Source organism: Meriones unguiculatus, chromosome 3 (assembly GCF_030254825.1).
Source record: "Meriones unguiculatus strain TT.TT164.6M chromosome 3, Bangor_MerUng_6.1, whole genome shotgun sequence".
Taxonomy (NCBI): Eukaryota; Metazoa; Chordata; class Mammalia; order Rodentia; family Muridae; genus Meriones; species Meriones unguiculatus.
The window spans coordinates 42,594,458-42,738,636 of NC_083351.1; the positions used below are offsets into that span (position 1 = coordinate 42,594,458).

Consider the following 144,179-nt stretch of genomic DNA (forward strand, 5'->3'; position numbering starts at 1 on the left):
GTCATAAAATGAAAGTCTTAGAAAAACACCATAGAAATTCAGAACATGTTTACAAGCAGTTAGGTTCCTCTCTTGGATCCCATCAAGGGGTCAGTTGATCAATTAGAGACTTGTCACACCAATAATTATCTTAAAACTAGATTGTTCTTATCAGGCATTTTATTTGCATAAAAAACATAAGACCAAGACTGTATTTTACTTCAATTATTTTTTTCTTCTGTCAGTTTTAGAAGAGAGGAAATTAACTGGAGGAGGGGTGTGTGAAAAAATAAATTACTAGCCAATCATTTTACTCAAAATGCCATTCATTCCCATTGTTTGTCAGCTGTGTCAATTTGGACATTCATTAACACCTCACCTCAAAAATCTGAACATAAGTGCATATCCTGATTGTGATGGATACTGCCTAGTATTTTTGTTTGGATTCTCCATATGTATCACTGTTTGCTATTTTTAAAAGTCCATTTTTAGTTGTTATGTTACATTCCTGCTGATAAAAGAGCTGTGTTTGCCAAATCTAAGTTGGGTTCTTTAGACAATGTCATGAAGCTCACTAAAGAACTCTCTACAGCTCCTGTATTAGGCAAGTCTTGGGTGCACCAAGGAAGCAATAAAGCTGAACATTTCTTTGCTTCACAAAGCTATCATATAAATGCATGCTGTGCACCATTATATTTAAATATTAATGGAAACCAGTTATCTAGGAAAGTTGGAAGAGGTCTGAAATGGAAGGAGAAATAGTCTGGGACATTTAGAGTCCCAATTTATCCCTGTTTCTCTTTACCTTTTCCACTTCTGTTGGCTCAGTTACACTTTAAAATTATTTCTAATGCACAAGGTTTGGCTAAATGTGTCTTTGACAAAACACTGTTATAAATACTGAGTTATTAATTTATCTATGAATTCTATTGGCTCTTAAGTTCCTATTTCCTCCATGCACATAACAAAATCATAAACTGAGACTTCAGTCTTATCTAACCCAGTATTTCTGAGTGAGAATACTTGCAACTCCTAAGTGTTATGTAGAAGATAGGCAGGAAACACGAATTCATTCATGGGATCACCCAGAAGACCTTGAACAGCCCTAAAAAATAGCCAATAACCTCTGATTCAAACTTTTTTTAGATAAGCTTTGATGTCCACCAACTGGCACAGAGAGCAGATCATAGAGGAAAATAGGCAGAACAGATACAAAGGAGAACAGCAGAACCTGTGGGTGAATCTTCCTATAAAATGGCTCCCACATCTATGTGAGTCTATCCATCTTCACTGTAACATATCTTGCTAATTTTCGCTCCTTTGAATCTTGTTAATTCTTCTTGACGAAGGCATAAGAATTGAGAGGTCTCTCCTCATAACACAGGGGTCATTTTAGAAATTTTGGGGTGTGTTTTGTTTTGAAAATATTTTTGTTTGTTTTTGACAAGAGATATTTTTTTCATAAGATTTCCTGCACTCTGCCTAAAGTTTGGCTATGAGTCTCAGCTTCTGCTTCAATATCCTGCAGGGTAGAGTCTTTCAGAGGCCCTCCGTGGTAGGCTCCTGTCCTGTTCCCTCTTTTCTCCTTCTTCAGATGTCCATCCCTTTTGCCATTCTGAATGAGGATTGAGCATCTTACCCAGGTCCTCCTTCTAGCTTAGCTTCTTTAGGTGTACAGATTTTAGTATGTTTAGGCTATATTATATGTCTAATATCCACTTATAAATTAGTATGTACCATGTGTGTCTTTCTGCTTCTGAGATACCTCACTCAGGATGATCTTTTCTAGTTCCCACCATTTGCCTTCAAATTTCATGATTTCCTTGTTTTTAATTGCTGAGTAGTATTCCATTGTGTAAATGCATCACAATTTCTGAATCCATTCCTCAACTGAGGAACATCTGGATTGTTTCCAGATTCTGGCTATTATGAATAAAGCTGCTATGAACATAGTTGAGCAAATGTCCTTGTTGTATACCTGAGCCTCTTTTGGATATATGACTAGGAGTGGTATAGCTGGATCTTAAGAAAACACTATTCCTAATTGTCTGAGAACGCACCAGATTGATTTCCAAAGCAGTTGTACAAGTTTACATTGCAACCAGCAATGGAGGAGGGTTCCCCTTTCTCCACAACCTCTCAAGCATGTGCTGTCATTTGAGTTTTTGATCTTGCCATTCTGATGAGTGTAAGGTGAAATCTCAGGGTCGTTTTAGGTTGCATTTCCCTCATAGCTAAGGATGTTGAGCATCTCTTTAAGTGTTTCTCTGCCATTCAATAATCCTCTATAGAGAATTCTGTTTGGCTCTGTACCCCATTTTTTAATTGGATTACTTGATCTGTTGCTGTTTAACTTCTTGATCACCTCCACCTGAGGCAGGTTCAGGCTTATCAAGCCACAGAGGAAGACAATGCAGCCAGTCCTGATGAAACCTGATAGGCTAGGGTCAGATGGAAGGGGAGGAAGACCTAGCCTATCAGTGGACTAGGGAAGGTGCATGAGTGGATAAGAGGGAGAGTGGGTGGGATTGGGAGGAGATGAGGGAGATGACTACAGTTGGGATACAAAGTTAATAAACTTTAATTAGTAAAAAAATAAATAACTTTTTAAAAGATATTTTTTCAACCACTATGCACTGATTATGGTTTCCCCTCCGCAAGCTCCTTTCAGATCCTTCCACTCAAGTCCATACCCTTTCTTGCTCTCTCTTATTAGAAAGTGGAAATCTAAAAAAGAAATAAAGAAGTAAAATATAATAAGATAAGCTAAAAACAAACAAATCTGAAGAGGACAAAACGAAGAGAAAAACAGCAAAATGAAAAGCACAAGAAACACAGAGAGCTACACACATACACAACAGAATAAACCGCCAAACAACACAAACCTGGAAACCATAATATGTAAGCAAAAGACCTATAAGAGAAAAAAATTCCAGACAAAGCTTTACAAACCAAGGAAACCTTCCAAAATTCCATTGAGTTTGTTTTTGTTGGTCATCTACTGTTGGGCATGGGGCCCGCCTTTAAGTGTGATTTCTATACCTAGGGAGACTCCATTGAAGAAAAGTATTCTTTCTCTCCTGAGCAGTTATCAACTGAAGATCACTTCTGTGTTAGGGATGGGAGTTGTGTCCCTTTCCCCTCTCATGTCCACTTCCCCTCTCAGCACTGAGACCCCATCTGGCTTAGACCCACGTGGGCCTTGCACATGCTGCCACAGTCTAGGTGAATGCATATTGTGTCAGTCTTGTTTCGTCGAGTGTGTTTGGTTGTTTTCACTATCAAGGATACAATGGGTATTTAGTGAATAGGAAAAAGACATGCAATCTGTCTTTAATTAATTCATGGAACAGCTGCCCAGAATGAACTTTGTCTCAAATTCTGTGTGACTGGCAAGTATACCTTATAGACAGTAGGTCCTAATCTTTACCTTTGTTCAGAAATACACACTGCTGGTGCTCGTGCCCAGCCTCTCATTCACTGCTCATGGCATAAGGGCAGATGGCGTATATCTAAGAAGTTTTCAGTGATGCTGGCACTTCTGGCCCAAGGACAATGCCCTGCAAACTTAAACTCCAAAGAAGCACAGACCTGTGAAATCTATTTCTTATTTTTTGAGCCCTACATGAGTTCCATTCTGTGTATTTCTAGTATAACTGAGTAATGTTTTAGTATTGTAGTATAGTAACTGACTACAATATAATTTAAGAGATTTCCACTTTCTTGCATTTAAATTCTAATGAGGGTTGTTTAATATTTCACTAAATTACATTACCAGTAAAAAGTCATCCCCAGTGACAGTATAAGCAGCAGTAACACACACTGCTCTCTGCCTATGTTTATGCGAGTATGGAGCAGACAAGGTCGAAACTGCTTTTATGAACTTAAATATTAAATTAATGACAAAATATGAAAATCAAAAATGGTGCCTATATTTCACTAATATTAGTTATTTCAAAAATATGAATAGTATTATTGTCCCTTTATAGCACAGGCATAAAGTACTCACTGAAATTTTTGACTTGTTTTGAGTACAGCTGTTGGTGTTCGGTCTCAATTTGATTTTCTCTGAGATCTAACACACAGCTTCTTTACATCCTGCTCATTAGTGTTTACTGTTATATGTTGCTCCCCACTGCCTAGAGACAGTGCAGACTTATTTATGTCAACTTGACACAGGCTGGAGTCCTCTGAGAAGAGCGAACCCCAGCTGAGAAAATACCTCCCTAAGATTGGGCTGTAGACAAGCCCAAGGGAGTTTTCTCAATTAGTGACTGATGTTGGAGGGCCCAGCCTGTTGCAGATGGGGCCATCCCTGGGTTGGTGGTCCTGGGTTCTATAAGAAAGCAGGCTGAGCAAGCCATGAGAAGCAAGCCAGTAAACACCATTCTTCCACGACCTCTGCATCAACTCCTGCCTCCATGTTCCTGCTCTGTTTGGGTTCCTGTGCTACCTACCTTCAGTGATGGACTATGAATAGGGAAGCATATTTATTAACCTTTTCCTCCTCAACTTGCTTTTGGTCATGGTGTTTCATCATAGCAATAGTAACCCTAACTAAGACAGAGATCCACAAGATTCAGGTAAAGCATCATTTCCTACTATTACCCTTTTCTATATCATGCTACATTTTAAAATGTTACTCTCTGCCTTAAACTGAGAGTCACCCCTCTCCAGTGAAGAGCAATGAATGAAGAGATACAGAGTGCACAGGTGTGGAGAATAACTGATGAGGAGTGCTCATCTCTGAATAAGATATTTGTATTATCTCTTCTATGGCTCAGGAAAAGTGCAGAAGGTGGGGAAAGGGGAGCTGTAAAAGCCAGGCAATACACAAGAGGACTGCAAAATACCACTTTTATGCAAGTCACAGCCATTGGAAACTCAAGCCCACAGTAGCTATGGATGCCTGAACTGGGTTTGCACATAAATGGGTCTTTAACACTCATGCATGGATGAAAGAGAAGATGAAGAGGTCCAGTACCTCACTGCTGAACTGTTTGCCACTGATACACTCAGGGAGAGGAATGATTGCCGTCATTTGTATATCCATCAGTGACTGTACCAGCCTCCAGTGGTAGTCCCAACCCAATGGTCACAGGGATCCTATTAGAACCAAATGGGTCACAAAATAAAAATCCAAAAAGTGGTGAGTCCAGAAGAGAAAATGGGAGGGAGAAGTGACAGGAGGTGTGAGGGAGGGGCACATAGGGATAGAAAGTAAAAAAATATATAGATATAGGGGGTATTTGAAATGCATTGTATACATGGATGAAATTTTAAAACTAAAAAGTAATTTAAACAGACCTATTTCGTTTTCAATCACTCTACCTCTCCATCCTTTTGTCTTGGCACATTAATATACTTTTAATTAAACCTATTTCTCTCCTTTTCCCAACACTCAGTAATTTATCTATTTCTATTGACTCTAGCACATTTTTCTTATTTTGGTTTGTACTCATATGTCTATTTTATTTTTATAACTTTTTATAAGCGGATTTCTGAACACCTGGTATAAATTAACCCCAAATATTCATTGTAAGATAATATATTTTATCTGACCATTATATTATTTTATCTAATAATATCTTCTGATATGAGCAGTATATACTATCTGACCATTTCAGTACTTAAAGATGTCCTTTCATGGAGTAATAACTAAACATTTGTCTTCCTAAACAAGCATATTTTTTGATAAATGGTTTCATCTTAGTTGATACCAGTGTATGCCCCAGTCTCCATCACTGCTCAGCAGGTAAGTATGCTTGCTGTGTAGTCGTGAGAACAGGAGTTTAGATCCCAATACCCATACAAGTTCCAAGTGGTATGAATATAGGAGGCTTGTTGGGCTATGCTGGCTTCCAGCTTGGCTAAGAAAATCTGCATCCCAGGTTGAGGGAGAGACCCTGTGTTAAAGGAATAGATTGAGGTAATACAGGGAGGACACCTGACACTCTCTTCTGGCATCCATATGCACAGGTACAGACATCTGCACATATATGTGCACAAATAGTCATACACAGACATATAAAGACAAATAAATAAATCTTTAAAACAGAAAGAAAGGGGAAATGTTTGTTATGAAGGAGATACCCTCCCTGATAATGTTGAGATCCATTGATCTAGTCAAATCCCTTCAGCCAATTTCAAGTATAGGTTTGTAGAAATAAAGGGGAATGGGGAAACTATTGGCTTGAGATAAAAATATATAAACATTGAGTCTCCTAAAATCAGAGTTCGGCATTTTCCATATCAGTGATCCTTCATATACAATAAAACTATCATAATTATTTTTTTATTTTGGCATAGATGGCAAGCAGTCATGTAGAGAGTATGTCATTTCTGACTGGATTATAATACCAAGTGAATTTTCTTCATGGCTTCAGCTATCATTTTTCTGTAGAAAATTTCATATATTGTTTTTTTCCATTTAAAATATATAAATCTAGAAGTTCTTGTTTGGCCAAAAGAAATTGTGCTATAGATGATCTCTTTTCATTACGGCATACCTTTACCCTGCCTCCACGTGCTAAGAAATTGGTTCAGGCAGCATTTGAAAGAGATACATTTCCCAAGGAAAGGCACTGAAATGGAGGCAATCATCTCCAACTGACAAGAAAGAGTGGTGAGCGCAGGAAAGTTGAGAATGTAATCAATACTGAATCAGACTAGTACAATGAAGTACCAGATTATTAGACCACAGCCTCTAAAAGTATGATACTTGCAACCCTGGAAGGGCATGGTCACACAGAAAGATTGCCGCAGCATTTGTTAAGCACTCCCATTGCACACATCACAAACTGATGAAAACTTATCAAAAGTTTTCTGCCACAAGACACAGTAATTGAGTATGTCTTACTGTGTGACCTGGAAAAAGGAATCACTCCCACCAGCATCTATATTTTAAAGTTACTACCATAGCTGTCCACAGAATCAATGCCACTACAATGGTTTTATTGCTCTTATTATTGTTGTTATTGTTTTATGATTATAGATTTTGTTTCTGGTTCTTTTATGTCACTCAGCAATAATGCCATCATAAGAAAGAGCAATAAGAAAACAATGCATTAAAAAGGCTTTAATTATTCCCTGGAATCTCAAGAGTTTTTGCTCTATTTTGTTGTTTTGTTTTGTTTTGTTTTGTTTTTCTCTAATCACAGAAAGTACGTAACATATCTGGTCTCTGTTTCCATCTCTTTTTCTCCAGAAATCTCTAAGTCACTTTGTAATGTAACTATAGAAAATATGTGGGAACTGTTTTTGTTTGTTTGTTTGTTTGTTTTGAGACAGAGCCTTACTATGTAATCCTGGATGTCCTGGATCTCACAATGTGAACCAGAGTGCCCTCCAACTCACAGAGATCCTCAGGCTTCTACCTCCCAAGTGTTGAGATTAAAGGTGTGTATAACCATGCCAGGATACATGCTTTTTATATAAGCATATTTCCCTTTTCTTTCCCATGTATGATGGTTAGTCTCTATCAACATTTTGAGGAATCAGAACCATGTAGGAAATTGAGGTTCCATTTTATTGTCCATAAAAGTTTTCAGACAGGACTGATTAAGAGGAAATGACCCACCCTGAATTTGGGGAGGACCAAACAAGGACATGAGGGCTTTAATGAAATAAGTGAAGAAGAGGAGAACACAAGTTGAGCCCTGGCTTTACCTTTCTCTATGTCCTGGTCTGTCCAGATGTGAACAAGTTCTACGGCCATGTCACATCTTGCTTGCCATGATGGAGTTTATTCTTGCTAACTGGGGGTCAAACTAAATTCTAATATAAGTTGCTTCTTGTCAAATATTTGATCCAAATGATGAGAAATGTTAGAAATACACCATTCTATGCTTTCTATTTCTTTTTACACTTTGTTAAAATTTTATGGAGTAAAACTCCTTTTTATCAGTCTTACAATGTGAAAGATGGAAAACTACATTCATGTAAATTGGATTATGATGATAGGGCCACACACAGCCACTCACAATTATAAGAGGCTGTAGTTGATTTTAAAATTTTTCTGGGAGAGACCAAGATAGTGGGGACCAGTACACACCGTATCTGAGGGGCACAGGATCCAAAACTCCAAAATTGGTGGGTGGAGGAGCAGCTAAAGCAAAAAAATTGACATTGAGGCTTTCTGGGCAAAAGGGGACAACGCATGAGCTGGGACAGTTTGGATCCAGGTCACCTGTGGATATCTCTATGGACTAAGAGTGGCAAATATTCAACCCCCCTTGCACTTCCCCTTGCCCTAAACATGGGCCTCTGTGGTTGCCCTAAGCACAAGCCTCCATGCTCCAAAAAATGAGATAGCAGAGGCGGATGTTCCAAGTACGGGTTTCCCTGCCAAGTGGCAAAAGAGTGGACACCACTGAGCTGATGGATCTCCTACCCTCTCATTTGCTCCTGCAGTCCCAAAGCTGAGAGTAGAGAATTGGGGGAATCCCTGTGATTACCGAGTAGGCCTCCAAGCGAGTGAGTGTGCCTTCAAGTGGGTGCATGCAGAGCCCCAGATCCAGGGTCCCTCTATGCTAGCAGCCAGACATCAGCTCCCTCCCACCCACACCCCCACTGTGGGGAACAAAAGGATCCTTGGGACAGTGTTCTCAACATGGAAGCCCGTGTTCTGTGGGTCTACCAGTAGAGTCCAGGCAAACAATTCCTAGAGCCCAGATATATCTGAATACCAGAAGGACAATACAACAGGCCTGTAGGCCACTGAGGTACTCAGGGCACCTGCACATGCGCATTGCACTCACGAACAGTAGCAGCACGCCCTCCTGCGCTTAGACTCCACCCTTCCAGGCATCTCCACATTCTAGCACCCTGTCATTCAAGGCCCACTTCCATACACATGCCAGTGCTTGTGCAAATGTGCCTGCAAACTTCCTCCCTCAACTACAGCTGAAACACCAACACCCACTCTTAAACCAGTGGACCTCTCTCATCTTCCTGGAAAGTACTCCAGACACCAGAGACAGATGAACCCAGTCTGAAGTACAGACTCCAGGAGCAAACAGTTAAGGTTACAGATAAGCAGATAGGCAGAGGTTGGCATAAGAACACATCCAACAAAAATCAGGACATCATGGCTTCACAAACAACCCCCAAAATCAATGAATATTCTAATTCATTGGAAACACGGAAAATGATCTCAAATCTATGTTTATCCAGTTACTAGAGGCACATAAAGAGGATACAAACAAAGCTCTCAAAGAAATACAGGAGAATATAGCCAGACAAATAGAGGCACAAGTATAGGCATATAAAGAGGAAACAAACAAAAAAATAGAGGCCATAATAGAAAGACATGAATCCATATTCAAACAGATGAAGGAAATGGTGCAAGACATGAAAACAGAATTAGAATCAATAAATAAAACACAAACAGAGAAAACCCTGGAGCTGGAGAACTTAGAGGAAAGATCAGGAGCCACAAAGATAAGCATCACCAACAGAATACAAGAGATGGAAGAGAGACTCTCAGGCACCGAGATACAAGTGAAGAAATTGATACATCTCTCAAAGAAAAAATAAAATAAGAAAAGTTCCAAACACAAAACATCAAAGAAATCAAGGACGCCATGAAAATATAAACTCTAAGAATAATAAGAATAGGCAAGAAAGAAGATTCCAGGCTCTGAGGTCCAGAAAATGTTTTCAAGAAAATCATAGAAGAAATTTTTCCCAACTTAAAGAAATAGATGTCCTTAAACATACAAGAGGACTTCAGAACACCAAATAGACTAGACCAGGAAAAAAAAAAACCTCCTCATGTCACATAATAGTCCAAACATTAAAACTACAGAAATATATATATATATATATATATATATATATATATATATATATATATGTAACCACAAAGGAAAAAGGCCAAGTAACATGCAAAGGTAGACCTATTAGAATCACACCAGACATCTCAACAGAAACTATGAAAGCCAGAAGGGCCTGAGCAGATGTCATGCAGACTCAAAGAACCACAGATTTGTCAACCCAGACTACTATACCCAGCAAAGCTGTCAATCAGCAAAGATGGAGAAAACAAAATATTCTATGACAAAACTGAAATTAAACAATATTCACAAAGCAACCCAGCCCTACAGAAGATGGAAAACTCCAATGCAAAGAAATCAACTACACCCAAGAAAACACAGGCTATAGATAACTTCACGACAAAAAATTAAAAGAAGACAGCATAGAAACACATTAACATGAACAATTCCACAATAAAAGGAACTAACTAACATTCATTGGTCACTATTATCTATCAACATCAATGGACTCAACTCTCCAATAAAGTTTTCCAGGTACCTTAATATAAGAAACATAAGTCTTGAGAAGAGCAAAGACTTAAGCTACAGATGTAGATAAAGGATGCATAAAGAAAACCCATTAGAAAATGCAAAGGATTTTTACATGTAATTAAAAACAGTACAGAATAAAATTACAATAAATTCACCAAACTAATTCAGCATCTAGGTTACCACAGGAAAAGAAAATTGGAGATTAGTTGAGGATTCTACCTATACCCAAGAAGGAAAAATAATGAGTAAAAGTATGAAGATACAATAAATAAATAAATAAATAAATAGGAAAAATAGTGAGTGGAGCCAGACATTGTGGCACATGCTTTTAATCCCAGCACTCAGAAGGCAGAGAGAGGCAGCTAGATCTCTGAGTCTGAGGCCTACCTGGCTACAGAATGAGTTCCAGGACAGCTAGAGCCACATGAAGAAACCTTACTTTGAAAAATTAAAAATAAAAAATAAAGAGTAATGCAGCAACATTCAGAGATGGAGTAATGATATATGATAAGAGCCTTGGGTGTTATCAGGGAACTGATACATGTATATGTGTATACATACACATACCGCCAGAGGTAATGAGATAGGTCTATCTTTTATGGTCATAGGAAGAAAGTTAAGGACATACATTCCTGTGTCTTGTCATCTTTCTATATCTTCACATCTTCATTCCTAGGAGTGGACCAAAGATAAACATGTAATGAAATGTGAGCCCTGCCTATTGGTTGTGATGCATGCCTTTAATCTAAGTACATGAGAGGCAGAGACAGGAGAATTTCTGTGTTTGAGTCCATCCTGAGATATGGAGAGAGTTGCAGGACATCCAGGGCTGTGCAAGAGAAACCTTGTCTCAAAAACCAAAAAAGAAAAAAGAAAAAGCAAGAAAGAAATGTGAGTCCCATCGGGATCTGAAATTTTGATTGAGTAGATGTTAATTCCTTACCACACAACTTTCAACTATGTTAATTCTGTTTCTTTAGTGGAGAACTCAATTGACAACTAGAGTCTAACAATGTTATCTCAATGGAAGTTTTGTTTTTTAATGTTGTGTTACTGTTTTGTTTTTGCATTTTATTTTCAATTCATTTGAGCATGAAAAAAAAACAAAAAGAAATCTTTCTGGATATCCCATTGTTGTCACCATTTTAATTTTCACTTGTAATTTTAGTTGTAATTTTTCATTCATATAAGTGAATGAAAACCATGGAGTCAGGAGTTAAATTCAATGAGTCTTAATTATACAAAGAAAGCTGAAAGAAAATAAATGTGTGGAGGATCTAAATATGTACTGAGTGAGTATGTTCACACGTGCTTTTCTCCTCAGCAAATATTTGTGGTGGAGGTACCTAATGTAGTTCTCAATACTAGGAAATGAATAACATCCTTGTTACCATATAGATTGGAAATGAGATGAGTCCTCTACAAGCTTACCCTTATGTGTTCTGTGCTTTGTGAACTTTCAGAATAGCACATAATTGTGATTTGTAGGCTTTTTTTCCTACATCCCCATCTTACAGAGTAAGGTTAATGTGTCCTGAAATATAGAACAAAAGGGGAAAAAAATCAATGTAATAGCTAGGCCTAAAGATTGAATGATTAGTGGTACATCCACAGATGCAGGGCACACGTGGCAGAATCTGAAGCTATTCAAAAGAGTGAAGTCTTATTTTTGTTCAACTAAACAGATTTCTCACTTATAACCGAGTCATTACAAACTAAAATCCATAACCATTTTAAAATGAGCCCAGAAGGTTGAAGCATGAAGTGTTTTTAATCTTTCCTAAAGATATCAAGAGTTTCATTTACATCTTCAAGAGATTTTAAATGAGAAATCATACCAAATTTATTATTGAAAAAAACTCTTCCACTTAGACAAAGCATAAAGCCTGTTTCTATAAAGAGGCTCCTGTATAATTAAGTTCAGTGCATCGCCTGACTGTGTGGTTAAAGGTATCTTTTAATAAAGATGCAAAAATAGAAATATAGGCTTGTTTCAGAAAAATGCCTAAGTGTTCAGTGGGGATAGATCTTAAGTACTTTAGCTTATTACATTTGAATATCTTAAAATGGCAACTTAATATAGTTGAAATTATAAAGAGCATATTTTCTTCCACTACTTTTTAATGAAAGTTGGTGAGATACGACCAGAGATCAGAGGCTAAATCTTTATTACACAGATGCAAACAAGAATGACTTTCTAAAATGAAAGGGCAACTCCCAGCTGTAGAAACTTTGTTTATAACAGATCCCCCATGCCATGACTCACATTTTGAGTTCCCTGCTCCAAAGCAGACCTTTAGGGTAGAAGATGTTAAACAACAAACTGAAGAAACAATTGATTTGTTGAAAACTCTGAAGGCGTAAATATAGCCTTTATGTGACCTTAACGAGCATGCAGACATTGATCAATCACAGAACACAGATGCCCTGGAGGGCAAAAGCTGTCATTAGAATATCAGAGCCAAGAAAAACATTCTCAGGATGAGACATTTTTTTTTGGGTGTGCTATTAAGAAAAATAAATATGGAGCCAGAAAGATGGTTCAGCCATTAAAGGAACTACCTGCTCTCCCAGGGGTCCTGTGTTCAATTCTCAGCAACCACATGGTGGCTCACAACCATCTATACTTGTATCTAATGCCTTCTTCTGGCATGCAGGTGTACATGCAGATAGAGCATTCATATGCAAAAAAAGGAAATGCAAATAATTATTTTCTCTGGCTATAAAAATAAAAGCAAAAACACAAAACCTCTATTTTTAATTCTCATTGTGATAAAATAATTCAACATAAATAGTTGAATATTGTTATTATTTCTTTTTATGGGAAAGACAGAAAGAGGTAAATAGAAAGGGAGAGAGAGAAAAGAGAGCAATTTTTGTTATTTGCCTTTATCCACCTCTCAGTGTGCTCTTTTACCAAGACCATGTTCGATGTAAAGGATGAGGAAAGGCCTGCCTTCATTTATTTGTGAAAATTCCCCCAGACTGACTTAGTATGGCTATTTCTTCCACACTGAGACATTCTCTTCTGGAGAGGGAAAGAGACACAAAGTCTAAGGAAATATAGAGACCCAGGAAGCTTATGAAAGTTTCGGAAATTCACAAGGCCCACCTCAACATTATACAAGCAGTAAACAAGAACTGAAGAAGACGACTCTCCTAGGGAGGATGCCTGCAAGTTGTAAGTCCAGAGAAGTATCTTTCATGATGCTGATATCCATGCTGAAGTTGGCTGTCCAGGGCCGACTGGTTGGTGCAGTTGCCTTTCAGAACCCATCCTGTAAATAACTCCAATAAACTTACTGGTTCACCAAGGCAAACTTGGGTAGAATTGATTCCTTGGTGTATCATCAGTGTTATCACAGGTGAACAAAAGTTCATTCCTGTCTCCCAAGGAGAAGCCACACAACAGGCACATTTTCTGTTTAGATAGTATCACCTACCAAAACATAAATGTAAGGGAGTCCAATGAATGTAAATTTTATTCCAGGCTGAGTTGGAATTTCTGTTAAGATCTTCAAACAATCTGTGCCCATTGTTACATGTGAGCATCAGTCATATTTAAATTGACTATACCTCTCCAGATCCTTAGCACTTTATTCTTTCTGCAATTCCAATCTAGAGTTGAAACCGGTTAATATGATGAGGTACAGCATCCAAATTTTATAGACTATTTTAGTAAGCAAAAATGTTACACGAAATATTTAAAGATACTGTGCATAAAAGTATTTTTAAATATTGTTTTAATCCATATACAACTATTAGAAATTTGGGGAATGAGGTTGTTGTAATTTGATTTCTGTTGCTCTAATCAAACCTTTTAGCCAAAGCAACTCAGAGAATAAAGAGTTTATTCGGTTTGCATTTCTGTGCCATGGTCTTACATTGAGGGAAGTCATGGTGGACACTCAAGGCAGGAACTCTAAGCAGAAGCCATGGAGAAGCACTACTTTCTGGCTCCCTCTCCAGTTTGCTCACAGGCTTATGCTTTCTCAGTTTTCTCTTACAACCCCAGACAGCCTGTCTGGGCACGATGCTGACCGCAGGGGGCTAGGCCCTCCTGTACTAATTAGTGATCAAGAAAAGCTGTCACGGTACTGCCATTTCTGACCTAGGCAATTCCACAATTCAGGTTCTCCTTTTAGATGAGTCCAGGCTGTGTCAGTTTGACAATTTAAACTAACAAGAATAGAAGCTATTATACCTATTGAAAAAAGCTATAAAATTATTTGATTTGCATTTATATAGTATGAAATACCTGGTTAACTTCTGGAAAAAAAAAAAAGAAATGCTTTGTGATACCAAAGCTGGTGTCCTGCCTAGTTTTATGTCACCTTGACACAGCCAGAGTCTTGAGAAAGGAGGAAGCCTCAATTAAGAACATGCCATAAGATGGGCAGGGGACACTAACATTTTCATAGTTAGTAATTAATGGGGGAGGGCTCAGCCCATTGTGGATGGGGTTACTCCTGAGCTACTGGTCCTGGTTTAATAAAGAAGCAGGCTGAGCAAGCCAGTAAGGAACATGCCTCCATGCCCTCCATCAGCTCCTGCCTCAGGTTCCCACAATGTTTGAGTTTCTGACCTGGCTTTCTTTAATGATGAACTTCAATCCAAATTAAGCCTTTCCTCCCCCAGTTGCTTTGGTCATTGTGTTTCATCAAAGCAATAATAACCCTAGCTAAGAGAGCTAGGCTACAAGGGTACCAATCTTTCTATCTGATTTTCACTCTAGACTGTGGAATGGCTCTTTGGAGCCCTGAGTTTCCATCTTAGAAGTGTAGATGCTACACCACCAGTCTCTGGTGGCCAGAAGAGAAGACTAGAGACAATGTTAGCTGTCCAATAATCTGTAGTTGTGGTGTATAGGAAGAATGAGGTTGGTTAACATAACCATTATTTTTTCTATATACGTGTCCTTTAAGAAGGGATAGCACTACAGTTTGATCTTGACTGTCCCCCAGGCCTGTGTGTTACAGGCCTGGTCCAGAAGGGATATAACCTATACACAATCAGTACTAGTAGAATGTCTATAGGGGGCTGTGCCTTTAAAGAGTTTCCTGAGAACCTGGATCCTTCCTCTTTCTCTTATTTCCTAGCCATAGGGTGTTTGAACCACTTTACATTCACAGGGCAATAGGCTGCCTCACCCAAGTCACAAGACCAATCGGTCCTAGCACTTTTAATATTGTGAGCTATCACACACACACAAACACACACACTAAATAAAGCTGTAAGTTGATTTTTTTTCAGGATTTATTTATTTATTTATTTAATTATTTATGCCTGTTTCTTGGACTTGAGTCTCTTTTTATACCATACGTGTCCAGGAAACCCAAATCAGCTCATCAGGCCTGGTGGCAAGCACCCTTAACCACAGAGCCATCTCACAGGACCAGGCTCAATTACTGGAGTTATCCATGACTGTCTTCATGTTTCTGTTCTCAAAATATGTGCTAACCCTGGATGATGTAATCTAAATTTTGGTCACTAAACACTTCCTCTGCACTAACTTTCAAACGTGTATTTTTTCCTCCAGGTTCCACTTGATAACAATCTTTTCCTTGTTCCCCTCTTTGTGTGTTTTTCCGGGTTTTTTTTTTTAATTATAACTATCTCATTCATATCTACCAGTGGCTTTTCCACTGACAGGTTAATTTGGTATGCATAAACAGAATGACTGATCCTCTGCCATAAATTTCCATACTTGATAGATGTTTCTTGGTCTCATAAATGTTACCATCTTTTTTCAAACCTCTGAAACAAAAATCTCAGAAGTTGTGCTACATTTCTATAACACGCTCACTCCATTCTATCTGACTGTATTCATTAAATAACCAAAAATATAGCTTCTCTGTTGTGACATCCCATAGGAATGTTATATGAATACTCATACCTCATCTGTTTGCCTTCTGTAAGGCAAGACTATTCTCTTCTATAGATGGTATTGTCTCCAGGGTGACTTACTGACAGGAAAATTATTCTATGACTTCCAGTATATTCTAAGATTAAGAAGCTGCAAAGGTTTACATGATTTGGACTTGGCTTATCCCCTGGTCATCGTCACCCTATTCTTTTACTACTTGGTTGTCATACACTCATTAGTTAGCAAAGTCATACAACAGGGAATGTAAGATTTATCATTTGGACCCTTTCAACTGCTGGCCTTTTCAATGAATGCTAAATAAGACTAATTCATTGGTCAGCATTGTCACAATGTAATCATCTGTTGTCACCTTCCATTTCTAAATAATATGCGACTCTCTAGCTTCTTCAATCAGATAACAAAGGCTGTGATAACATGGCTTGCCTGTTATTCTTAATTGTCTTTTCTCTATAGCACTTTGTGAAGCTTCAGGAAACACATGAAAATTGTTGAATAAATTATTGAATAAATGAGTAATAATGCTATCTTTAAAACAAACATCCATTTTAATGATTATCAGTTTCTGATAACTTCAGTTCAAACATTAGAATTCTAGCATTAAAAAAAAAAAAAACGTGTGAGGAGCTAGAGAAACAGCTCAGTGGTTAGGCATGCTTACTGCTCTTCCAAAGTACTCCAGATTGGTTCCCAGAACTTATGTCAGGTGGGTCTCAACTCCAGATCAAGGTCATTCTCTTTCCTCTTCTGGTCTCTTTGGGTACTCTCAAACACACAAAACTGCACTCGAATACACATTCCTGCATGCATGCATGCATACACACACACACACACACACACACACACACAAACACATACACTTTAAAAAAAGAAATTTAAGTAAATGAATTAAAAGTCTTGTAAGATTCTTTAATTTTTTAATTATAAATAGCTGTGGCCAAATAAAAACAAAACAAACAAACAAACAAAAAAAAACCCCTCCTTTTTAGACATTTGAAAAACTAAGTATCTGAACTCTATATTCACTTATGTGGTCTGGTACGACTAACATATTATCACACTTCTATTGTTGAGCATAGCAATTAATTTATTCACAAACTATTACTAAATAAATACAATAAAAAAGACATGTGGGCTCCGCTAGGGATTATAAGAGCTAACAAAAGAAGATACAGCCCATGCCATATGCAAATCTCATGGAAGAAACAAACCTGATATTTAACTATAGCATATAACCAAGTGTAAATATTTTAAGCTTTACAATGGGACTGAGATGGGTATATCAGAAACACATAAATATAAGGCAAAATGAGGCAACCTACTGAAGACCGTGTGGCAAGAGAATTTCTTCCTGTTGATATACAGACTGTGTCTAAAGTGTGCTACATTCTACAGGGTACAAAGAAGTAGAAAGTGACAAGATTTCTGAAGAATTGAGTCTAGACAAGGTCTAAATTTCAGGTAGAGAGTCTTATTTCGAGTAAGACTGTAAAACTGAAGAAAGGAAGGTCAATGTGTGCACACTGCTGCATCACGCCCTTGATGTCCTCAATACAGTTGAAGGCACAGAAGAAAGGGATTAGCACTAACGAAAACAACAATGGCGGACGTAGGTTGGTAGTGAAGAAAGACAAAGTCGAATGGAAGGTCTTATGCAGCGGACAGGATATGGATCTTTTACTTGGGGTGTTGGCAGATCTGACCCTGTCAACCAAGGTAGACAGAACACACAAAGAAAAGTGTTAGGTTTGAGCCTTGGAAGCCTTCTTGAGGCTAGACTTTGAAGGCTTGTGCACTGCTTGGGAAATATTAGAGTGTACTACAGGGAGATGTTTGTTTGGTCAGCTAAGCTAGTGAGCACAAAAGAGCCTTAAGGTGATAGTTATTTACCAAATTGCATGGATTTATTTCATTGCTTTACCAATTGGTACTGCTCTGTTTGTACATATGGACTGAATATCAGCCATGAATGTCAGCCAAGTATAACAAAGGGAATCAGGTCTGCAGATAGGAGTTATGATCTGTTTTCTCTGCCTGTGAGCAGAGACACCTGCACAGTGGTGGCATTAGAGTACTTTTTCGATTATATACCATGCCAGTAACTATTTCACCCAGTCCCCACACTTCTCATCCTTTCAAAGTCCCTACCTTCTTACCTGATGCACTTATTTTTTCACTTCATTGATATCTCAGTGAGACACAATGTTTTCTTGCACATTTCTATACTGGGAATGGCTATCTGCTCTTAGTAAGTCTGATATAAGCAGTTTCCCTCCAACATTAAAACTTTTCTCTTTTGTTTAGTAACAACTGTAGTCTTCATTCACAGTCTATATAATACCCAAATATCTGTATTTATCTTTTCCAACTGCTTGACAATCATGCCATGAGAAACATATGTGAACTGTTTGAGTGATCTCACCCTCTCTCAGAAGCATCAGCTAGTTGGATGGAATAGGAAGATAAACACGTGTAGCATATAAATTCACATTTATACCTCTAGCCTCTCTTTTTCGGGTAATGAGAGCTGGTAGACCTGAAGTGCTAATATGCATTATAGTACAGATGCATTATGTGAGCCCACTGGAAAATATGATGCAATTTTCAACTTATTAGGTGTGATAGTCCATTTAACATGCTTAGCGTGGTGCAGGGCATAGAGTAAACAATACGCACTGGCTATTACTAGCAATACTTTTAACATTAGTGCTAATATTTAGGAGTTTACACTACAGCCAAGTGAAAAAGACAAATGTGTACAAAGATCAGTCGTGATGGGGTAGATGCTAAATAACATCGAAAGGTGCCCAGAACAGAAAGGGGCACCGTCAGCTGCAGCCTCGACGGTTGGCCTCGGAGTGTTATGCATAAAAGATGCCCGAGCTGACAGGAAGAAGCAAGCTGCTGTGAAGCAACAGTTCAGACAAAATACGCGACAAAATCAGGGGTAATTTTCAGACCGTCTCCAAAACAATTAAACCACCAAATCAACATTCACATGCGTGTGATTCGTGGCTTCTCAGACACGCTCACCTTCATTACCTCACTGAAGAGCACCAAGTTTAACTGATGGAAGACCAGGTAATCCCAGGCTCAGTCTTCTGGGGAAGAACCTGTCCTGTTGGCAAGTGGTGGGTTGCCCAACCTCCTTCTACACAGACAAGACGTGATAGGGCCTGAAGAAGAGCTCTGAGCCCAGCACCCTGCTGTTGCCTCCTTCCTGCTTCACCTGAAACAATCACTCACAGAAAATAAAATGGGCTACGATAGTAAGTGCCAGAGTTAATATACTGTTTAAAGTATTTTGTTCTGATGACAAAGTCCATTTTAAAAAGAATGAGAAAACCTTTAAAAGTGCTGTAACCATCAATACTGTTTTTCCATTAACCAGACACACTGGTATCATCTTAATTCAAATATTTGTAAGCAGAAAAGAGAGGCTCATTTTTATTCACAATGCCTTTCCCATCCCATCTGGCACAAGCAATTTCCTTTTGTTTGCCTTTAAACTGTGTTATAAAGAAATTAATTTTACCCTACAGGCTTTCACTACAAATTTCACAACTTTCATTCTGCTTATTTCTCATTTTCATCATCAGTAACAAATTGTTCTTGTGGGTGGAATTGTACTTGTCAATTTTTCTATTTTAACCCATCAGATTTTTCATTAGGTCTTACCACTAACAAAATTCTTTGTTTTCTTCTGAAAGTTGTCAACAGCTATTATAATTATTTTATCATAGGAACACATACTACATTAGTGTATACATGCTAATTGGAAAATTACCTTTCTAAATTGGTTTCTAATGAGAATGATTATGAGCCCTGTCACTTAGACAAGTGGTCCAGTGAAAACAGAATCAATTTTGTCAAATATATGCAATTAATAACTGAAAAACATAAACATGTACCTTGTAATTATTTAACCATCCTTCTTGCGGTGTTCATTATGGTTTCAGTAAATGACTAGAAAAACCTCCCTGAGCATAACTTCTGCTCACTGAAGCCAGTGGCTTCTCAGAAACAAAAGGTAGTGAAATAGAAAAATGATTTTACTTTATTTTCTTTATCTGTGCTCTCAGTTGAGCTTGACTTTGTCCAAAGATAAAAAGACTGACAAGAGAAAACTCCCAGCTTCAAAGAGGTCTGAGTGTAAAAACACCCTACTCACCACTGTCAGCTACTCAACATTTTCCGCACAATGTGCAGACTACCTGGAAATTTTATGAGCTATTTTCTCTTATTAGCACCAGGGGGTTCTGCGTGAGTGTGCACAATAACATGCCCCTATAGAGATCAGAGGTCTACAATTGACATCGTGCCCTATTACCTCCCACCTAATTTTTTGAGATAGGGTCTCCCCTTAAACCTGAAGCTCGCTGATTGATTACAATGGCTGGCCAAAATGCCTATAGGCTCCCCCTGTCTCTACCTTCCATCTTCTGAAGTTCAGTCTCAAGTCCTGGTGTTACATGGGTACTGAGGATCCGAACCCAGGTCTTCATGCTTGGGCATTGAGTGCTTTACCCCCTCTACACATCTGTAAGGATCTGAAGGGATCTGAATCTGGTGAGGATAAACAGCTGTGTAGACATTTAATTTCTTTCTTATTATAAAGGTGAAAATATTCAGCATTTTTAGATGGCCAAGAACGTGTGGCTAGGATGCCACTGAATGATGGTAGTGATAGGTTGTTTGTGTAGATGATGCTCTTTGAATGTTTCAAACAATCCCTACAAGTATTTATCAAAAATAGTATTAAAGAGTCATCCCTTAAAAGTGCATACCGAACTTTAATTACATCAGTGCAAAACATGTACAATTGATTTTTTTAGATTAAACTTCCTCATCTGAAAAACAGTAATAATTATACCTACTTTATATGTATTTGATGCTTTAATGAGATAATGTGTATAAGTGCTTTTTCACATTTATTAAATAGAACTTAAATGTGCTGGATAAAGCAATTTACCTTTGTACATTCTGAATGAATGTGAAATACAAGCTATCAGGCTATGGGACATCACTTTGAATAGACAGAGCCAGGAAGGGGGTAGAGTATCAGAAAGTCGACATACAATCCCATGATCCATGGAGTGTCAGAAGATGCTGTTTTGGATAGTGATCCAAGTAAGTATCATAGGTTTGTCTTGAACAGCTGGAGCTCACGAGTCTGTAGTCTCATCCTGGAAGAAGAGTATAAGTTTTAATTTTAAATGAATATCTTAGTTGTGGTTTCTATTGCTGTGATGAAACACCATGACCAAAGCAACTTGGGAAGGAAAGGGTTTATTAAGATTACATTTCCATACTGTAGTCCATCATTGTAGGAAGTCAGGACAGGAACTCAAACAGGGCAGGAACGAGGATGCAGGAGGCCATGGATGGGTGCTGATTACTGACATGTCATGGCTTATTTAATCTGTTTTCAACCGCGGATAGCCCACCCACAATGGGCTGAACCTTCCTCCATCAATTACTTATTAGCAAATGCCCTACAAGCTTACCTACAGCCCAGTCTTGGGGAGGCATTTTCTCAATTGAGGCTCTTTCCATACCAATGACTCTAACTTGTGTCAAGTTGACAGAAAACTAGCCAGAACAATGAATGATGTAGCATGTGGATCAGTAAGTATGGAGGGTGATAATGATGTCAAGACTCAGGATCACTGCTGCCTTTTTTTCTTGAGGGTGAACACACAGACAGATCAGCATTTCCAGGTTGATGATCCAGCGCTAGGCCCCCATGGGAAGCAAACAATATGAAACTCTGTCTGGTAGGTGCCCTGGAATAGATGAGAAGGAAGGGAAAAAGGGAACGGTCTTGAGAAATCATTCGTGGCCACTCAGACTGCATTACTTTTATTTGACTGTCCTTACGAGGCATGTGTTGGTTTCGGTATGGCTGGAGTTTAAGCTGAGTCCTCCCAAGGTTTAAGAAGTAAAGTGTAAGCCCCGCTGTGAAATATGGAGGGGATGAACTTAAACCAGTTGAGCTGTTTCCAGGTGCATGGTTGGGGAAGATTGTTTGGACCGTATGAAGATGCTAAGGTGGGGTCTCCATATCTGAGCACAAATGGGTTCACAAGAGGTTGCACATGCATGCTCCTCATCCCTTGTCCTGGGACTCGGCCTGCATGAAGCTTCTCCCTGGCCCTGACTTCTCAACTTTGCTCGTTCAAAAATCATGAGCCTAAACAAATTTTATTATGTATTTTGAGTTTTCCCAACAGAAAACAAATTGCTAGAAGGCAGGACAGGATACAAGGATGATAAAAACTAACATGTGTATGAGTGGAGTGTAAATTCAATGGACCCAATTCTAGGTCAATGAAAGTTGTGTTTTATGGTTTGTATTGTTACAGAAATGGGGGGAAAAAGTGGACAACTGTTTTGCAGGGATCTCAAGGTCCTATACAATGGTGGCCACCTCTTCTTAAGGTCGTTGACCTTGAACCTTTCCTTGCTTCTCTTTGTCCCAAAAAAGAGGACAGGTCTCCTCCACCCCTCTAATGCAGAGCTGCTTGTGAATGTAAGCCACTCACAGTGCAGCTGGGGATGACTTATCTCGATGGGAGTTTCTGCTGGCGTAGGTTGAGGGAAGCTCCTGACTGTGGAAGGTGGGCTTAGGGGAGATTCAGTCTCATTACCTTTCACTCCTCTGCTTTGGACCAGCAGAGGCCCTGAAGGCTTTGGAGAGTGATTGTTTTTCCCAGCCAGCAGCTTTATGTCATCTAGCCTTCTGGACTCCTGTTTGTTTTACTCACTCATTCATTAATGTATTCATTAATAAATTCCAAATGAATACCTATGCCACGCTGGGTAGGTGCTAGGAACTAGGAGCTAGGATGCAAACACAAACACTGCTTCTGCCTAGCTCTTTCACTATTGGCCGTCTTGAAACATGCAAATATACACATGTATTGAGCATTTACCATGTTCTTTCAAACATTTCCAATGCGATAACTCAATGAATTGTCATGGTAACCCTTTTAACAAATAATATTATCAGCTCTATTTGATAAAAGAGGAGCTGAAGCCCAGAGAGGAAAAGCAGCTTGTCCTATGTCACACAGCTCCTAGAGTAACCAGGAATCAAACCAAACATTTGGCTTTTGACTGTGAAATTTTAACAGTTTTGACTAGGTGTCTCTAGGGGGTGTAGGACAAAGTAGGGATGTAAGTAACAGAGTATAGCAAAATTAGAAAATGTCTTCTTCCTGAAGTCCCCTGAAGCAGCACTGAAGGAAGTGACTCACAGCATGACACTATGGCACACTAGGCAGAGGCAGTTTCCATCTCCTTGGCAACTACAACAGACACTTCAAGGAACACACACACACACACACACACACACACACACACACACACTCGTTCCACCTCATCAGCTTGTGTTTTCTTATTGGCCCAGGATAGTGTTACGTGAAACTACTGCCAGATCACCAGGGGAGCCAGATTTACATAGATGAATAAATGAATGCTGTTCTTCCCTCCCTTTCCATGGTTTTTCCTCTGCCATTAGACATAGTCTTCTTGTGTTCCATTTAGATTTAGGGTTTGGGGTGTGTTTAATCTTTGTACATGTGTATTCATGAATGCTTACTGTGAATGTGACTGTGTGTGTGCGTCTAAACTGGATATAGCGAGTCTAAACTGGATTAAGCTGGTGCAAGCCAGTCCATACTAGTCTAAACCAGATTTAAGTACTTCTATACTAAACGCGTGAATGTGGTGGTGGGATAATATCTGATTAAGAAGAATGAAAAATTCAGTCTAAGAGTTTGTAGAGGAGAGAGAAAAACAATGAGATATTATGCTTTTTTTCTCCATAGCATGCCTGAAAGGCTTAAAGAATGGAAATATGACATACTACAGAAGGGCTTGAAAAATTCAGTCTGTGGGGTAAGTGAAAATAAGGGAATAGTTTGAAAACACATAGGAAGAATTGGTGCTGCTTCCCTTAGGTACTGCATATATCTTGTTCCTAGAGAACCAGAACCAGAGAGTGAACTATTTAAAGATCTTGAGGTGGAGGAAACCATGAAAGGGCAATGTTAAGTCACACATAGGTACCTGTGTGGCATTGCTCAGCTGTTTGAATTTAGATTCTAGCTTGACCAATCTCTACCCTTTCAGTCCCACCTCAGACTCCTAGTCCATTATTGTTTCCCACAATAGCGTTCAATTTCTTTCCTGCCCTGAATTTGAAACCATTTTCTCCCTAGGATAAAAATATTGTGATAATAGAAAATCGGTGCAAATAACTATTCTTAAGTAGTGGGCACATTCACTGAATCCGTATACCAAAGGGTTGTGCTACATAGTTATACCATAGAGTTAACAAAAATTCAAGAGGCCACACTTACTCCTAAGAGAAACAGCAAAGACAGGTTTCTTTCTTCAAACAATGTGTCATGTGAGGCAGATAAATATGGATGATTTCTGCTAGAATTGGGGGCAGAAACATGATAGAAAGCAGAAGCAGCTCTACAATACCAATAAAAGGTGTTGGTCATTGTCTAGCACTTCTTACAAAGAAGACAAAACACTAGCATTTGCAGTGTGAAGAAACAATGTAAATATTAAGGCAGACAGAAAGATGCTTGTGAAAGTCATCCAAAGGCATTTTCTTATTTTTCTACCATCAAAGACATGGGGTCCCCATAAAGCTTTGCTTTTTCTGAAATCAGAAACACAGCCACTGTGATATAGCCCATGAATGAGCTCTGCAATTACCAGTTTATATAGTCTTGTTTCTTTTTAGACATCTCTGTAAACTTGGTATATCTTGAGATTGACAGTAATGATTGGTCTGTAACATTTTAACCTGACCCTGCTGTTTCATGGCTGAAGACATAATTCAAAAGCCTTATTCTTTGGGTAAAATGATAGGTAGAGATGAATCTAAAGTATTGAATACAGTATTTTTTTTCTTATTAGTTACATTTTGTTAACTCTGTATCCCAGCTGTATCCTGCTCCCTCATTCCCTCCCAAACCCACCCTCCCTTCTTCATCTCCTCCCTGCCCCTTTCCAAGTCCACTGATAGGGGAGGACCTCCTCCCCTTTCATCTGACCCTGTTTTATCAGGTATCTTCAGGACTGTCTGCAAAGTTGAATACAGTAGTTTTAAGAACCATACACTTGTTTTACTTTTAAGGAAACTTGAAGATAGAATATGAAATTCTAGTTTAAAAGAATTCTTTGGGGGAAATGGTCTTAATAAATAAATAAAAACAATTGTAATTAGTCTATCATCTGAAGAATTTATATGCAAATGAGGCTTCTATAGTATTTGAGGCTGCCTGCAAGTAATTTCTTCTCTGAATTAGTCATAAATGTTAAGCATTGTGCTCACGGTGGTTTTGCCCTATTAATTCACCTAATAAACTATTTATTCATCATTAGTGCAAAGGTAAACTTTAACACAATTAATTTTTTTTAACAAACCGTTCTAACCTACAGAAAGCTAAATAAGTGCAAATTTAAATGTCAGAAACAGACCTTGGGAGCAATCACATGAACCTTTCTTATCTTGGGTCTGTCTCATCACACAAGGTCTTAGATTAATTGACAGTAGTAAGGAAAACAAAATCTTGCTTTCAAGAATGTATACAATGCAAAACAATCCTAACCCTGCTGATGTCAAAAGCCACACCTGTACAGACTGCATACTTTAGACTTGCTGTGTGTGTTGTCATAAGCGGGTCCTATGATATGCTAAAACACAGGCGGTCCCCAGGAGAGCAGCTTTCAGAATCTCGTTTTGATGCTGTGGGACTGCAAGGGAGGTGGGCTCCTCAAAGCACCATCAGTTCCTGTGACCGATACTCTCAGCTCAACGAGGTAAAGGCAAAAATATAAGAGAAATGGCATCCCAGCACAAAAGCCAGGCAGCCCTTGAGGATAGATGATGCCAGAAAAATGTGAGATTACTGGGGCTGCCAGAGTGTATTAATACTATAAATACAGATGATTTCCTGAGAAAAAAGGGTCCTTGAAAATGTACCAAATGTATGGTGCTGAATATCAAGTTCAAAGATACAGAATGCCAAGAGAATGCAGGTTGCCTGCCCTTCTTTCACGGGGTCCTGAATCATGCCTGCACAGGTCACATGCACGTGGAATGCAGCAGGGTCCTGAAATCCTTAATTCTTTTTGTAGTCTGTCTAGCTTCTCTGGCTTCATTAAACATATACCTGGCTGCCAAGTAGCTCAAGGGCTCAGCGATCCAATTCATTTGAGCCCTCCAAAAGTATTCGGTCTCTTCTGTTAACTCGGGATTTTCTTAAATAACATCCTAAAACTTCTGAATTGCTATGAGTAACTTTTAACCCCTTGATTTAAAATAAGATACATAGGCAATTGGTAAAGGCAGCCTAAGCTTAGCTGTTGTCTTAGGTTAGGTTTCATTGCTGTGGAGAGACACCATGACCACGGCAACTCTTATAGAGAAAAACATTTTTTTTTGGGGGGGGGAGGCTGGTTTACAGTTTCAGAGGCTTAAGCCATTATTATGTGGGAAACATGGCAGCATCCAGGCAAAAAAAAAAAAAATGATGCTGGAGAAGGAGCTAGGAGTTCTTCATCTTGATCTGAAGACAGCGCGAGTCTTTTTTCTATACTGAGGAGAGCTTAAGCATAGATGAGTCCTCAAAGCCCGCCTCCACAGTGGCACACTTCCTCCAAGGCCACACTTACTCCAACAAGGCCGCACCTCCTAACAGTGCCACTCCCTATGAGCCAAGCATTCAAACATATGAATCTACGGGGGCCATACCTATTCAAACCACCACAGCTATCTAGTTTCCTGGGTTGAGATTTTGGCTCAGTCATTGAATGTTGGTACTAATGGGCATGATTTTATTTCTAAGAGAAATATAAACTGGGTAACCGATTAAACTGGAAATGATAATACTCACCATGAGTGACTGTTCTGAGGATGATGATCATAGACATCTGTGCACGGTGCCTGACCCATCTGAGCCACTCAGCCTCCGTACGTGGAGGGATTTTAGCAATGTATATCCAGTAGCAAACATAGTTCCCTTTCCTCCTTAAAGATTTTTAACATTTATTTGTTGCCTCTGTCTCTCACTGTGCATCTCTTTCTCTGTCCCTGTCTCTGTCTTTCAGTCTCTGTGTCTCTGTGTCTCTTTGTCTCTCTGTCTCTCTGTCTCTCTCTCTCTCTCTCTCTCTCTCTCTCTCTCTCTCTCTGTGTGTGTGTGTGTGTGTGTGTGTGTGTGTGTGTCTGTCTCCCCTGTGTGTGTGAGTTGAGGAGGGCAGGTCAGAGGATACTTTGTAGGATTTGCTTCTCTTCTCTCAGCACGTGGGTCCCAGAGATTGAGGTGAGGTCATCAACATAGGTGGCAGGTTCCTTTATGCTCTTTCCTAAAGTACTGAGCAAGAGAATGAGAGATTGCACACTCTCCAAAGAATTAATTTATACTACTAAGTCATACTGAGAAGGAATGTATGGCAGAAAAGGCTTTTCTTTTCTAAATGGGGGCATAATTGTTTAATAGGCAGTTAATAGATTCTATCACAGTTAAAATCCCACAAACTTTGGTTAGTCTAGAAAATTCTAGTTTGTTCATACTTGATGTTGCAAGCAATGGTAGTGTTTCTTCCACTCTTAAAAGCTTCTCCATGGGCTGGAGCGATGGCTCAGTGGTTAGGAGCACTGTCTGCTCTTCCTAAAGGGCCCAGGTTCAATTCCCAGCACCCACATGGCAGCTCACAACTGTCTGTAACCCCAATTCCAAGGTATCTGACATCTTGACACTAGCGCACATAAAATAAAATTAAATTGTTTTAAAAAGCTTCTCCATTGGCAATTAATTACATGACTAGTAAAATTAAAATAGTGATATACATTAATAATTTGAGTATAAAGTACATAATTTAGTAATTAACTAGTTAATAGTGTTTTCAAAAACATCCCAGAGATGGACTCAGGGAGATAACTCTGACATGGCAGCACGAGGATCTAAGTTCAACAACCTAGAGCCTATGTGAAAAAGAAAAAAAAAAAAAAAAAAAAGGAAACAGGGTTGAGGCGTGGTAGCACATGTTTGTAACCCCAGTGTTGAAGATCCAAGTGTTGAGGAAGTGGAGACAGGTGGGTCCCTTGGGCTTGCCATCTATCCCAACAAGCTCAAGGCCAGTGAGAGAATATACACCGTCCCCCACACACACATACACACACACCACGGTGGGCAGTACCTGAAAGGAATGACACACAAGGTTAACCTTTAGTGTCTGTATGCATGCACTCACATGTATGTATAGGCATACACATGTTCACTCAGTCACACACACATGTACACAGAGAGATATGGGTGTAAAGGCTGGTGAGAGAAGTGATCTGATGAATGAATGTCGAAGCACTGTCATGACTACAGGGAGAGAAAGAAAGACAATATTCTTACAAAAGGAGAAATTCAAAATTGAGCACCTGTTGATTTGAGCTATGACAATAATATAGAATAAAAAGCGAAAGGAAACTTAAATATTTCAATTTTTGTGACGGGGGTGTTATTCACTAATGGAAACTGTAAAGTTAGAAAGTTCAGTGACTACAATGATGACTTCAGGCTTGACATATTAAGTTTATTTCTTCTGTGACAGTGGGTAAAAGTTTTCAAGAAGGTGTTAAAAAAAAAGTAAACATTCTTTTTAGATTTACTATCTAATCAGCAAATAATTACCAAAATATTTTAAGAGCTGTAGAATCAGAAGTGAACCAAGTGGATAAAGTTCTCACTCATGGAACGATACAAGAAATCACATAAAAAAATATAGCATCGTTTACTGAAGGCTATGGAAGAAAAATAAAATTACTTATTTGTTCAAGGTAGTCTCTTTTGACAAGAAGACATTTGAGTAAGAAGCTGAGGGAAATAAAGTCCACAGAACAGAACACTTAGTCTAAAGGTTAACCAGGACATAGACTCTTACCAGAAGTCTCTCACCATCTACAGAAACAAGTGAAACCAGTAGGTCTGATGTCTAGGGAAAAAGGAGGCTAAAGGAATGAACAAGATCAGATGGGCAGCCAGGGAAGGGAGGGAGACAGACAATGACAGACAGAGACAGAGAAACTCTGGCTAAAGATGAGAAAGGTACTCCTGTAATAACACTATTGTGGGAGAGGGAATAATGCAAATGCTCAATTTTAGAATAGTATATTCTTGGCATGTGGTTCATGTCTTTAATCCTGGAACTTGAGAATACTCTGGAACTCCAGCACCCCAGATTGGGACTACAGAGACATCCTGCCTCATGGACTGAGCACCTACCAGATTCTCAGCCCTTCTGCTATTGTCTATCTGGAACAGAGCCTAAAAGCCAAGCTAATACATCATCTTTTCCTTTCATTCTATCTGTTCTATCCCTTTGGAGGATCCTGACTAATTCAGTCCCTCCTTGTTTTCTGCTCTCCAGTCACAAATGTATTCAAAGAAGACCTGCCTGTTTGGGAGACTCATTCCTTCACCAATCACTAATATAGAAGAGAGAGTTTAACTCAAACTTGATGTCATTAACCCAACCTACTACACTCTACTTTAATTGAAACCCTTGTTTAAATAAAAGTGTTCCTTAATGGAAGGGGGAAAAAAAGAGTGGATAAGGACCATGGTTGTTAGGCAGCTAACATCTACATCCACAAATCATGATGTGGTGTGGGAAAATGGTAGCTTTTATTCAGGTATTACTTCTTTTTTTTTTTTAAGTAGTAATGAAACTCTTAACTGTAAGAATTAAACTGTTGCTATCCTTGTGGAGCTCCTGTCCTCCAACCAAGGACCATGCATGGAAATAACCTAGAACACCTGCTCAGGTGTAGCCCATGGCAGCTCAGTATCCAAGCGGGTTCCCTAGTAAGGAGAACAGGGCCTGTCTGTGACATGAACTCAGTGGCTGGCTCTTTGACCGCCTCCCCCTAATTGAGGAGCTCTGCTTTTCCAGGCCACAGAAAAGGACAATTCAGCCAGTTCTGATGAGACTTGATAAGCTAGGGTCAGATGGAAGGGGAGAAGAATCTCCCTTATCCGTGGACTTGAAGAGGGGCATAGGTGGAGATGAGAGAGGGAGGGTGGGATTGAGAGAGGAGGAGGGAGGGGGCTACAGCTGGGATATAAAGTGAATAAACTGTAATTAATATAAAAGAATAAAAATTTAATTTAAAAAAGAAAGAAAAAAGAGTTAAACTGTGATATGCATCACTTTATTTTTAGTAATGTTTTCTCAACACTCCTGAAAATATACTAAAATATATGCACTGAAATTCTAATAATCATATTCATACAAAAATATAGCACAATGGATTTAGATAGTAATACATTTTATCTCAATAGCTAAAATCACTCCATCTGTATATGACAAGTTGTGTACTTTGTCTTAAAAGCATGACCAAACTCATTCTAAATTATGTTCTGTTGCCATCTGCCAGTTTAAGGCAAAACAGAAATCATGAAACAGTAGTCAGGGGCATTGTATAAAAGATAGGTGAAGATGAATGAAAAGCAGAACTTACCATATTTTTTTTAAATCCCACAATTTTGGCAGGCAAAATGGGTCAGTGCATAAGGGTGCCCACTGCCAAACCTGAAAACGTAAGTGTGAGGCTGAGAATTCACAGCGTGGAAAGAGAAAACTAACACTTTCACATTGCCCTCTGACCTCCACTCATGTACAGTGACACATGTATGTGTATATGCACATGCACACATGTGCGCACGTGAACGCACACACACAGCAAATAAATAGACAAGATAAATGATGTGATAAAACCCCTTTCATTTCAACATGCATCCCCCTTGCCATACGTTTGAATACCGTCTGTTTCAGTCTAGCAATATCTTTGCTTGGCCCTGTGCTGTAACTCATTCTGTGTTTCTCATCAATGTATTATCCCACTAATTATTTTACTTCCATGTGAAGCTCTGAACATACTCCACACCTTTGCGCATAGTCCGTAAATAACAATTGACAGCCATTGCGCCAAAAGGCTTACGTTTCTCGTTGCAAGTGAGCAGCGCAGTCCACTAAATGCTCATTATTCACAATCGTTTCTCTTTACACACATTCCTTTTGGGTTTCTCCACTCTAGAATTTATGCTGATAGTGGGCTTCTGAATACTGATTTGGACTGACACTGGGTCATATCTGAAAGCTTTTTGTCAAAATAACTGGAGATGTAATTTTAAATTCACCTCACTAATACAGCTGTCTTTAATCTCTGGGGATAAATAGTGACAAATGAGGCTTAGTTTTTGACGAGTTCAGCTTCATCTGAAAGACAGTGGGTGTTTTAATGGAGCTTTTAAGTGGATAATAGGCATCCAGTGAGCATTCTGAGGTGTGGTAATACGCTCCGTGCGTGGACACGGGACTATTTTTCACTATGCTTCTGCACAAGAAAGTGTTGGCAATTTATAAAAGAATCAAAAGCCTATTTACATGGCCACTGGGATACGCGCTAAACTTCCTTATGCATTTAAATATCCCTATTTTCACCCCCACTGCAACCATTATTTAGTTTGCAGATTCATTAAACTGCACAATGTGTACTTATTAGCTGCCAAAGAAATCATGTCAAATTAGGTGTGCATTTTTACTACTTAAAAAAAAAGAAAAGTACACAATAATGCAACATGCTCAAAAAGAGTTTGAATTAACAAATAGTAATGAGGACAAAAAATGTTCAGATAAAATTCTTTCAACCAAGCCTTAAAATTAATGTGTTTCAGTGTGAATGTATTCCAATTACAGAAAACTATAGCTGTGATTTCAGTGTTGGCTTGATGAAAGCAAATGTAATTCTCTACTTGCTAAAATGTGACAGACCTCAAAAATGGTCTGTGTCTATGGACAGAATATAGAAGTCATGAAAGTCCCGGCCTTGGAGATTGAAGTCTGGCTAACACAAATGTAAATAAAGGGTAAAGTAAAAGGCTGTGTGACCTCACAGATGAGAACCCTGATCCCTAATGTAACCAACAAGTGGTTTTCTCAAAACAGGCTAAAATATGAACACTCTACAAGAAAGAAAAATGTCACTGCATCTTATATTTATGCTTATATGTACCCTATAAAAAATAGTAATGAGGTTTTCAGGACACAACCTGGACTTTGGTACGGACAACTCAGGATTCATACCCTATCTCTAGTACTTCTTAGATATATAGTCATACAGCTTTATTCAGCTTATCTCACTATTAAAACAAATCAAGGAGGGGTTGGGATGCCATTCTGTTTATGCCCTGCATGCACAAAGTCCTGGTTCAATACCCAGCACATGTCTGAAATCCCAGTAATTTGGAGGTAGAGGTAAAAAGATCAGACAAACATTGTTCTCAACTTTTCTTTTTTTAACAAGTTCAAGACTGACCCAGAACATATGAGACCTAGACTCAAAATAAAACATCAAAGAATAAAACTTCTAATTAAAATAATGAATTGACTTTATGGCCCCAGAGAGTCAAACTATGCTGGAGCCCTCTAAGTGCTAATCAAATATATCTTACCAGAATTACAGCAATGAAGTTTAAAAACTGCAACATGTAGCTAAAGTGAATTGTTTCCCAACCCAACAATGATAGGAAGGCACGAACAGGTCCTGTATTTAGGATCTTATCTGAAGACTTTACCTTTGATCAACTATACAGTACAAGCATTAAAATTAAGAATTCCATTAGGCTAGGAACTTGAAAAGCAAACAGAAGTGCCTACACATTGAATACTGGCATCGAGTTCCACACAAAGGCACAAATCAAGTGTTTCTGAAGGAAGAGTGATCATACATAAGCTCTTGGAACTTTCATGAGCTAAAGCCAAACAAAAACTCACTCAAAGATAGCAAGACAAAAACCTACATGAATGTGGGTAAGGAAGAACAGAACATTCTCAAACTCATTTTGGGGCCAGCATTATGCTTGTAATAAAATTGTTGAAAAGACATTAAAAGAGAACAAAACTATGAATTGATAGTCCTAATACTTAATTAAAGGTTATTAACAAAACGTATGTGAACAATGTCCTCATATAAACGTATATACATCTGTACACATAGATGGATCCAATGACCAGCTGTATTACACTGAGAAATCTATATGACCCTTATGACCCTTAGATGCAGTTGTAGCCTTTTCCAAAACTCATCATCTCTTCATGGTGCAACCACAATTAAAAAATGAAAGAAAGATGTCTTAACAAGCTAAAACTTGTCTGAAGAGGGAAAAGTCTGCTGAGATAGTTCAGTGGACAAAATCCTCTAAGCCACAGTGGAAGGAGAGGACAGATTCCCAGAAGCTAACTTCTGGCCTCCATAAGCACACTGGTGGAGGGGGGGGGGGGTCACAACAACAAAAATAGGAAAATGTTTAAAAGTAAAACCTGCAAGTGATATGCTTAGTTATAGATGGCAGAGTATTACCCCTCCTAAAAATATACTTCTTGGATGACTTCATTCAATGGGGTACCTGTTAAAAGTGACTAGTTTAGTACCGCAAGAAATATAAATATAAATAAAAGCATTCTGTTTAGAAAGATTACTCTTTCAAATGTTCAGTATATGGTTTTACATTACCCTTTTGTCTCTGAGCAAATCCACTGAGGAAAAGACTTATTTGGGCTCATGGCTGTAGGGGTTCATGCAGGCAGGATAAGACAGAGCAAGGCGGGGCACTCATCTCCCAGTGGCTAGGTAGCAGAGAGAACAAAAAAGAGACAGACAGACAGACAGAGAGAATGCCTGTCATAGCTGGATTCTTCCTCTTTCCCTATTTTTCTATCATGTCCCTCAACAGACTGGGAGGTGCCACCCGCATTCCAGAGGCAGATTTCCCCTCCCAATGGGTAATCCTCCTAAAAACACACCCACATCAAGCCTAGAAGTGTGCTTTAAAAATCTCTTAGGTGCCTCACAACCCAAACAAATTGCCAATCAAGATTAGTCATCAAAACGTCCTTATGGGAAATTAATTGAAAAAAATTGAATGAATGAAGAAAAGCATAGCTTAATGTGTAAATGGAGCTTTATAAATAAATTATATAATTAGATGAAATCCATAAACTAATATTATTTTTAAAGTATTTTTATTTTTCAAAAAATAATTCATGTTGAAGTCATCATTTTAACAGAATCTGTTTCCTTTTCCTGTTCAAACTGAAGTACTGAGGAACTGGTTAGGAATTATTTTATCATTTATTATAATTCTACCTAATGTAGAATATATTCCAGTTCATTATTCTTGCAGAATTAATTTCAGGTTGATTTTAGTGTACTGTTTCTAGAACATTTAGCTGAATTCCAGTAAGGGAGATAAAGCATTTCTGTAGATTTTTAATTACACTGATACTAGGAAACTAAAGAAAATGGGTATTTCCAAGGTCTGACACAGTGGTAAAAATTCTGAATATTAATTTATCATTCTGTTTTCTCTTTCAACACAAGAAGCATTATAGCAACAAGGAATAAAATGAGCTATAAAGAACAGTATGGGACTAAAATTTTGCATAGTGGTTATGTCAGTGCTTAGTATGGTGAAACACTGGGTTTAATTCCTAGTGATTCAAAGAATGAAGAGGGGAAGGACATGGGGGAGAAGATAAAAGAAACTTTTTCACTTGTTTCAAATACCTCTATACAGAGAGACAGAGAGAGGCAGAAAAGGGGAGGGAAAGGGCAGTTCTCTTTGTTTGCACTTTTTCATAAATAGGCCTGTTTTATCCATTTGTTCAACATAGTTTTCCTTGGCCTTAAGTTATGGACTTTTCCCATTTTTCCAAATGTTTTCTTTTCTACAGTAAAAAATGATTTACAGTCTATAAATTAATGCCCTTTGTTTATTGAACTATTTTCCAGTTTCTAAATGTTAATATTTTAACTTCTCAGCACTATATGCAAGTGAATGAGCATTTTCTGATTTTTCCATGTATCTTAAAACTAGTACAGAGGCCACTGGAGAGATGGCTTAGTGGCTAAGAGCACACTGTCTGTTCTTCCAGAGGCCCTAAGTTCAGTTCCCAGCAACCATATGGTGGCTCACACCATCTATACTGGGATCTGATGGCCTCTTCGGGTATACAGGTATACATGCAGATAGAACATTCATGTACATAAAATAAATAAATAAATAAATCTTTTAGGGACTGGAGAGATGGCTCAGTGGTTAAGTCTGCTCTTCCAAAGGACCTGGGTTCAATTCCCAGCACCCATATGGCAGCTCACAACTGTCTATGCCCCCAATTCCAAGGAATCTGACACCTTCACACTGATGCACATAAAATAAAATTAAATAAATTTAAAAAAATTAATAGAGTTTCAGCAAAAGCCATGTCAGAACACTTAAACAATTTCAGTTCTGTTACTATTTTGAAAAGATTAATATAATATACATTTGCAATCATGAAATTATGATATCACTTTCAAGACAAACTCATTTAGGCTAAGTAACAGTTGTAAGGGTAAGTTGTTGGCTTGGCTGGGGGTAGGAGGACATGTTGAGGAGAGGCCCCAGGGTATTGTAGCTACTAGGTAATCTCTCCACCACCAAAGCACACCATGGTCTATATAACCTGGTTCTGCTTCTTTAAATTTGTACTTCATATTTGTACCCTCTGTGGTCAATGAGAAGAACCAAGTCATATAAATGTGATTTGTTACTCAGTTCTAGTTACATCTAGTTTTCTTCCTTTTTTAAAAAAGATTTATTTATTTTACGTATATATGTGCTCTGCATGTACACCTACAGGCCAGAAAATGACATCAGATCCCAGTGTAGATGGTTCTGAGCCCCCATGTGGGCTATGGAAAGCAGAGAGTGCTCTTAACTGCTGAGCCACCTCTCCGACCCTATATCCAGTTTTCTAAACATTGCTATGTTTGTTAACTACTGTTGCACCAAAAATTATTATATATATGCATTTCCATTTGTAACAGCAACTAATGAAGAAAGAGGCCATGGATTTAAAAGAAGGTGAAGAGGAGTGAGTATATATGAGGGTGTGGAGGGAGAAAAGGGAAGAGGAAAATTTCAATCTCAAAAACAAAAGCAATAATTTTTTAAAAGAAAACAGTAAAATAAAGCCAAAAAAATATTTCCAAAACTCAGTGGGTTAAAACATGAGCATTTTTATTTATCTATGGGTCAGCTATATGATTAGGATAAACATACTAAAATCTGTAGTCCTAAAGAAGCTATACAACAAGGAAGACCCTACAGAAGAGGCTGAACCCTCTCTCAGAAGAACAAAGAGGATAGACATTGGAAGTACAAGAAGACAAGGAACAGGACAGGAGCCTTCCACAGGGAGCCTCTGAAAGTCTCTATCCATAGAGTATCGAAGAAGATCCTGAGTCTCATAGCCAAATTTTTGGCAGAGTATAGGAAACCTTATGGAAGAAGAGGGAGATAGAAAGACCTGGAGGGGACAGGAACTCCACAAGAAGAACAACAGAGCCAAAAAGCAACAACAACAACAACTGGCTGGGACCTGGGGGCCCTGCAGAGACCAACCAAGAACCATGCATTGAGAGGACCTAGACCCCCTGCTCAGAGGAAGCCCATAGGCTGCTCAGTTTCCAAGTGGGTTCCCTAGTAAAGGGAACAGGGACTGTCTCTGATATGAATTCAGTGGCTGGCTCTTTGATCACCTCCCCCTGGGGGTGGGGGTGTGCAGCCTTGCCAGGCCACAGAGGACGATGATGCAGCCAGCCTTGATGAGACCTGATAGGCTAGAGTCAGATAGAAGGGGAGGAGGACCTCCCCTATCAGTGGGATAAAGAAGGGGTATAGGGGGAGAAGGGCAGGGCGAGGATAGGTGAAACAGGGAGGAGATGAGGGAGGAGATACAAAGTGAGGGAAAGAAAGAAAGAAAGAAAGAAAGAAAGAAAGAAAGAAAGAAAGAAAGAAAGAAAGAAAGAAAGAAAGAAAGAAAGAGGGAGGGAGGGAGGGAGGGAGGGAGGGAGGGAGGGAGGGAGGGAGGGAGGAAGGAAGGAAGGAAGGAAGGAAGGAAGGAAGGAAGGAAGGAAGGAAGGAAGGAAGGAAGGAAAAAAGGAAGGAAAAAGGAAGGAAAAAAGGAAGGGAAAAAGGAAGGAAGGAAGAAAGGAAGGAAGAAAACCTTGGGAAATTTTGGCAGTCAGGGTGTGCTTGTTATGGTGTTTTGTTATACTTTGTTTTTTGTTGGGGGGGGCTTTTGTTTTGTTTTGGTCAACTTGATACAAAATAGAGTCATTTTCGAAAAAGGAACCCGAATTGAGATTGGCTTTTAGGCAAGCTTTGACACATTTTTGATTGATGATTGATATGGGAAGATCCAGTTCAGTGCGGGTGATTTCATCCCTGGGCTGGTGGTCTTGAGTGCTATAGGAAAGCAAGCTAAGGAAACCATTAAAAGCAAGTCAGTAAGAAGCTCTGAATCAGCCCCCGACTCCATATTCCTGCCCTGCTTGAGTTCTTGTCCTATCCTCCTTCAATGATAGGCTGGGATGTGGAGCTGTAAGCTGAAATAAGCCCTTTTATACCCCAAGTTGCTTTTGGTTGTGGTGTTTTATAGCAGAAATAGAAACCCTAGCTAAAAAGAACAGCTTTTTCATGTGCTTGGTGGTTGCATAGCAGTCAAATTACCTATGATAATCTCAGTTAAAGAACTGGGTTGTCCTGCGGAATGCTATGCCTTAAAGATGGAGCTGGTTTCCGCCTTCCACCTTCCTGATGGTGAGTGCTCTCTGTCACGAACAATTCCACATTTGGCTAAGGCTGAGGATCTGGCTTGCTTCCATGTATGTGGACCTATCTGCATTGCCCATGTGGCACGCCTGGGTTGGCTACCCAGAGGCTATTTAAGCTGTGGGCTGGCTTTCCCCAGGGTCCAAGGATTGTTCAAGATTCCTGAATAAACTGCATTGAAAAAAAAAAAAAAAGAACTGGTTGTCTACCACACAGAATCTTATTCTCCAGCAAGCCAACATAGATTTTTGTTTTATTTTGACAGAACAAGTAATTATGTTCTAAGAGTAAGTAAGTGAAAGGCCTCTCAGGGCTTTATTGGAGTTGGTTTTAATGTCAACTTGCCACAGATTAGAATCTGCCACATAGGAAACCTCATCGGAAGTGTCCTGACTGCCTTGATTAACGCAGAAAGACCCACTCCAGTTGTGGGCAGCACCTAGCAGCAGCCTAGATAAAAAAGGAAACAGTGGCAGAAATTCCACCTACCTTTTGCTCACTTGGCCTTCTCTCTTGGACAGAGTTAATTTGCCTGTTGTTGCTGCAGATGCTGTTGCTGCTTACTATGCTGACATCAGATCTAGCACTTCTAAGCATTCATCATGATAAAGGACCAGTAGTGCTTCAGGCTTCTGGCCCCAGACTGAGACTACTTAGGCATATAGCCTTGATGTGGACTGAGCCCTCCACACCCTGATACCCCAGTGACAAACAACATTTTGAGGCTTCTCTGAATACTAAGACACCCAGCCTCAAGACCAAGTAACTACGAGATGGATTCTCAGCTCTCAGATATGATTCTGCTATTACCATCTTGCCATCGGAAAGCTGGCTTAGTAAATTCATATACATACATATTTGTGTGTGTGTGTATACATCGCATTGAATCTGTTCCCTAGAGTTCCTAATATACAGGCTTAAACTAAAATAATAACAATTATGGTGACAGTCACACCCATACATTCTCTTGGTCAAACACTAATTTCACATGGACAGCTCAGATTCAAGTAGTAAAAAGTAAACTTGCATATCTTATAGCATCTCATAAAGGAGTGTGTGCTATTCAAGCTTGTTACAAAATCAGGCAGAATAGTTTGATTACAAAAACCTTAGCAATGATTTGCATTTAATACATTCTCAGTATGTGCCGAACTTGTATCCTTTCTATGGTTTTGTCACCAAAACCCTGTCTGTACTAGGTGTCTAATTAGGGTTACTCTTGCTGTGATGAAACACCATGACAAAAAGCAAGTTGGGGAGGAAACAGTTTATTGGCTTGTGTTTCTACATCACTGGAGTGAGTCAGGACAGTCAGGACAGGAAGTCAAGCAGAGCAGGATCCTAGGCAGGGGCTGATGAAGAGGCCATGGAGAGGTGCTGTTCACTGGCTTGCTCCCCATTGCTTGTTCAGCACGCTTTCTTAGAGGACCCAGAACTACCAGCCCGGGAATGATACCACCCACAATGGGCTGAGCCCTTCCCACATCAGTCAATAATTAAGAAACTGTCCTACAGGCTTACCTACATCCTTATCTTATGAAAGCATTTTCTCAGTTAAGGTTTCCTCCTCTCTTATGACTCAAGTTGACATAAAACTAGACAACACAGTAGGTCTACAAAGACTACATGAATAGAGTATAATAAATATTTGGAGATGTGCTTTGAAAACAGATTTTAAAGATTCTTTGATATAAACATATAGTTATTTGGATACAATATTGCCACAAAAGTATATTTAATTCATGTCCTATAAAACATCCAGCCAAATAAATACTGATGCTAAAATCTATAGCAAGTTAGCTATTTTTCTTCAACTCCTACATTTCCTAATTTATATTTTCAGACACAGAAGAAGTGGAGATTTTAAGAGGAGATATTTGATCATACTCAATATGTAATTTGTGCTGGACCATTATTTTGGGCAATAGATTTTCTTTATAGGAAGAAAATTGAGTATATAAATTCTGCATTGCATGCTGGAAGAGAATCAGTGTGGCTACACTCTTCTCATGCTTCAAGGATTTTTGCGATAATAGAAATCTATAGGAACATGACACATTTGAACTTCGCTGCCTCAGTGTGTCAGCAACAGACATAGTAAGAATACATTCCCACAAGTTCTACTCGCAGAAATAAAGCACATAAGGTGTGTGTAGCTAAACAAATATTACTACTTTGTTGATAATTTCAGAAGCCATTTCTCCTTGTCAAAGAATTTTGAAGCAATATGTATTTTAGAAGTGGGTATATTAAAGAAAGTTGAAGATATTTGTGTTTCTATATCTAATAATACTAAGAGCTGAAATCTGAGATGAGACAATGAGAGAATATAATCTTCTATAAGTACAAAACATGCTTCCTTCCAAATTAATCTACCACAGGTTGAGACATTCCTATTGAATGCTGAAATGCCACTTCAGGCAAGTGTAATCATGCACACGTATAATCCAAGCACTCTGAGAGGCTGATGCAGGTAGATTGCTGTGAGTACAAGGCCAGCTGAGTCTAAAGAATGAGCACAAGAAAACCTGGAGTAAAGGGTTTTCACTCAAAAGGAAGACAGAGAGGAAGAGTCTTCACTCGTGAAACTACACCCTAGCTTAAATGTGCTATGAGCAAAGCCTGAGCATCTGAGCCTTTCAAGTCACTCCTTCAAGGTCACATAATAGTTCAAGGAGCTGAGACTAGACTTTAGAATCATATAATAAAAAGCATGAGCTCAGCTGTGTTTTTCTTAGTTTTATGTTTTCCATAAGCCATTTAATATATCTAGTTGTTCTTTTTAAAAGCCTCCATGTTGCTACAATCTTTGCTGCTTCTCAAAGATAATCTGCTTTCATTGATGAAATGTTTATCACTTATATTTAGGTTTCTATTATTAAACATGTGTTTATTTGTGGCAGAGAGGGAGAGGGAAGAAAAAAAGGGAGGGAAGAGACAGAAAGAAAGAGAGACAGAGAGACAGAGAGAGGAGGGGGCAGGAGGAGAATGCACTTGAGTGCCATCCATCTTAGTTTTGCTGGGATGGAGTCTGCATTGACTGAGCGCACTCTTTGATGAAGCGAGGCTGGCTGTCTTTATCTCCCTAGGCAACTACAGGCACATGCTAACATGCTTGCTTTTGTTCTGTTTTATTTGGTTTGGGTTTTTTGTTTGTTTTGGCATGTGTATGATGTACATATTCATGCTCACATGATATATGGTATACATGTAGGTGCAAGTGTACCCACGTGGAAGCCAGATACTGATATCAATATTCTCCTAAGTCACGTCTTTCACTTGAACCTGGAACTCACCAGTTTGGCTAGCTTCCATAGGCAGTTTGCTACAGGAATTCCTTGTCTTTGCCTCCTGTATTCTAGGGTAACCAGCAGAACTATAGTCCTCAGGCTTTCACGGCAAGCACTATAAACAGCATTTATGTGCATCCTTGGATCAGAATGATAGTCCTCAGGCTTACGTGGCAAGCACTTTAGCCAATGATCCATCTCCTCCGTCCACACACGGCTTTTTGTGTTGGTTCTGAAACTCAAATTCAAGCCTTCATATTTGTGCAGCAAACCCTACCAACTGAGCCATCTCCCCACCCCTTGTCATACATAGTTAACTGTCTGTACCAAATTCTCCTGGAAAGCCTATTTACTGGAAAGCTTTTCTTGTTTGGCAGCTTAATAAACAGTTCACGGACTAAAATCTATTCTGGTAGCAACTCTCCAGATACCCAACTCACAACAACCCGTTATTTTTCAGTTCCATTATTTACCACATAAATACATTTGTGGTTGGTTGAAAACTGTTAACCAAGTTTTTGATACTTTTACTAAATGACACTCTCCATCTGAACCTGTAAAACTGGTTTATACTGCTTCAGTGAACAAAGGAACATGGCAGGAAAGGCTTCAGTGTGGGATATGACATTGGGACTAGCAACAGGAAAAGGACATGTGGCTTCTCTTATCTGCTCTTGCGACATTCATTCTGTAAGGCTTTTTTACCATGTGAGAAATTTCATTTCTATGTAGCTGCCATGGAGGTAAAACAAGTGAGATCATAGGGAAGTCACATCTGAAGAACTCTGTTCTTAGTTCCCAGGTTTTTGCATTGTCCTTGAGCACTCACTAAATGTATAGTCTTGGAGGTGAACTCATTTCCAGACAATATGAAGTTGCAACTACCTGAGAGTCCCCACCTAAAGAATGACAAGAGATTACCCCAACTGGCCATTGTATGCTACCAAATAAAATCCACAGTGACAGAGGTGAGTTACATCTTTTTTAAGAGTTATTTATTTATTTTACATATATGGGCCCCTTGTCTGCATGCACATCTGCACAACAGAAGGTGACATCAGACAGTTGTAAACAGCCATGTGGGTACTGGGAATTAAAAACATGACCTTTGGGAAAGAAGTGTATACTCTTAGCCACTGAGCCATCTTTCCAGGCCAGAATTTTGTTTTGTCTTGTTTTATTTTTCAAGGCAGGATTTCTCTGTGTAACAGTCCTGGCTGTCCTGGAACTCACTTTATAGACTACGCTGGCCTTGAACTCACAGAGATCCATCTGCCTCTACCTCCTGAGTGCTGGCATTAAAGATGCCCAACTTTACATCTTTTTTAATTGTTTGCCAAAGGGGTCCTGTAGAGGTCCACAACCCTTATAGACTGTTCTCAATGACATTGATTACCTTCTTCAACCTGAAACTTGACTCAACATTGAAGAGAAAAGTAATGGTCAATTTTACTCAGCTATGGACCCTTTGCTATCATAATAGCAACCTGCTTACAAGATATGCCCACTGGTGCAATATTGGCACAAATGTTACAGAAGTGTTGAACCACTTCTTTTTTTAATTGAATTTAAGGACTGTTCTGTGAGATGTAATCCATACTTGATACTGTTAATGAGGCCAAGAACGTAACACTAGATAGGCCATGGGCCCTAGGGGAAAGAAAACTCACTTCTGCTAAATGGACATAACAATAAAGTGACTCCTAATGACCTATTACTGTACCCATAGATGAGTTCATTGCTTGACCATCATCAGAGAAGATTTTTTTTTCAGTAGATTTAATTAACATAGAGATGCACAACTGAATGATGTGCAGAGAGTAAAAGATTTTTGGAGCACTCAGCATTAAATGGGATGTCTTTATCACACTCCTCCCCTCAAGGCTCAGGGAACTAGACAGAAGAAGGGTAGAAAGACTGTAAGAGCCAGAGATGGTTGACAACTCCAGGGAAACAGCAATTTTTAGACAGAACAGAGCTGAGGCACACAAGGGCTGTGACAGCGCACATGAGGCCTTCACAAGTTCAAGCCAGAAAAAATCAGAGTGTGAAGAAAGGGAAGTGGGCACAAAGTCCCAACCATAGCCAAGAAGCTATTTGAAACTGTTAGATCATGAGAGAGAAAACCTGTTTTCTCTAATGGAGTGACACCTCAGGGTAGGCTTCATGCTTAGGAGTAGTTGGCCAACAGAAATTAGATTTCATGTTGGCTTTGTGTGTGTGTGTGTGTGTGTGTGTGTGTGTGTGTGTGTGTTGTAGATTTTTTATTTTTGTTCTTTGTGTTTAAGAGAGGGAAAAGCATCAAGTAGAAGGACCTGGAAGGAGTTGAAAGAAGGAAAATATGATTAAAATATATTTTTAAAAAATGTTGATTGAGACACAGCAAATCTTCAGTGAGCAAAATAAATGAGTAAACTATTGTGTTAAACAATTGTTTTAGGGTACATTGTTTACAAATACAAAATAGCTGCAACAATAATTTAATATTAATTCTCTGACTCAATTTCTTGATCTATTACATGAGAATATTTTCTTTTTTAATTAAATTTTTATTTTTTGTATTAATTACAGTTTATTCACTTTGTATCCCAGTTGTAGCCCCCTTCTTCATTCCCTCCCAATTCCACCCTCCCTACCTCATCTCCTCCTATGCCTCTCCAAGTCCATGAATAGTGGAGGTCCTCCTCCTCTTCCATCTGACCCTAGCCTATCAAGTCATATGAAAATATTTTCTAAGCTTCCTGAACTCATTTTACATCTAACCATATTGAGGAAATAACATTAATAGTATGTATAAACTTGTTTTACAAGCTTTAAGAGGCATTAAAGGAACAATTTATTATAATTATCACCATAAATCCTCATTAGCTAGGAGCCGATTGTACAGAATACCAAAAAGCAAGTTGTTAACCTCAAGGAGAATGATATTAACTCCCAGTTTACTATTATTTATCCTAACCACAATAAAATGTAAATAGAAATTTCTTGAATGGAAAATGGAAAATGAAAAACAAGTGGATTTTAAAAAGCAATAATGCAATATTTGTTTTTCTTAGTCTACTCTTTTTGTTTGACTCAGATTAAAAAGGTATTTCCAAGTATATTTGTGGGAACAACAACTTCATCCTCTCTAGCTTCAAAAATGGAAACTTGGCACTTAATTCCCAAGTTATTCTTATTGAACAAAGCCAGCCACTATCTACTTTATTGCCTGCCCTATATAATCTGAATATCCCGTATCTTCAACTAGATGTGAATGTCTTTAAACAGACAGGGTAGGGATTCTTTCAAAGTCATGCCCTGAAAGCATTATGGTATTTTGGAAATAAACAGTACCTCAAACATATTTATAGAATAAATTTAAAAAATACAAACATAATTTGATTGGTAAGGGAGGACTAGCGGTTTTTATGACCCATCTCCCCATTTATTTAATTGAATTGAGACTTCAACTATTGCCTTACCCTAGTTTATCTTCAAGTTGTCAGTTTTTAAGTTTTTCTGTTTTCCAACAATGTTTCAAATACTTCAGTTTCTGCCCACTCCTCACCATCCAGGAACATTTGGGCTTTGGATTTCTGAGCTCCATGTGGTGAATAGTTGCAATGAATTAAAAGTTGAATGATGTGTATCGCATTGGGTGGAGCATTTGATTTACGGTTCAAAAGCCTCCCAGAATTCTTGTTTCCTGCAGCACAGACTCTCAGGCTCCTCAGTGGCTAATCCATTAGCCCTGAGTCTTTAGTGTTTAACCAGAAATACTTTCTCCCTCTTCCGACTGAAACAGAAAGGTACCGTCAATAGAAAACAAATTATTGTTGCTTTTTAAGCCCTTGCTACTTAGTCATCTACCCTCCACCTGTAGCAGAACTTCCAGAAATAGCCTGACTGATGCACTTAGTGACGACCGATGACTGATGAGTTTGGCAAAGCTTGATAGCAGACAGATCACAGCTCAGGTACAATTTCTCTGCATTACAATTCTTTATCAGTGGTATCTAAATTGCTTTAGCAATTCAGCACAGAAGTTGGGATGCCAAATTGTTACCATAGAGACCATATAACATTTCTAATGGCTAAATCATATGCACTCCTTAGGCTTTCCAAACTCTACATTAAATTATGTTAAAATCATATCCCAGATTACATATGGAGTTGTCTTTGATGATTTCCTCCGGGTAAAGAATCGATGAGGAAATTTTATATGGAAAGTTTGCTTGGGAGAGTCATCCAAAACAGTTGTGCCCAAGTGAAGAAGATATAATTGGTCAGCAGGAGAATTTGAACCTCACTGCTATCAGAACAAAGGCCTCACCTGATGGGGATAGCGGGGCTGCTGGGAGAACACTTCACTGCTGCAGTGGAGAAAGCAGGGCCTACATCAAAAAGTCTCAGATGTGGATCACCACCGAGGGGTGGTGAAGGCAAGGTCTGTGGAAGGACTCAATAGTCAGGTGTCAGTCATCAATCCACGTTCAGCCTAAAGGAACCGGTCCCTGCAGGGTTTCTGTGGCTGCAGCGTAGCATCTATTATATGAGCAATATATATTTCTTTTTCTATTTTATCATTTTTTTTAAATGTATGTGTGCACATACATGCACATGTGGTTGACAGAGATTAACACTGGGTTCTCTTCCCTATCACTCTATACCTTATATTCTGAGAAAAGTTCTCTCACTCAACTTAGGTTTTGCTGTCTCTGCTTTAGTGGCTGACAATAGAGCCCCCGGATTCACCTGACCCCTTCTCCTGGCAACAAAGTTATAAGCTCACACCTCTGCACCTGGCTTTTTACACAGGTGCTGGAGATCCTAATGTGGGTATCCATCCCTATGCAACAGGCACTTCACAACATCTCCCCAACCCCATAGGTTTCTAATAATAGGATGGAAAACGCGACACCAAGTCATTTCCTATTAGAACTATTAGATCAGTTTTTGTCCACCACGGTATATAAGACTGGCTGCTATTTCTGTCTCCGACTAGAAATAGCCTATCTCGCATAAAGATCCAGCTCATCTATCACCCAGGAAAGTCCTTCTAGGAAGTTTCCTTTTGTGGACATTCTTGCATTTTATTAGTTTGATTTGCATGCAAGGGAATGGCTCTATAAATGGATGATGGTAGAGCTGACTGCTCCTCAGTTTGGAGGGGAAAAAAATAAAAATGGAAGCATACTTGAGACAGTAGAAGTAATATTCTAGGTTTTACATGTTTTCTGAGGTTTTAGAGAGATAACCCTAATCCTGTGCATTCCATGTTATTTTGCAAGCAGACGCGGTGTTTTGTAAAATAGGTTATCTCCTCTCTTCTCATCTTTTTTTGTAAACTGTTTCTCCTGTGTTAGTCACAAAGCTTTAAGAAAGGCTAGTTTAGTCTTATTCTCTACTTCAGTTCTTTTTTTTTCCTCTTAAACATAAAATAAATGTAAGAATTTCATCTAGAAAGTAATCTTACATATTCCAAATTGCATACACACATGTTTTGATTACAGCATTCTTAAAAAGTGAAATAAGAAATAATGTCTAGATTTAACAGTTCTTTAAATAGAACAGGTCATTTCAATTTCTTCTCAGTCCTTTGTTCTTCCATCATTGACTTCATCGCTAGCTATGACTACACTGTGTGTGGTGCTCATGCTACTGATTATTGAAGACTTTTACCAAGGAAGAAGGTAACACTGGTCAAGAAGTCTGGGCTGCCATGTTTTCTTGCTGTTGTTGTTTTTCCCTAGTCCAAACCCTTTCTATAGAGTCCAACCTTGGGTTAGTTGTTTTAAGTTTTATTTTCCTGGAAAGCAATTTCTTCATACTTACAATGAAAATTATTTTCACACAAATTTTACTGCCTCATTAGACCTGAAGTTACATGAGATAAAAAGCAAATTTGGGAAAATCACCAGAAGCCTTAATTTCCCCATTTGTGAAAATGAGTGGCTATAATTCTTCAAAGGCCCTTCCATCTGCAGAATTTGCTCATTTCGTGTGAGTCAGCCTGAAATGATAGGATGTCATGGTTCTACAAAGGCTGAGAATACCTTATCTGTGGTTCCCACATTAGTTTGCTGGCAGATAGGCTGCCTACATCATTTTTGCTGCTGTCAGGCGAAATAACTGCTCTTGAAAAAACAAAGTGAAACAAGACAACTTCACAAGAGCCATCATTAGAAACTCGGGGACGATTTGACTTAAAGTGGCTTGAAATTTCAATTTCTGTTTTTTCATTTGCTTCCTGCTTCCTCTTTAACCAAGCAGGCTCTGTCTCCCCAAAGATTTTCCTCTAAACAGCAAACACATTGCACAGCTTGACCTGTAATTTAAATCACAATTAAGCTTCCAGTTAGAATGTATCTTCATCATAAATCTGCTATGGATCCCCCAGTGTTCTGTTTAATTCCCTTATCCTCTTAAACAGCATGACCCTGGTTTTATTTTTCTCTCTACATAAAATGCTGAATTATAGCTTATTTATGAGTTGCATGAATAAGACTAATTTCGTTGCCATTTGCAGAAAAGTTCTCACCAGGTTATTATACTCCTAGATCCCATTAACTCATAAAATATACAAAATAAAAATTACTCCAAATTAGTCTTCCAAGCAGAATTGCAGACATATTTTTGTATAAAAAGATGCCACCAAACAGCACTAATAGGAACTTCTTGTCTTTTCTCCCTTACTCAGCACTGCTACCTATACTACATTCAATTGGGTTTTTAGAAAGATATGTATAGCTGCCTATTAACTTGTTATGGGTTTTATTCTTAATGAACACTGTTTTTACAATAAGAATTCTACAGTGTTCACAACAGTTCCAATTTTATGCTCTTGTCTGAAGCTTGGGCAGCAACTGTAAACACACACTAGATTGAAAATATCTAACCAGCTGGAGAAATGAAACAGTTGGGGTTTCGGTGACTTGAGGGCTTTGGGAGTCACATGGGAAGAGCAGTGGCTAGAAGTATTCAGGCTAATAGCCACTACAAGGGCAGCCTAAGATTACTGTAAACGCCTGTGCTTTAAAACAGTAATAACTGATATCGACTAGAATGTAAGGTATATGTGGCAGAAATTTTTAAGGCTCACTGACATTGTAAGGTTTCAGATATCTTGTGAGTGAATGGATGGATTTTTCATCTTGTCAGGGCTCCATGTTCAATGTCTAGATCAGAGACTTGACTTCCTCATCTATAAAACAGAGGTGATAAACAGTAAAACAGTGTTTCATGAAGTGGTTTAGGGAAAGTGATTGGAACTTAGTGATTTTAAACACAAGATTACTCATAGGTTTTCTCTCTGTTGATGAAATAAGCCAACTCATGCTGAATTAAAAGTATATATAAGCAGGTTTATTGGGGGCAGCTTTCAGGTGTGTTCACTGATGTCTAGGAGGCGGTCAGGGAAGTCACCGTGAAGATGGGGAAACAGAAAAGCAGGGGAGGTGAGGCAGAGAGAGAAAGCACCTGGGCCGAGAGAGAAGAGAAATTCAGAGAGAGGGATAGAACCAAAATGTCTGGATTACATAGTGAAGAACCTCTGGGGGAGAGGAAACCCCTACCCCTGGGCTGGAAAGTTCAGGTAGAGAGTGAGGAATGCTGGAAGAACCTGGAGGCCAGGTCCACTTTGATATGTTAAATAGGTACTTCAGCAGCTTGTCATGGGTCTGAATCCCAACAATTTCTATTAATAATAATCATAAATAAGATAACATAAGTCTAAAAATAACATTAATTTACATTTCCCCAAGATGGATGGTGATATTTACAAGCATAAACATCATTCTTTATCTTAAAGTAGGTTAAAAAAGTAACTTTAGTCTCAAAAAGCTTTTGCTTTTATAAAAATTATATGAACAAATATTTAAGTTTATAACATTTATAATAACATTCTGTTTGCAAAGCAAAATGCTTTAGACACATAGGCAAATAAATGAATTGCCTTCTTAATATCATACTGTATTGACTTTTATGCATGTACCTATGTTATACTAGGTCTGTACATTATTACTTATTTTCATAAAAGCTTGTGTTTTCCCCAAGAAATTACCCAAGGAAGATCAGGAGAAGATTCCTTGAGGTAGCAAAAAGAACATGAAGACATAATTTTCATTAACTACTGAAAAGTCATATAAAAAGAACTAGGTATCAATGCTCTCACCAGAACTGTAAATACAAATGGCAACATTTTTAGGAAAAAAAGAAAATCCCCAGATTATTTTTTCAAAAAAAAAAAAAAAGTATTGATGGCACCCAATCGTGTTCTGAAGTCCAAAGGGCAAAACCACTCTCTCTATGGATAAGGAGAGTAGAGATTTAAAGGCAATAAGCAGAAGTGTATGGATTCTCAATCTGTCATCTGCCCAAAGATAGATAGAGGTAAAACAGAAATCAATGTTCTTAGACAAGGTTGGAATGAGAAAGGGAGGGGAAGTAGTGATCAACACAAGTTTTGACTTCCCATGCACTTTATTTTTTGATGAGTCTGGAGATAATCACTAAGAAATTTAAATGTAGGAAGAAAGGAAACCCACCAACTACCATCTGAAAAATATGGACAGTGAATAGGTGCTGAGAGGCTTGGAAAGACTTTCTGACTATGACCATCTTTATGACTATCTTTATGACTATGTTTATGTAGTTGCTTGCCCACTCAATAAACATTCATCAGCCATCATTCTGGCTGGATTCTAGACTTCCAGATACTAGTAAGGCAAGACCACTGTTGACAATACACTCACAAGAGGACTCCCAGGGATGCCAATGAGGTATTATCTTGAATACTTTTGACTTTAGTTCAATGATCTAGACACTGAGGACAATACTTCCTGGCTGTGACCATTAACTACCCAAGTAAGTGTTCTAGAAAAGGAACTGGGCCCAATATGTACTTACCTCTATTTCCTGATTGTGGATGTCATATGACCACCTTCTTCAAGCTCCTATTGCCTAGGCTTCCCTGCTATGGTTGACTTCACACTTGTACTCTGAGTTAAAATAAGCCCTTTTATTCTTTGAGTTGCTTTTGTCAGTGTAATTTATATAAACAACATGAAAGAAACAGAAAGTAGGGAAATAACCTAAGTGGACCATTTAGCAGGAGTTAGTACATATAATAAAGGAGCACAGGTGGGTTAGAGTGTTACAGTGAGGTAAGCCTTGTATTCCATTCTTACTGATTTTTATTTGAGACAAAGTGATGTTTTCCCAGGCTGGCCTCAAACTCATTCAAATGTCGTAGAGAATAACCTTGAATGTCTGAACCTTCTGCCTCTGCCTAAGTGCTGGGATTGCACGTGTGTGCATCATGCCTGGTTTAGAATTTTATTTTTTCAATCTGAAACTGGAGCTGTCCTTTGGCATAGGAGAAGCTTGTTTTTACTGTTTTGCCCTCCCCCACAAAATGGCACATGGAGAAGAATATGGTGCTGAGCATATTCTCTACAGCATAAAGTTGGAATGTTATTCTATGGCAGATGCAGCTTTATGGATGCCACAGTAGCCATTGATGGCATTTACACAATCAGTTTATTTAGCCAGTGAGGAGTTTTCAAGGTCTTCAATATAAGATCTAAGAAAAATGATCATTATTACTAACTTGGTGCACCTTCAGATATTGAATATTTTGTGAACTATATTATGGATTTCAGTATTCAGTATATTCCAAGTCTTTACTTTTTGTACACTGTCAGGTACAAAGTTGGCCCCCAAAATAGCAGTGCCACTGAAAATGTCCTAAATGACAATCTGGGCTCAGCTCAGGCTGCACTCTGACTGGATAAATATGATTGCTAGCAAGTAAATGAAAACCTAAACTCAGCATTCCTCAGAAATCTTCTGCAGCAGATTTCTGTTTGTCAAGAAAAACCATTACTTCCCTTATCTGCCATGAGGCAGCCGACCACCAGCAATGGACATCTAGTTTCCAGTGAACTCAAACAAGTCTGTAACAGATCAAAATCCCTACTCTAGTCCTCAGGCTGGTCTTGTCTTCACCCCACCTCCCACTGCTCCAACTTCCAAGTTGTTCTGGCTCCCATGCATCCCTACTTCTCTCTCCCTCTTTGTCTCTCTGTCTCTCTGTCTCTGTCTCTGTCTCTCTCTCTCATTGAGACAGGTTTCTTTGTGTAGCCTTGGCTGTCCTGGAAATTGCTCTGTAGACCAGGCTGGCTTTAAACTCACAGAGATCTATCTGCCTCTGCCCCCAAAGTGCTGGGATTAAAAGAATGCCACCACCACCCAGCTAACTCCTTCTTAAGATTGATGAAGCTTTCCCCACTTTTTTGTTATTCTTTCTAGCCACCCTCTGAGATCAGCTGCAGTAGTTTGATTCCACAACTAAACTTTCTCTATACCCACAGAGTGTCCTAGTTCAGCGATTTCACTGAACCCTGTCACACACACACAAATAATATAAACTTGTTCACATTAACCAATGTTTGGTACATTTTCACTAGGTGTTTGACATTGAGGTGTGTCAAAAAGACCTATCACAAAAGGAATATATGTCATAAAAAGATGTGAATAAAGAATTAAATGAATATACAAGTGATTATAAAAAGGGAGATGGAGATGTAAACATCCATACATCAGGGATATCAAAGTTAAACAATACTTCATGAACAAGAAATGAAAATCAGAAGAAAAAAAGACAGCAGAAATATAGTTGGAGAGATAATAAAAGGCATTTCAGCACAAAGAGGTCAAGCCTAATTAAAATGCTCACCAAAGCTGTTTACAGAAGAGAGATGTCATACCTGATATAGTAACTGAAGAACAACCCTGCCTCTACCTTAAGCTTAAGAGCCATTTTATATTAAAGATAAACTAGGTCGGCTTATGATTAAACCTCTATTTTTCAATAACCAGGCTATGCCCCACCTATAATCTTAACTCCAAATATTTCTGTACTGCCTGTTCCAGGAATCATGTCTTTGCTTCAAAAATCTGTTTATAACCATCTTTGGTTCAAAAGACTAGATAACCACCTGTTGTTTTGACTACCTCTGAGAGACCAAAGAATTAAAAATTGGTTGGTTTTAGTTATTTGATTAAAGTTTAAAGCACAAGCCTAAAGAACAAAAGGCAGGCACTTGAGACCTCTGAGCCAGCTGTGAGGAGAGGAACCAGTCTTACTGCATTCCTTTCCACCCACTAGAGATACTGTTGCCAGGAAACTGGCCCAGATCAGTCCTCTCCCCTAGCAACAGCCAAATAAAGGAAGCCAGACTGTTAGTGGTTTTGGTGCCTTCTCACAGCCAATCGTTTTAAAATCCAACATCCCCTTTTGTGTTTCAACCAGGACACTTGCCATGATGGATTGCCCTGATTTGGACACGGTGGGAAGGACTGGGACATATAAATCACTGTCAGTTCTGAGCTCTAGGCTCTCAGTCTGATACCCATGCCTTGGTGTCTGCGAGAGTCCCAGCTTGAGCTGCAATTATAGATCCTCATGTCTTTTGCAATGGACTCAGCTCCTGGTGGTCTCCAGGATCGGGCACAACACCTGGTTATGCACGCCTTTCAACAATGTCTCTGTTTCAGGAGGTCCTGAGAATAGCTTGTAATGATTATGTTTTTCTTCTGTAACCCAACCTATTCTGCCCACCAAATCCCCCATTTAAAAACCTTCTACTTCTAAACTCCAAAAAACTTGTCTACCTCATATCCAATGCTGTTATCTGGAACCCTTGCTTGGGGGAAGGCAGCCCATGTACACAAAATTTTAGAAGTTTCCTTTAACTAATTGCTGGCTTTGATTAATTTGACCATGGTGATTTGGGTTGGTAGTCTTTCTCCTCTCATCTTTGAGATTAACAAAATGAATACTCAAGCTATAAAAACAAAAACAAACAAACAAACTAGAGACTAGCTGCTACCAAGTCTTAGAGCTTTAACAAAATTGAAGCTAGCATTTGAAGAGAAGTTATTCTGACTGTGGAGGCCTACAAATTATTATAACAAGTGAGGAAGAATAATTGAATATCTTGGGAAAAAATATGTGTGCAAAGTCTGTCTGGGGTCTGGTGAGAACTGAGTTAGGCAAGAGAGAAAAAAAAACTAGTGAAAAGACAGGTCTGATAATGATTAAAAACAAAACAAAAAAAAAACAAGACAAAAAAAATCGCAATAAGGGGTCAATATGACAGGAAGAACAAGAAAAAATAAGAAAGAGGCAATAAACATCCTAATAAAAGGAAAGGGCATGACAAAATAAAGAGAAATGATACAGGTAACTCTTCCTATAAGCCAATATTATGCCCAAGTCTCCTGGACCCCAAATGTTAGGAAACGTGAGCCTGTAGAGGTTACACGTGGGTTCACACATCACACCACGAGATCGTTCCACGTGGGAGGTTTATTAGGGAAAAGGGGAAAGGGGTCACAGAGAGAGGAGGCAGAGAAGGGGGGGCTCCTGTTCTCTTTATAGGGTGACTCGGGGCATGCGCGGGTGGTTCCAGGTGGTCAGCAGGTGGTTTGGGTGTCTTTTCAAATGCCTGATAACTGGTCTGTCAGGTCCCGGGGCTGCCTGGAGAAGTGCCTGCTTACTGATCCCAACGCCAAAGATCATCAAGGAGCCAATTCCGTTGCAAACAGTAGGGTCTTTTTATTACAAGCTCAAGCTTGAGCCCACACCCTCACCTACACAGCAGATGAACAATAGAGCCCTGAGCTCAGGGAAAGGAGGGTTTTTATTGGTTTACATCGAGGTTGGGAAATTCCAGCTAGGCAGTTTTATGATTGATTGACATTTTGCAAATGTCAATGGGTGTTTGGAGGAAATTGTTTGCCGAGAGGGCCAAGCCAAACAGTAATTGTTTTACTCATTCTATTGTAAAGAACACCTGGGTAAATTCCAGGTATCCACTGATTAGCCATTGCTAGTGGTGATTGTTAAAAATTACCAGGCTATTCCTTGGGTAGGGGACTTCATTGTCTTCTTTCTGGAATAGGTGACTTATGGCCTAGTTCCTGGGACTGGTTGTTTTCTGGGTGTGGTAGATGGTGGGGGAGGTCAGGCCTGGTTCTTTCATCAATAAAAAGTGAAAATATGGAATAATAAATCACTGGGTTTTAGGAATAGCTATGTGAGAATCCTGTAACTCAGGGTCTGCAAAACCAAGACAAAGACCATGGATGTTCTTCATGAACACAAAAACCTGTTCAGGATATTTGATCACAACTGTGAACCCCAAGATTTTGTTGTTTACTAGTAAATCATGTTTCTAGTTGTGGTGTGGCTAGCCCTAGTAAACACCTTTAATCCAAGAGATTTCTAGTTAAACTAAATAAAATTAACCATAAGTGGGGCAAGTAACCAGCTGACAGGGAGAACATAGGGGGGAAAAACCATAGAGAGTAAGAGGAAATCAGGAGCATGGATAGAGAGATACACAGGAAGTAGAAGGGAGGGAGGTTCACTTTGAGGGTTTTTGACAGCAATGAAGAAGGAGAGTTCCTTCCTTTTGGGATGTTGGCTGAGGAGGAAGGTGAGCTTGATGCTTTCTCTGCCTCTCTGACCAGCAAGTGCTTTGGTATGCTAATAGGCACCGCAGCCATTTGACAGTATTCATGTTGTTGCTTCCCGCATGAAGACTGAAAGTCTACCAGCTCTTTAGTGTTCTACAGTTTGAAGCACATGTAAGTGTTTAGCCCATGGTGATGAAAGAACAATGACGTTTACACTGTATCTACTCAGTAGTCTGTTGTCACTCTTCTCCTCTACAAATTAGGGAGTGTCACCAGATTTGTGCCTTTTCATTCTCTACTTGTGATCTCAGAAGGCAAAGCCATAAACTTTTCACCCCTTAGTGATTTCTCAAGACCCTCTCAACCATATTTAGCAAGAATTCTTGTTGCTGGAATGTACCAAGACCAAAGCTGATAAGACTACAATCTTTGTGAGCAATTTTAATAAATAGTTCTGATGGGAGTAAGCACCTCCATGTCCTTATCCAGAAAAAGTACATTGATAGATTCATGGTACCACAATAAACTGATGTCCACATTTCTATTTTGTATGTTAACTTAGATTTCTTCATCCATACAAAAAATGAATCATGGATGGAATATGAGATCATCTTGTTAGGTGAAATAAAGGACTCAGAATGACAAATATAATGTTTTCTCTTTTCTCAAGGGTTCACAGCTTGTGGAATGTGACCCCATTGGGGGTTGAATGACCCTTTCACCAGGGTCGCATATCAGAAATCCTGTAAACCAGATATTTACATTACAATTCAGACAAATAGGAAAATTACATCTGTGAAGTAATTTTATGTAACAAAACAATTTTATGATTGGAGTGTCACCAAGACATGAGGTATCAACATGAGGTATGAAAGAGTCACAGCATTAAAAAGATTGAGAACTAACGTCTTATATGTTTGTATGTGGAATGTAGATTTTCTTTAAAAACAATAATGTTCTTAGGAAGACTATTTAGCAAGAAGGGGATTAACACCAGGGCAGAGGGGGAGTATGAGCAATGAAATCAATCATTTTAAAGGATAGATACAGCAAAATAAAAAAGTATACTTAGGGGCTGGAGAGATGTCTCAGAAGTTAAGAGCCCTGTCTGCTCTTCTAAAGGACCAGGATTCAATTCCTAGCACTCACATGGCAGTTCACAACTGTCTGTAACTCCAGTTCTAGATGGTGTGACACCCTCACACCAACGCAAATAAGATAGAATTTTAAAAAAGTATACTTAACTGTTCTTATCCATTTAACTTAAGGATATCACCTAGTTATTTATCTATTAAAGTAGCCAAAATACTGATAAATTATTCCCTATTTAGGGGATAAAAATTTATACAATTATTTATACAATTTGGAAAAATCCACATTAGATTTGTTCAAAAATTAAAATTCCATATTCATAAAAAAGTGATCAAGGGAATATAGCAGAACCAAAGGTAAAAATTTCTAATTCAACAGAGGCAATATAAATAAGTGAACCCACTGGAGTTCAAGAGCTCTAAGAATTGCAGCAGACAAATTGTCTTCATTAAAGCCATGTTAGCTAATTTCACAGGACAAATTGGCTGATACCACAAGAAGGGAGCGAGCATACTATTATAGATAGATGTAATCATCCTTAAACAAAACTTTTGGGATTTATTAAAAAAATATGCTGCACATACGACAGATCTGGTATGGAACATACTTATTGGATAGAGATAGAGATAGAGGATGGAGAAGGAGACAGAGAGGCAGACAGACAGACAGATATAGTGGCAGAAGAAAGGGGAGAGAGCAAGAAAGGAGAGCAAGAGAGCAAGAAGGAGAGGTAGGGGCAGACTGGCCCAGATGATGCAGAGGATGTCAGAGGATGCAGGATGCAACATAGGATGTTGTCAGGGCTCTAAAGGTCACCAAGGGCAGGCCAGGTGAATTGCTTGCACAATGTAACAAAAATTGCATAAAACTTAGCTAAAGTTGGAAAACAAGTTCAAAACAGAAGACCTACTCTGGGCCATTTAAAACCAGTTATAAATTGCCGTAAATCCAAGAAGGCAACGTTGAAATACATACCCATAATGCCAAGACTGTTCACATTCTGAAATCCTAAATCCAAAGCAATAGAATTAGCAGATAGAACCTTTGGGACAGTTGATTAGGGATTCATCGGCCTTTATAAAATAGGGCTGGCAAAGCAGGTATCCATACCAGTGGTTCTCAACTTCCCTTCATGATGCTGCAACCCTTTAATACAGTTCCTCGTGTTGTGGTGACTCCCAACCATACAATTATATTTGATGCTGTGAAATGGCTGTTCAACCTGCAATGGGGTTGTGACTCACAGGTTGAGAACTACTGCTCTGGACGATAAGGATACAGCTAAGCATGAACTAGAAAGTAGATTTCACCACTCACTGATTCTGTTAGTACTTTGTTCTTGGACTTCCTAGATTTCACAAACCATTGACAACAAATTCCTGTTATTCATAAGAGGTCTGTAGTATTTTGTTATAAAAAAAAAACTCAATGTACTATATTAAAACAATACGTAGGCCTTGAGTTTTTGTGCCTCACTGTGCTGGCTAGTTTTTCTGCCACCTTAACAGAAGTTAGTCAGTTACCCAAGAAAAGGAAACCTCACTTAGGAAACCTCCATAAGATCTGGCTGTAGGCAAGCCTGCAGGATATTCTCTTAATTAGCAATTGATGTGGGAGGGCCAAGCCCATTGTGGGTGATACTAAAGCTGGAAAGGTGGTCCTGAGTTATATAAAAAAGTAGATTAACCCAAAAGCAAGGCATTAAGCAGGACTCCCCTGTCGTCTTTTCATTAGCTCCTGTATCCAGGTTCCTGCCCTGTGTGAGTTCCTGCCTTGATTGCCTTTGATAATGTACTATGATATGGAAATATAAATGAAATAAATTCTCCTTTTCCTAGTTGCTTTTGGTCATGGTGTTTCAAAACAGAAAAAGAAACTCTGAGATAGTTACCTACAATGAAAGCCCCCATTATAAAGCTAAATCCCAGCAGGCCACATGCAAAGGCCTGTATTGCCAAATCACCTCTATTCCCTGGGGACTCCATAGACAATCATAGAACTCCCTTGCTTCCTCACCCCATCCTTTTGTGTCAACTTCCAATTGCCAGGGCCATCCTTTACCTGAAAACCTGCTGGCCAATGCTGGCCTGGGATTCAGGTAGTTGATCTTCACTCTCCTCCATTCCACCATTGTAAATTTTCTAGTCCCTTCCCCAGGCTTGTAGTAGACCACCTACCCCTAGGGACCTGCCTTTTCTGACTCTATTCCCTGGAGAATCCAAAGATCCTCCCGATAGGCAGCCTCAGCTTTCCTCCTTCATGTGGTCCCCTTACCACCCCAAAATCTAGCCTATTCCCCCTATTCCTTCCCAGTCTGCCTAATACCTAGAAATACTTTCTATCCAGGATCCCCAGTGATTAACACCTAACAGGGCACACCTAACAAGGATTCAGAAGTAGCCCCTACCAGGAAACCCACACTGACCATACTCTCCTAAGAGCCAGGAAAACAAAAACAAAAACAAACAAACAAACAAAAAACCCAACTAGAAACCAAAACAGCAAAGACAAAACAAGATATACACACCTATAATTACAATCATTCCAAACCCAGGTATCTAGACACCAGTATAAAAACAGTCAATAACATCTAAAACAATATCTTCACCAGAACCTAGCAATCATACTACAGTAGGCCACAAGAAATGCAACATCTGAAGCACAAGGACAAGGACTTACAGCTAATATGAATATGGTAAGAACTGAAAATGAATGAATCCGTTAATGGAGCAAAAAAAAAAAAATGAAGTCAAAACCCATTAATAAAAACAAAACAAAAACAAGCAGTGAAACGAAAGCAAGAAAACAGTTTAAGTCATGAAAGTAGGAATAGAATCATTAAGAAAACTCAAACTTAGGGAAATATGAAAATGAAAAATTTAAGACCTCAAACAGGAACCCCAGAGGAAGCCTTACCAGCAGAATACAAGAGAGGGAGGAGAGAATCTCAGGTTTGGAAAGATGATTGTAATGGAAGTTTTGGTTTCTTTAAAAACAGTTATGTTATGTAAATATGTTTTTGGCTTAGTACCAGGTGTGGGACTGAGAGGTCCAAAATTTGAAATTTGAATCCTGGGGCAACATGATTTTGGTCCTGGGTACAAGGTTAGACAAAGGAGCAGGCAAGTTGAGACAGACCCGCCCTGCTGCAGAAAGTAACCAGGCTTGCACCTGAGATACCATTGCCTGGCAACCCACCCAGGTGGCCCCTAGCTCCCCATCCAGATAGCACCAAGCTTGTGACCAAAGTCACATAGCCCTGCTTATAAAAAATAACCACAGAGTGTGCTACTAGCTCCTTCTCCCTAGCAATAGACAAATCAGCATGTAATAGGACATTCCAGGCATTGCTCATGATCAGATCTCCTCCAGATGGCTGGGCCAAGACCATCCATGGTCTTGGTGTCTATAGTAGACCAATTACTTTAAAAGTCAACCTCCCTTGCCCAGTTATGTAACACCAAGACTTGAAAACTCCCCACTTGTGGTTTTGCCCTTTTTAAACCTTGTTCCCCTGGACCTCAGGGCTGCCTTCCTCTCCTGCTTCAACAAGGATCTTTTGACCTGGGCTCGAGCTTGTATTGAATAAACCCTCATGTGTTTTGCAATGGACTCAACTCCTGGTGGTCTTTTGGAGTCTTGAGATCAAGGCACAGCATTTTTTGGAGGTCCTACAGAGATTCCGAGATTTCCCAGGTCCCCAGGATGGAGGGTCCAGTACCTGCGGGTGAGTGTTTTTTGTCGCAGTGTCCGTGTTTGTGTCTGCTTTCTGTTCTGAAAATTTGTTCTGAAAAGCCTCGAGGTGTTGGTTTAAATGGCAAGACGTGGCTAGGAATGGACACACTCGAGGGTCATAGCCATTGGGGCCTGGGAGATGTTCCTGACCCTGAAGTGGTTGACAGAGAACCCACCTGCCAATTGGAGAGTTTTGATGGACATCAAATCCCACCATCTCCTCTCCTCTCTGTGCTTTTGGCTTCCATGGCAGGGAAACCAGAGCGGAAATCTAAAGGTCCGTGAGTCTGAGCTTAGATTGCAGAAGGCTACATGGCCACTTAGTTGGTGCTTGTTTGTCTCTCTGTTTTGTTCTTTGTGTCTATGTAAAACCTTCATGGGATACATTCCGTGCCTCCCCCAGAGGGGGATCCTGATTCTCTTCTGGAGGAATTTTCGATAGAGGAAACAAGACCCTGTTGGCTCCTAACTTCTCTGTGCCACTTTCACCTTCTCTGCCACGAACGGTGGCCAAGTGCTTAGCTTCATTTTTCTTATCAGATCTGGAGCAGATACTTTGTGTTTGTGTCTCTGTTTTGTTTCTCGTGTTTGTGGGTCTTTGTGTGTGTTGGACTGTGATAGCTGCTACAGAATAGACTTCCTCTAACCCCTCCCTATTCCTCCCAACCCTTCCACCCTCAGGTTGTTCTGCTTCCCCACCTCCTGCTGCAGAGGAATCTGAAGGTACTCCAGCAGCAGGCACTCCTGTAGGAGAGGGGATGTGAGGATGGGGCCAGGACCACTCCCTGCCAGCTAGAGGCTGCCACTGAGTGTACCTTCATCTAGGTGGCGGTGCTGGACCACCCATTCCAAGCCCGATTTTAGGGCAGGCCACACCAAAAGGAACAGGGATGAGGGCCCATTGAGAGATGAGCCACTACTCCTTTGGTTTTTCCTTCCTCTTCCTTTCTTTCTGTGCGCATTTTACTGGTACATTGTTTTCTTGTGTTGTTCTTTTATGGGTTTGTTTGCTTGTTTATGATGGTCTCAGTAGGCAGGTGACCGAACAGCTGTGCACCATGGTGGCTTTGCCTAACCCATGATCCCAACGCTGCAATCTGGGGCACCTCTGGCCATTGGTAGGAGCATGGTTTGGGGTGGGAGAGGTAGAGAACAGCCAAGAGCTGCCTGGGCTGATGGGACAAAGTGCTTGAAACTACGGCTGGATGGAATAAGAAAAGTTTTGTCTGTCTGTTTAAATGTATGTATGGCCGTTACATGTTTGTTTTTGACTGATCATAAATGGTTAATATGCTCTGCATGTCTTGGTTATAGATTAAGAGTTATTGGATATGTTTAAAGGTTAAATTAAAACTCTTGTTAGAAAATATATATGTGTGCATATATGTTTGTAAGATTTATAAAAGCACAAATGTTTTTAAATAGCAACCATGTGGCTTATTATGCCTTGTGGTGTGACTCTGCCGTCTTGAAATTGCTACCTGGTGTGGGTCAGGGCAAAGAAAAAAAATTACAGGACCTCTTAGTCGTAATGAATTCTGTTTATCATCCTATTTCCTTTTAGACTAAGAAGACAAGTCTCATTTTAAATTGGCATTGATTTTAGAGGTTGGAACGTTTGCACTGGTAAAATTTGGTTTTGACTTTTAAAATTATAATTATGCTTTGTGATTTCACTCCTAAAAAATGGGTACTTTATTTTGATAATGGAAAAACAGATTTTTTTTAAAGTATGTTTAAGTCTATAAAACATTTTAAAGATTATCAGGTATTTTATAATAATGTCTTTAGGGATTTTGTATATATACATATATACAATTCAGGGTTGTGTTTTTGTGGTATGATGTATGTGTGATACAACCCTGGCTTATGAAGGTCTGTTCAGATTAACAGAATGATTTGAAGTGTGTATCTGACTGCCAGTTCCTGAGTGAATGGATTAATGCTGTTTCTTTCTGGCTGATAGGCTTGGTGTGGCCAGAATAATCCAAGTACAGTTTAAAATTGTTCTATATTGTTCTGTTATGCAGTTGGTTCTAAAATTTATTTGATTACAGTGTTAGAACTTGGTTAGGGGAAACTGTAATGGGCCATAGTGCTATACCGTGGGAGGTGGCAAAAACACCATCAGCCACTCCTAATGGCTATGTTTCATATTGCCGGCCACAGCCTGTAACAGCACGTGGCTAGCCGCCATGGTGGTTCAGGGATAAAAAGGGTGGAACTATGGTTTTACTGCCATGTTTGTTGACTGCTGCCAGCTGTGGTCAGTTCCCTGTTTAGTGATAAGTGAAACTTTTGTCCTTTAAGCTTTTTTTTTTTTTCAGTCTTAATGCAATGTGGTAGGGTCAGCAAGATTTGCTAGCCCCTCTATGAACTGTATTTGATGGAAAGTTTTGCTTTGATTTTAGTTCAGAAATATATTTAAAGTTATGCTAATGACTACAGTTGGTTACAAGATTGAGTTTTACCTGGTCTCTTAACTATGTTTTCAAGGTTAATCATAGGATGGGTAACTACAAAGTTTGCTATGTAGATCTACTTGAAATAGATATGGTTCTAAAACACTTATCTAAGGAATATGCCAGAATTAGAGATTATAACATTCTGTTTTAAAATGGAGTTTAGAGCAGATAGAGACAGACAAAAAGTAACTCATATGCTGGCCCTAAAGCTTGTCAGAGATCTGATGAAATGGCATTTAATGTGTGTAAGCTTATTATGACAGAGTCCCAAAATCGTGGCAGAAGCTCCCCAAGGTCTCCAAGAAGATTTCAGCACATATGACTTCAACTCTGGATTGTGGTATGCTAATCAGTGGGCACGACTGTCTTAACTGGCCCACGGCTAGGGCCCAGCTTAAACAGTAGACAAGGCTATGGATACCTAGAGAGTCATTGTTTCACGTTGCTGAAGACGAGGTGAGGTTGGTCTCTCATGATCTTTTTTCACAGAAACAGCCTCTCATTTTCTGTGCCTGATGGCTGGACTGCCTCTGTTTATGATGCCATGAGACCACAGGAACCAGAAACAACTGCCTAGGTGGTGGACTGACTAGCCGTCACTGTCATTTTGATTGGTACATATATCAGTACATTTTGGCTTATAATTTATCCTACTCAGGTCTCTGATCACACTGATGGCTAAGCTAAACTAATGGTAGCTTTGCAGCCAAAGAGGAGACGATTAGATCCACTGTTAGCTCATTGATCAGTTCATTAGCTATTTAGAACTACTAGGTAGGTACTAGATCTTTTATTTAAAAAGGCAAAGAGGTTTGCCTTGCTCACGAGCTTCATGTTAATTGCCTGTGTCTTACAGTGAACAACTGGAAATAAAGATGTAAAGTTTATATAAGTTCTAAGGATATATGAAATTTATCCTCATAACTTGGGGGTCATAAAGTTGAGGGTCTCAAAAGAATGTTTCAAACTTGGTAAATGCAAGGAAGCTTGGAGGTTTTAAGTATGTATTTTAAGGTATGTGAATGTAAATTGTAATGATATAGGAAAATGTGAGATATTTTAGATTTCTCCACCCCACCCCCGCTAATATTATGTTTATGTTGTTAGATATCAGAAGTTCAGAGTTACAACATTGATCAATAGAGTTCAGTTAAGCCAATGGAGCACTCACTGCTTGTTATCCAGTACAAGTTTGAGATTTTAGTTTCCTTTTGGTTGTCTTCTGGAGATTTAAAGGTGCTTCTCATCATGCTAAAGGCATCTGGCTGATGTGTTATCTTACCCAAAAGCCACAGTTTTTACTAGGTCTTAATAGCATGAGACTACTTCTGCTGTCTTGTAGACACCTGTTAACTGTTTTTTTTTGTTTGTTTGTTTGTTTTTTGTTTGTTTGTTTTTCTAAAGTATGGAACTCAATGCTATGGTGATGCTAATATGAGTTTCAGGAAACAAAAAACTCATGACACCTGATTCTGGCATAACTCAAACGAACCCTTGATGAGTTTTTCCATTGGTTTTGGTATTCCTCACTTTTCCTAATTCCTAGACAAATTTTATCTTCTGTCTCTAGTCTGAATTTGTCTCAGCAGATTTTCACCTGGCTGACAGAATCTATTTGGGGATCAGCTATGGATTGAAAACTGAAATCTGAACTTGGTAAAAGCTGACATAATTGCTCCCTAACTAACCAGACGCTTCTGAGGTCTGCCCCATTGCCTAGCCTTTGGCCCCTGATGCCAACAGTTGTATTATCAGCGCTGAAGCAGCTCCAGAAGAAGAAACCTCCATCCATAATCCCACCTAATAAGCTGAAATGATAGATCAAGAAGGTCCCTCAATATTAGGTTAAATAGTCTGAACATGTTTCCAGGCTTCTAGACAGTATTCTCTTTAAAAGGGGGAATGAGAGGTCCAAAATTTGAAATTTGATTCCTGGGGCAACATGACTGTAGTTCTGGGTACAAGTTTAGACAAAGGAGTGGGCAAATGGAGACAGACCTGCCCTGCTGCAGAAAGTAACCAGGCTTGCACCTGAGAGATGCCGCTGCCTGGCAACGCATCCAGGTGGTCCCTAGTTCCCCACCCAGATAGCCCCTAGCTTGTGACCAAAGGAGACAAATGCAGACAAAGGAGAAAGAAGGCTTTTGTTCATTCCACTGATGTCTGCTGCTGCCATTTGCTGTTTGCTGCTGCTGGAATCATGACGATTGAGATTGGTATTGCCCCCAAAGAACCCAAGGATCCTAATCAGCCAGAACTAAGTCTAAAGAAGTCTATGTCACCTTTTCCTTCTACCTTCTTTGTTTGGGTAGGGAGGTAGAGGCATAAAGAACCCCAAGTAACAAAGTGTTTTCAAAAGTGCCTACACACGATAGGAAGAAAAAAATAGATCCCTCTATCAAAATAAAAAAAAATTAAATCTAAGAATATAGGAAACTATGAAAAGACCAAATCTAAGAATAACAGAAATAGGGGACAAAAACAAAACACAGGTCAAAGGCACAAATAGTAGATGCCTGTTAAGGTCCAAGAAGCATAAAAACACCAAATAGACTGGACTAAAAAAAGAAAGTCCCCTCAGCACATAACAAAAACACATTGTACAGAACAAAGAAGGAATATTAAAAGCTACAAGGGAAAAGATCAAGTAACATTTAAAGCAGACCTGTTAGAATTACACCTGACTCTAAATAAAGACTAAATGCTGTAAGAGCCTGAACAGATGCACTGAGGATTCTTAAGAGGCCACAAATGACAACCTAGATTACTATATCTAACAAAACTTTTCAATCACCATAGATGGAGAAAACAAGACATTCCATGATAAAGCCACATTTAAGCACTCTCTATCTACTAGTCTAGCTCATCCATGTTCATTGCTGCTCTAATCATAGAAGCCAGAAACTGGATTAAATATCTTAAATGCCCATCAACAGATTAGTGGATGTAATGTGATACATCTGCACAACAGTGTATTAATCAGTTGCTAAAAAAACAAAATAATGAATTTGACAAGTAAGTAGATGGAGCTAGATCATCCCGAGTGAGGCAACCCGGACCAAAACAGATAAATCTGGTGTGTATTTATTTATATGTGCATGTTAGCTGTTAAGCAGTTAAAATCCAGCCAGGCGCAGTGGTGTGTGCCAGTAATCTCTGCATTCGGGAAGGCAGAGGCAGATGCAGACAGATCACTGTGAGTTCAAGGCTAGCGTGGTCTACCACGTGAGTCCAGGACAGCCAAGGCTATACAGAGAAACCCTGTCTCGAAAACACAAAAAAGCACACGCTCTGTAGTTAGGGTGCCTGGAAACTAAATCTGTCTCATTTACAAGCCTTTTAACCTAGTGACTCTATGTACTTATCTGCAGAAAACGAAACAAAAACAAACGAGAACACTAGCATTACATGTTTAATAAGGTTTTTTTTTTTTTTTTTTTTTTTTTTTTTTTTTTTTTTTTTTTTTTAACAGCCTTTGAAGCACAGATACCTAAATACTCTGTAAATACTAACTGTGGTAAGAAGCTTCAGCAAAATTTCCTGAGCGGTTAGGTCGGTCATTTGCCTGGCACCTGCTACCCAACGCCACGTACTGCAGGTACAGGGTCCCCTCTGGAAACTTGAACCATTTTTGTTTTGATTTTTCAAAGCCAGCGCCTTTCTCCTCCAACAGCCACCACTGTTCAGTAATCTCAATAGCCCGGAGAAAAGGAAGCCTCAGGACACTTTTCTAACCGGTTTCGGTTTCCACACTGTAACCTCTTCCGAGGATGGGCAGCGTGGGGGAGGAAGGAGGAAGGGAGGCGGGAATAGACCCAGAGGAGGCGGAGCCTTGCGGACGGTAGCGGGTGGCCGGAAAGGACCAGAAAGTGGGCGGAGCCAGCGGCTCGCTGAGGCCCAAACCAGGAAAAGGTGCTGCCTGGAGCACGCCCGACGCAATGTCAGCACGACCGACCTTCATTTATACTTTTCCTGCCCACAGTGTTATGGCGCCCTACCGTTCACCGTTCAAACCGTTATTTCCTGTCGCTGTGTCGTTTCTGTATTTTTACCTGGGGCAAATGCTGAAACGCTTCAGTCAGGCAAGCTACTAGGCACCACAGAGGGCAGACGCCTGGGAGGTGGGGTCCTTTGCTCGCGCCGAAATTCAAAGGAACAGTTCCGGCACGGTGGTTGGGCTTGGGCACGTCTGTCGCCGGGATGCTGGCGTTCACCCGGTAGCGCCCCAATACAGGTCGGTGGCCTCGCTCTCCGCCTGCGTGCCGGGTAGGAGTGGCGGGCACCTAGTGCGGCCCTTGGCCGAGCCGCTGTACAGATGGCAGATGGGGCGGGGGGGTGGCATTGCGGGATTCGAGGTCGGATCTCAGGCAGCTGCTGTTCATCCGTAAGCCGAGTCAAGACAAGTTTGGGGGAAGCGAGAGAACACTGAATTAAAACATAAAAAGAGACTGTTGAATGGATTCATCTGGTCCTTAATGCCCGCTAACTACGCGGGTCCTCAGAGTTGAGCGCTCAGAGACTCAAGGATGTATGTAGGCAGTGAACATAGCGGAATTTAGGATGAGTTGGATAGACAGATATATGTTGTCTAGTGTCATCTTTAACTGCTTTGGAGGAAAAGGGAAGGAGAGGTAGTGCTTGTGAGCTATTACTTAGGGAGATCCAGAAGTCCTCATCTAAGGTGACATTTACGCAAAGGCTTGTGCAGTAAAGAGAGTATCTATTCCAATGCCAGAAAAGCGAATTTGTGGCAAGGAGAATGGAATGTGATATAATCAATAGTCTCTTTCCATTATTACTAAAGTGCAACACAAGCCTAGAAAAGTGGACAGTAGTGATAAAAATGATGACTTCCAGGTTGAATGGTCTAACTTCCAGACAGTGACAAACGTCTGGGCATTTTTTGATTCGAGGAAGCTGTTTTCAGGAGAAAAAGTAGTTTGGCAGGTGTGTTTTTTTTCTGTCGCTTTACATTCTTGTGTATTTTCTCATATATACAGTGATTGGGGGGAGTGTTAACATTCTACTTACATGTTATTTCTGTTTTATACAGAGCTGGCTCGTAGCTTGTTACCTAACCGGCTTGCTAGACGAAGACAGTATAGAAAATGTATGTTAAATCAATCATTCTCGAAGGATTCAAGTCCTATGCACAGAGGACTGAAGTCAATGGTTTTGACCCCCTCTTCAATGCTATTACTGGTTTAAATGGTAGTGGAAAATCCAATATATTGGACTCCATCTGCTTTCTCCTAGGCATCTCCAATCTGTCCCAGGTAAAGTGTAAACTTTCTGATTTATGTCAAGTTTGGCTAGGAAATCTTTGAAGACTTTGGATTTTCGTTTGCACGGTTGTATTTCATGTAAATTATGTTATGTTGCAGTGCAGCCATGTAAGCATGTACTATTATTATTCCATCCAGTGAGTGAAAATATAGAAACTCAGGTTGGTCCTCTTAAGCTGTTGGGAGTAATGCCCACATCTGTGTTGTTACTTTAGCTAGTCTCAGTCCAGAGTCTATACCTGCTTTTCTTGAAGGAACTCTAGCTGGCCCAATGAATGATAGAAATAGGGCTCTAGCAGGCCTTGCCCTTCCAATTCCCTCTGCCTTGCTAAAAACCGTTAGATAATATTCCCAAAGCTACCTTGAAAGGTTTATTTCCTTATTTGGCCACTTCCTACTCTTAAAGGTGTCAGGGTCCAACTATCAAAGTATTTAAGTCCGGAAATAAAAAGCCCCCTTTTGGCTCACCTAATTAAAATGCCCAATCAAAATTAATCAACTCATCCTAAACCAGGGTTTCCTCCTTTATGTTTATAAACTGTGGTTTGCCTGTGGGCCACATCTGTCTCTTCTCTATCAGAGGCAGCCCTCCCAATCCTAGGACAAATACCCCTATCATTTGTCCCTTTTCCCTTTCTCCCTCATCCTTTCTCTTCTTTCTTTGTCTATTCCCTTCCTTGCACCTTGTCCCTTTGGAGCAAAAAAAAAAACAAAAAAAAACTCCTTTGTCCTAAGAACTTGGCCTTGGGGTGTCTTTTAGCCAATACCTATCCCTTCACTTCTGCCTAACAATGCACTTTTAGATTGTACTAATTGATGAGGTGGCTAGAAAAGTCATATACACTACTTCTTTGTGTTTTGCAAATTAACCTTTGCTAAGTCAGTAAAAATTAATTCAGAACAGAAAGAAAGTTTTACTGAAAAAGGTACATATTAGAGGTTATTGTTTGTAGTCCTTGTTTTTCTTGCTGATGGATGTGACTACCTGTTTTTACTTAAAACTACACAGGTGGCTTTTTCAAAGCAAGATGTGTGTTTTTAATGCTGCTCTTGTAAAATAAGAAGTTTTGTCAATGAACTTTCCTTTTTTAATTATGTAGGTGCGGGCTTCTAATTTACAAGATCTGGTTTATAAAAATGGGCAGGCTGGAATTACCAAAGCCTCTGTTTCAATCACTTTTGATAATTCTGACAAAAAGCAAAGTCCGTTAGGATTTGAAGCTCATGATGAAATCACAGTAACAAGACAGGTGAGTAGCTGTCAAATACCTGGATATTTTATAATATGTGACACTGTAGGGAGATCGTCTTACCCCAGATAGGGAACCAACAGCAAATGGCTCAAAGACAACTGTATCATCCAGCATGGTGACAGCTCACAAAGCTAGGAACATGCAACCCACTGCACAGCTTGCATGCAGATGAACAGATTAGAGACTATCTTTCCCAGCTACCTGGGTTGGTCTAAAACTCTTTCAGGAGGCTGGTCTGGTCTTAGTCTTCGCAGCTTTTTTCCTCTCCAAGAATCTTTGCAGCTCTGCTTCATTAGGGTGTCAGCTTTTATCGCTTAACTTTCACAGGAAGGGACCTAGTGAATCTAGTTAGTTTCAGTGACTCCCTGAAGCTGTTTAAACTTCCCTGTAGGATGGAACATTTCTCTCTTTGGAGAAACTTACAGACGCTGGGGGTCAAACAGCCTTTTCACAGGGTCACCTAAGAGTATGGGAAAATAATATTTTCATTATGATTCGTAACAGTAGCAAAATAAGTTATGAAGTAGCAGTGAAAACAGTTTTCTGGTTGAGGGTCACACAACATGAGTAACTGTATTAAAGGTTTGCAGCATTAGGAAGGTTGAGAACCGCTGAATTAGAGTTTCTCTTCAAGGCAACTCAGCTGATCCCAGCATCTATCGGCCAGTTGCTGGTTTGCCACCTGGCTTTTTTGAGAGTGTCTCTACAGTACTTAACTAAGGTTGATTGGGTGTGGGGTTGGCAGTGAGTCTTGTCAGTTCCAGGAATTTTCTGAAGGTTTTAAATGGTGTACCTCCTGAGTTTTAAGGTGCTTCCCTGGAGGATGGAGTGTTTCACCTGTTTAGAAAGAATATGCTGTGACTGAAGGAGCTTCTTACCAAGATAGACTGTTCTTTCTTGGAGGAAATTGCTATGTAACACCTTGCAGACAAAATTTTTAAGTTTAATGTGTTGTTTGACAGTATGGCTCAGTAAAAGCTGCCTGGGCCCGTGTTGATGAGCAAATATTATGAATACTGACTAGAATCCTTTGGAATGTCTGCATAATGTTGCTTCAGACAATAAATAACTGTATGTTTGCTAGTGCCCCATAGATACATCATCTTTAAGAGAGTTGAAAGGTCATAAGAGGCTTCTATCTCATGGACGCACTCAGCTAGGATTAGAAGTTAAGCCATTGCATGTTTCAATCTTTCTTTACTGTGAACTCCTGTTACCTCATATCTTGTTTTTCATTCTGGTTTTGTAAAGAGGTTGTTAAAAACTAATCTTAAATTCAGCAAACGTTTGCTAACTTAAAGTTTTATGCATTAATCTTGGTTCTGTTGAGATTTGGAAGATGAAATCTGATTTTTTTTCACATATTTCAATATTTAAGTTGTCTGCAGGTCTAAATATTTTTTAAGTGGAACCTTACCAGGGCTTTCACTGAAATTATTTCTGGTCCTTTATTCCACCAAATGTGTTGCAGGCTCTCTGTTCCTTCCCTGTCACAAACATATATAATTTTCTTTTAACTATGTAACCTCAGATTTACTGTGACACAAAGGGCTAGTAAAAACAGGTATGAAGAAAATTAGCATTTTTTTCATTTTAGATACTCCACTGGTTTCTCAGGCTTTAATTCAGTGTGCATAATATAACTTGAAACTGCTCTAAATTTTGTTACGTGTGTGTTACTGCTAGTTCCATTACTGCTGTTCTTTTAAAATCATTAAGAGCCTTTCATTAATCCTTAATTTTTTTCTTATAGTCAGTACTTTCAGCTTCTCATTTTGTTTTTGTTCTATTCTATTTTTATAAGAATGTGTATAATTATAAATTAGTTTTTCAATTAGTTGTATAATTAAGTTAACTAAATGTTCTATAAATTCTATTAAATCTCATTTTCCATTTTAGCATTTTGTTAATACAGGTTTTCTCCTTTATTTTATCAAGCTTCTGATCTTATTTCTTTGGGTAGATCATGACAGAATTCAGTTCCTTGTCAGGTTTTTAGGAAGCGATAAACAGCTACTTTTTAGGAGTTGTCTCTACAACCATATTTAATCAACATTTTTTTTTTCTCTGTTTGGGTCATGAAATTGTGTTCTTACCATTTTTTCCAATATATTTCTTGTTTTATTTATGGACACGCCTTCCAACCTAAAAATCCTTTAAAGAAAGTAAATTAACTTTATTCAGTATTTAATAATTACTGCTGTGTACTGGAATTGTTGAATGCACTGAGGTGTGTATTATGAGAGCAAGTCTCTTAAGTATTTCAGACTCTGGTAGATGCTACAGTCACACCCTAAATGACAATTTTGGAATTATTGTAAAATATGAATAATACAGGGTTTATAATGTGATGAGCTCAAACTGAAGTTACCATTACTCACTTCCTTTGAAGTTGTCAAATGTCATTTTAATGAACTCCTATTAGAGTTTGTCAAGAATTCATACCAAAATCTATGTCTTTAGCTTTTAGTGTTTTCTGTTCCCATTGGAAAGCGCAAGACAGATATTAACCTAAGTTAACTGATCAGGAAAGAAACACGTTTTATGTATAATTGAGAAAATTAAGTTAGAATGACCTGATATACATAGTCCAGTGCAGATTAAGAGGCTTTTGCATAATTATGTTAATTAGTTAGTGAGCTCTCCTAAGCCTTTTGACCAGGACAGGCATCTTCTATTTACTCGGGATTTGGGTGTGCCATTACAGAATAGTGTAAAGTAATAGACTGTAATTTATTATTTTGGTACAAAGTGTTCCTGTATCTTTAAAGGTTGTTAAATGCTTTCATTTTAGGTGGTTATTGGTGGCAGAAATAAATATTTAATCAATGGAGTGAATGCCAATAACACCAGAGTCCAGGATCTCTTTTGTTCTGTGGGCCTGAACGTTAACAACCCTCACTTCCTCATCATGCAGGTACCTTGTTGAGATCATTTTGTATCTTTCATAATAGTTTTACTACCTTTCATTTTTAGTTACTACGTAAGAGAACTGTGGAATTTTTGTTCATATCTGTTTTCTCTTTCCATTTTTATTTCCACTTTCTGAATTTTTGCTATTATGTGGGGTTTTTTTTTTTCACTTTATAAGTGAAGCCAATATGTGATAAGTTAAAAAAAAAAGGCATGTGAGAGATTGTTATAGCTGACAAAGTCATCCCCATCTTAAAAGAAAAAAAAGAAAAAGAGGAAGAGTTTTTGCAGTTCCCAAGGTTTCTTGAGCATTGCTGACCAGCTCCATTGCTGTGTGCCTGAGGTGAGGCTGTTCCACAGTGGGACAGCATGCTGTATGAAAGATGCTTCCCTCATGGGGTCCAAGGAACAGAGAGAAGAGAGGTGCCTTAAGAATGCAGTTTCTCCAGTGAGACCGCCACTTTCCATAGCTTTCTAACAGTCTAAGGATAAGCCATTAGACTATTGATTAGGTCAATGTTCTCATGATCTGATCATGTCCCTGTAGCCCCACCTCTGTTTCATTGAGGATGATGCCTTCAACTGTCAGGGAATACTTGATGTCAAAATCGTAAATGTGTTATTTTAAATGATTAGTTTTAAAGGATTTTAATATTTCAAGAATAAAATGACTAATGTTCTTTGTAGATTTAAACAAATGAAAAATAAAATAACATACCATTGTTATTTTATTTGGTTCATCTGACCCTTAAGAGAATCAAAGCAAGAGTCTAATTAATAATAATAATAATAATAATAATAATAATAATAATAAAAGCAAGAGTCAAAGCCATGGACTATGTGTTTGTCCATTTTATGTTGCTATAAGGGAATAGCACAGACTGGGTGATTTCTAAACAATAGAATTTTCTGTTTATTTTATCTTATTGATTCATGGCTGTAATTGCAGGACAGTGAACATGACACAGGTGTATCAAGGGGAAAAGAAGGAGGGAAGAAGTGTGGCTAAACTCACTTTTTATTATGTGCTTAATCAATAAAAGCCCATTCTGAATGTGGTTAGTCTCTGCACTAAGCAACTGTATTAAGTCCCACCTCTCAACATTGTTGCTTTGGCGATTAAGTTCCTAATACATGAATTATGAGAGACATATCCAAATCAACTAAAATAAAACTATATTCACTATAGTCTGGCTTCAAAGCTGACAGCTTACTTTCAAGTGACTCTAAATTGTGACTTGTGATCTGAGGCCTCGGTAGATTGGTTTTGGAAATGAATACAGTTGATGCTTTCCTGACACTGGTAAAAATACAATTTCACCTAAAACATGGAAGCAGGTGGTCTGCTTTCTGAAGATATATTGCAGGGTTTAAAAAATAAGCAAGAAATACTTAATAAGCCTGCATGTCTACTTTAAAATCTCATAGTCTACATTTTTATTACTGACCCTCTCAGAAATGTCCTGAGTTAACCTTGTGTAATTTGTATCCTTATCCTTTGTATCATTTAATAACTTGGTTTGTATCACACTGCTGAGTTACAGCAGCTTCCACTTAAACATTGAAAGACCTACATAGGTAATTTTTTTCATAGTTCATTATAGTTATATTAAATTTCCTGTTTCCTTTTCAGGGCAGAATTACAAAAGTATTAAATATGAAACCACCAGAGGTAAGACTGTTGTGAACAGCAAAAATGATAATTAGAAGTACTTTTTAAAAAAATATTTTTTTTCCAAGCAATCAGATTTTAAAAGTAGTTTCTTGAAAATTCTGGAAACCCTGTCTGAGAATGATTAGTAAAATAGCTTCACATTGAGCACTGTGCCCATAGTTAAAAGATCGCAACTGTATAAAGCAGCCTAGCTAACTAGTGTTCTATGTTGAGATGAATTACTAAGGAAAAACCTGATAGAAAAAAATCTGTATGAAGTTAGTTTCTTTTCTAAAGTATATTATCAGGAGCAAAGAATTTGTAACAAGTAGTTGATATATTGAAATGAAATTTTTACTCTTGCTATTGAAAAGATAAAGAGATTGTAATTGACATTGCTACTGTATTTAAATAGGGTCGTTTACTTTCGTTCAGGTAATACCTTAGTGAGAAATTACTAATTTAAAACCTGGCTAACCTACAAGCTATAATGGATTCAGAAAAGAAGTAATTATCTAGAACCGTGGTTGTCAATCTGTGGGTCACAAATCCTTTTTGGCAATCAAAAAGGATTTCACACAGGTCGCATATCAGGTTCCTGCATTGCAGATATTTACATTACAATTCAGAACAGTAGCAAATTATAGTTATGAAGTAGCAACAAAAATAATTTTTCTGGTTGGGGGCGGCCACAACAATGGGAACTATATTAAAGGGTCGCAGCATTAGTAAGATTGAGAACCATGCTCTAGAGATTGAGATTGAAGAAGAGTTTAAAGAGTTGCTGGCATGCATTTGCATTGCATTTTAGAGATGGCAGAAGACACTGAATAGAGAAATGGAAGCATAGAGAAAGTTACTTGTCACAACTCTTAATTCCTGTGGTGTAGTCAGTAAGAAAATGTCATGCTTCAGCCTTGGAATAAAATAAGTGAAGCCCAATGTGAAACACTTTTAAGAGCAAACTTAAAACATAGAACCTAAGTAGGGCTACTTTTTTTTTTTTAATTGCCTTTGTTAGACTTGTATTTGAAGGAAATTAAGAATCAGTACCTTCAATTTCAGAAGAGATAACAATTGTGAAATTAGTGTTGCAGAAGGCTGATTCAAGAATAAGAGTGAAGTCGTAAATATTTCTTAAATGTCTGATCATATATATGATTTAATCTGGTTAACTTTTATAGTATGGTATGTATGATGTAGTAAAGTTTTGTTGTGCTAAATGTATTAGTATAATTAATGTTAAATTCCAGCAAGAGACTTACTTTGAATTCTTAATACTATTGTTATTCCAGATATTATCCATGATTGAAGAAGCTGCTGGAACCAGGATGTATGAATACAAAAAAATAGCTGCCCAAAAAACTATAGAAAAAAAGGAGGCTAAGCTGAAAGAAATAAAAACGGTAACTAAAGAAATAAAAACCTGAAGCAGGTTTGGAGAAATATCTTGCATTTGGAGTTTTATGCTGTAAAGCAAGAAAATGTTCCTCTTCTCAGTTCTGTTTTCCATGTTTAAAAAAAAAAACAAAACACCACTTAGATGTGTTTTGTATTGGCATTTGAGATACTAAAAATAGTGGCTTTCTTTTGTTTTCCAGATATTGGAAGAAGAGATCACTCCAACTATCCAAAAATTAAAAGAGGTATATGCTGTATTTTTGTTAAATGGTTAGGATGGTTCTTAGAATTGGTGACAGATCCTAAGCTATGAAAATACTGATGAAGTGTCTGCCATTTCTTTGGATTTTTTTCTGTGGGACAAAATGCATTCAAATTAGTATGCTAATCCGGCTTCTGCTTGCAGTGGATATGTATTTCCTCTATTAAGTCATAATGATATTAGAGAATTATCTTCAAAATGTTAGTAATGTTATGGCAGATTTTAATACTTTATTGAAGAGCAGCAAATTCAGTTTTACTGGATAGTTGGAATTGACTAGAACATTTTAAAAGATAGAGCTCTTACTATTGATCTTTGTCAAAGTGAATTCCTTTTAGTATGATAGCTTTCATAGTAATAATCACAGTTAATGTAGAATGTTTTGTGGTAAGATTGGGTTTTCTATATAACATTTCCAGTCCCAGAGATCATAAAACTTGACAATATTTAAGTGAAAGAATGTTTATAAAGCACATTGGTTTTACCCACTTAAAACTTACTAAGGGCTCATTAAAATTTGGTATTGTTTAACTCCTTGTAGTATAGATAATTTGGAAAAAAGTGAAAAACTGTGGCAAATTATAGATTAGAAGTTTAAACCTTTTGCCACATTCTTTGTAAATCTGTAGCAGGGAGGGCAGTGAGGCTCCTGCAGAATTTTCTTCCCTGCTTACAGAGTGTAGTTGCTATGTGGTTTCTGTGGATCCTCATGTGAATCAGCTTCACTAACATGGGACCAAGTGGTTGGAGGACTTGGAAGTTCTATAGGAATCCTAGTAGTACTGTTGCCATTTACGTTTAACAGTGTGTCCTGGTAGGTCTATGAACTTTATTGACTTCTGCTATCACCAGTTTTTGAACCTTGGGGACACATTTCCTTGTTAATCCTAACTGCTTGATCATATTTTACAAAAATAAAAATGGCCATATAGGATTCTTTAGAGATGGGATGCTCTGGCTGGATTAAAAGCCAGAGTTGTGATGTTATAGTTTCTAAACATTTAAACTATCAGACCATGTAAAGAGAAATTTGACCCAAGTTTGCTATAGTGAGGTTTTCCCCAAATTTGTTTTAAAAGTATGAAGCTTGAATTATTCTTAATTTTGACTTTTCTTTTAGGAAAGATCTTCTTACTTGGAGTACCAGAAAGTAATGCGAGAAATAGAGCATCTGAGTCGTTTATATATTGCTTATCAGTTCTTGCTCGCGGAAGATACCAAAGAGCGCTCAGCGGGGGAGTTAAAGGAAATGCAGGATAAAATACTAAAGCTTCAAGAAGCACTGTCAGAGAATGAAAAAAAAATAAAGGCTCTCAATTGTGAAATAGAGGAGTTGGAGAAAAGAAAAGATAAGGTCAGAACAAACAAATTAGATAAATACTCTGGAAAAACTCTACCATGATTTTAGGATTTACTGGGTAATGCTTTCCACACTGTTCTTAATCTAAAAGTAGTAATGTAGCTTATAAAAGTTAAGTATATCAGAGACCACAGAAAAAAACTGTAACATAAACTGATTAAATGATGTGAATTGTACATTGCTTATAGGAAACCTCAGGCATACTCCAATCTTTAGAGGAGGCTTTTGCAGAAGCTCAGCGGGTTAATACTAAATCTCAAAGTGCATTTGATCTTAAGAAGAAAAACCTGGCTAGTGAGGAAACCAAACGCAAGGAGCTAGAAAAAAACATGATTGAGGTAAGCAAATAATAATTACTTCCAGTGATGTTCATTTGTATTCTGTTCACAGTTAAGAGTCTGTAGTTGTTTGGGTCAGGAATATAGAAGTGGGAAAATTTTTTTAAAATACCTCTGCCTGGCTCTTTGACCACCCCATCTTCTCATGGAGGAGTAGCCTTGCTAGGCCACAGAGGAGGACTTTTCAGCCAGTCCTGAAGATACCTGATAAACAGGGTCAGATGAAAGGGGAGGAGGTCCTCCCCTATCAGTGGACTTGGAAAGGGGCAGGGAGGAGATGAGGGAGGGAGGGTGGAATTGGGAGGGAATGAGGGAGCAGGATATAGCTGGGATACAGAGTTAATAAAATGTAACTAATAATAAAAATAAAAAAATATCTCTGCCTTTTGGGTACAGTTGGGGAAATGCATTTAAAATAAGTATATAGTTGTTGGACAGTGATAACTGATGTGGTAAAAGAAAGTGAGAGAAGAGATATAAGGGAAGTTGTGCCTGTAAGTGTTCTGAAGGCCAAATGAGATCCTGATTACAGTTTGGTCATATGGCACTTACATCTTACTACAGAAAAATACATGAGTGAGTCCAATTGCTCTCATTTCCACCATTTTTGAGTTTAGGACCTATCTTCCTAGCACAGAGTATTCAAACACCCTCTGTGTTGAGGATGATCTTGAACTTTCTTTGGTCTTTTGACTATACCTGCCAAGTGCTAGGATTACAGGGTACACTGTCATGCCCAGTTTATGTGGGTTTCATTCATGCTGCCAGAACTCTTACCTTCCTCTGGTACCTTACTTCCTCCTCCTCAGTTTGTACTCCAGGCTGTTCTGAAATTCCTGTATACTGAAGACCGATATGATTCTCCTACATTAGCCTTATAATTACTGGGGTTATAGGTGTGAGCCATCATGCCCAGTAAATAAAAATAATTAAGATACATTTTCTTAAAAACAAAAGGATAGAGAGAGTAACTGACCAGTAATATAGAAGAGTTTGGAAGAAGGGCTTGGTTTTACTTGGAATAACTAATAAAATAATACTAAATAATTAATAAAATAGACACTGGTGGTAAAAATCTGCTAGAAGTTTATATAGTGGCTCAGACTTCTAATCCCAGCACTCAGGAGGCTGAGATATCAATGGGGGTCAGCTTTGGCTTCAATATGAGAAGCATTTATGATTCAGAAACTGATGGGAGAAGGTGAGAATAGAATAGAAATTAGTAAATGAGTGTAAAATTAGAGGAGGCAGACTTTGCAAGGGCTGGTAAAGAATAGGTCATTTATATGGCTAGAAGTTAAGTGTCTAGTTTCAATAGGTGATGTGTGTGAAAAGAGCACATGAGTGCTTCAAGGATGATTCCATTGGATGACTGAAAGTACATGTCTTAAATTCATGAAAATAATATCTCTTATTATTGTTCTTTCAGATTATGTTATATAAAATATTAATACAAGAGATAAGAAAATTTTAAATAAAACATCAAAGCATGGTGACCGTTGTAACAGTTCTGTTTGTCATACTCAACTACAGAAATCTGTTTTTTTTTTTTCTAAAAAATCAGATTTATTAATTCTTAAATGTGTGGTTCTCTGCCTTGGTTTTGATTCATTTCCTCCTTATTTTTGCATAGTCCTTTAGCTTCAACACAGAGTTACTAGATTGTTCCACTTATTTATTTATTTATTTATGTGTTCATTTATTTATTGCTCTCCTTTTCTGTGTCCTTTATTCTTGATCTGTAAATGTTAGCATGCCCCCAGGCTACTGCATAGACATTTTCTGTTTACACTTGCTTCTTAGACCTGCCTGCTCCCTTACCCCTGTAGCTCTAACTACGGTCAGTTTCATGCTTTCAAATCTAAGCTGGGTTTAACTCTTTCTGTAAAGTCTGAGACAATTTGACCATGTACTGGTTGTCTGGTTGTCAGCTCATTTGAAAAGTCTAGTGAGACAGAAAGTGTACATATACAAGATATTTTGGGATGGGGGCTCAAGTTTACTACTAGAGAAGGTCAGCAGAAGTCTAGGGTTTGTTAGCTATTTTCCTCAGGCATGGAAAATTTCTCTCGGGTACTAGGACTCTCATCTGCATCTCACCTGTAATCATAGGACATCAGAAAGCTTCTTGCCCTGGGTTTTATATCCCAGGATTATTTGAGGTGCTGTCTAAATAGAGGACGTCCAGTTATTGGAGGAGGACTGGAACACCAATCCCTTCATAACTCAGGATGTTGCACTACCAACAAATTCTATAGCCATTCACTGGGACCATAATCCAGAAAGAGGAAATTTCAGTTATTTCAGGGCCAGCCACAAAACTGTCCTCTGTTCTCTCCTGTGGCCTAGAAAAATCCCCTTAGCAAAGCTAATACTTTTTTTTTTTTCCTAATGCCAGCCCCATGTCCAGGAGATTTGTCTCCCATTAGGTTGTTACACTTAGCAAGATACACAGTACAACATTGTTGAGCCTCAGACAGACCACATGTAACTAGGCCACATGTAAGGTGATAGGAATGATGCCGTCTGCCTAGAGTACTGACTTGGCTCTGATCCTGGTGCTCCCAAGGCCAGAAGAGTCAGAAAGCAGGTTGGAGGGCTGCCCTCAGAGCTTCCTCCACTTTTTAAATAAGAAGTGTTGGCAATTATTGATGTAAAAGGCATAGCTGTCATCTGTGTGTGTGTGTATTTGGGGTTATGCGGCCCTGGCTGTCCTTGAACTGGCTCTGCATACCAGACTGGCCTCCAACTCAGGGATCTGTCTGTCTCTGTCCCCAAGTGCTGGGATTATAAAGGTGTCTGCTTCCCCACCCATTCACAGCTCTCATCTTAAAAGGAGCAAGAGACAATCCATTCTGGAAGTATTTTGAGTGACCATGGCCTGGGAACACAGATTTAGGTTATCCTGAATTCTATGTTCCAATGTAGAAGCAGTTTTTGTGGTTTTACAGAGCAACAAAAGTCATAAAACAAGGTTAAAATACATTGGTGGGTACAGTTGAGAGGCAAGTACAGTGAGATGGGGGAGGAGGGCCATGTTCTATAAACCTAGGATGGTATCTGAAGACATTCTTAACTCTTGGATTGGCAGAAGCTAGTATTCTGCTAAACTAATAGCTTCTAAGAGGTTTTTAATTATCCTTACAAGGTACAGAGTGGGGCAAGGAATGGCTGTTTCAGAATGCTAAAACTAGGTCAAGATAAAGCAATTAGTCTTTGAACCTACAAAACTCCAATCTCTCCTTAGTACTGAAATTCCAGTCAGTCCGTCAGTCTCTGCAGATACCAGCTCCTTCCAGGAGTTTTTTTGATCCTAGCCAGACACAGCTTCTTTTCAGGAACTTTCATTCACACAATCATACATAGGTCCTTTTGCGTTAACAGGAAGTTTGCAGCAGCTCTGTTGTCTTAAATATAGTTTTGGGGAAACAATGCATAATAATCCCCCACAAGCACTTGGAGTAGCTATTTCCCAGGTGATACTGGTTCTCGTCGGGATGATTGAGATGAACAATTAGAATGGTGTACCTTTATCAGACAAAGATAAGTTAGCTGGGTTGCATAAATCTTTTGTAGCCTTTCCCTATCTATCTTGTAGGTAGTCTGTTTCTTTAAGTCCTATATTTCTCAGATGGCTCAGGGCCTGACAACCTCCTTCTTGAGAATTCTAACACTTGAGATATGAAATTATATATAATAACTCAAAACTTGATCTTATGTTGAACTCCCATATTTGTACACTTTCCCCCAGTTCTGCATCAGATGTATGTAGCCAGCTCATTAACATCTGGAGAGGGAAGCCTAGGCCTAATTTACTAATATCTTTCTTCCTAACATATTAGGCCATGGATCTATCTACAAACTTTGAGACATCTCTATTCTGTGCTGCATATCAGGGGCTACAGCCACTTTTACTATTCATTCACTGTGTACTGGTGACTAGACTGGCTGTATCACTTAGCAAGTTATGCGAATCAGATCTGTTTCTTACACATAGGTAGTAATTTGTAGAAGCCCGAGTTATATTATGGGCCTTTTCCACATGACCTTGGTGAGTTGTCGTAGGTTGATGGAATCTAATCTGTGTATGTCCATTTATCCTGCAACTAAGGAACCCCAGGAGGAATTCCAGGAAGCATCCTGATCAGGAATTTATACACTGGCATGAAATGGGATTTACCTAGAGTGATGTGAAAGGCTGTTTTAAAGCATTTCGGGATATTGTATTTCTAAGGGGGAGAGGGATTAGAATACTCCTTCAGGAAGCTGTATTACCAGCACATTGTGCAGTATTAAGAACTGAATCCAAACAGGAAGAATGAACTTGGTCATAAAGCCATCTGGAGAATTGTCTTTTAGTTATACTTTTATTTTTTCCAGCTACTTATTAGTTTTACCTGAGGGACTAACAAACGATGTAAACTTATCACGTCTATAATGGAAGTCATAAATTTTGTCCACCAGTGCTGAATGTCCTACATCAGTTAATGGCACCACCATTCTCCTCATTATTTAGGCCAGAAAGCTCAGAAATGTTTGTGATCTCACATCCATCCCTGAAAGATCATTTGAGCCGCTACCACTTTAGGGCTATTGCAGTACTGCTTTTTTGGCTGCTAGGCTTTTAGGCTAGCCACTCTATGGTTTGTTCTCTGCAGAAACTGAAATGTAAGTTGGCTTATAGCAAATTTTATTTCAAAGTCAGTGCTGATTAAACCAAATGTTTATTGTGTGCTTTATAAGATGACTTCTGGCTCCTTTCATATTCTTTCTCTGCTCCAACCACTGTTACTCAAAGCCCTGTCACCAAGTTTTATTTCATTCATACTTTTATTCAAATGTCTTGCCATCCAGGTTTTCCTTTATTCCTAAAATAGTGGTTTGCGTTACTTGATGTCTCCTGTCCTTGCTTTACTTTATCATGTTTTCTGCCTTTGAATACAGACTCCCTACATATAAGGTTTTAATGTGTCTTTAATGTCTTGCAACAATATCTAGTATGTAGTAAATATTAGATGAATTATAGTTAATTAAGTGGCCCAAAATATGTGGCCACATTCATGTAAATAAGAGGCTATAACCCCCGCCCCTCTAGTTTTCTTGTCTCATATCAGATACCTGGTTAATATTACTTAAAAGGTGTTAAGTACTTTCTTTATAATGCTTGACTCTTATGCTACTTTATAAAATATTTCTGTATGTATGTTCTTAATCCTAAAACTTTTAAGCATGGTATAGGGTGACTATCATTTTACTTTTATAGATTTCAGAACTGATTTTTATTTTTCTTAAGAGATTTTTTTAAGTACATATTAACTGTGTCTCATTTTCTCCTTGATTTTACTGCTGCATTTGGAATAAAAATATTGTATTATACAGGTGTTACTTCCCCCAAACAGCAAGTTTCAAAGTGAGAAATCAGTATTTAAAGTTATAAATTTAAATTACTTTTAATTATGTCCCTTCAAAATTACAAATGTTAATCTCAAAGTGTGTTTTAAACTGTTTTCTAAATATTCCTTCACTTTGACATTCTCCCTAAAGGACTCTAAAGCCTTAGCAGCAAAGGAAAAAGAAGTTAAAAAGATAGCAGATGGGTTGCATAGCCTTCAAGAAGCAAGTAAGAAAGACGCTGAAGCTTTGGCCACTGCACAACAGCACTTCAATGCTGTTTCTGCTGGCTTGTCCAGTAATGAAGATGGAGCAGAAGCAACTCTGGCTGGTCAGATGATAGCCTGTAAAAATGATATAAGTAAAGCTCAGACTGAGGCCAAGCAGGTAAGGACAGACACTGAGCATGGCATGCTAGCATGCTGCTCTTAGAGGCCAGCCTGGTCTACAAAGTGAGACAACCAGGGCTACACAAAGAAACCCTGTCTCGAAAAAACAAAACAAAACAAAACAAAAAAACTGCTTTTTACATTATGCTTCAGGTTGTTACCAAGTTTGAAAATAAGCAGTTGAATCTCAGCATTTTTTTAAATGTGAATCTCTAATCTTCAATATGGAAAAGCTCAAGTTCTTTGTTAAATATTGGTGATGGAGTTTGTCAAGAGCTGTAATATGATAAATGCGTGGCTTGGTTTGTAGCAGTGCTTGGAAATACGTGTATATGCTTTTTTATTAAGTGAAGGAGCCACCTTTCTGTTTACTTGGAAACATTTATATGTTCATTAATTCTCATCACTTAATTGTATTTGCAACTTTTTCGTTCAGAAATGATAAGCATGAAGTTGTAAGCACTTGACACTGTAAAAGTTTAAATTACTATTTTTAATTAGCTTACTTTGAAGGAATTAGGAAAACTAATCACTCACCATTCAGTTATAGAGCAGGAATACCCAGAGAATAAAAGTATGGCTTTTAAAAAAGCAGTGTTCACTTGTATATATTCATAAGGGTCAAAAGTTGTCAACTTTGGAAATGAAGTTTGTGGCATATTAAATTTGTCAGTTTAGCTTCCCCTTTCTATATTGTTTTGTTTCCTATCACTCAGAGCAACTTCTTTGCTGTTGAGAGACAGGATTCACAAAGATATGTAAAGAAAGTTAGAAGCATATGAGTTGAAAAGGAAGTGAACAAAATAGTGATATGCAACTGTCTTATGTATTTTTAACAAGCTACTAAGAGTTATTTTACCATAACTTTTCTCAACTTTGATAATATGCTACACTTCATATTAATAACAGACTTGTGTGCTAAATATTAAAAACAGACTTGTGTGCTAAATATTCATTTATATTAATATTTTTAAGACAGAAATGCAGAAAAATGATTAATTTTTTTAAAATTAATATAGGAAACCACACAGTTACATTTTCAATTCTGATGTCTCTTGAATCAGTTTGAATATCAGTTTAATTACTACCAATATCTGCCTCATAGTCTGTGATGCCATTCTATCACAGGCTCAGATGAAGCTGAAACATGCCCAGCAGGAGTTAAAGAATAAGCAAGCAGAAGTCAGGAAGATGGACAGTGGCTACAAGAAGGATCAAGAAGCTTTTGAAGCTGTAAAGAAAGCTAAAGAAACACTTGAAACCCAAATGAAGAAGCTTAATTATGAAGGTTTGTCTTAGATATCTGTAAGGTCAAATCGTTAGGTTTTTATGTATAGAAACCAATAAAAAATAAATAAGCACTATTTTACGTATTCATTAGAGAAACGTTCATAAATACAATCAAAATTATCTCAAATAATCCTGCAAGTTTTTGATAGTTTCTTGCTTGATCACGTAAAAGTTTAAAACTGGCATTTGTCTGTTTTTCACTTAAGTAGGCATTAAATTCATATGTTGTTTCTTGGATTGAGAATTGTATGATTTTGATGTTGAACACATGTCATTTGCTACTTGATAGAAATGTAAGGGAAGCCCCCCTTTATTTAATACTAGCTGGAAGTTTCCAGTTTGCTTCTTGGAGTGTTTCATGGAGTCTGAGGATCTACTTTACGTGGGAATGTTTTTAAGACCTGATTTCAAGCTACTCGTGATTTTCTCCTCAGAAAACAGAGAGGAAAAGCTTCTGGAGAAGCACAGGCAGCTGTCTCGTGATGTCAGTAATCTGAAAGGAACTTATGAAGCTCTCTTAGCCAGATTCCCCAATCTTCGCTTTGCATACAAGTAAGATTTAAACATTAGATTTTAAAACAGTAATAGCCAGTGTACGTTTTTACATAAGCTGAAAGGCAGTCTAAAAACTCTTCACAACAAGATTTTTAAGTTTCATTTCTTTATTTTGTATTTTTTCTTAACTACTATTTGAAGTATATCAAATGTTGATGGAAGATTCATATGAAAATAACAACCACTGGTATCTCTAATTTTAAACCAAATGCAGTGATTTATAAAGTCTTGGTTCAAACTGCCTTCAAAGTTAATCTGTCATTACTATTGCATCTTACTTGTTTTACCACGTGGGAATTTTATGACATTCATTTTTCACCCTTTTTCAGTGGCAATATCAAATATTGACTCCTGGGTGTCAGGCATGTCTTGCAAGTATCCAACTACTTAGCTACAGGTATACCTTTGTTAGGGCATTCTTAACCACAGTCATGTATTCAGACAGATTGTAACACCAAAGTTGTTTCTTCTATTACATTGAAAATTTGTGGAAAAGGACTGGAGAGGCTCAGTGGTAAAGAGCACAGACTGATCTTTTGAAGGATCCAAGTTCTGTTTTCATCACCTGCATCCGGTGGCTTACCTGTAAACTTCAGCTCTGGGGAACCCAAAGCCCTCTTCTGGCCTCCACAAGAAACTGCACTCACATGCATTTACCCACACAGAGACACCTGCATGTTCTTAATTATAAATTAAACAATAAAGCTATTTTAATTTGCTGAAATATTTTAGTTGCTATTCAAAAAATATATGACATTTTAAAATTTTGGTTTTTGTAAAACATTAGTTTATTTATAGCTCTTAACTAAGATAGTGCAATATTTAGCTGACGTTAAATTTTGGTAACATCTCTATTTTTAGGGACCCAGAGAAGAACTGGAATAGAAATTGTGTGAAAGGACTTGTAGCTTCTCTGATAAGTGTGAAAGATAATTCAGCAGCCACAGCTTTGGAATTGGTAGCTGGAGAACGACTCTACAACGTTGTAGTAGACACAGAGGTAAATCAATTTTAATTAAAGAGAATTTATAATTAATATTTTGCATGAAAAATCATATAGAAAAACTGCATGCTTTTTTGATTTTTTTAAAGCTTTCAAGCCACTTACATTTATAAAATAATCTGAATGTTGTTTTTTCTATTACAATAACATTGGATTTATCTGCATTTCTTTATTTCCCACTGTTCTTGTTCCTGTAAATTAACCTGATCATATACATTTTATGATTTATCTTTTAGTTTTAATTTGTGTGTGTTATTTGTATGTGTACACACACACATATCTTCCACGTTCATACATATAGACACAAAAGTCAGCATCTCCTTAGTAAGGCTGAATTATCTATTTGATATACTTTTAAAATCCACTTTGGGATAAACACACCAGAGATATATTTGTTGACATATTGCTAAACTTGCATATGTTCCATTTTAATGTTTTTAGTCATTATTATTTTTTCTTACAATTTCAAATGCATGTTTTAGGTTACTGGTAAGAAGCTACTAGAAAAGGGGGAATTGAAGCGTCGATACACAATAATTCCTCTCAATAAAATTTCAGCCAGATCTATTGCTCCTGAAACTCTGAAGATTGCTCAGAATCTTGTAAGTCTTATTCTTTCTTAATTAAATGTTTAACCTTTTTCTTTTAGCTTTAGGAAATACTAATTTTAAGGGGTATAGTCATGTGGAATTCTGATTAACTAACAAGGTGGCCCTTACTATATCTTTTAGTAAGAAGAAAATAGATGTGTACAATGAAATACATTTTTAATTTACCATGCATTTTTATTATTTTAAAAATTATTATTATTGGTTTTATTTAAGTATGTGTAGAAATATGTGCCATATGCTTGTGCCATCAGATGCCAGAAGAGAATGTGTGATCCCCTGGACCTAGCGTTATAAGCTGCCTGACATGAGTGCTGGGAACTGAACTGACCTCTAGAAGAACAGCCAGTGTTCTTAACAGCCACCTTTCCACCCCCCTACATGGGTGTTGACTGCTGATTAAAAATATGAAGTCAGGGCTGGAGAGATGACTCACAAGTTAAGAGAACTGGCTTTTCTTCTAGTGGACCCAGGTTCAATTCCCACCACCAACTTGTCGCCTCACAACTGTGTATAACTGTAGCTTCAGGGAATTTAACAACCTCACTTAGGTATATATGATGGAAAAACACCAATCCACATTTAAAAAAAAATCATTTTAAAAGAAAAAACTCTATTAACAAAATTAGTTTGTTATTGAACAGTTTTGTGTTTTGAGTTGAAAAGTTATGTGAAACCCAGAAATACCATCTGTTGTTATGATATAAGCAGATAGCCAGTGTCTTTAGTATTGAGAAAATTTCAATAAAACTTTCAAAATGTCCTTGTAGTTGAAAGTGGTTATTTGTTTGTTTGTTTTAGTTTGTAACGTAATTTGCCTGTACGTTAAGGCCTGGTTTAGTGTGTTGGAATTTCAAATACCAGCAAGAGCACTTTCTCAGAGTTGGTTGCCCGACCTGTTATTGGTGTTTGTTGCCTTAGCAGATGGTCTGAGCATGGTGCTGTCTTTGTTGTTTTGCTTTTGCCATAAAATGATGGGAGGGTTGGGCATTATAAACAGTTCATCACAAAGCGGCTGTGGATCGCAAAGGAATACTGGGGACTTTGCCTGTTCTTTTTATTCATTGTGTTTATTTCTGTGTTTTGGAAGTGTCTGCTATAGTGCAATTTGAGTAAAAAAGCAATCACTGAACATGAAAACACACATTTTTGTAACTATGCTGATATAGTGATTGCTATACTTTAATAGTTGTATTTATACAGCCCATTTAGATTTACAAACTTATATTGCCTTCTTGATAGAAACTTACAGTGCTTAGTAATTTTGGTTTTTCAACACAGAGAGTTTGTCTTTGTAGCCCTGGCTGTCCTGGAACACATTCTGTAGACCAGGCTGGCCTTGAACTCAGAGAAACACCTGCCTCAGCCTCCTGAAAGCTAGAATTAAATATGTGAGCCACCACTACCCTACTACTTAGTACTTAAACTATTTTAGTTGGTAATAGATCTTTCAGTGTTTAAAATTGTATTTTAAATGAAAATATAATACTAGATATATATATTATAAAATTTAAAGATATATTGTAACAGGTCTTAACTGATTTATATAATCATACTTCAAAGAAAGTAGTGTGTCTTGTGGTGCATCTTTTGTTTTCCTGCAGGTTGGTGCTAACAATGTTCATGTAGCTCTTTCCTTGGTTGACTATAAACCGGAACTTCAGAAAGCAATGGAATTTGTCTTTGGAACAACATTTGTTTGTAACAATATGGACAATGCCAAAAAAGTGGCCTTTGATAAAAGGATAATGACCAGAACTGTAACTCTCGGGGGTGATGTATTTGATCCTCATGGAACATTGAGTGGAGGTGTGTTGTGTCCACTTGTGTTAACAGTTCTGTGGTAAATAGTCTGTGCCTCTGTAGCAGTTTCTTTCTCTATCTGCCAGTTTCTTTTTAAAAGTACAGAATAGTTCCAGAGCCCTCAGGTGTCTTAGGATACACTCTCGCGGATTAACTCAGCCACTCATTCCTCTAAAGCTTGTCCCTGTTTGTGCTTAGGCTAGTCTATGCCCTGAGGTGCTGATTGGAATATGGTCTTGTTTACATACTTTCTGCTTAGTTGCAGTCACAGAGAAGGGAAGGTTGGTTTGGTTTGGTTTGGTTTTTTGGTAAGTTTTTAGCCTAACTACCCATTTTCTCAGGAAACTTAAGAAGACACATTGCAGTGTACTATTACCCTTATCAAATCTTGAAATGGTGCCTTAATGCCATGGAGAAGACACTTTAAAACAATAATTACGCTCTAAGGCTGTATCCTAATAAGATAACAAAGGTTACTATTTATTCTGTACCAGGAAATACTGAAGACTGTGTTGTTTGGTGCAGTAGTTATTAGCCACGTGTGACTCCTCAAAATTGGTGTAATGAGACCAATTTCCTTACTTGCACTATCTGCTTTTCAGAGGATCAATAATAACAGATAATTAGTTAGTAATTAGATAATGCATGTATACTGCATTTTATAATGCCCTAATCTATGGCCCTGAAATACGTAATTAGTCCTTATACCTTTAAGATAGGAGTATACTATCATTTCTAATATGCAGCTGCAGAAATTAAAGAAGCACTAGTTAAGTAACTTAGTACTCAGCGAAGTTTGGAGTTGGAATCCTCACAGTGTGGTTGCAGCTTGTGTTCTTAACTCAATATCAAATAAGTACTGTCTGCATGGACTATAATAATCTAAAGCAGAAGGAATTCTTTGATTGATTCAGAAGTGCTTGGAGTGTCTGTGTTAAGAGCTGGCATATGTATGATACTGTATCTTATTAGCCCTGATGGCGTTGTTAATTAACCTTAGCATCTTTCCATCAAACCTACAGAGCATCCTTGCTAGCATAGTATCTCAGGCTGTCACTGCTGGATGAGTACAGTCACTTCTATATTATATAAGGGCAGTTTATTCTCATGGTTCTGCAGCATCTTCAGAGCCTAGGTCAAGTTATGAGGTGTTAAGATAGCTCTAATTTGAACTAGTTCATTTCACTTATATTACATTGACTGGAGGTCATTTGCTTCTGCTCCCTTTTCTCATACAGTAACTCATTCTGAAGCATTCCTCTTTTCAATATGCTTTTCTTAGTGCAAATGTGAATTATATACTGATGTTCAAGGAGTTAGGTTTTCTTTTATTGGCCAGAACAAATCACATATCAAAGTTTAGTGCTGGAGTGGAAAGTTTGCCTTAGCTAGATAGGTCCAATAGATAGGGCAGTTATTTTGAATCAGGAAACTACCACATCTACCAAGAATTTTTTTTTTTAATTTTTATTTGTTAAGGTTTGGGTAATGGAATAGATTTCTGATTGTCTGAAGTTCACTAGAGAATTTGCTATTTCCTCATTTCTAGTTTAATTCTTTTAGAAAACAATGTTTAATAAGCATGTGATAACTTAATATCTAAAGCCTCTATTACTCTGCTTCAATCCAGGTGCTAGATCCCAGGCAGCTTCCATCTTAACCAAGTTTCAAGAACTCAAAGATGTTCAGAATGAGCTGAGGATCAAGGAGAATGAGCTACATGCTCTGGAGCAGGAGCTAGCGGGTCTTAAAAATGTTGCTGATAAGTAAGTCTTCTTTGGATAAAGCTATACACATTCTGCATGATAAAAAATTATCAGAAATTGACTATCTTTGATTTTATTTTTAATTTTAGAATAAATTTTGTCTAATTTTTACCCACTTTTTTTCTGATTTAAAAGGATATCATTGTTAAAGAAGTTATCAGAGTCTAATCAAGCAAACACAAAAGAAATCTTCATTCTTGAAAAATGTTTGTGGCTTTGGTGTCCTGCTGGGCTTGGTGGGAATGCTTTGATATTCTGGAATGACTCCACACGACACCTGACGGCGGCTTGGTTGAATGTGCTCAGTGTGTCATAGCCTTGATCAGTTGTCAGCACTAAATGAGCACTACTGTGGCTGTCCTTCTATACACTTTTCTATACTCTTTCTATACTCTTTTGTACACTGGTATCAGTGTGTTATCTGAGGAAGAGCTAGACAAATTGATATCAGAAAGGAAGCACTAAGATTATTTTATTTTATTTTATTTTCAATTAGCATACCATGTAACAGGTTTTCTTATGGCACTTTTAACATTTCTTTTGGTGGTTCCACCCACCCCTCTGCCCACAGAGTCCTTATCCCCATCTCCCTAATTCTTTACATGTACCCTCTGTCTCCAGTTTTCTGTATTCCATATTTATGTCATATGTGTTCTGTTATTCTTTGTACACTTTTCCTAAACCTTCTTTTCCATCCTCATGGTACCCTTAATAATTCCATTACACGCACATACCCCCTGCACATATACACCTACATACTTCTTCCACAAATACACATACATGAAGTTAGAAGCTAAAATCTATGTATGAGACTGGATATTACCTTTATGAGCCTTGGTTACCTCACTTAATATTTTTCAATTCTATCAACTTGATAATTTTATAATTGTATAATTTCATTTTTTCTGGCTGAGTAAAACCCTATTGTGTATATGCATCACATGTGTGGACATCTAGGTTATTTCTATTTTCTTGTTATTGTGATTAAAAGCAGCACTAAAACATCAGCATGCAAATACCTTTGGTAGAATCTGTGTACGCGCCCAGGAATGTTCTCTTGCAGTATTCTTTCATGTAGGAGTAGGTTAATTTGGATTTGTTTGTTTTTAGAGACAGGGTCTCAAAAACCTGTAACCCTGGCTGACTCAGAGATCCATTTGGCTCTACTTCTCAAGTGCTGGAATTAAAGGTGTGCCACCGTGCCTGGCATGCATGTCTACTTTTGATCACTACTTGAATCGATGCTTTCTACCCCCTCAAAATCGAGATCATGAATTTCCCCTCTCTTCCTCTCTTGACATTATATACTCAAATACATGTTTTTTGAGTGTTTGGTGTGTGCCAAATACCCTTCATGAGGAAGTGACTAAAATATTTCCGCTGTCTTCTAGCTATTTATAGCTAAGAAAAAAAAAAAAAAACATAAGTGATAAAATATGTTAAATAGTTCTATAAAGCAAAAGGTGCATCTGGAAAGGAAGTAGGAACTGTCCAGGAAAAAAGGCACCAAAATTTTGCTAAGATGACCGGGAAAAGCCTGGCCAAACACAAGCAGACAGCTGATAGCAAACACCGTAATGTTAAGAATGGTGCTATAGTGAGCCAGGATGTAGTCTGTGCTTGCCTAAAGCTTCAGCACTGAGTGTTGCAAACTTACAGATATGCTTGAAATGTAAGTATCATCTTTCTAGTCCCTCTGAAGATGGTAAACAAGAACTGATAGAAATACTCTGTTTAGAATTTATGATTTTGAGTAAATGTAAAAATTAAAATGATTTGTGTAAGTTAAAAATTGTACTAAGACTTGAGATCCACTGTAGTTATGGAAGAGCTCTCCATATTACACTAGAGTGGCATTCCAGTATGAAATTGTATGAAAATACCCGTTTTCCCCCACATCTTTATTTACTTATATCAGTTGTAGAGTAACTGAATTTTTTTCTGTGAAAAAGATGCAAAAAAGTTTTTCTGTTCAGTGGAAGCTCTAGCAGGATGCTGGTGAGTTTGTAGGGCTGTAGGCTTTGCAGGCTTCATTTTTTTTTTTTTTTTTCTTTTTTGGATGCAGAAGATTATTCTTCAGACTTACTGACTAATGTATCGCTGAGGAAAAAGAAACTAATTTTGAAATTTTCAAAATGTGAGGATCAGCAAAAGCCATTCTTAGGTATATTGTATCAGAACTTTAGCGTAGTTTTCTTCAAAATATTTGTTCCACATATTTTTAATGACTTGGAGTGGAAAGTGCTGTTTTATTTACTGTCAGGCAGTTTCCAGTAGGAGTACGCAAGATAGTGTTTTTATTTGGGTTAATCCTTTTCTCCTCAAAGCTCATGAATTTCTACTGACTAGGGTATATTGTGAATTTATATGAATTTGAAATTTCGCTGCAATTGAGTTAGCTAAATACTATGCAAAGAGATGAGCGGCCAGAACATATAGTAGTATAGCATTGCTGGGAAAGCACATTACAGATGCTAAGGTGAGTCCCAGGACTTCATAAACTGTAAAACATGACGTCATTCACTGTAAAAAAATGGATAGCTATTATTACTGACATTTGAAAATGGGAATTAAAGAAGTTTATTAGCCACAGTTAGGGAATTATTATGTACTTATGTATTTCTATGTATCAGTATGAATTATCATTAATTTTATTTTTATAGTAATTACTGGTTGTATATAGGTATATTTATGCATGTAAATAAACTTAATTTATTCAAAGATAGTGTTTTATAAAATTAAGGCTTTTATGAAAATAGCTATTTGGGGTCTTGATCATTTAGTTTACCTTCAATAATAGCTTTCCATGATAACTGTTAGCATCTCATTCTATTTATATTACATGAGCGTATTTTATTTGTATTGCTTTAGGTAAGAGCCTCATGTTTGAATGTATGTCTCAAACACCAAGGATATTTATAAACTTGTCTTTTTAAGGTATCACCAACTGAAACAGCAATGGGAGATGAAGGCAGAGGAGGGAGATTTGTTGCAAACCAAACTTCAGCAAAGCTCTTATCATAAGCAACAAGAAGAATTAGATGCTCTTAAAAAAACCATTGGTAAGATGGAAACCAGTGTGCCTAATCTCTATATGCTGCTCTCATTTCTTTCATACTCAGAAGATTTGATGTTCATCATTTACATGGGCCTTTTACTGTAGCACAAATTCAAGTGGGGGACTTTGGGTCCCAGGTTGTAATCAACCTCGTTTTTATTATGCATCACCAAAATTGTCTTCTTCTTTTTTTTTTTTTTTAACCAATACTCATATCAGTATGGAAAAGTCCTCATTTCTTTATATCCTTTCCTAGATGTTTTAGAATTTTCTAATCTTAAGTTGTGAGTAGGTGACATGAGTATTCAAGTGTTCAAGTATTTAATTTGCATTTTGTTTATCATTAAAGTTTAGGACACTTGTATTTTTATTGGATCTTTGGGTTTCTGTGCTTATTTGCCCATTTTCTTTGTAGGTAACTTGTTTTCTTCCATTGTTTACATACAAAAAGTTGAATATAATGCTATTTATAGCTACTTAGATGTAGCAGCATGCACCTGGGAGAATGGGTCCTGAAGTTGATGTGAACTAAAGTCTGTGCCATAACCAACTTTATTCAGAGCATCAGACAGTTTACACTCTGAGGATATTCTTGAAGGTTAATTGTTGTTGCAAATAAATGGTGTGGGCTATGTAACGTTTATTATTTGCCCTATAATTATTATGGTGGTATTATTTAAAATGCTATCACAATCAGTAAGACATAGACACCTGTTAGATTCTGTTGTTGTTAGATTTTTATAGTTGCATTATTTACCTTGGGCTGGGCAGATACTCCATCTATGCTATCTCAATAACCTCACCATTCACAATCCCAAAATACTTGCGTGTGTTTTTCATCTGGGACTTTTTGTACCATTCTTGGAGTTTTCTTTAAAGGTCTCAGAAATCTCTTACAACTTCATTTATAGACTGTTCAGTCATTTTCCAGTGCAAATTCCTTAAGTGTTCCATATTTTTTTTTCAAAAGAAGCTTTTTCCCCTTCTTTCATTATAACTTAGTTGTATATAACAGTTTGTTTTGTTTTTGTCATTCATTATGACAAAAATCTACATGTGCATTTCTCTAATATTTCTATTCTGCACTGAAAAGTCATAAAAAATTGTACAGTGTTAGATTCTAGAATTTTTGCATCATGAGTCCTCGCTCTTATAGATGTCACATATGACCAGAATGTATCTATTCTTCTTTGTTTGCTTATGTTTAAAGCCCCAGCTTCAATCTAAACATGTTCTCATGGTCCAGGCTGCCTTGGTGTGCATCAGGAGGCAGAGGCATTATAAGCTTGAGTTGACTAAAATCATGGAAAATAGTGTGACCTCAGTATTGATTTGAACTGCAGGGTAGGAGATATAATTCAAGGAGTAGCATGTACTTTGTAAATGCAAGGTTGAGATTTATCCTTAGCATTTTATAAAGAAAATCATGTCACCCCCAGCTCCCAATAAATACAGACTGATCTTTCAGAAGAAATAACTTCACAGATCTTTAGATAATTCAAATATGGCTTTTAGTGGGATATATGTTTCATTATGCCATTTCCAAAACATAGCTATAATGCTTTAAAAAATCTAATACTAGCTTCTAATTTTCAAAACATTTTTAAAATCAATTTGATGTATAAACTTTTATCTGTGTTATTAAATTAGCCATGTTTAACTACCTTATGATTCAGAGGAAAGTGAGGAGACATTAAAAAACACCAAAGAAATACAAAAGAAAGCTGAAGAAAAGTATGAAGCATTGGAGAATAAAATGAAAAATGCAGAAGCTGAAAGAGAGAAAGAACTGAAGGATGCTCAGGAAAAACTGGATTGTGCCAAAACAAAGGCAGATGCATCTAATAAGAAAATGAAAGAAAAACAACAGGTAAGACCTTCCTTAGCAATATTTTTAAATGAGCGTAGAGCAGAAGGTGATGAAATATCATTGGCTGGCCATACTCATCAGTGTTGATTCCAAAATTTAAGCAAGTTGTGTAAATTGTAAATTATGCATCTTAAAAGCCAAGCACTGTTCTCTGAAAACACTGCAGTTGAGTCACACAAATCAGGAGCAAATCATGTGATGTCTTGTGTCTTACAAAGGATTAACAGATTTATATTCCTATTCATCACCACCTTTGTGCATATGCAATATTAGAAGCTGAAGACAAAAGGACAAGATGTCATAGAATTGGAGGCTGATCCTTATTATTTTTTGCATAGTGCCAAAGCCTGTATTTGAATGTGTTTATGTCTCCAAAGAGTAATTACACTCTAAACTTTCCATCTTTACCCAGCTTAAAATTCTTTCATTAAATAGCTTCACAAAAATTTTCCAGTGAACTAAAAGTCTATATTGGAAAGCAAAATCAAGATAGAAAGGTTTTTACATGCTGAAAAAAATTGTCACTAAACTCACTACTACTGCATATGCTATACAGAATTTTATTACTTTTCTATAGTATAATTAAAGATAAAGAAAATAACATGTAATTTTCTAAACTCAAAATTTACAGTTTTAAAAGGGAATAAGCTGTTTTCTTTTTCTTCTGAGATAACAGCTTCGTTCGTTGGTAGTTTAATACTTAACAGTTAGTCCTACTTAAATGAAAATAATGTCAGTTTTTATCTCTGTATGAAGGTAAATGACTTGCTAGCAGTTAACCTTAAATTCTACGTTTCTGTAGGAAGTTGAAGCTATCACTCTGGAGCTTGAAGAACTCAAAAGAGAACATGTATCTAATAAACAGCAGCTTGATGCTGTGAACGAAGCCATCAAAGCCTATGAAGGTCAGATGGAAATAATGGCAGCAGAGGTAGCTAAAAATAAGGTAAGATTTATTCATCAAATTGGAGAAATTTAAAAACACTTAGAGACAGGTTTTGGGGTTGGGTTCAAGGAGCATGCTGAAGCAGATTGTCTTTTAACTCCACAAAAGTCAGCATGGTGGGGAGTCAGAGTTCAGGCCGGGAGGGTAAATATGCTCAGAAAGATATGGTAGAGGGGACCCTGGAGAGCTCAGGCCCCTTCTTTGGTTTCAGAGAAAGGGGGAGCTCCCCTTGTCAAGTGTTCTTGAGTAATTCACAGCAGTGTCTTTCAGTCAGGTGAGCTATGGGTTGAGGCTGGCCAGCATTGGGGTGTGGGGTGCCGTGTGTGGGGGCAGCTTGTAGTGTGAGGAAGAACAGCAGGCATCTTGTTAATGTGGTAGTTGTAGGCTGTGGGGCAGGTCGAGAGAGGGAGCATGCTTAGTCAGGTGTGCCCTTTATCAGAGTGAGGGATGTTCGAGGGTTGTCCCTCCCTTAGAATCTCATAACCTGAGCCTGTAAGTTTCTTAAGAATAATTTCTCTACTCTTTTCCTGGAATTGGCCACCTGGGGAGACTGTTCCAGTTTCAGATTCAGAGGCTCTTGGTAAAGGGTTGTCATTTTCTACATAGCAGCTTTGAGAAAGAAGATATTGTGTGTGGGCATAGCCTAATTAGCTCCTAGCCCAAAATTTAATGCTCATTTACTTATGAAATGTTGAATTAAAATGACTGATTTAGTGCTTTAAGTCTTTTCATTTATGATCAGAGTATGGAGTGAAATGGGGACTTCAAATAATAAAGTCACATCAAGCCATGCATGGTGGCGCACACCTTTAATCCCAGCACTTTGGAGGCAGAGGCAGGTGGATCTCTGAGTTCAAGGCCAGCCCAGTCTATAGAGCAATTCTAGGACAGCCAAGGCCACACAGAGAAGCCCTGTCTTGATAAACAAAAACAAACAAACAAAAAATCACCTCAAAGTTTCATATAGTAAAATGAACAGAGTTGGGAGAAAGGATTGATCCCTGGGGTTAAAGAGAATTCTTAGGTATCTGAAAACAACAGAAAAAAATGGCTGTTAACCCCAATCTGAGGTGATTGATGTGTGGATACAGCCTTAGAGCCCCGCTTCACCCACAAGGCTGAGGGCCAGGTCTAAGTGCACAACTATGTTTGGCTTGGTAAAGATTTAGCTTTGTCAGAAAAGGCTGTCCACACAAAGGCTGTGTATGCTTGGTGACTACTGAGAAATTTCTGTGAACCTTTGGGTGGTATCCAGCCTTGAACCATGCCAGGACGTGCATGGTACTGTCCTTGTACTTAGTAAGCTCACCTTTGATACAGGCACACTGCAGCCAGCAAGTACATTCCTCCCATAGTGTCTCTAAAGTATAACGTTGTAATGCTGCAATAGTGTTTCAGCTGATAAGGGAGAAATGTCCAGGTCTCAGAAGCAGGACTGTGAAGGCTAAGACTCAGAGACCCTTATGAATATTTTAGACTCACACCTGTTTTAATAATTTTAAGTTCTCTTCCATAATGTTTCTGTTCCTACTTGTGTAATATAGCCTTCATTTTCAAGTCTTTGTGTTTTGGCTGAGACGCTATTGTTACTAGTGGCATGAGTTTTGTGTTTACTGAGTATTTTGTCAGGTAATTAGCACACAGTGTTGCGGGGTCTCCATCCACACAGGAGGAGCGTTATAGTAAAGAGCATTTCACTTTGTTTCTTGCTACGTTGTTTGTAGCCTACAGTGGCATCTGCTCGTTCTTGATACTTTTCCTAATTACATTCCATTTTGTTAACACATTCATACATATTAATACACATTAGCAGCAGAATAACATTTTTTAACTACTCCTTTTCTGACTAAGGATTTGTAATTTGTCTCAACTTTATAGTTCGTGGATGTTTTACACAGTTTCTGTTCAGTTTTCCTTTCTTGCTTTAAATGTAAAATTTAAGTTTTGTTGTTCTGGTTTCCTTTATTTTGGCCTTTTTTTTTTTGACATAATTTCTTCCTCTGTCTTCTCCTCTGCCAATATCATGTTACATTTTTCTTAATAGGAAATTGTAAGATAGATAAGTTAGTTGTTAACGGTTGTTCAGTCAGGCTTTACCTTAAAAAGTATTTCCTTTTGCCAATAGGAGCAGATAAGCATACTCCCTGGGAGCTAAGGAGTACTACTACTAATTGGCTTGAGACGAACAAGATTAAAACTCCATTTCTGCTCCATCTGAAGTAATAGGGCTTATGTGTCTTTTCTCCCAGTGCAAAGAAGCCTGACAGTCACATATACCCTATACCATTAAACCTTGGCATGAGAGTCTTCGTAAGCATGGTTCTGTCAGATGTGCTTATAGTTGATAAGACTGTTTGTTATTTTCCTTTAAAGCACCAGAATTTTACTCTTTTTTTTTTTCTTTTCTTGTTTTTTTTTTTTCATCTTCAAAAGGTTTTAAGAGCTAAAATATCAGCCAGGCATGGTAGTGCATGCCTGCAATCCCAGCACTTGGGGAGGCAGAGGCAGGTGTATCTCTTTGAGTTGGAGGCCAGCGTGGTCTACAAAGAGAGTCCAGGACAGCCAAGGGTACACAGAGAAATCCTGTCTCGAAAAACAAAAACAAACCAAAAAAAGAGCTAAAATATCTTTAAATTTCTAATGTGAGCCTTGGATTTTCTTGCTGTTGTAGAAGAGCATTAATGAGCACTGCATTATAAGGGGATTAAACCACCCTAAGCACCTCTAACAGTCTGATGTGTAGAACATTGTTGCTCAGAATTATGTTTATTCACTACCCAAACCAGTAATGTAAATTATTATTAGTTCTTGTGATCACTTAGAAAAATCATGGCTTAGAGTCTTTTTGACCTATTATTGTACTTAACTTGGTTTGGCTTTTTACCCCCTAATGTAAGTGAAAATCGATGTAGGGGGTTTTGTCTTTTTTTTTTTTTTTAATGTAAACATTACTTTGCGTTTGTGGTCTAACCTTAACTACAGCGACATTCAGAATCTAGGGTGAAGCAAAGAGTCTTGAGTGAGTTGGGAGCAGACTGAATAACGGCTGTAATTAGCCCTTCGAAGTTAGGTAGCCTCCACCTATGGGGAGCAGGTGGCCCTGAAAGTCATAGGAAGAAATTTGTCTTTGCAACAGGTCTGTTGCTTTCAACAAAAGGTTCTGTTTATTTTGTTTTGACCCCTGTGTTAAAATCAAATGTACCACGTTCTGGAGCCAGTGGTCACACTCTGACACCTTACTTCTATAGAAGGGAAAAGTCATAAAGCAACCTCTCTTATCTGGAGCTCTTACCAATGTCCCTCCTGGACATATGTTCTTTGGGGATATTTCAGTTTATCTTCTTGTTAACTGCTCAGAACTGCACTTTTTAAACAGAGAAACAGCAAGTCAGCTCTCGTAGTCCCTCCTCCCAGTCATTCTACCTACACTGCAGCCAGGAAAAGCTCTCATTTCCAGCATGAATTGTATACTAGGCTGGTTCTTGTAGTGATTTACCTGGTGCTTAGGTTCAAGTCTCATTTTAATGTGGGTTTAAAATGTGATTAGTTAGACAAGCATTTATCTCTAGTCACACTCACATGCCTTTCAGAAATCTGTCAGATCAACGTGGAACATAATTAAGATACTTATTACCTTACTTTGTATTCTTTAATTTTTCTTTTTGTTGTTGTTTTAGGAAGCAGTGAATAAAGCTCAAGATGAGCTGATGAAGCAAAAAGAAATAATAATGGCACAGGACAATATAATTAAAGAGAAATGTGCAGAAGTGGCAAAACACAATTTACAGAACAATGATTCTCAACTTCAAATTAAGGAGTTAGACCACAGCATAAGCAAACATAAGCGGGAAGCTGATGATGCTGCTGCGAAGGTATGGTTATGTGTAGTTTTACCACATGGATAATCACGTTATTTCTGAGCTCTTGAAAAATCTAGTAACTGCTCAATAGGAAACTTGCTACAAATGGCAGAACCAAAGACTAAAGTATATTTGAGTTTACAGATGTGTTAACTGCTTGTCAGTAACAATCATTTTCTATAAATGACCCAAGTGATCTAAAGGTGGACATTTATTCCTCTCTTTAAGATGTATTTTCATATGTAGTGGTATTATTTCTATCCATACTTATTAATAAAACTTATTAATAGTAATAATAATATAAATTCATTATATTACAAGTTGAATTTTAAGAACTCAAAAAATATGTCTATAGGTCTCATGTTAAAAGACATTGTTATTTTGGGTGTTGTCATAGTCAGGTGTCAATGCTATTTATTCAGTCTTACTGAAAATATTGATGATGTTGTACAATGCAGTTATTTTAAAGATATCCCAGTTTTTAGTTGCACTAGAAATGTCTTTCTTTGCTATGTCACAGTAGATTAAGTATCTTAAAGAGGATATGATTGCCGTTGTAAAAAGTGATTATATTAGATACTATGCTGAAGATTCAGGGATAAGTGGCATATCCACACATTACCTTCAAAGACCTTCCCAGTCATCTTAGGAGCTGGACTATAGTTGACAGTTGACTTGTATTTCAGAGGTACCATGCAGTGGACAATAGTGAGGGCAAATAGATGAGACAAGGATTACATTCTACTAATCAGAATGAACCTCACACAGTTATAGAGGAAAACCATTAAGGATTGTAATTTGAAATTTGCAGTGGTTCTTTTATATAAAAATGTTACATTTTACCTTGTCAGAAGATGTAGAATTACAGATAATCAAGTCAGCTTTTTTTTTCCTAGATTAAAATTCTAAAGAATTATTATATAGTCACAATTAGACTTCCATGATTTCATCAAATATTTGTCTATTTCTAAGGAGTTTTAGCTACACACAAATTGCTTTTTGAAGTAATTTAGTAAAATCTGAATGAGCCTCATCTTAATTTTAATAGAGATGTTTTGAATATACAAATGAAGCATCTTTAATCTGGAAATCTTAAGTGCTCCAAATTTAAAACATTTTGTGTGCCAAAACTACATATGGAGAAAAACACCTGATCTCATGTACCAGATCAGAAAGTAAAGACACAGTAAAAATGTTATGTAAAATTACCTTCATATTTTATATGACTTTTCTGCTTTGACTTAGGTCCTATTTGCAAGATAGCTCACTGTTTATATGTAAATATTATAAAGAGTGCATTGAAAAAAAAAATAAAATAAAATGTAACTGATAAAAAAAAAGAAAAAAAAAGAGTGTCATTCTTATTTCTGTAGATGAACTGCCAGACCCTTTCTTTGTCTGGGTCATTGTGGTGGTTTGTTGGGTTGTTTGTTTGTTTTTCTCCCAAATATTTGATTTAAAAGTAGTAAGCACTTAGGAAACTGGTTTAAAAAAATTTGGTTTGACTACAGTTTTATTTCTTTCTGTGGCTAGGTATCCAAAATGTTGAATGATTATGACTGGATTAATGCTGAGAAGCATCTCTTTGGCCAACCTAATAGTGCGTATGATTTCAAAACAAACAATCCCAAAGAAGCTGGTCAAAGACTTCAGAAGTTACAAGAAGTAAAAGAGAAACTAGGAAGAAATGTCAACATGAGAGCTATGAATGTACTGGCCGAAGCAGAGGAGCGAGTGAGTCCACTGCTTTATCTGGCCATATTAGAACAGCGTGGTATCTGACACTGGTGTGTGGTCTCTTAAGCTGTTATGAGATTCATCCCTTTGCCTAAAGTAGTACATAGGTTCTTGCTGTTTTTCTTTACCTATTTCTCCATTTTCTTCATTTCTTCTTTGTTATTTTGCTCTTTTTGTAATCAGTTCCCTTTATGCTCTCTTGTATCAGTGACATTTGCTGTCTGCTATAAACATTTTTATATTTAAAAAAAAATTCTAATTGGAGCTTGCTTACAGTTTCAGAGGTTCATTTTCTTCTTGATGGGGCCATGGCAGCATGCAGACAGTGCTGAAGGAGTAGCTGAAGCCTGTAGCCTGATCTTTGTAGGCAGCAAGAGAGAGACTCTGGTCTTGGCATGGACTCTTGATTCACCCTAGTGATTCACTTTCTCCAACAAAACCACACCTCCTAGTTATTTTAATACTTTCAGTTAGTGCCAGTCTGTGGTGACTAAGCATTCAAATATATGAGCATATGGGACCCATTCTTACTCAAACCACCACAATGTCCTAATCTTATACTTGGTAAAATAAAAACTTAACTCCTTGGTTTGTTTTTATATCATTTACTTGCCTTGAGAATGTGCTATGCTGCTGATCTGTACTCTCCCTCCTTGTACTATTACATCCTTGGTAAGTTCTGAGTTCCTCTCCCTATGGTGTATACTGAAATTATTGCATAAGTAATGACTAAAACTATTGAGTGGGTAATACCCACCTTTACCACTCTAAATCCAGCAGCATTGTCTGGGTTTTAATGCTCTCAGTTACTTGATAGTGTGTCCATCTCTTCTGCTGAGACAATACTCTTAAAGTCTAGGAAGCAAATATCACTATCACTTGGTGATGAACCTGAGATGACTAGTATAAGGGTAACCTAGTAGGAACAATTCCCTGCTCCTGAGAATCTTATAGGGAAAAAGTATTCTCAGTAACTGTATGAGTATTTTTTATTTAATTCAGCAAAATTCATTTTGTAGTTTCATATTAGAGAATAGTGCGATATGTGTGAAATTAATACTAGTTCAAAACTTTTATGAAGTTTTGCTCTGCTAAGTTTTTTTTTTTTTTTAATATTACTAACACTTGCTTGTACAAAAAAAATCTGTTAGATACCACATAGGCTAGAAATGTTGCTGTTGTGTTCCTCTGCTTTCATTTCCACGTTAAAGCAGTGGAATATACAGTTAAAGTTTTGCATTTAAGCTGCATACCATTGTGGGACTTGTTTCTTTTTATTAGATCATGATAACTGGGCTCTAATACCTCTTTAAAAAAGAATGTTAAAAGAAAAATGTTTAAAGAATTAGGTTATCCTAGTTAGGGTTACTCTTGCTATGATAAATCTGTGTCCAAAAGTAACTTGGAGCAGACAGGGTTTGTTTGGCCAAGATGTCTTGATTATAGTCCATTGTTGAGGGAAGCCAAGCCAGCACCTGAGTCAGTCCCAGAACCTGGCAGGAGTTGAAAGCAGAAACTACAGAGGAATGCTATTACTGGCTTGCTCAGACAGCTTTCTTCTATAACTCAGGACACTATGCCCAAAGGAGGCACTACCCACAATAGGGTAGCCTCTCTTTTATAATCACTAATCAGGAAAATGCCCCATGGATTTGCCCTGGACTTGGCCAGTCTCAGAGAGACATTTTCTCAATGAAGGCTTTTTTTTTTCCCCAAATGACTCTAGCTTGTGGCAAGTTGACAAACAAACAAAAAGAATGAAAGAAGCTAAGAAGCACCGAGGTTCTCTATTGAGGAATAGTTAACCTTATGTTCGAGTGTGTTTGTTTAAGAACTTAATTTATGGAGTAAATAAGATGGAAGATGTAGAGAGGAGGTGGCATGACTGGCTCAAGTTAAGGCAGGAAATATGAAGCCTACCTGAAATGTGAAGTGAAGCTATGAGGAGAAAGGGCTTAGAGTTCTCTACTGTCAGCTGTGAGACTTTCCGCCTGCAGCCCCCAGCAGATGGGTAGTCTGAAGCTGTAGATGTGAGCTGAGACAGGCACCAGATACTCACTCAGCTGCAGAGAATCCATTCTAGGACAGAGCAGTGCATAGAACACTAAAGGGCTTATTATGTTCAAGGCACTGAAAAAGACCAAATGGGCAGACCCCAAAGAAGACCTTCATTCTGTAGTCAGAAGGTAAAGACCAATGACACGCACATACATCACTGCAAAGAGTTAAAGGTTTATTTATGGCACTGCTAGAACTGGCCCAATTGTACTTAAGTTTTCATGTGACATTTTTCAGTTTGCTTCGAATGCTAGGAAGAAAAGGAACTATTAGTATAGTCCAAATATTTTTAGGACTTGATAAATTATTGGTTCTGGCAGTTGAATTTTCCTGTATATTGGTAAAATTTTACTTTTCTCATACTTTGTTTGAAGTTCTGGTACATTGTATCTTTCTAGTCAGTAGGGCTGTGTTATGTTTAAAAATAACAAAAATTCTTTATAACTGACTAAATTCCAGAATGTGGAATAAAATTTTTATTTTACAAATAAAATGTCCTGTTTTCCTTACAGTATAATGATTTGATGAAGAAGAAAAGAATTGTAGAAAATGACAAATCCAAAATCCTTGCAACTATAGAAGATCTTGACCAGAAAAAAAACCAGGCCCTAAATATTGCTTGGCAAAAGGTACGTGACTCCCAAAATGTAATCCCAAGGCAAGGATGAAAGACCATTATCAGTAGGTTTACACTGTAAGAGTAGTTCAATGTGGCTTAAATGAGGCACATGTTCACACCTGAGTTAAAGCCTCCCAGAATTTTTAAAATGTGTTTTTGTCTTTGACTTCACTACAAGACAGAGACAAGTTTATGCCTCAACACCCTTTATCTTGACGACATTTTCTTATATTTGGAAGGAAACTTCAATACTCTTCAGTATCTGCTACACTAAAAGCAACTGCTTAACACTAAAAGCAGCACATCTCACTTGACAGTAGAGCTGGAAATAAGAACCCTGGAAGGACTCGGTTTTACCATCTTTTGTTTTTCTTGCCATTTTCAAAACATTTCCATACATCAAATCTATACAATTCAATAAACTACTATGCCAAAATACAGGCTTGGTTTATAGTTTGTGTGATGATGATGATTTGCAAGTTGTGTAAATTGAAGTTTAAAAAGAAATAGCAATACTTTAAAAATCTTTTTAATTGCCATATAGTAACTATATATGTTTAAAGGGCATGCTATGGCATTTCTGTATGTACAATAAGACACAGGCACTCAACATACTCACTTCAAACATCTAATACTTCCTGAGCTAAGAACATCAAAATCCTTTTTATGTAGCTATTTTGAATTTTCCATTAATTGCAGTCAACACTAGTTCATCCTGTGATAAAAAAGCAGAATGTAGTCTTCTTATAAACCTATTCATATAAGTGTTAGGTAAATGTTCTCAGTGCTGTGACAAAGGAAAGGTGGTTTTGGCTCACATTCTGGGGATGTACTCCGTTACAGCAGGGAAGTCCTGAGGCAGGAGTAGCAGCCCACTGATTCCATCGTTCCCACAGTGAGGAAGCAGTGAGAGAGACTGATGTGGGGTGGTTTGCTCACTCTTTAATTCGATCTGGGGCTTGACCACGTGAGGCCATACCATCCACATTTATTTTAGGATAGACCTTGTTTCCGTTAACACACCATTACAGAGGTGACCAGGTGATGCTAAGTCCTGTCAGGTTGTCAGTCAAAATCAACCATCACAGCATAAAAGGATACATGATATTTGTATTTCTGTGCCTAACATTTATTTACCATAATCTTTTCTATTCATGTTGCGAAAGAGCAGAGAATTTACTTGGATAATATTCTGTTCTATATCTGTATCAGATGTATCACATTTTCACTGAGTACCTTTTTATCAATAGGCCCTATGTTGGTTTCAAATTTTGACTCTTTCTCCATCTTTGATGGTGTTACAGTTTGTCTTTTTCATGTCGACCATTTTAATTTGAGTGAGATGGTAGGTTACAGTGCTTTTAGTTTGCATTAGTCATATGGAAATGTTTCCTTGTTGGCCTTTTGTGTAACTGTTTTGAGGAATTTTTTAAAATTATTTTATTTTATGTCCACTGGTATTTTGCCTACATGTATGTCTGTGTAAGGGTGTCAAATCTTGTAGTTACAGACAGTTGTGTGCTACTGTGTGGGTGTTGGGAATTGAACTCAGGGCCTTTGAAAGAACAGTCATTTAACCACTGGGCCATCTCCAGCTCCTGAGGAAATTTCTGCTCAGGTCACTTACCCATTTTTAAATCAGATTTTGCTCTTCAGTTTAAATTACATGTATCTTCAATATAATAATCCTTTGTAAGATTACAGATTTTTACTCCCATTCTTCAGATATTTTTTTTAACTCTTGTCCTTAGTTTTAGTTTTTAACATCATATTCTAAATATCTTTGTCTCCTCACAGTTTTTGATTTAAAGTCTTACTGTAGCTGATTTAAGTATCCGCTGCTCACTTCAGTTTCTTGCTTACATGCTCTATGCTCTAGTTTTTTCATTTTCAGTCTTTGTGTATATATTTTACTGGTAAACTGAGTTTCTTCTGGGTGTTGTATTATTGTATCTAGGTTTGCCTTGACCCATAACCTAGGCTGTATGTTAAAGAACTATAGCCCGTTTACCTTCCAAGGTGTCAACGATAAAGGATACTACCTCATTCCGTTAAATAGTTCCTGTTTCGTATCTTCTTCATTTCATTCTTCATCTCGTGTTCATCTTTGTGGTTTGGTGATTTTCTGTGTTGGTAGAATTTTGTTCTCTTATTTGTATATTATTTGTGTCTGTTCTACTATGTTGTAAACTTTAGTGTTTGGTTTCTGTGATTGTATTCATTGTCGCTTTATTTTTACTGAGGAAGCTAAAGCAGAACCATTTGGGTGCTGACACATTTTCAGTTTGGTTTACCTCAGAAAATCTTTCTGTTTTTTGGATAGAAGTTTTGCTGGCTGTCTTTCTTTTGATTGACAGTTTTCTTTTGTTTTTGTGAATTTGAATATCATTCTATATTAGCAAAATTGAAATAATTATATTTTTATCTGAATACATAATAAGAAGTATTAAAGTAGCTGGAGAAACTGCAGAATATAACCAAATTTGTAAGGACTAAATATCCAGCTACTGATTCATGAACGGGTCATTGCAAAACTTATGGAAACATTTTAAATCTAGAATTGAATGAGATACAACATACTAAAATGTAAGGGATTTAATAAAAACAATGCTGTGATGAAAACTCTGACCTAACAAAACCTATGTTTGAAGAAGTCACAGAGATAATATATGTGTAACTTACTAATGCAGCTTGGGGCCTTAGAAAAACAGGAGTAGCCAATGACCAAATCAGTGGATGGAATGTCAGTGTTATGGTAAAAATTAGTAAATTATTTAGAAATGAAAAAGAAAATACATCAATCAGTGAGGAAAAGAGAATCATTATGACAGATACCATTGTGATTCAGAAAATCATGAGGGCCTATTTTAATAAGTATATTTTACTGAATTAGAAAAGTAAAAGAAATGAACACACACACACACACAGGAAAACAGAAAGAAAATTATAGGCCAATCTATTTGCATGCAGAAACTTGACTCAGATATCCTTATAATGCATATAAAGTTAATTCTGGGTCTTAGAAAGTGTCCCCCCCACAATGATTCTCAGATTTAATAGAAATGAGAATTAATTTTGTAAATTGGTTTTGCTCTTTTCTAATTCTCAAGGTTCTATGGTGCAACACTGTTGATTGAATATTCAATATGCCAGTTGCCATTATTCATTTTTTTTCAATTTTCAACAATAACAATGTGGTAGAAGTTACTGATATTGGCATATATTCTTCTGATGGCTGAGGTAACATGTTCCTTAGGTCCATATTCAGGAATGCTGCTTGTCTCTAGGAGATTTCCTAGGTATATTTACTTGTACATTTTGTGTGCCTGCCCCTAAATCTGAAGATTTCCCTAAAGAACACAGCCATTAAATCCTGGAGACATGCATTTGTACAAAAGGCAATGCTTATTTCTCTGTGGCATACTCACATTTGTCTTCTGAACTGTGAAATTATTGGTCATATTCATAAGACAGATGCTGATCAGGCGTGTATGTATGTGCAGTGAATCACCCCGCATGCCGTGACTTTGGGCTTACATCTCTGTGTAGCCACCTGCCGTGGCAATGGAGACAAGCCAAACAGCTTTCCTAGACCTTTCTTCCTGAAGCACAGTGGACCTTTTGAGTTGCATGTATATATACTAACAACTGGAAAACATTCTGATGCTGTAACGTGATTCTTTTAATCTAGGTGAACAAAGACTTTGGCTCTATTTTTTCTACCCTTTTGCCTGGTGCCAATGCTATGCTTGCACCACCAGAAGGGCAGACAGTTTTAGATGGTCTGGAGTTCAAGGTTGCCTTAGGAAATACATGGAAAGAAAACCTAACTGAGCTTAGTGGTGGTCAGAGGTAAGTAATCTCTTTATAATTTATAATTTCTTATGATTACTTTAATAGGTTCTATCATTTCATTTACCTTGTAATTTTCTTTCCGTTTTCATTTGGTTGGCTGCCTTTGTAAAATTCGAAAAGCCTAATACATGAGACTACAGATTTGTTTAAAATATTTGTTTAAATTAGTGGATGGAAACAACTATAGCTAAGTAGAAATTTCAGTATTGGATGGCTGTAGCTCATTGTTGGAATATGTGCCGAGTACTGGAAAAAATAAAAAATAAACAGCCAGATAACTAAGTAGAATCTAGGAGCAACAACTTATTAAACATAGCTATTAAATCTGTTGAAACTAAACTGAGGAGGGCAAAAGAACCTTCAAAATCACTTTGGTATCTATGTAAGCTGCCTGACACAGATGACATTGGTGTTTCAAGATGAGAGGAAAATGGGAGAAGTACTTAAATAATGATACCATATCTCCCAGATATGATGAAATCTGTAAAGATAGCCATTTGAGCTAGTGGCAAGATAAGAACATAGACAGACTGACCCAGCAAAATGTTTACAAAGTTACTGGACACCCGTATACATGTTCCTTTAAAGGGAAGACCTCCTCCCTTACCTACTGACCCAGACTATCAAGTCTCTTCAAGGCTGCCTGCATCCTCTTCCTCTGTGACCTTCCACCTCACCAGGGGGAAATGATTAAAGAGCAGGCAATTTGGGGAGAGTGCAGGGCATCCTATGGAAAAGCTGTTGGATAGAAGGACCTGAAGGTGGTGAGAAGAACTTGAGACTTTACACTTATTATTCCAAACTGCTGGCTGGAAGCAGCCTAGAGAAACACTAATATTAAAGCCAATAAACTTTTGTTGACAAAAGCCAACAGACTTTGATAATTCAAAATATTATTTAAAAAAATTGACACCTGTGTTTTTTCTTATGAATCCTATCATTTTCAATAGGAATATTATCTTTACCATCTATAGATAGTATAGATATATAAAAATATAATCTATACTATATATACACATTTACGTGTATATACATATGTAGATGTATCACATATGTGCACGTATTACATTTGTACACACATTACATGTGTGTGTGAATATAATGTATATGGTATATATTTGTATGGGCACATATGTAATTCAGATTTTAAAGGGGGTAACTGAAGTTATTTGTTCCTTAATATAGCTACTCTCTTACCTGATACCCAGGCTCTAAATAAGCAATTGAGGTAGGGATAAATCTTTCTTGTTATAAAGTAACATGCTCTGGGGTTGGAAAGAGAGCTCACAGTTAAGAGCTCTGGCTGCTCTTCTAGAAGACCTGAGTTTATTTGCCAGCACTCATGGAGATTCCCAACCATATGTAACTCCAGTTGCAGGGGTTACAACACTCTTCTGGCCTATAAGGGCACCAAGCATGTATGTAGTGTCCAAACATACATGCAGGCAAAACACCAATATATATAAATAAATAAATTTCTTTTAAAGTGACTTTGCTCTTCAGTATAAATGCCAAATGTAATGAGAGTGTTAAAATTGTCTCATGAAAATAGGATGCTTGTAAGGAGAGGTTTGGAACCTAGGATCTTTATGACTTTAAGAAGAGTATACACCATCATATTAAGGACATTGTGAATTTGCTTTAATGTTTTGGTAGAATGTCTGTAATGTTCATGGCTTTACTACCACCAACCTTTTCTCAGGTCTCTAGTGGCTCTCTCACTAATATTGTCCATGCTCCTCTTCAAACCTGCTCCAATTTATATTTTGGATGAGGTGGATGCAGCCTTGGATCTCTCTCACACCCAAAATATTGGACAGATGCTGCGTACACACTTCACACATTCTCAGGTGAGAACCACTCCAAACACTGTCTCAGGAGACGCCAAATCACTTTGATTGTTTGTTTGTTTGTTTTATGAAACTAAGTCTTTATTGGTAATCATTGTTAAGTTAGGTATTTGGGATTGGGCTGTACCTCACTGCTCGAGTTCTTGCCAGCTATGCAAATTCTCAAAAAGACGAGTCAGTGTCCCTTGAAGGAGAGAACCAGGCATTAATAATGTTGATTTTTTTACCATGGTGAAGAACACAACTTAGAATTGATTTAGTGATGATATGTTTTCTGTAGCTATTTGCCACAAGGATGACAATTAAATACAACTGCTTCAAGAATATACTTAAGGCATCAGAAAAATGTGACACATGATGGGGGAACTTTGGTTTCTCCTGGTTAAAACATAGAGGAAAATCCCTTCAAGCTAAAAAGCTTTTTCTTTTTTAAATGTAATTCATTTCATTGGTGTAGGAGCTAAAGCTGCCAAATGTGATTGACTAAAAGCAGATACTGTACAGTTCTGGGGTCACTGCTCATCCTAGCTACTCACTGTGTTTATTATGGCAGGGTTTCAGGTAGCTACAATAAAATGGTGCCTTTTCATAATTATATGAAGGTGGTTTTTTGAAGGAGGTTGAACTGTAGAAACTTGCAAACTTCTTTGGTATTATAAAATTTATCACATAGAAAATTATTTCTCTAAATTATTAGAGCTAGCAATGGAATAGGGAATGCCAGCCACAGAAGTCAGCTACTGGAAAATAAGAACCTTAAGTAATGAAACACTTGAAATAAACTTAAGTAACTTCTAAGATAATAGAACACTACCATTTATTTGGGTACATGGTACTACAACTGTTTTCAGTTATTTGAGAATGTACATTTTCTTGGTGTCATGTTTAAGGAAAGAATGAATTACCTCCAGATAATTCTTTTATTAAATTAAAATACAGTTATATCATTTTCTCCCTTCTCTTAGCTCCCTCTACATAACCCCCCTCACCTTGCTCTCTAAAATTCATGGCCTCCTTTTTAATTGTTTCATCACAAACATATATTCCTAAATATATAAATGTAACCTGCTCAGTCCATGTGGTGATACTTGTATATTTGTGAGGCCTGACCACATTGTATTGAATAGCCAGTTATTGGTGAGGCTTTTCCTTAGTCATCTGTAGTTCTTTGTCTACAGTAGGCTCCCATGACAGTTCCCTCTTTTCTATAAGCTTGTCTACTGGTCTTATCTTTATCTGTGTCTTGTTTAGGCAGCCATGCATTGATACTTGATGGGTGTAGCCTCTTGACATTTCTAGGTGACACAATCTCATGTCTTACTTTCTGTTTCTCTCTTAGAATCTTTCCTTCCCATCCTTGATATTGCCTGACCCTTAGATGCAGGAGTTGTGTTATAGATGCACCATGAAATCTCTTGTTCCTTGCATTTTGATCGTGATGGTGTAAGTTTTTTAAGAGAAGGGGTGAGGTGAACATCTGTGCATATAAGGATAAATATTTAGAATCAGGAATTATGCTAGATTAGTAAAGTGGCATTGTAGGTTCTCTCCTCCAAAATCCATGACCTCATTAGCTTTGAGTAGTTGGCCAAGTTTCCACTACAAGGTATAGTTTCCCTCTTGTGGGCCTTGAGTATAATTAGAGACCTGTAGACTACTATCAAGATACGCATGCCACTATTGCAACCTTCAGGTTATTATTGCCATGCTGGGTAGGACTCTTGGTGGCCTCCTTTCCTTGGAAACTTGTATGGCACCTTCTGTTACCATGAAAGCCACCTCAGGGTAGAGGCTGTCAGGTTAGAATCAGCAAGTATCCCTCAGATCCTTTGTCCAAATCTCATGGTATCCTCAGCAGTCAGGTACCTTCCACTTCGGGGAGCCAACCAGCGGCAACAGTAAGATGATATATGTTTTAGAAGTTTCTTGGACAACCCTGACCAGCAACTCGAAATGAAGCTTCTCATGCTCATATGCCTAATATATGCCTTAGCTCTTAGGAGAGGGGAGCATTAATAAGAAATAATGGTTTTGTTTGTTTTCTTTTTTTCTCTTCCCCCTTAAGTTCATTGTGGTGTCCCTCAAAGAAGGTATGTTCAACAATGCAAACGTCCTCTTCAAAACCAAGTTCGTGGATGGTGTTTCTACAGTAGCCAGATTTACTCAGAGTCAAACAGGGAGAAAGGAAGCAAAGGCTAAGGGAAAATAACCCAACTGAGCATGTGCCAGAAGTTCAGAGTACAGACTTCTCACCTTGACCTTTTTACATATGAACTTTCAAGAATTTGGGATCTAAGTTGTTTATATAATACTGACATTATTTTCTTATTTAATCCTTTATTGCTTGTAAAAGAGTAGATTTTTCTTACCTGGTATGATTATGGTCCAATTATTGTAGCTATTATTGCATGTGTATCATTTTTTTCAAGCTCTTTTTACATATTAAGGAACTGAAATATGCCCAGTTGGTAAATTTCAGTGTGCAAAAGCCAAAAATACAAAGAAACAGATGAAGTTATAGGATAAATATAGCTGACAGTCAGCTTTTAACTAGTTTAATTTCTAAGGGCAGTATCAATGAATTTTCTTTTGCTTATAAAGTCATTTGAATGCAGAAAAAATTACAAAACAAGTTGCCGGACCAATAAAGGGAACACATAGCAATTATGTATGCACTGAGCTATTTGAGGCCAGTTTTGTGGGAATAATTTGCCAGATCCTCAAATGGGAAGTGTATCTTGAAATTTTTTCATATTAATGATGTTGGACTATCATGTTTGTGTATGTTTAATAATTGGTCTCCACAAGCTAGAATTTTGGGTGTTTCTTAAGCTTTGAATATTTTAATAGAAGCTTCAGAAGACCTGTGTTGTATATGAACATGATGCACAGTATTACTCTCGATTGCTCTATCTAAAGTCCTCTACTATTTTTAAAGATTTTTGTCAGGATTCTTATCATCTAATCAGTATCCTTGTTGAATGTGGGACCTAGCAGATTACATGAAAAGTGTTTTTTACAAGAGTCTGGTAAACCTAAATAAGTCTGCCTTTTTTTACCAAAATAACTCAAAAGTTTGATGATTGATATAATTCTTGGTGCCTTCTCCTTGTCCAGGTCAAAGGTAAAACTGCTTTAAGAAACAGGAGTCAGAGCTAATACACACCTTGAGATCCTCACCTGCAGCTCTTACATTTCCACCTCAGCACCTCCACACTTAGAGTCCTCATAGCTCTAGTGTCATCTAATCTGTTTACATATTTTGGCCCCGTTCCTTTCTAATAATTAAGCCTTAATTCCTTGATGTTCTATTTCCTTTGATGCATCATACAGGCCCTGAGTTGGACATTTCTCAAACATTTCTCATACGTATCTGTGATGCTCTTAAGTATTTGTACCCTGAAACATTTTGGCAATTATATCATCTGGAGGGAAGAGACACTAAAATACTGACCTGCAGACAGTATAGATCACAGATAATGGACCTACACAGTCTGTTGTTACCCAGGGTGTTATAAACCGTTGGTCAAAACAGTTGTGTTTATTCACACTGCCACTGATACAATATTCTGATTTAGTTGCAGTCTAATCAATGCCAGCTGTTAATATTTTGGAATAGGCAGTTGTAAATTAGCACTGAATTGCTGTTTTAACCAGCATTTTTTGAATGACTTATAAGGTTTACTATTTTGTGTGATTTTTCTTTCTTTGTAAATTATTTCCTTGTATGCTTTCCAGTCTTTTTGTGTTATATATAATTTTGCTCTTAAATTTTTGTGCATATATTAAATTTCTGTAAGGCATATTAAATTTTTGGAGTACTGTTTTTTTTCTTAATATAATGAAATTATTAAATTGACATTTCATATATCTATAAAAAGGTGAGTTAACTAACATTAATAACTGAAACTACATACTTCTCAGTTGTACATATTTTTTTTTGTCCTCACATAACTGAATAAGGTAGCCTTTATTAGCATTCATTATGAGGAAACTGAACAGAGGTTAATTAATTGTGCACAGTAACAACACTTAGTGGATGGCTGAGTCTAGGAACAGTGGATGCACAGGATGGCCATGCATTATCCGAAAATACTTGGGAGCAGAAGGATACCAGATTTGGGAGATACCTTATTAATTTTTGGAATACTGTGATAAAACTCCATGACCAAGGCAACTTATATAAGAAAGTATCTGATTTGAGGCACATGGTTCCAGAGAGTTAGAGTCTGTGGCTGTCATTTCAAGGAGCATGGCAGCAAGTTGACAGACATGACATTGGAGTAGAATCTCATTTTGATCCAGAGTAGCTGTGCCAGTTTTTTTAAAGACTATACTAACAAACTTTGTATTGATGGTTATTACAAGGTTACTACATTTTATACCTTGTATCACCAAGTAGAAAACAGTGTCTCCTGGGCTTGCTGTGATTCCAAAAGGGAGCAGATTGAACAATTGGGAATGCTATTTGACCTATGTACCATATGACATGTAGTTTCAAGTCTCAACAAGAAAAGACTTGGTAAAAAGTAAGGCATCTTTAACATGACAAGGCAGTATTCACAACACAGATCCCTAAGGCCAGACTATGCTATCTACAACAGCAACTTCTCTACACTGGTGTGTTACCACTGTTGTAGAAGAGCATCTAACCATGAGCTAGAAAATGATCATACAGCCCCAGAGCCCATCTTTAGCTCTGTTTTACGAGCTCTGCCAACCGGTAATAGCCAGCAACAATACATTTTAAGATGAAGTTGGTGCATTAAAAATAAATCCCCCTCAGTGAGCCTAGGATTCCCAGATAATTCACCGTTGTCTGTCACACCCATGATTTGAGGGGAATCCCATAGAGCCAGTTGACAGGCGAAAGCATGAGCTCAGGACACAGATGAAAACACTGCTTGTGGATGACGTATAAAGTAAAAGTAATGGCAATATGAACACCTTGAAAGATGATGGCAAGTGAAAAATCTAATGGGAAGGTTTAAATGCTGCACCTGGCCTTGTACTTTGTGTGGAAACAACCTGAAGTTAAAATATACAAAGACTCATAGGTAATGGTGAATGGCTCATCTGGTTACATAGAGACTATAAAGAGAAATACTGGCCAAATAAGCACAATTAATCTTCGGAGAAAGGTGTGCAGATAGAAGTATGTGGATAGATACAGGAATGGTGATAGATGCGAAAATATTTGAGAATCTCTACCAGGGAAGAGCCACCAAAAAGCTAAGTGTTGAGTGAGCTGGGCAACTGTCAGCAAGATTGTACTTCCAGTCTTCCTAGCATGGGCATGGAGATGCAGTTTGTTGTTACAGTTCATTGTGCTGAAGGCTAGAAGACAGTGGTTCAGCTTGTGGGAGAAACCTTGGTTTGTAGACCAGCTACTGTGGGTGTTGTCACGATTCTACACAGTTGATTTAGTAAAGTTTGATTGGGATGGGGGGTATATTTGGTTAAAGTGGGAATACTTGCTGGGAGGGCCACTGTTTGGGAGTCTTCAGCTGTCATTTGTTACAGGCTTTGGTTAAGCTCTCAAGAATTATTTTGCCTAAGATTGTGTCTCATCGTGGCAGGGGGTGCTGTGGGTGTGTCTACATTTAAGGAATGATCAATAAAAACAAGCCAGTGCAGGCATGTTAGTGTCTAACAAAATATACTTCAAAACTAATCAGAAGTGATAGAGAAGTACATTGACTCATCAGAGGAACATTTTGCAATATCCACCAAGAAGATATATTTATGCACTAAACACAGAATACCCAACTTCATTAAAGAAACAGTACGACAGCCTTAATTATGTAGAGACCCTCACAGAGTACTGGTGGGAGATTTCAGTACCGCACTTTCACCAATAAACACGTCATCAAGACAAAAAGAAGAAATGCTATAGCTAAATCATGTCACAAGCCAAATGGACCTAATAAGTAATACAGAACATTTCACCCAAACAGAAAAGAATAAACCTCATTACCTCACGGAACTTTCTTCAAAATTGACGACATCATCAAAATGACCAAATTAAAAAATGACAAAACTTCACACAAAGCAGATCTCAACAGATACAAGGAAATTAACACAACACCCTGTATCCTGTCTGACCATCACAGATTAAAGCTAGATATCAACAATAGATAGCTTACAAATTCATGTAAACTGAACAACTCTACTGAATGAAAAAAGGATCAAGACAAAGTAAGACATTAAAACTTTTTAGAATGAATGAAAATGAAAACACAACATACCCAAATACGGGGCACAAGGCAGTTCTAAGAGGAAAGTTCATAATGATAAGTATCCTCATTAAAAAAAAGAAGACTGTAGAGCTCTAATGTTAGTAAATTAAAACACACACGTTCCTGAAACCTCTAGAACAAAAAACACTTAAGAAAAGAGTAGATGTCAAGAAGTAGTTCAACAGGGCTGAAATCAGTAAAATAGAAACAAAACAAATAAACAAGCAGTACAAAGAATCAATGTTAACAGAGTTGGTTCCTTGAGAAAATCAATAGGATTTACAAACCCTTAGCCAAAGTAACTAAAAGGCAGGAAAAAAAATCCAGATTAACAAAATTAGAGATGAAAAAAGGACATACCAACAGATATCAAGAAAATCCAGAGAATCATAAGGACAAACTTTAAAATCATGCACTCCACAAAATTGGAATATCTAAAAGAAGTAGAGTTTTCTCAATTGAGAAAACTTAGGAAATTTAAATTAGGATCAGATAAGCAATTTAAGCAGACATATAATCCTCAGAAAAAAAGAATCTGTAGTTAAACGTCTCCCAACCGGGATGTGTGTGTTCGGGGGTGGGGAAGGCCCAGGGCTAGATGGTTTTAGCATAGATTTCTATCAGACTCTGACAGAAGAGTAAATGCCAATATACCTCAAAATAATCCACAATATTAAAAAAAAGGACCATTACCTAATTCTTTTTACAAAACCAATTACTCTGAAACCAAAACCACAAAGTCCCAACAAAGAATTACAGATTACCCTCATGTATACATGCAAAAAATATTTTGAATAAAATAATTACAAACTGAATTAAAGTACATATTAAAAAGTCCATCATTCACCATGATCAAGTAGGTTTTATCCCAAAGATACAGGAATGGTTCAGCATATGTAAATTGATTAACAAGGTGTACTGTATAAAGAATTTGAAAGACAAAAACTGCATCACCTCATTAGATGCAGAAAAAGCCTTTGACAAAATTGAACCAACACTCCTTCATTATAAGAGCCCTGAAGAGATTAGGGACACAGGGACATATCTCAACATAACAAAGGCAGAAAATTTACAGCAAGCCCATAGCCAACATCAATTTAAAGGGAGAGAAATTCAAAGCCATTTTACTAAAATAAGGAAGACTGGTTGCCCATTTTATTCTATCCAACAGAGTTCTTGAAGTTATAGCTAGAGCAATAAGACAACTAAAGGAAATGATTTTAAAATTCCACCAAGAAAATCTACTGTTGGTAAATACTTTTAATAATGTAATAGGATACAAAATTAATATAAAAAAGTCATTAACCTTCTTATATACAAAAAATAAACAGATTGGAAAAGAAATAAGGGAACCAAAATCTTTGACAAAGCTCCAAAAATCATGAAATATCTTGTAGTAGCTCTAACTAAGCAAATGAAAGACTTGTACAATAAAAACTTTCAGGTATAGAAGAAAAAATATTGAAGAAGATATCAGAAGATAAAGTATCTCTCATGCTCATGGATCAGTAGGGTTGCTATAATAAAAATGGCCACCATACCAAAAACAATCTACAGATTCCATGCAAACTCCATCAAAATTCCAGCATAATCTTCCACAGATAATAAAAGGACAATTCTCAACTTCATATGGAAACATAAAAAAAAAAAACAGGATATATATAAAAATTGTGAATAATAAAAGAACTGCTGGAAGTAGCACCGTCCCTAACTTCAAGTTGTATGAAAAAGTTATAGTAATAAAAACAGCATGATATTGGCACAAAAACAGACATGTCGATCAATGGAATAAATCGAAGACCTAGACATAAATCCACATACTTGTGGACACCTGGTATGTGGATTTCTACAAAGAAGTCAGAGATGCACACTGGAAAAATGAAAGCATCTCCAATAACTGGTGGTGGTCAAATTGAATGGCTACATGAAGAAGAATCCAAATTTATGAATTTGGTCCAAATTAAATCCATCCTATGACCCTGCACAAAACTCAAGTCCAAATGGATCAAAGACCTTAACATAAGGTCATCTACACAGAATCTCATGGTAAAGAAACTGAGGACTAGCATGAAACTCACTGGCACAAGAAAGTACTTTCTGAACAGAACACCATCAGCACAGAGACTAAGAAAATGAATAAATGGGACCTCATGAAACTGAGAAGCTTCTGACAAAGTGACAAGACACACATAGAATGGGAAAAGTCAAGTCTTCTTAACACAACCTTTCAGCACTGGAATGTTCTAACTCTGAAGCAACTCTTGAATAGTAGGCTGGAGTTCTCTTCAATCCTTCATGGAATTGACTTCCTCCCTATTCATTCGTATTTTCTTTCAACTATTTTACAGAGATCATTCCTAAGGGAACTCTTCAATAGACAGCCAACAATCCAAACTCATTGCTTGAACTGGCTGCTGGAGGAAGCTGACCTAAAACAATGGTTTACACTCAATCTAGTTATTTGTGTTTCATATATGTTAATCTCTTGACTTTGTTTGAAATTGTCTTTGAGTTATAGTTACACTGTAGTCATCTTGTTCCCAGAGTAAACAACCATTTAGAAGTGAAAGAAATATCATTGATCATCTACTTAGTTCTCTTCTGTTGCTATTCTGTGCTATTCTTTCCCTGTAGTATTCTACACCTTAACTTGTATTTGAAGTTTTCAAACGTATCCAGATTAGTCAGTTTGGCACAAAAGTTAATTGTTGAGCTGTTCTAGTATTGACTTTCCTGAAAGGGTATAATTTAAAAATTTTTAAAAAAAACAACAAAAACAAAAACAAAAAACAAACCCACACACATAAAGTAATTAGAAAGATAATACTTAAAGTTACCTAGTTTTCTCAAGGACTACTTAAAGTTTCCAAGTCTTTTGATTTAGTCATCTTTCTCCAATATAATGAGTTACCCGTAAATGTGATACTGGGAATGTCTCTTTGTAGGAATTGAGTGATTTATTAATGGTATGGTTACTTTGTGAAATGATTTGACAAATCTGGGGCAGTTTTACTTTTCATTCCTCTAGTTAAAAGAAAGTGGTTCCTATTCTGATTGGCATCACTAAATGACATTGTGGGGTTTGACATTCTGTGCTCCGCTTCAAGGACAGCAAAAGGGTGAACAAGCTGCCAGTTTGACTGGCATTTCAGGCAAATGACATGAATCAATTCATCTCTGTACGTGGCTCATTGAAAATTATAATTGTGTATTTAAAAATGTATACAAGCTATATTTTACATTGAAAGCATATGTTTTGTGGATCAAGTAAAATATGACAAGAAACAAACATCCTTACACTGCCCAGGAAATGAGGCCTCTATGATAAAGCACATAATTTTTCCTGAGAATGAACATTGTCTACTTTAGTGAGAACTTTTAATTATTAAAGTCTGTATTTAACTAAGGCCCACAGAGGACTGTGATCCACACATTCTTTGATAACTTAACCGGTAATTTGGTTTGGAAACTGGGATGATATGAGGCTTATGTCATTAAGAAGAAAAACTCATTAATTCTCAGTTTCTAATTTACTTTAGGAAATCATTAATGTTGAAAAGATTAGTTGGGAGGAAGATTGATGAGTTTAGTTTTCTCAGGGAACACCAAGGTTGTAAAAAGAAGTCAACTGTGATTTATCATTCTTATATTGTTTGTACTTCATGACTTAATGAACAAGTTGACATTTGATGCACTCAATTTTTATTATTTTATAGCTCACTAAGAGAATAAATTTTGGTAGAGTTTCCATCTTTGCTGAGATTTAATGGCATAATGTGTGTAAACAAAGATTTGAGACACAGAAATCTCAATCCCATCTCTGCTCTGTTACCTACACATCTAGATTTATCTTATTATTAGCCAAATTACATTTATCTGTAAAGTGTGAACAGTAAGAGAGATCACTTAATAGACTTGCAAGGATTAAATAAGATAGTACACCCACTCATAGTAAGTGTTCTCATGTGGTAGCTACTCATGATTTCAATGGAGTTAAGATTAAGAAATGGTGCAATTAATGTCCTTTGAATATCAGAGAGCAGTAATTCCAACATGAATTCACAAATTCCCAGAAAATAGTGCCAAATGAATAATCCAGCTATTCTAAATTCCAATTTCTTCCTAAAATTTACCCCAGAATACAATAAAGTGTCTTATGAAGAGAAGATTTTGACAATTGTAAGTGAAATATGCAATATATTTTTTTAGTTTTTATTTTAAGCTTTATGCATTTTTAAAATTATACTTTACTCACTTTTTATCCCAGCTGTAGCATCCTTTCCCCTCCCCTCCCAATCCCATTCTCCCTCCCTCTTCTTCTCCTCTTCTTCTCCCTCTCCCAGTCCAATGATAGGGGAGGTCCTCCTCCCCTTCCATCTGACTCTATTATATCAGGTCTCATCAGGATTGGCTTCTTTGTCTTCCTCCATGGACTGGTAAGGCTGCTCCCCCTCAGGTGGAGGTGATCAAAGAGACAGTCCATGTGTTCATATCAGAGACAGGCCCTGCTCCCATTAATATTGGGGAACCCTCTTGGACCCTGAGCTGCCATGGACTACTTCTGTGCAGGGTTTCTAGGTTATCTCCATGCATGGCCCTTGGTTGGAGTATCAGTCTCAGAAATGACCCCTGTGCCCACATTTTTTGGCTCTGTTGCTCTCCTTGTGGAAAGACCTCCAGGTCTTTCTATCTCCCCCTTCTTTCATAAGATTCCCTGCAATCTGCCCAAAGTTTAGCTATGAATCTCAGCATATGTTCTGATACCCTGCTAGGTAGAGGCTTTCAGGAGGCTCCTGTCCTGTTCCCTGTTTTCTCCTCTACCGATGACTGTCTCATTTGCCTTTCTGAATGAAGATTGAGCATCTTAGCCAGAGTTCTCCTTCTTGATTAGCTTCCTTAGGTGTACAGATTTTAGTATAATTATCCTATATTATATGTCTAATATCTACTTATAAGTGAGTATATACCATGTGTGTCTTTCTGCTTCTGGGATACCTCACTCAGGATGATCTTTTCTAGATCCCACCATTTGCCTGCAAATTTCATGATTTCTTCATTTTTGATTGCTGAGTAATATTCCATTGTGTAAAGGTACCACAATTTCTGTATCCATTCCTCAACTGAGGGACATCTGGGTTGTTTCCAGCTTCTGGCTATTACAAAAAAAGCTGCTACGAACATGGTAGAGCAAATATCCTTGTTGTATACTTGAGCAAATTTTGGATATATGCCTAGGAGTGGTATATGTGGATCTTGAGGTAGCACTATTCCTAACTGAGAAAGTGCCAGATTGATTTCCAAAGTGGTTGTACAAGTTTACATTCTGACAGAATATATAAAGAACTTAAGAAGTTAAACAGCAACAAATCAAGTAACCCAATTAAAAATGGGGTACAGAGCTAAACAGAGAATTCTCAATAGATGAATATCGAATGGCAGAGAAAAACTTGTAAAGAAATGCTCAACATCCTTAGTCATCAGGGAAATGCAAATGAAAACGACCCTGAGATTTCACCTTACACCCATCAGAATGGCTAAGATCAAAAACTCAAGTGACAACACATGCTGGAGAGGTTGTGGAGAAAGGAAAACCCTCCTCCACTGCTGGTGGGAATGCAAACTTGCACAATATATTTTTCTTTGGGGCTTTAAAACGGAAGCCTGTAAGCAGGCTATACTATAACTTTTTGATGTAAGGGACATCACAGGAACAAAATGAGCATTGAGCTAATTTTTTTTCAAAATTCAGTCATTCCCCCACCTCTGTCTTTTTCCTCATTACAAGTGAGCTTTCTTAAAACAAACAAACAAAACCACTTGTTATATGTATATACATTACATATGCTATGCAATCTAATCCCACATTAACTTACATTACTATATTGTCTAATCTGTTCTTATTTGGCCTCATCTATTTTGCCTAAATCAAGAGGTGGTGAAGGAGGAAATTTTTCTCAGACCAGTATGCTGGTGCATATTCACACTAGACTGGAATTCTGCTGAGCCACAGAAGAAAAGAGTATTCTCTTCCAGCTTGGTTTGTTTAGGTTTAAGTCAGACAGAGCTGAAAAATGTGGTCTATGGGTGAGACTCAGAACCACTGTGACACATGCAGAGGTCACAATGAGGATGGTGTGAGCTGGAAGCTGCGTCCTCACAGACAGCTCATCATCTCCATGATTTCATAGATCCCTGGATCTGTTCTGCCCTCTAGTCATCACCAACACACACATACTGTTATGAAACAATGCACTCATGACCCCATTGTGAGGCCCCAAGTTTGTCCAGTTGGTATAAAACCCTCCCAGCTTCCTCCTGGAGGGAACCGCTTTGCTGGGCCGTCTTCTAGGAGAGGGGTGTGCTTCCACACAGCGGCTGGAGAGACTGACAAGTGTAGCAGAAGCCTTGCTTAGGAGGTGGGTAGGTGCGCGTTCTTTCATAGTAACCCTGTAGCTTGGACTGTATCCTATCAACACACACATGATGCAGTCCTTGCTGGCAGCAGGGCCTTTGGCTGTCAGAGTTCACCTGCCTTTTCTCTGCTGAAGACTTTTAGAACCCATAGACTCCAATGTTCAACTCGTAACTCAAAATAATAACCTATTTCCTCCTGCTGCTTCATGAATAAATTATAAAATTTTGGTTAGGAAATAAACAAAATTAGAGTAGTGACCTCACAGCCAAAAGAAAGATTTAATCAATTTTGGAGGTTCCCGGTAAATTTATAAACATAATCTACAAAGTAGCTTGGACTTCTGGACTGTCAGTGTGGATCTTTTGAATTAAGTTTAAAATGCTTCTATTCAAAGGCACCAAGAGACACATAGAGGTCTCACAGGGGAAATTCTGTTGAAAGAAAATAATATATTAAAGGAATAATATCTTCTTGAAGAAAAAAAAAGGTCTAAAGCACCTTAGATGGCTTCTTATCTGAGGCACTGAGATCTCAATTGTGAAAGATATTTCATTTGGGAACATAAAAATAAAACATCCCATAAGCTCTAGCGAGTTCAAAAGAAAGGTCACTGACTGAGACAATCAAGGTGAATGACGCTTGTATGATACCCAAGGCCCAAATTGAGAACCAGAGGGACCCAAGGTGTACTGATCTCAAGGATAACATAAAAGCTTAGCCAGTGACCTGGATGTCAGTGGAGACACTTAGTAAATCAGACTCAATTAGTTCAGCACCCAGTGAGTGATATGGAAATTGAAGAAGAGACAGATCTGTTTGCCAGTGGCGTTGTGGGCAGCAGTTTACATTGAAATTTATGCTGCAGCTCTCTCCTGGAGCCTTCATTCCATCCTTGCTGCTGACTTGTGGCTGGGATATTTTAAGACAGCAAAGGCAGTCCTGGGGAGGGATGTTGTTCTTGCTTTATGCCAGATTCATTATGAAGTTTGTGTGTAAAAAATAAAAAAATATAATGTCATAACTGTCATGCTGTTCAGTTAAAGTCATTATAAACCAGACAGACTTATAACACGTTGCAGGCTGGGCTGGAAACTTGCGTATTTTCATTTCTACCACAGTATTATTTTCCAGTGCATATCTCTCTCAATGAAAGAATGTCATAAGAAACAGAAAAAAGTATATAATAAAAGAAGACATCCAAGGGCTCAGCTGACATGCAGATTTTTTCCCATGGTCGGCTACTGTTTTTGCTAGTGCATTTTTTGTTTGTTTGTTTGTTTGTTTGTTTTCCACAAACAGCTATTATGTTCTAATATATTCTTACTTAAATCTCACAATATTGTGGGAAGGTAGTAATCATTCCACTTAGGAATAAAGCAGAGGCTTTATGAGGTTAAATAATTTTGTCCAAAAGTCAAAGGTATTTGCCAAAACAGATTCCAATCCTCATGTCTTTTGAGTACAAAGTCCACAGTGCCTTCCCTGGGTATTTAAATATGAGTTTTGCGAGTAGGTATGGCCTAGCCTTTAGCCTGCTGCTTCACTAGTCAGTTCCCTGGAGAACTCTCAAGTTGAAATATGACTTCAGAGAAATTTATTGATAGAGGAAATGGTTTTCAGGCATTTGTATCTTGACGTGGGCCAGTCCTTTCATTGAGTGTCAGCTACCACCGCCTTTGCCAGTAGTGATTTCCAAGAACATTAATCCCCAGAACAATGATTCTATATTTGTACTGCTACTGAGGCAGTCTTCAGTAAATAAACTAAACCAGGAGGCTGGTGATTTGTAAATGCACGAAGGAGCACATATAGGTCTATTTAGCTATTCGCCAAACTGAGTAGCTGAAGCCGACTCCAGGAGAGACTGAGAGTTCAGACGGCAGAAGATTTTGTTTACTTGTTTAACCAACACTTATTTTCTCAGTTTTGGAGGTTGGCAGTTTCTGAGGCCCCTCTGGCTTGCAGATGGCTGACTTCTTGCTACATCTTCACATGGCTACCTGGATGTCTAAATGTTTTATGTCCCAATTTCCCTTTTTAAAACAATTACTTAACAATTTGATACATGTATATGATGTATTTTGGGTGGTTTTTTTGCCTTCATTGGTGTCTTCTTTACCCCTTTTACTCCCACTGAACCTCCTCTTCCCAGCAAGTCCCCCTCCTATTCCCTAGTTTTTTTTATTAATTTGCCTTATTTTTAATGTTATCCATTGAATTTAACTAGGGTTGCCTGGCCAGGCTGTGGTATCATACACTTTTAATCCCAGGACCCGGAGGCAGAGGCATGAGGATCTCTGTGAGTTCAAGGCCAGACTGGTCTATATTCTGAGTTGCAGGGCAGGCAGGGCTCCCCTGTCTTGAAACAAAACAAAAACAATGATTAGGGTTGCTTGCAAGAGTGGATGGGATCTCTTGCCTGGAGCACAGACTTCATAATGCTATACCACTGAAGAAAATTCTCCCTCCCCCAGCAACCATGAACTGCCAATAATTCCTTCAGGAAGAGTGAAGCCTCATGTACCACTCCCTCATCCATCACAGAATATTGCAGGGTTTTATGTCAATCTCCACACATGCTGTGAGCTCAGAGTACACAGTGCATACATGTCTAGTAGACAGCGTTTCCCCGTCCTCTGGTTCTTACAACCTTTCCAGCCCTCTTCTTCTATTTATTTATTTATTTATTTTTATTAACAGTTACATTTTATTAACTCTGTATCCCACTCCCTCATTCCCTCCCAACCCTACCCTCCCTCCCTCATCTCCTCCCTGCCCCTTTCCAAGTCCACTGTTTGGGGAGGACCTCCTTCCCTTTCATCTGACCCTGTTTTATCAGGTATCTTCAGGACTGGCTGCAAAGTCCTCCTCAGTGGCCTAGCAGGACTGCTCCTCCCTTGTGGGGGGAGGGTCAAAGAGCCTGCCATTGAGATCCTGTCAGAAATAGTCCCTGTTCCCCTTACTATGGAAAACCAATTGGTTACTGAGCTACCATGGGCTACATCCAAGGTTCTAGGTTATATCCATACATGGTCCTTGGTGGAGTGTTGGTCTCAGAAAAGACCTCTGTGCCCAGATATATTTGGTCCTTGTGGAGCTCCTATCCTTTCTGTGTCATACTAACTCCCCCTTCTTTCATATGATTCCTTATACTCTGCCCAAGGTTTGGTTATGAATCTTAGTATCTGCTTTGATACACTGCTAGGTAGAGTCTTTCAGAGGCCCTCTGCTGTAGGCTCCTGTCCTGTTACTTGTTTTCTCCTACGTCCAATGAACATCCCATTTGTCTTTCTGAGTGAGGATTGATCATCTTACCCTGGGTCCTCTTTCTTGTTTATCTTCTTTAAGTGTATAAATTTCATTATGTATATCATATCTTATAGGTCTATATGAGTGAGTATATACCATGTGTGTCTTTCTCCTTCTGGGATACCTCACTCAGAATGATCTTTTCTAGATCCCACCATTTGCCTACAAATTTCATGATTTCCTCATTTTTGATTGCTTAGTAGTATTCCATTGTGAAAAAACACCACAGTTTCTGTATCCATTCCTCCGTTGAGGGACATCTCGGTTGTTTCCAGGTTCTGGCTATTACGAATAAAGCTGCTACTAACATAGTTGAGCAAATGTCCTTCTTGTGTACTTGAGCAAATTTTGGATATATGCTTAGGAGTGGTATAGCTGGGTCTTAAGGAAGCACTATTCCTAATTGTCTGAGAAAGCGCCAGATTGACTTCCAAAGTGGTTGTACCAGTTTACATTCCCACCAGTGATGGAGGATAGTTCCCTTTCTCCACAACCTCTCCAACATGTGTTGTCATTTGGTTTTTGATTTTAGTCATTTTGATGTCCAGCCCTCTTCTTTAGTGTTCTTTGATTCTTAGAGAGTAAAGTCATCTAGTTTGGGGTCAGGGGCTCATGGACTTACTCTCACCACTCTGACCAGCTATGAGTGCATCAACCATCACTTATTGCATAGAGAAGCCTCTCTATTCACTAGCCTTCCTTTTACTTAAGATGTACACTTAAAAATATTTAAAATTATGTGCGTGCCTCCCGTAAGTGTGTGTGTTGGGGTTGGGTAGGGAGTGAGTGCAGTTACCTGTGGGACCAGAAGAGGGCACTGGATCCTGTGGCACTGAAGCTGGAGTCAGAGGCAGTTGTGAGCTGGGACTGAACTCAAGTCTTCTAAAACAAACAAACAGATACACACTTCTTAAAATGAATGTCGACGTTGATAACACTTCCTTCACTCTGGAGGAAGACATCTTATGTAAGAAGTTATATTATTCCACTTTGCTCTCTGAATCATGCTGTTTATGTTAGTTGAATAAAAATCCTAATACTTTTATATAATGATACAACTTAGTTCCCATAGTTATTCTGTGTGTGCTGTGAAGATACACAAAATCAAATCTCTTGTTAAATTTTAAGTAAACCATTCAGAATCAATATTAAATATGACACCATGAACATTATTCTACCACGAACATTATTCACTATCGAACTGAAAGTTTGTGTCCTTTGATAACTATCTACCCATTTTACTCTAGCTCCTCAGTGTTTTTAGCCATAGGTCTTCCTGAGCTTGCATGAGATCTTTGATTCTAGAATCCACATCAGTGAATCACACAGAATATTCTTTGTTCACTTATTTACTTAACATTCCTAAGGTTCACCCACGATCTCACAATGACAGCATTGTGTTTTTATGGCTGAATAACATTTATCATCTTTCTTCCTCCCTCTAACTAACCCCCCACATAATCTTTATCCATTCATTTGTCATTGAACATTTACACTCATTCAAATCTCTTGCCTATTGTGGGTCATTCTGCAATCATATAGAAAAGTGCATCTTTTGAGATACTGATTTCATCTCTTTTGAATATTTACCCCAAAGTGGGACTGCTGGATTTGTATGTCGCAGTACATGAATGTGTAGAAGCTAGAGGTTGACAGCTGGTGTATTTTTTCTCATTCTCCATCTTATTGTTTGAGACAGGGTCTCTCCTGAACCTGAAACTTACTGCTTTGGTGAGACTGGCTGGCCAGGAATCACCCAGGATCCACCTGTGTCCACACTCATCCAATCCTGGAATTATAGATTGCACCACTATACCTGGCTTTCACGTGGGTGCCCGGAGACCTGAACTGAGGTATCTATGCTTTCAAATCAAGCACCAAGTCATATTTTCCAGCCCCCCCCACCCCTTGGTGCATTTTTGGCAGAATTTTGAGAAGTGATTTTAGAGTGAGATAAAATATAAGTGACTAGCCATATCTGCAGGCTGAAAAACGTCAAAATGTCAGTAGTCTCATAGAGCTCAGATTAATACCTAAATGTATAATGTAACAATCGCTTTGCTGTTTTAACACTGTTCCCAGGAAAGCAAAGACCACACCTGAGGAGGGACAAACCTGTGTGTCAACAATGGCAATTTGATAGAGCAGTTATCTGAGAGATGCTCTGGCGTGGTATAAATCATGCTGGCATTGCTGCGGCAAGCACATGGCATGAGGTTAACTTAAAAGAGGAAAGTGTGTTTTAGCTTGTTTTCCAGAGCTTTCAGCTCCTGTTTCTGCATCTGCTGTGAGGTGCTGGGAAGCATATTGCTGGATGACATCACCCAGGAAGTAGAAAAAGACCAAAGAGGTCTGTGACAGTTTTACAAGCCCCAGGACACGTCCCCAGTGACTTCCTCTGACTAGGCTCCACCTCCAAAGGTTTCAGTCTCCCAATATTACCATCAAAGTATTAATCTATCAGCAGATTAACCATAGAATAGGCCAGAGCCGACAAGCTGTATTCTCTCAATAACTGATCCATCAGCAAGGAGCAAAACTTTCAACACACGAACCTCTGAATAGCTCCTTTAAGGCCAAACGATAACAGATGCAGTAGGAAAGAAAATGTAAAAGACGGGAAGAATTAGTTGTTTATTGGAAGAGAAAGCAAGCAACACAAGAGACAGAGAGAATGGCTACAAAGTGGCAGGAATGAAAGAAAAGTATCATGCTTAGATAGCTCAGCAGGGTAGGATGAAACAAACAAACACTGGGTTGCTATGTAGTCAACATACAGAAAGCATGGACCTAGAAACAACTCTGAGTCTTTTTTTACCTGTCTGCAAAGGCAGCTTGAAGCTATGTCAGGGAAGGCCTGGTGTGATAGGATCAGCTCTGTCCCTGGAGAAAAGAAGAAATTACCCTGCAGGAGATAGTTGGCATTTTAAAGAAGGAAATTCCTTTTGCAGTGTGCCGAGTTTTTTTATACTTTGTATAGTAAAATTTTATAATCTTACTGTAACCAACTAGTATAAAAACTTACAGAAGAGCTGTGAGTGTATAAGCCAGCTCTCTAGCTAGTACTGTGGTGAATGGCTATAGTATGAAATATTTCCACAGCTCTCATATGTCCCCCTGAACTCTGCACACCCTGACAGCTTTTAAGGTGCTGGCTATATGCAAAATGAAATATTATTTTGAAAGTGTAATGAGATGGGGTCTCAAAGGTTCTGGGGTCTAGATTTTCCTGTTAGAATTTTTTTTTCTTACAATTTAATGAACTTAAAGTTGTCCTTGTAAATGAGGGTGCAGTGAAACCATCAAGTTAGACCTTTCCATGGGTAAAAAGAAAGGTCCGTTGGGGATCAAACTGTGAAAGCTATCTCTTGGGGGACAGAGAGAAGCCAAATGGTGGACAAGCAACTGGATTTTCTATGATAGTGTGGGTGGAGTCTCTGAGCTGACACAGGCTGTTCAGATAGATCAGGAACTAGATACCCTTGCCTGGGGTAGTTGACAACTGGAGTGACTGCCCTTGCCTGGGGTTGTTGGCTGACCTTTGGGATGTTTAAGAGAAGTACTTGGTAAAAGAAACCCTATCTTATGAGATTCCTGAGGGATGCCGAATTTAGGCTTTTATTTTATATCAACCTTTAATCTTTCCAATAACAGTCCTTCTGTATACCTGGTCGGAGTCCTTCTCTTTAATACAGTGTCAGCGGCACTGACTTTTTGGGGAGGCTGCTTTGGATCTATCAGTCCTGATAGCTGGAGTGGACCCTTGAGCATCTATTTATTTTCACAGGGGATCATTACACTTGAAAAAGGGAAAGTATCTTGCTGCTGGTTGCATAATTGTCACTACCAAGGCAAAAACTTAAAAAAAGAAAAGTGGAAGGAAGTGGTGAAGGAAGAAAACACTGTAAATAACCACAAATAGTGTTTTTATTTGTTTGTTTTTTTGCTTTGTTTTTGGTTTGGGTATTGGTGTTAAGCTAAAATGTCTGTAAAGATACATGGCTGAGCTCAGCGGGGTTTGTTTAAGTGGTAATTAGTATGACTGCTTCAATTTTCTAATTCCTTGGTGCACTCAGCAAATAGTTCACATGGTTTGAAAGTAAATCTCCCTGCTGATGTCTTCTATGGAGGTTTGTAGAGGCAGAGATGACACAATGGTGGTTTTCTTTGCCATTTCTCCAGACTTAGTTTCTCAAAAGTAAATGAATGTGAAAGCATTCCCAAATCATATTCCAGTCTCTCTTCAGGTTCTAAATGGCATATGGGGCCTAGGTTTCTTCATACCAAAAGCAACAATGCCATCTCTGCTGAAGATGGGGCCAAGGGATCCAGTGTAACATAGATGAGCACTTCCATTTTATTTACACATTTATTTAGGGGCCAAGCGGTCCAGTGAAACATAGATAAGTGCTTCCTTTCCATTTGTTTGTTTGTTTACTTTGAGACTGGGTCTCTTGTAGCCCAGGCTGTCTTTGAACTCACTTGGTAGTTGAGGATGACCTTGAACTTCTGTCTCTACTTCCCCAGCACTGAGATTACAGGTATGTACCATCATGCCCATTTCATGTGGTAGTGAGGATTGATCCCCAGCCTCTTTGTATGCTAGGCAAGCATTCCAGCGGCTGAGCTATATTCCCAGCTCCTGCTTGCTTCCTTTACTTTGTGGACTCCCCACACAACCATATTGCCCATAAGACGATGGAAATTTGTATATGGAAACAACAACAAAAAAAACCCCACCATTCTCTTCTAATTAAGATCACAAATATGAAATATATAAACTGATATACAGTAGACACTTACTATTAGCATTTCATAGGAAAACAGTAAAGAGAAATTCCAAAAAGTGTTTTTGAATCAGAAGTGAGTCCTCTCATTTCTTTACTAGCAAGCCATTTGATTTAGACTTAAAAACTTTGTTATATTAAAGTATGTGGTGGTTTGAATGAGAATAACCCTTATAGACTCATGTTTTATTTTTTTAATTTAATTTAATTTAATTTTTTGCATAGATCCTAACTTTATTTAGTATAATTAATTTAGTGTCATGTTTGCATGATGTAAGCATTCTTCACTTTGTATCCCCCCATAAGCTCCTCCCTCCTCCCCTCCCGGTCCCACTCTGCCACCCCCTTCTTCACGCATGACCCTCCCCAAGTCCACTGATAGGGGAGGTCCTCCTCTCCTTCCTTTTGATCTTAGTCTATCAGATCTCATCAGGAGTGGCTGCATTGTCATCTTCTGTGGCCTGGTAAGGCTCCTCCCTCCTCAGAGGTTGGTGAACAAAGAGCAGGCCAATCAGATTATCTCAGAGGCAGTCCCTCTTCCCATTACTATGTAACCCACTTGGACACTAAACTGCAGGGTTTTAGGTTATTTCCATGCCTGGTACTTGGTTGGTGTATGAGTCTCTGGGAAAACCCCTGTGTTCAAATTTTCTGGTTCTGTTGCTCTTCTTGTGGGGTTCCTGTCCACTCCAGATCTTACTATTTCCCACTTCTTACATAAGATTCCATGCACTCTGCCCAACAGTTGGCCATAAGTCTCAGTGTTTGCTTTGATAGTCTGCAGGGCAGAGCCTTTCAGAGGTTCTCTGTGGCAGGTTCCTAGGTTCTTTCCTGTTTTCTTCTTCTTCTGATATCCATCCTCTTTGCCTTTTGGGATGGGGATTGGGCATTTTAGTCAGGGTCCTCTCTCTTGATTAGTTTCTTTAGATGTACAGATGTTAGTAGGTTTATCCTATGTTATATGTCTTTGTGAGTGAGTATATACCGTGTGTGTCTTTCTGCTTCTGGGACAGCTCACTCAGGATGATCCTTTCCAGATCCCACCATTTACCTGCAAATTTTATGATTTCCTTATTTTTCATTGCAGAGTAATATTCCATTGTGTAGACATACCACAATTTCTGCATCCATTCTTCAGTTTAGGGGCATCTGGGCTGTTTCCTCAAGATCCAGCCACACCACTCCTAGGCATATAGCCAAAAGAAGCTCAAGTACACAATAAGGACATTTGCTCAACCATGTTTGTAGCAGCTTTATTTCTCAACCATGTTTGTAGCAGCTTTATTTGTAATAGACTCATGTTTTAATATTGGTTCCACATTGATGAAAGTGTTTGGGAAGGATTAGGACACGTGGCCTTCTTGGCCGAAGTGTGGCACCTGGGTGTAGGCTTTGAGACTTCAAAAATGTCCTGCCATTCCTACTGCAATTTCTTCCTTCTGCTTGTGGTTCAGGATGTGAGTTCTTAGCTGCTGCTCCAGCCACCTGATGCCTGCTACTTTCACTCTGCTGTCAGGGATTCTAAGAGGTTTTCTGTGAAAACCTAAGCCCCAAATAAACTCTTGGTTCTACAAGTTACCTTTGTTATGGTGTCTTATCACAGCAATAGAAAAATATGTTTGTTTGTTTGTTTGTTTGTTTTTTGTAATCTTTCTGCTCTTTTCTCAACTTCTTCATGCTGGGAACTGTAATTTAGTCATTTTTTTATAGCTTCTACCATATCTGTTATAATACACTGTTAGCAAGCACTATAATCTGGAAACTCCATATAAATTTGGGGTATGATCCAGAAGGTAGTGTCTTACGAGCAACACGTTTTGACATGCATTTTATGACTAGTCAAATTTTTAAACATGAAAATTTTGAGGTGCACTCACTTTTTAGGCAAAAATTAATATATGTTCACTCATTGTCAATATAATTGTTTGAAACACTTTTGCTGTGAATTGATAAAAGGGGAAATAATACAAAAGTAAGTTGGCTAAAGAAACAGACAAAATTATTTAAAGAAAAACAAATACAAAGGAGACTTTGAACAGCCCTTTGTGCCCTTCACAGAGTTAGGAGCAGCTCAAAGGGAAGGGTCCATCTCTGTGAGTTGCAGCCCATACATTTTACTCATGGATTTTTATTTTAAAGCTCTTGGTCTGCCTCTAAGATAGAATCCTAGTTCACTGTCAAGCTCCTACCTACTGCTTCCCTCAAAGAACATGCCCTTCACAGCCCAGTCTTCATTTCCCCTGTTTAGTTAAAATTCATTTACCAACTGACTTGTATGTTCTACACCATTGGTAAGGCACAGAGAGCACATGGGAGCAAGACATTGTCTTTGCATTCAGGATGCTGTCACACAAAAAATGGCTTTGAACTTATCTTTGAAAGGTAAAGCTTTACAGCAGGTGAAAAGGGAAGAGAGGAAACCTAGGCTCCAGGGCAACATGTGCACAAGGGGGAGTTTAGGGACAGAAGTTGTCTCTCCAGAAAGCGGGGATAACACAGGCATCAAGGCAGAGGAACACTGTGGGACCTCAGTTAGGAAGCATGCTGTCAGCTTCTTGGGAAAAGGGAACTTGTCCTTTTCCTCTGCTCTTGAACTCCAATCCTAAGTAGTCTTTTACTTACTTCCTAATTCTAATTAGCCTTTGGTATCTCAGGGGAGAAAAGTCATTTCTTTTGCACCAGCAAACAATTTCTGTAGTCAATTAATTTACATATGGAAAAACAATGCATACTTAATTACACCAAGTATAGACCACATTCAACTAATTAATTATTGAAGCAAATATTTTGGGAGATAAACAGTATATCTAGGGCATGTAGTCATCAAACCATAGTGTTAAGGGTCAAATGAGTTGTTTCCCATCTTTAAATATTTAAAAGTTCTCACTTTTAAAATGAGAATAGCTGTTTCTATCTCACAGGGAATTTTTGAAAATTTAGATACTTCTTAAGCGTATCTGTTGGTTTCTGTTTTAATTCTCTAAGATCTGCTGTGCCCCAGAGCAGACTTTTAAACACAGCATTGCCATCAGTTCCTCGGCGACTTGATTTCTATGGTTCTCACAGCCCTAATCTCCTAGGTTCAGCCACCTGACCTCAGTAGGAAAATTAAAAGGACAATTAGTAATGAAAAGCAAAAAGCAGAGATTTATGCTGTGTGGACACATTGGGAAAAGGAAAATTAAAGAGTCCAGTGACTCCAAGTCCATCTTCCGAGTTCTGTAGCAAGGTTTAGGTTTAAACAGAAGGCAAGAGGTGTGCATCACATGGCTGTCCTGATCAGTGTGTGTTCTGCACATCACTGAACCATCCATCATCTTCTGGGCTGAATCCTCTCCTACAGGGTTTTCTGAAAACTTGTCAGAATGTGTGTGCTTTAGAATTTTACAAGACAGCTGCAGTATCTGTGTCCCGTTTGTTATCGGGTGTTGATTCTCTTTTGTTGTTGAGATTATCCTGGTCCTTGGTGTAATGGGTGATTTTTAGTGAAGCATGAACATTTTGTACACGACCTTATGAGACACCCTATGGCAAGGGCAGGGCTGTCTTAGTGCTAGAGAGTGCTGGAGGCATTAGAGGCTCTCTCTGTTAGACCTCCTACTGATCCTGCCATGCTAGAGGAAAAATATACCCAGTGTTTCTGCTCCACGTGAGGTCTCCACTGACAGCAAGGAAGGCTGGGGCTGCCTTTGGCAACCCTGGGGGTGGGAACTCTCCCTTTTCTGATACCAGAAAAGAGGTGAAGAAAAGAGGTTGTCTGTTTCTACCAGACAGGGAGTGGGAGAGCAGGATCCCCACATGGCCTTTAGTGACATGTTGAAGGAAGCAGCTCATGACTGCTGTGTGGGGATGAAATCTCAGATCTCCATTTACTCTTCTTTGATGCTGCAGGGCTGAAAAGCTCCAGGACAACATTGTGAAGGTAAGGCTTACACTTTCAAATGGCCTCTGAATGGGAGGGGGGTGGCTTTAACTCTTCTTTGTCTGGCCTAGGTGGTACTATCTAAATTTCCTGTCTTTACACTTGCCTTCTTTCGGTGTTGTGATCATACAGGATTTGTGTATGGAGTCTTTATTATTTGCTTTCGTTAGTGTTACCGGGTTCCCATATTCATCATACTAGGTATAAATTCACCATTCTTTTATGCTTTGAGTCTTGTGGTCTCTAGCAGGTCTGCATTTTTCTTTTTCCTTTTCAGTCTAAAGTTTATTTTACATATAACACATAGGGTTTTATGCCGTTAGTGAGAGAAAAAAGGAGAATTACAATTACCATGTTGATCAATGTTACTTTGGATGGGGAAAAATGTCTGTTGCCTGGATTCAAGGTCTGGATAAACTCATGTTTTTGTTTTGTTTTGTTTTGTTTTGTTTTCTCTCTCTAAATTGAATTTAGCTATCTGTTCAAGGAGAGAACAGCTAGAAGAGTCTGTGTCTTCCAGAGAGAAAGGAATGAGTGTGCATAACCTTAGGGGCAGCAAGTCCTTGGAGAAAGACAGTTACCCTTCTCTTGGAGACATGCTTGCATTAAGACCTTCCTTCTGTAAGTGGCATGAGCAAGGGGGAAGAGGGCAGAGAATATTCTTCTAATATATTCAAGAAAGTAGTATATCCTCGCTAAGAGTCAGCTGTAGGGCTCATGGGCTAAGAGGAGGATCGTTCTTCCTACAGTCAGCAATTGGAGGGTACAGGCTTCATTTGCCTACTATCTCAATAAGAAAGTGCTCTCCAGAAATCCAAGTTCATGAATGTAGCAGTGACTTGATGACCAGCCACATTGTGCTAGAAATTGTTTGTTCAGTTCTGAAGAAGACTTAAAATTGGTTTCACACGATTCTTCTAATGTGCCATTAAAATCTCTTTTCCTACCATTCCCACTTAACCTGCAGCCCAGAGGTGCTGCTCATGAAAGTTTGTGTGGCCAGGCATAGGAGTGGTCCTCTTTTTGGTAGGAAGACTGTTCTACTCTTCACATAGGCTAGTCAAACCCACAAGTGGCACAAGTGTTGGTAGCAATAATTAAAAATGAAGGGGATTAAAGAGGGACTCTGTTACTGAAAAAAGATAAAGGTAAAAGAAGCTGCCTGCAGCTCAGCACTGCAGAAGTCCCCAAGGCCGTCTGGTGCTCTCCTCAGGCACAGAGTGTATTGTGCAGGGGTACCGGTTCTATGTGAGAAAGTGCACATTTCAAGTCCCATCAATAAAGTGGAGTTATTTTTTAAAACATAACTAAGTGATCATTTTGTTAAATTGAAGGGCTTAAACTGATAAGGGTCAGCTGTCTAATTTTCTTTTTAAATGTATTTTAATGGATTTTTTTCATATACTGTGATTTGAACATGTTTTATTCTTTTCCCTCAGCTCCTATCAGATCCTACTCAACTCCTCCTACCCCTAACCTGATGTTCTCTCTGTCTCTCTGTTGTCTTTCTGTGTGTGTTGTCACATTCTCTGTAGGTTCATATGTGCAGCAGTCCTGTTGTGTCTGAAAGCACTGTTTCCTTGGAGTTATCCATCACTGCTAGCTTTTACAATCTTTCTGCTTGCCTCATTTGCATAGATCTCTGAGCCTTGAGAGGAGGGCTTTAAGGGAGGCATCACATTTAGGACTGAGTTCTCCAAAGTCTCTCTCTTTTTTCACACTGTTCAGTTGTGAATCTCTGTGTGAATTCCCATCTACTGCAAGAGGAAGGACCTCTGATGTGGATAGCAGCATATCCTTAGGAGCCATGTCTCTTTAGCAAAATAATAGGATTGGTTTTGGTTTTTTTTTTTTTCCTAGGCCCATGGCCTATCTAGTCTCAAGTTCCTGGCCACTTAGCTGTTATTAAATACTTGTTCTATCTCATAGAGTGGGCCTTAAATCTATTTTTAAAAAGTGGTTAGTTACTCCCATTACATCTGTGCCATTATCACATGTGTTTATTTTGCACGAAGGTCACTGTTATAGGTGGCAGGGTTTGTAGCTGGGTGGTATTGATGATCACCTTTCTCCTCCGGTAGTGTGCAGAGTACCTTCCAGGGCCATGAATGCTAATCAGTAAGGGTGAAACTTCTAGTCAGGAACCAGCTAACTTCTCCATGTGAAATAATATAAGTAAGTGTTATCATCAGCAATAGGTCCTCACATCAGGCTATTTGAATTGACATTTATGTAAGGACTGCATGTATTGTTACCAAACTGAGCCAGCATCTTGTACACATAGGTAAAGCTTTCATGTGTTCGTTTGCTTTAGAATTCAAGCAGACATAACAAAAGATTTTATTTACCTGCCTGCAGAATCTTCTCATGCCCCTATGCTGGTTGTCAATTGTAGTGTTGCTAAATAAAATGTAAAACCCATAAGGACATTTATCTCTGTTGGAATAAAAAATATTAATATTTCAGGCCTTTAAACTCATGACAGTGAAAACGAATAAAAGCTTGTTTTCTTAAATGAGCAAAAATGTAAAAATTATTGAAAATTTTATTTTTATCTACCAATCATAGGTTGAAGCCATAGTCACTAAATATAACATCCCTGTTTAACACCATATATTGATTCTGGTAATGTTTTATTCTTATGTAATTACTTAATTTACCCATTTTTTTTGTTTTTACAAAATAGCTAATTAAGTCACAACAAACAAAATGTAAATTTAATTCTGAAGCATATACCTAAAACTAAATATTATTGGAGTAAACATTCAATATGTAATAGCAATAAATAAAATGAAAAATTGATAACTGCTATCATCCAATTCCTAACTTCTCTGAAATAATTTCTTTCCCTGATTATAACCATTGTTTGTATTATCTGTTACCTCATTTATTCATATATATTATATATTTATGTATATATTATATTCTTAAATTCTTGTCTAAATTTTGTAAAAATATTGCTATAAGCATTGTGCACCCTGCAAAGCTTTCAATCAACATAGATGGAGAAAACAAAATATTCCAAGATAAAACTAAATTTAAGCAATAGCTAAACAGTAAACCAGCCCTACCGAAGATACTAGAAGGAAAATTCCAATCCAACGAAAACAACTACACCCAAGAAAACATAGCATACAGAAAATTTCCCAACAAAAATTAAAAGAAAACAAGCAATGAATCACAATAACAGCACCAACTCCACAATAATAGGAAATAACGTTTAATGGTCACTATTGTCTAGCAACATCAATGGACTCAACTTTCTAAAAAAAAAGACACAGACTACCAGAATGGGTGCAGAAACAGCATCCAACATTCTGCTGCATCCAAGAAACACACCTATGCAACAAAGATAAACACTACCTCAGAGTAAAGGGCTGGAAAAACGTTTTTCAAGCAAATGGACTCAGGAAACAAGCTGGAATAGCTATTCTAATAGCTAATAAAATAGAGTTTCAACCAAAATTAATCAAAAAAGGTGAGAAGTGGCACTACATTCTCATCAAAGAAAAAATACACCAAGAGGACATCACAATTCTGAACATCTATGCCCCAAATACAAGTGCGCCTATATTCATAAATGAAACATTTTTAAAGTTTAAATCACACATCCATCCCAACACCTTAATAGTGGGAGAATTCAACACCCTACTATCACCAAGGGACAGATTATCTAGACGGAAGCCAAATAAGGGAAATAAAGGCAATTACAAAGATCCTAATTTAAATGGACCTAATAGATATCTACAGAACTTTTCACCCAAACTCAAAAGAGTATACATTCTTTTCACACCCCATGGAACCTTCTCCAAAATAGACCATATAGTTAGTCACAAAGCAAGCCTCAACAGATATGAGAAGATTGAAGTAATCCTCTGCATTCTCTCTGACCACCATGGACTAAAGCTGGACCTCAACAACAATGGAAATAGCAAAAAGCCTACATGCACATGGAAACTTAACAACTTGCTATTCAATGACAGCTGGGTTAAGGATGAAATAAAGAAAGAAATTAAAGACTTCCTGGAATTCAATGAAAATGAAGATACAAGATACCCAAATTTATGGGACACAATGAAAGAGGAAAACACATAGCACTAAGTGCTTTCAAGAAGAAATTTGTAACATCTCACACAAGCAACTTAATAGCGCAACTGAAAGCTCTAGGAAAAAAAAAAAAGCAGAGACACCCAAGAGGAGCAGACACCTACAAATAATCAAACTCAAAGCAAATCAATCAATTAGAAACAAATAAAACTATTCAAAGAATCAATGAAACAAAGAGCTGGTTCTTTGAGAAAATCAACAAGATAGACAAACCCTTAGCCAAACTAACTAAAAAGCAGAGAGAAACTATCCAAAGCAGCAAAATCAGAAATGAAAAGGGGGACATAACTACAGACACTGAGGAAATCCAAATAATCATTATGTCTTACTGCAAAAGCCTATATGCCACAAAATTTGAAAATCTAAAAGGAATGGACAATTTTCTTGATAGATTCCATCTACCAAAATTAAGTCAAGATCAGATAGAAACATTGAATAGCCCTATAACCCCCAAGGAAATTGAAGCAGTCATCAACTGTCTCCATTCCAAAAAAGCCCTGAGCCAGATGGTTTCAGCGCAAAATTCTACCCAACCTTCAATTCTCTTCAAATTATTCCACAAAATAGAAACAGAAGGAACATTACCAAACTTATTCTATGAAGCCACAATCACCTTGATACCTAAACCACGCAAAGATCCAACAAAAACAAATAAACAAAAAGGAGAACTTCAGACCTATCTCTTATGAACATTGATGCAAAGATACTCAATAAAATACTCGCAAACCGAATCCAAGAGCACATCAAAGATATCATCCACCACGACCAAGTAGACTTCAACTCCGGCATGCAAGGGTGGTTCAATATACAGAAATCCACCAATGTAATCCACCATATAAACAAATTGAAGGAGAAAACCCACATGGTCGTCTCCTTAGATGGCAAAAAAACATTTGACAAAATCCAACACACATTCATGTTTAAAGTCTTGGAGAGATCAGAGATACAAGGCACTTACCTAAACATAGTAAAGGTGATATACAGCAAGCCTATAGCCAACATCAAACTCAATGGAGAGAAACTTAAATCCCACTGAAATCAGGGACAAGGCAATGCTGCCCACTCTCTCCATATCTTTTTTTTTAATTTTTCATCAATTACACTTTATTCATTCTGCATCCCCCCATAAGTCCCTCCCTCCTCCCCTCCCAATCCAACCCTCCCTCCTCCCTCTGCTTGCATGCCACTCCCCAAGTCCACTAATAGGGGAGGTTCTCCTCTCCTTTCTGATCTTAGTCTGTCAGTTCACATCAAAAGTGGCTGCATTGTCCTCTACTATGGCCTGGTAAGGCTGCTCCCCCCCCAGAGGGAGGTGATCAAAGAGCAGGCCAATCAGATTATGTCAGAGGCAGTCCCTCTTCACATTACTATGTAACCCAATTGGACTCTGAACTGCCCTGGGCTACATCTGTGCAGGGGTTCTGGGTTATCTCCATGAATAGTACTTGAAGTCCTAGCTAGAGCAATTAGACAAGCAAGGGAGATCAAGGGGATACAAATCAGAAAGGAAGAAGTCAAAGTTTCACTATTCACAGATGATATGATAGTATACCTGAGTGACCCCAAAAATTCAACCAGAGAATTCCTTCATCTGATAAACACCTTCAGCAAAGTGGCTGGATACAAAATTAACTCAAAAAAATCAGAAGCCCTCCTGTATACAAAAGACAAAAGGGCCGAGAAAGAAGTCAGGGAAACAACACCCTTCACAATAGCCACTAATAACATAAAGTACCTTGGGGTGACTCTAACCAAGCAAGTGAAAGACTTGTTTGAAAAAAACTTCAAGCCTCTGAAGAAAGAAATTGAAGAAGACATCAGAATATGGAAAGGTCTCCTGTGCTCTTAAATCAGTAGGATTAACATAGTGAAAATGGCCATCCTGCCAAAAGCAATTTACAGCTTCAATGCAATTTCCATCAAAATACCATCACAATTCTTTACAGACCTTGAAAGAAAAATTCTCAACTTCATATGGAGAAACAAAAAACCCAGAATTTCCAAAATGATCCTGTACAACAACAGATCATTTGGAGGTATCTTCATCCCTGATCTCAAGCTGTACTACAGAGCAATAGTAATAAAAACTGCATGGTATTGGCATAGAAACAGAAAGTTGGATCACTGGAACCAAATAGAAGACCCAGAAATAAACCCACACACCTATGAATACTTGATTTTTGACAAAGAAGCCAAAACCATTCAATGGAAAAAAGACAGCATCTTCAACAAATTGTGCTGGTACAACTGGATGTCTACATGCAGAAAAATGCAAGTAAACCCATATTTATCACCCTGCACTCAAAGTCCAAGTGGATCAAAGACCTCAATATAAAACCAGATACACTAAGTCGGTTAGAAGAAAAAGTGGGGAAGAGCCTAGAACTCATTGGCACAGGAGACAACTTTCTGAACACCATCAGCACAGGCTCTAAGAGCAACAATCAATAAATGGGACCTCATGAAACTGAAAAGCTTCTGTAAAGCAAAAGATGCTTGTCAGAACAAAACGACTACGTACAGATTGGGAAAGGATCTTCACCAATCCTACATCTGACAGAAGGCTGCTATCCAGAATATATAAAGAACTAAAGAAATTAAAAAACAATAAACCAAGCAATCCAATTAAAAATGGGGTACGAAGCTAAACAGAATTCTATGTAGAAAAATATAGAATGGCAGAGAAACATTTAAAGAGATGCTCAACATCCTTAGCCATCAGAGAGATGCAAATCAAAACGTCCCTGAAATTTCACCTTACATCCATGAGAATAGCTAACTCATGTGACAACATACGCTGGAGAGGTTGTGGAGAAAGAGGAACCCTCCTCCACTACTGGTGGGAATGTAAACTTGTACAACCACTTTGGAAATCAATCTCGCGCTTTCTCAGACAATCAGGAATACTGTTTCCTCAAGACCCAGCTATACCACTCCTAGGCATATATCCAGAAGATGCTCAAACACACAACAAAGACATTTGCTCAGCCATGTTTGTAGCATCTTTATTTGTAATAGCCAGAACCTGGAAACAACCCAGATGCCCCTCAACTGAAGAATGGATATAGAAATTGTGGTACATTTACACAATGGAATACTACTCAGCAATTAAAAACAAAGAAATCATGAAATTTGCAGGAAATGGTGGGATCTAGAAAAGATCATCCTGAGTTAGGTATCCCAGGAGCAGAAAGACACACATGGTATATACTCACTTATAAGTGGATACTAAACCTATAAGATAGGATAAACATACTAAAATCTGAACACCTGAAGAAGATAAACAAGAAAGAGGATCAGTCCTCACCCAGAAAGATAAAGGGGATTGACATTGGAAGTAGGAGAAAACAAGTAACAAGATAGGAGCCTACCACAGAGGGCATCTGAAAGACTCTACCTAGCAGTGTATCAAAGCAGATGCTGAGACTCATAACCAAACCTTCAGCAGAGTGCAGGGAATTATATGAAATAAGGGGGAGTTAGTATGACCTAGAGGGGCCAGGAGCTCTACAAGCACCAAATATATCAGGACACAGGTGTCTTCTATGAGACTGTTTCTCCAACAAGGGACAATGCATGGATATAACCTAAAACTTCTGCTCAGATATAGCCCATGGTAACTCAGTATCCAAGTGGGTTCCCTAGTTAGGGGGAGAAGGATTATTTCTGACATGAACTCAATGACTGGCTCTTTGATCTTCCTCCTCCCTTCCCCCCAAGGGAGGAGCAGCCTTGCTAGGCCACAGATAAGGACATTGCAGCCAGTCCTGAATATACCTGATAGGCTAGGGTCAGATGGACTTGCAAGAGGGCAAGTAGGAGATGAAGGAGAAAGGGTGGGATTGGGAGGGAAAGAGGGAGGGGTATGGCTGGAATACAAGTGAATGACCTGTGATTAAAATAAATAAAAAAAGGAAAAAAAAAGCATTGTGCCATGAACTTTTTCTTTTGACAGTATACTGAAATTTTTCTTATCCTCTTAAACAATTAATGATTACTTAATAGACAAAGCATGTCTTCACTGATGTTCACCTAAGCATCAGTTCAATTTTGTTGATTGATTGATTCATTCACCCATTCATTTAATGAGCTCCCTAATTCTCTATTATGTACCTACTGTCCACCTTGTACACAGGCTGAGTATAAAACAAATGTATTTCCAGACCTCCAAGAGGAAGAACAGAAAACAAAGTCAATCTACTTCTGTTAAATGTTATGAAGTACAAAAGAGGACAGTGATAGAGAATAGTGAGAGATCCCAACTTATTTACAGTGTTTAATAAAACCTTATCAGGAGTAAGTATTTGAGATCCAAATAGACAAATGCCCTATCAGAAAGTTGGAGGCGAGCTGCTCTGACAGGGCTGGCTTCTACAGATGTCCCAGGGAAGGAGCAGGAGTCTGTGGAGTCCAGAAAGATAAACAAAGTCAGTGGTGTGAGGTGCTAAAAGTGGTGGCGAGAGCTGTGAGCTCTTTCCCTACATGAAGCTGAGAGCCAGGAAGCGGGGGATGATACAACACAACCTCCAGTTGTGTGGAGAGCTAGCCAAAGAGCGTTCAGAGGGTGAAGAAAGAACTGTGGTCGTGTCGAATGAAACATGATGATGACTGGAGTGATAGATCCTGACATAGAGAAATGGATGGATATGGTGTGTGTTTTCAGGCAAAGCCTGTAGTAGAATTCGTGAAACAGTTGGCTTTGACCTTTGCAGTTGAACAGGGCTCCAGATGATGGGTTTCCCCACAGCAAGCAGCAGAGATGCAAATGCTGCCCACTCTACCTGCCAGCAGCTAGGTGCACTGTAGCATCAGTTTTTCAGAAGGCTCTATCATGGCTCGCAGTACATTTGGAGGGAAAATAAATAACTAATTGAAGCTTTGTATCTATTTTGTAATAAGACCAAAAGGCTCACTAAATAGCCCAGTTTACATGTAAATAAAAGTGTTTAAAGTAACTCATATATTTGAAAAAGTAATTGTGGTAAAAATATACACAAATTTAGCCATCTTAACTACCCTAAGTGTACAGTTCAGAGACATTTCATTCTTGTGCAACCATCACCACTATGTATCTCCAAAATTCTGTTTATTTTTCCAGGGTGAAATTCAGCATCCCTTCCCTGATCTCCTAATTCCTGGAAACCAAAGTTCTACTTTCTGTCCCTAATGCCCTGGACTCCTTTAAACATCTCATGTAAAAGCAGAATAATTTATTTGCCCTTTTGTGACTGGCTTATCTTACTTGTATAATGTCATTTAGGTTCCTTGTGTTCCAGTGCTTGGCAGAATAGTCTCCTTCAAGGCTGCAAATGCCACATTTCAGCTGTCCATCCATGGTTTTCACATTCAGCCATTGAGTCGCTTCCATCTTTTGGTATTTTAGCTAATACAGGTGCTGTGAATACAGCAGAAAGGCACATATTTTGTAAAGCTCATGTTTTAGTTCTTCGGGTTAAAAACTTTTTATGCTTCGATTATGACTTTTTTTTAACATGATGATAGTTCTAATAGTTTCCTCCCTCCTTCTTATTGTCTTTTATGGAGTGTAAAGTCCTCCAGGCTAGAATTGAACTCACAATTCTGCTCCAATGCTGGAATTACCAATATGAGTCACCACACCTGGCTGATAACTCCAGACTCATGCCGCTTAAGACCTGTTATCAAGTTAGGGGTCATGAGGAGATCAAAGATGTATTCATTTGGTGATGATGTGTTGTAGAAAACTACCCAAAATGTAAGTAAGGTCAGGAAGGTGTAAAAATTAAAACTAATACTTTAAAGGCCCTTTCTTTGCATTTACTTATTTATTTATTTAGAGAATGATAATTATTACTGCGTTGGAGGAATGGAACCCAGGATATAACTTTTTGGAAGTCTATTATCTTTCTTCAGGAGGGTTTTGGGGGATCAGACTCAAATTGCCAGGCATGGCAGCAAGCTCTGTTTTCCACTGAGCCATCTTGCTTGCCTTTAAGCTGAATTTTGACAGAGTTTTGTGTCAGGGAAAGTTCACTTTCCTGAGTCCCAGTTTTCTCATCTGTATATGTGAATAAGATGCCTGCTTAACATATCTCCAAGCTGTCATAAAGACAAAAAAAATGGAAAATTATGCTGGAAATACTTTATACACTGAAAATCAAAATGAAATAGATAATAATTCAGCCACCATTTGAAAAGTCAGTGAAAATTACTAATGTTTTGTCTTAGCTCGTTTTAACAGATTTAACAAGATATGATTGACAGATCATGTACAGTGCACAGATAATTAACCTGTGGCACCTGTCACTGTATTCATCATCTCCAAAAATCTCTCATCTCCA

The 144,179-nt window shown here is 38.1% G+C and overlaps 1 protein-coding gene across 1 annotated transcript; it reads left to right on the forward strand.

Annotated features, from left to right (window-relative positions):
* The first annotated feature begins 66,038 nt into the window (after positions 1-66,038).
* Positions 66,039-112,890, forward strand: Smc2 (structural maintenance of chromosomes 2). The gene is made up of 25 exons (XM_021660989.2): positions 66,039-66,190; positions 67,010-67,232; positions 68,342-68,491; positions 71,289-71,411; positions 73,041-73,079; positions 74,357-74,467; positions 74,663-74,707; positions 75,845-76,078; positions 76,273-76,422; positions 81,967-82,200; positions 83,331-83,490; positions 83,927-84,044; positions 84,909-85,047; positions 85,533-85,652; positions 87,263-87,467; positions 89,092-89,227; positions 92,165-92,289; positions 93,962-94,155; positions 94,958-95,101; positions 98,779-98,973; positions 100,495-100,695; positions 103,269-103,385; positions 107,067-107,227; positions 108,933-109,080; positions 111,146-112,890. The coding sequence occupies exons 2-25, from the start codon at positions 67,065-67,067 to the stop codon at positions 111,287-111,289; spliced, it is 3,561 nt and encodes a 1,186-aa protein (XP_021516664.1). The 5' UTR covers positions 66,039-66,190; positions 67,010-67,064; the 3' UTR covers positions 111,290-112,890.
* Positions 112,891-144,179: the final 31,289 nt, after the last annotated feature.

What these genes read in the sequence shown, in the direction of transcription:
- Smc2 (XM_021660989.2), top strand. Translation starts at nt 67,065, where the DNA reads ATGTATGTTAAATCAATCATTCTCGAAGGATTCAAGTCCTATGCACAG. An exon ending in AATCTTCGCTTTGCATACAA is followed by an intron (nt 84,045 to 84,908) that starts GTAAGATTTAAA and finishes CTCTATTTTTAG; the next exon opens with GGACCCAGAGAAGAACTGGA. An exon ending in TGCTCTTAAAAAAACCATTG is followed by an intron (nt 92,290 to 93,961) that starts GTAAGATGGAAA and finishes CTTATGATTCAG; the next exon opens with AGGAAAGTGAGGAGACATTA.